The sequence below is a fragment of the Strigops habroptila genome, chromosome 3 (assembly GCF_004027225.2).
Source record: "Strigops habroptila isolate Jane chromosome 3, bStrHab1.2.pri, whole genome shotgun sequence".
Taxonomy (NCBI): Eukaryota; Metazoa; Chordata; class Aves; order Psittaciformes; family Psittacidae; genus Strigops; species Strigops habroptila.
The window spans coordinates 55,542,377-55,678,874 of NC_044279.2; the positions used below are offsets into that span (position 1 = coordinate 55,542,377).

Genomic DNA, 136,498 nt, shown 5'->3' on the forward strand with positions numbered 1-136,498 from the left:
GTGAAAAACTGCTACCCAGATGCAGGAAATAAAAGCTGTAAGAGTAGCAAACTTCCAAGGAGACAAGTCAAGGTAAGTGCAGTATACTCTAGTACATAAGATGATAGGGAGAAATTACCTCATCAAGAACTGAAGCCTCAAAGAAATAGATACAACACCTGACTGAAAACTATTTACAGACAACAAAATCTTTGTATCATCTATACTATGGCTTTAGCTTTTTAATAGTGTATGAAGTTATAGAGCAACACCTGATTGATTGAATACTAATGTGAAACAGGTAACAGTTAAAGCAGAGTTAAGAGCTCACTGACTACAGCAAATCAAGTACCTCAATGCAAGACCAGTCTAATAAATCAGAGTATTTTCCATGCATCTCAATGACATAGAGAGTCATAGGACAAGATTCAGCTCAGTAGATGCCTATTTTTAAGTACATAATACCTTCTGATTCTGAGAAGACTACCAAAATGCTTTGGTTCAGGTACATGCATTAAAAAAAATATTTGGGTGAGCAAAAGCCTTGGTTAGAAATTCATCATTGGAGCAGCTTTTCAATGGGAATTGTAAACTCTCTCCATCAAGACCCATAATCATATAAAGAGACCCTTTTGCAGTTAAAGTGAGAATGACCAGACAGCCCCAATTGGCTAGGGCAAAACTGGCTTTTAAAGCCTCTCCCAGTACCCCACTGGAGAATTTTTCCTGAATTTTCAAAATGTTTTATGGGATGTTTTCTGTCCACCTTTCCCTAAGATGCAGCTCAGAACCACCTGCACCCCCTTAGCACAAAAAGGTTCAACCCCGAACCCCGCAATGAGTCAAATGATTTGATTTAATGAGACGCAGTGTGTCATGTCGTGATGCCCAGGGCCCATATGTAACCTACTCCCCAAAATATTCTATACTAGTTCTGCTAATTTCAGGTTAGTTTTTCTAGTCCTTTCCCCAGCTCTGCCTCTATTTCTCCCTCCCAACCCAATCTGATTTTTCCCATATTCAAATAAGATTTAGAAATCTGCCCAATGGCAGGTGGGTGGAGCCACTCCAGATACTATGTTTGTTGGTAACCCAGCAGTTATTTGTGGTTGACTTTTTTGGTTGCCCACAGGAATTTCCAGGGTGGCGTAAACAGACAGATGTGGGTTCTTTTCTGCTATATAGATCACACCATAGAGAGATATCAAAGGAAAAAAACAAATCCATGAATAATGCACTAGTGGCAGCGTTTGAAGCTTGGAACTTTTAAAGACTGGCCTCTGAATTTATTGGTTTAATTGCTGGGTTTGGACATGTTGGCCACCAGATAGCTTTTGAAATCACAACATCACTGGAAGGTTTCCCGAATATTTAAAAGTTCATACAAAGTGAAGTGGGCTCAAGTACTGGCAAACTCAAAGCTGCTCTCACCCTGTCAGCACTGCCCTAACCTTAAATGCTAAAATCGCTCTTTCCTTCTTTTCATCAGTACCACATTGGTTTGCTTTGACTTTAGTGATGCATCTCAACAACTATTCCATGGCTCTTTGCTGCTCTAACATTGGCAAGCTAAAGGGGAGGACTTTGAGGGTCTCAGTGATAAGATAGACCTTTTGCTGGCTTAGATTAGTAAAGCTCCACTGATTCTCAGGCTAACTCAGACAGGAAATTCTGCTCCTTGTTCTCTTTTTTCTTTACTTGATTTTACTGATACCATTATGCAAAAATTACTTATGCCGTGTGATTTCTGTATGCCTTGTGCTCACACAAGAGACACATTGTGGCATTTTTTCCCTTGAGATTAACAAGCAGCACATGATTAGCAACTTGCTAATCATTCTTCCTCTGGAATTGCCAGCTAAACCTTTTTTCATCATTTATTTTTTCAGGAGAATTTGTATATGTTTCTGTCAGTCTATTTTAGAGCATGGCAGGTTAAAGAGGTGCTTTGATTCATGGCTGGACATAGATTATTTTAAGTAGAAGGAAAAAGGAGTCTTGGTTTTAACAGCATTGCACTGTCATCTTGCGGTTGCAGCGCTCAGTTCCTGACCCTTATTTGGAAATGCCTTGAACAAGAATTTGATGTGAGCAGGAAGAAACAGTGATTGCCTCACTCCTGGGGCTTGGGTTTGTTTGGAAGCCTCCTTCCTGCCACTCTTGTGACAACAAGACAGACTGACCTTGCCAACTGTTTCCACAACAGTTCTTTCCATCTCCTTCCTTCGTGAGAGGAGAGCGTGACCTCCTCCATAAAACCATCATTATTTAGAAGACTTCATCTGCTCCAGACTTCCAGTATTTCTACTATGAAGACTTATTTGAAGACACGTTTTCAGGGCAGTGTTGTGTACAGTCCTTCTACCTGCCTGACCTTTAAAGAGGGAATGCTCTACCACTGTCAGCTCCTGAGTATACATCTGTTTCACTACTAAGGCAGATCTATTCAAACACCTTCTTGGCTTAATTCACTTTTTCTAACTTGTAAACAGCAACCATTTTTCCCTCTTTATCTGGACTGCTCAAGATACCAGCCAGCATCGGGTGCTCCTTGTAGACATTTCCAATCAGCTCAAAAGAATTTATTTCCTGAACTTGTCCAAAATGTAGGAAAAAGCCCTGAGCTAGACTGAGCTAGGCTTCCCTTTGCCTCCAGCTGTGCCATTCCCTGCCTCCTTATATCCTCCTGCTGGCTAATATATCAGAAAGATACACAAAATGCACTCAATCCCAGTGAGGTCTGAGGTAATCATCTGTCAGCGCATGACTAGAAATGCTGAAATGGTAGTCAGCCTAACTTGTGTGCAGCATGATGCGACCCCTAATCGAAACCACAGACTTCAAAAGCTGCAACCCTATCCCCCTCCTTTAAAGGCAACAGGTAAATCTCCTGTTATAGATTCTTCCTTACCTGTTACCAGTATCAGGAATCAAAAACTTAAAAATTTATTTAGTTTCTATTTGTGCTCTTCACTTTAGTAATTTTTCTTAAGTTAGAGAAAAAAACCAAACTTAGAAGGTCACTATTGTTATCTTCGAGTTTTTGCTTTTGTGTTTGGGCTGCCAATACTTTGAGGGAATGTTTATTTTTGCAGAAACCATTGTTAATATTAAAAGTTGGGGGGGGGGGGATCAGAAATAGGTTTCTATGGGGCTCAGTGTAGTACTTGGGAGGAAAACCACTGTATTTTGGTTAGAATTGTTTACTATTTTTCCGCTGAATGGAATTTGGAGTATGAACACTGAATTCCCCATTTTCAGAAAGAAATGCCTGCAGCTTAAAATGTTGTAAACCATGTTTACTTCAACTTGTTTTACATATGAAAATGTTCCTGATCTTGCAAATGGATTATCACAGATAGACTTATGCATCGATCCAAAATCTTACTACCAGCAGAGGGATCCTCTGTGGGTTTTGGAATCCATCGTTGCACCAGACTACACAAGGGTTATATTCTAAAACTCCCCAAATAGAAGATATTTATTGCAAGATTTTCTCCAGCTCTAAGGTATTTTAAAAGCTCAGAATTCTCTATTTTATGCTCACACTTTCAAAATGACTATATTTTGGGAGAAAATAACAACATTTCTTGCAGAGATAAAATGTAAAACACTTTACAAAGAGGACTGCCTGTAGAACGATGGGGGCAATATGGATACTTTCGGAACTGATGGTTACCACTGGTGTGACTGCAGTTATGAAACAAATGGACTGAAATGTGAAGAATCTTAATTGGGGTAGATTTAGCAGAAATGTTAGGGAACTGATCTGACTCATAAAGGGTGTGTGGGAAAGTCCAACCGCCAGGTATGGAAATGTCCCTGAACCCAGGAATCAACAAGCTGCAGAGGGCAAAGCAAAAGCAAACCAGAATGGGGACATGGTTCACAGCTTGATACTGTGGGAGCAGGAAAAGTTGCCGTGTTCCCAGAGGGAGAAAATCTGCATGCACATGCAACCCAGACAGTGTTAAAATCCAGCTGCTGCTGCAAGACTCCAAGAGCAGGGTGCCTTGGCTCTGTTTCAGAGAGACCACCTCTAACAGTAGAAGACAACTCAATGGCTAATTCAGTCCTTCGCCTCACTTAGCGATACTGCCAACGAGGCTGCTAATTAGTACTAACTGTGATGGTGGTTTCTGTGATGTGGACAGCTGTTTGCAAAAAGCTGGACTGAGACCACCAACTCACTTCAGACAGGCCACTAAACAGCCATCTGAGGGTAACCACTAGGTCGCTAGCAACTTGGGTTAGATTCAAACTAGTGACTTCGAGGTGAAAAGGCTCCATATTCAATTACCAGTCCCCTGAGTCATCCCATCCACCCTCTATAGTTATTTCAAAGTGCTTCGGTAAGCAATATCTGAGGACATTACATGTGTTCCAAATGCTAAAAATACACGTCTAAGAGGGCAGGGAAAAGATCAGATCACCCAAAAGTAAATTTTCCTTTCTATTTAAAAAGAAAATAAAGGAAAAAAAAGATAAAAAATTATCATGATTCTAAAACTTTAAGCTTCTTTTTTCCTTTTCACAAATATACAAAAGCCCCCCCACCCCTTTGCCATTCCAATTAATTTCTTGCAAATATCATTAGAATACTAAAGAAAGAGACTGTTGTTGGGAGGGAAAAAAAATATTCCTTTTGCCTTTGTATTTTCTAAATAGCCAAATCAACAGGAGAAAAAAAAGGAAAGTATTAGAGGGTGGGGGGTGTAAGAAGGGTAGCAGGAACAAAACAAAATGCTAGAAGATGGATTAAGAAAAGCGCCATGCTGAAAATGACAACTCCCAGGGATTCCACCCAAGGCTTCTCAAACTTGCAGATTTGTTTTAAGAGTGACACTGCCCTTTGCTACCCCAGGATATGGTATCTTCAATGCAACTCCAGAGGGCCACTAATCTATTTTTGTCACCTATCCTGGGATCTGACAACTCTCACCAGGGGCTCAGTTAAACAAGCCTCCAGTTTTTAAACAAAGTGGATTTTAATTGAGAAGCACCTGTGGCGAGAGAGTCCACTGGCATTATTAAAAAGCAAATTTATCACAGTGAATCATAGAGGCAGGGGGTGGGGAGTGAGCAGGGAGGGGGGCTCCACGTATACGTCATACCTGCAACACAGTACCATTCCTTTCATAAAACTCCCTTGAAGAAATGTGTAGGATTTGACTGCACCCCATGAAGAGTGTTTTTCCCAACAAGCTGTTCCCAGGGTGTTGAAAAGCTATCATTCATAAAAAATTATTGAGGGGGAAGGAGGTAGCAAAGGGGAGTTCAGAAGGCCAGGGATGCCAGTGGAAACCACAGAATGAGACCCTCTGTAAAGCACGCACCTGTTTACGGCCACCATAATAGCTTAACTAGAAAGCTTAAAGTTCCAAATTGGGGGGGGGGGAGGGAAGGGGAGAAAAGAGAGAAAACATAATGAAAGCTTGTTCTAATATCAAAATACACTTTAACCCATGGAGTGCAGGATCATCATGGATGGCTGCAATTTAGAATAAAGCACCAACAATGGAAAATACAGAGAACTGACTAGGACACATCTTGGCACCATTAAATAGCCGTGGGCTTTGGCCAAAGTCTGGAAATGCAGCACTTGATAAAATACATGGCTTGAAAACCTTGTTTGTTAAATAATATTTAATATTGGCCCAGAGAGCAGTTAAGAGTAGAGAATAGATGCCAAGATCTGTCCAAATGCAGTAATGAACAACTCCTGTAACAAAGTGATTACAAGGCAAGGAAAAGAGAGTGAAGCCACCCTGCAAAGACTTGGATGATACACAAACGTTTAGAATGACAAAGATTGTGCTGTAATTTCAATGACACTATTAGTAAAATCCCTTGGTGATCTGCAACAGTGTTATACATGCACTTTGCCCTCAGTGAGTGGTAGAAGTGACACAAACCTGTTGGTCCAGCTGAGAAGACTTGACATTAAGGATGAGACTCCTCACAGCTATTAGCCAGTAAAGATGTTTTTGTTTTTCTGCCTAGGAAGGAGCTAGGCATTTCCATTCATTATTCCCTTATAAGGTGGTTTTGTTGACATTTTTTTACCAAGACTTCTCAAATAATTTTTTTACCAAGACTTCTCAAATAATTTTGAGAAAACAAATCTTAAATTGAACTGAGGGAAACCACAGGCAGGAGGAATACACATACTCCTCCTTCCACAATGAAGCTGGGTTTAAGTCTTTTATCTTAAGTACTTTGAGCAAGGCTGGGAGGCTGCCTTTGATGCAGAGCGCTCAGTCTTATTACTTCTGGCAGAACCTATAGTGATGGGCCTATACGAAGCAGAACAGGAGGGCTGCCCCAGGAGTTTGAAGGGGAACATGGGGTAATACAAGACAGCTTTATGTTTCTTTCAATTAATATTATTAGCCCAACATTTTCCCATTTATTAATGCACAAGCAATACTGCATATTTTTTTTGGCCTTGTTCATATAATCAGCCTACTGAACCTCATCTTTAATCAAAAGAAGGAACAGTCTACAATGTGCAGAAGAAACACATGGTGCAGAGTAAAAAGGGGGTTATGGAACTGACGTATCACCCGCTCTACATCCTCTGTCTGGGAAAACATGATTTTTGCTATGGTTTATCACCAAAAGGCTTTGATCTGCAAGGCCTGCCTTCAAAAAATAATACTACAAAAAAAGCTAACACAACTTAGACAACTTAGACTGTTTAGATCTGTATTTCTAGTTCTAGTTCTGTAGCAAATGTAGGCAACTACATTCACAGTTAATGAATAGGTAACCTGAAGCAAACGGATTCTTCTCCTGCCACCCACCAAAAAAATAAACCCATAACCCCACAAAAATAAAAAACATTGCAAACCCCACTTCGAGACACTGATCTTGCAACATGAGACCACAACTCCAGGCATTCCACACAGAACATGATAGGTTCTTATCATTCTTCCAACTATTCTTACTAGGTATTGCTCTACACAAATTCAGTATCACTTCCTGGCATTTCCAGTAACAAAATATTTTCAGAAATTACTTGGAAGGGATCACATAACCACTTAACTAGACAAGCTGTGGATTATATAAGTAATTAGTCACAAGAAAATCCTTTGCATGAACGATGACTTATTATTCCCCAATTTGCCCCTAAGCAGTTTATCTTACAAAAGCCCACACACTAGTTTTATGATTTGTTCTGTGGGAAATGTGTCAAACAACACATCACATGCTCAGTGTTACACTGATCTCTCATTGAAGTTGTTTATTTTTTAAAAGCCATATATATAGGATTTATCATGAGAATCCAAGAAGATGCCTTTATAAGCATTCATTAAATAGCTCACAAAGACTTTAGGAAGTGATTGTCCCCCTGTACTGGACACTGGCTCCTTGAATCCTGTGTTCAGTTCTGGGCCACTCGCTACAAGACATTGAGGTGCTGACGTGGATCCAAAGAAGGGCAACAAAGCTGGCGAAGGGTCTGGAGCACAAGCCTGATGAAGAGCAGCTGAGGAAACTGGGGTTGTTTAGTCTGGAGAAGTGAAGGCTCAGGAGGGACCTTACTGCTCTCTACAACTACCTGAAAGGAGGTTGTAGTGAGGTGGGTGTCAGTCTCTTCTCTCAAGTAATAAGTGACAGGACAAGAGGTAACGGCCTCAAGCTGCACCTGGGCAGGTTTAGACTGGATATTAGGAAAAATTTCTTCACTGAAAGGGTTGTCAAGTATTGGAACAGGCTGTCCAGGGAAGTGGTGGAATCACCGTCCCTGGAGATAGTTAAAAGATTTGTAGATGTGAGACTTAGGGACATGGTTTAGTGGGGGAGTTGGCAGTCCTGGGTTAACAGTTGGAGTCATTGATTTTAAAGGTCTTTTCCAACCTAAACAACTCTATGATTCTATGATTACAGTAACTTTCAGAAAACACAATTTTAAAACCCAAACTGCCCAGGCTAACAGCTGAATCCCCTCTATACCCAGAGTAAGGACTTGATAAATTGTTAGGATTTGATAAATTCAGGTAAATTAATTAATCTGTATTGTTTTCCGTATTGTTTTCCTTACTGTTGTGCTGTGAATATAAGTATTTATTTCTGAAAAACAGGTCAACAGTAGAGTAGGTGTCATTACCAACATTTACTATGTTTATGATTTTAGAGTTAACACCACTGTTGGGAGACCTGTTCAGTTCACACATTTCATATGTATTTTTGAGACTTTTTCCCTGAGGCAACATAGCTTTTGTGCCTACTTTGATCACATTTTCAAAACCCCATGAGAAGAAAATCTCTTAAGAACAGCACCACAAAAAAGAGCCAAAGTAGAGATGGGACTGTTCATCTTATAACAAATATTGAGTATCAACATAGTCAACAGCGTTCAACAAAAAGTGTTAAGATACTCAGAACTCTTGAATTATTACAAAACACCCCACCAAAACTAAAGGCATTGCATAGCAACTCCACAAGTGGACAGACAGGTTGAAATACTTCTTGAATGATCAAGTGAAAATTCAAACAGAAATCCCTTTTGTGTCATTGTGTCTCTAAACTTATGTTTGCTTGTACTCAAAAGTGATAGGAAACTTTCGAGTTTAGCATAAATATGTACGGAAGTCACCTGAAGTATCAATGAGACCAAGTACAAATTACAGTTCATCTTACTTATCATAGAATCATAGAATGGTTTGGGTTGCAAAGATCCTTAAGATCATCTAGTTCCAAGCCCCCTGCCATGGGCAGGGACGCCTCACACTAGACCATGTTGCCCATGGCTCTGTCCAGCCTGGCCTTGAACACTGCCAGGGATGGAGCATCTACCACTTCTTTGGGCAACCTGTTCCAGTGCCTCAGCACCCTCACAGTAAAGAACTTCTTCCTTATACCTAACCTGAACTTCCTCTGTTTTAGTTTAAATCTATTACCTCTTCTCCTGTCGCTACAGTCCCTGAGGAAGAGTCCCTCCCCAGCACCCTTGTAGGCCCCCTTCAGATACTGGAAGGCTGCTATGAGGTCTCCACGCAGCTTCTCTTCTCCAGGCTGAACAGCCCCAACTTTCTCAGCCTGTCTTCATACACGAGGTGCTCCAGTGATGCCTCTACATCACTACTGGTGAGGCATTAACTGTGCTTTTGTACTGAGGTGAGATGCCATGCAGCAAAAAGAGGATGACATTTTAAATGCTCTGGACTTCCATTTGTCTTTACCTCCAACTGCATTTCCCTATGAAAACGTGAAAAATTAGAATTCTGATTTATTTACATATTTTCTGATTTTCACTTAAATATTTTAACTATTTAGTATTTTCTGACAGAATTGGCTCTGCTGCTTTTAATTGCTTTATCAGACTCAAGGATACTTTGCTGTCTGGCTCTTCCTAAAGGATACCTTTTGGACAGTAAAATTCGACAACTGTCAGAGCCCATGAGGAATGTTGCAAAATAATCATACACCCTCATTTGTTTTACAAACAGACTGATAACGCATTCTCCATTTTCCAGTAGTCCTCTCTTGGACTTGAGTTACTCTCTCTCTCACCCTCTGAGATCCATTTTTATTTTTTGCTGTCTTCTCCAGTCCATGCAGTTCCTAACTCCATGTTAGATGGACACCACTAGGCAGAGAATCTCTCTGTTGTGCAGAGATGTGCAGAGAATCTCTCAGTTATTGATTTCTTTTGCCAGCACCACATTAGTGAGAAGCAGTAGCTGCTGAAAATGCCATGTACAGGCCCTGGATTCATGACTGGAACAAAGACAGTGCAAAAGCAAATTCAGCAAATTTAGTAGCTCAGCTCTCACAAGCCTCTACTTACAATGTATAAACTAAGGATTTCCAGAGCTTACAATGTGACCAAATTTGGACTGAATTATGACAGAGGGAAATCCATAACCCTCATTTATATTCGGAATAGTCTTTAAGACAATTATTTTAGGGATAGCATATACAAAAACAATGCCAGCTTCTCATCCTCATAAATAACTGGATCTTATCAGAAACCACTGTGAGGGAAAGTTCCTGTGAAGAAACCAATTAAACCTAAACCAGCATGGAAAATTTCTCCACTTGAATGGTTACAATTTGGCCAAGCTATAAGCAACTGGAATCAGATCTTAACATGGGAAGTATCATTTAACCCTAACCAGAGACACTGCTAACAGGTCTGCCCATAAACAAAGACCTAAATATCTTCTGCATCTAACACAGCAAGAAATATTTGTCTTCAAGTACATTTCAACAGCAGCACACACACTATTACCCAGCTGTGGCCTCAACACACTGCAGAGAAACTCTAAAGGAAATTAGGATGGTGATAAACCCGTGGGGCTGCTTGCCTCGGGAAGGACACGGGCGGTTTGCAGAGCTCTCCTCTGCAGGGTGATGGGCAGTCTGGTCAGAACCTTGGACAGCACTGGCGGAACTCCACTGCCGCCAAGCTCAGCACCGCACAGCCACGGGCCCCCTCCTTCGGAAACCGAAGCGGCATATATCCCACAAGGAAGCCCCAGAATCATAGAAACCCAAGTTGCAAGTGGCCTCAAGGCTCATGTGGTCCAACCCGTCTAGGCAAAGCATGACCTAGACTAGATGTCCCAGCACCCTGTCCAGTTGAATCTTAAATGTGTCCAGCACTTCGTGAGTCCACCACTTCCCTGGGGATATTATTCTCACAGAGAATTTTTCTCATTGCAAAAAATTTTCCTCTTGTGTCCAGTTGGAATCTCCCCACGGGGAACTTGTGACCATTACCCCTTGCCTTTTCCATGTGACCCCTTGTAAAAAGGGAGTCTTCGTCTTCTCTCTGGTCACACAGAATCATAGAAATCACATATAATCATAGAAGAAGTCTACTTAAGAGTACCATAAGACAACAGCAAATTCTCTGTCAACATAATCCAATTATATAGATAAGGCTACATACCAAAATTTAACATAATTTTGGGTGCAGCCACACATTTTTAGCGCTTTTTTATTTGCAAATAAATGAGTGGTTTTTGGGATTCTTGCTATGTAAACACACTGAGCTCAAAACACAATGCCAACTGCTATTTAAAGGTTGTGACAAAGGAATTAACTGCACTGGATTTTATTTTTTATTGGTTGTGCTTAAAAATGTATTTTACAAGTGCTTTAGGCAAAACAAACCTAAATTATTAAAAGCAGTGAAAATTCAGAGCTTTGCAAACAATTATTTCTCACAATTTGCAAGAAAGCTCTTTAAAAATCTATCCACTTATGATGAAAAACCAACTCCCTATTCTCTTTATTATAAAAACAGACCTTTAAAAAAAAAAAAGAAGGATTTGATCACTATTGTTTGAAAGCACTCGAAAGCAATAAGATGGTCACAAGACTTGATCTGACTGTTCTGTCCCTTTACAAACTCAATAAAGCTTGCTTTTTATGACTGATTGCTGTGCTGTATTAATCCCCCAGCATATAAAACAAGCCTATTGGAGACTGGAACTCCACTGGGGGAGGACAGGGAAGCTGTTGTGTTCTGAGAATTAATCCATCTAGGAAAATCAAAAGCCAGCCACTCACAGCATGTTCTCCACTGTGAAAGCCCTACATTTCCCATTTAGAAAACACAACTATTACTCCATTATGTACTGAAACACACAAAACCCTTTTATTTATTTGTGTTTGTTATCATTTGGCTTATATTTATGGGTTTGTGTGTATTCCACTGGCGGGTATACAACCATCAAGTTAAAAAAAAAAAAGCCAAACCCTGTCTTTTCCCAACTGCTTAAAAGGAAAAAGGGACTCCCACTGCTTTTTCCACAACCAAAGTTCTTTCTGGATTTGCTTTGTGAACAGGATTTTAACTCTTTACTACCCTAAATAAAAGGAAATTCTTTGCATTTTTTCCTTACACAGAAAGTTAATTTTCTGTTCAGAATAATTAATGTTATTTTTTCCCCTCACATTGTTAAATTGTGTAACATGAATTTGCTAAGTAGTGGTGCTAAAATAAAAATTATTGAAGTTTTGTAATTACTCACTTGCAAATTACTCCACTTTACTTCTAGGTGCTATTATATTTGATGCTCCTTCATTAGAAAAAAGTTTAATTCTTTTAAAGTTCAATGATGGAGCTCTCTGAATAAATTTTTTTTTTCCAACTAGGGTGCTATAAGTATGATTTTTCCATTGTGTTATGGAGAAAAAGATTAAAAACAAAACCAGCTGTAAATCTTATGTGACACAGTAATTTAACTGCTAAATGAATCCTGGCCTAAACACAAGAATTAAGGCTTATGGAAATCACTCAGAAACCACAAAGTGACAGACCATGTGCTCAAGAAGAACCCAACCCATATATTATTTTCCATTCAACTAGCAAAAAGCACCTACCTGTATAAGAAATGACTTTATAAACCACCACTTGAAACACAACAGTTTTTAACACCTGCTGAAATGTCCTGTCAAATTAGTTTTCAAAAAGCAAACAAAGCACTTTGTTTTAGCAAAGAATAAATATGAATACAAGCAACAAACACTTTTCTCCCCATTTGTTTTTAAAGTAAGAAGTCACTAAAAGCAACAAAAGTTACAGTTTCTGTTCCTATTGCCAATATCCCTTTATATTCATCTTTTACTTAATAAAAGGCTAAAGACAGCAGTTTCATATCACTGCCTTTAAAACCAGCAGGTTACTAAAATCCCACTAGGTCAATTCCATAGTCCCACCTGGTCAGCACAGTAGACACTTAATTTTATGGTTAACTTGAAAATATCTTAGTAGTCTGGCTACACTAACTATCCATTTTAAGAATGACTATGTATTTCTCATAGTTCAAAGCACCATGTGTTTTTTTTCCATTTTCAGATCAAAAAACGAATTAGAGCAGCTAAGGCTGATGCACATGGCTGAATGTCTGTTACATCTACATGTAGTTTTAGGACATAAACTTGCCTTTCCATTTGAGAATAGGATTAAATGATGACAACAACATGAACAATTTAATTCTTCTGGGACCCTCCTGTTAGACACAACTGAAGATAATCAAATGACAGCACTGATATACAAGTGCTAGTGATATTATGCTGTAATTCTTGTTTTGCTTATGCATGCAGGATTACACTTCTTGGCTACCAGGGCAAAGCTATGGCACACACAGAGTTAACCATGCCCCCCCCACCCCCCGCCTTCTTCACCCCCCTTCTCCCCACATCTCATTCATGCCACATTCCACAGTGGCAGGGTCCAACAACAATACAGGAGGGTACCCAAAATGAAGAGGCAGGGCCTTCCATTCTTCTGCCTCTCTTGAATTAATTAACTGGAAATGAGTTTTGTCAATGTTTTGGAAAGGCAGAGGGGTGAAAAGAAACTGCTAGAATTAATCACAGTGAGAAACTACCTCTTCAGCAGTCTGCCAGAGTTCAGAAAACCCATGAGAAGTGCAAAATAAAAGGAAAGTAGGCTGACTTACCATCCAAAGGAACAAATAAAATTCAAACAAACACCCAAGTCTCCAAAACAGAGACATGCCCCAGTGCAAAGGAATGTAGCATCTGTTGCCACAACAGCTTCAGCTTTGTTTTTAATATACTTGTCATGAAGACTGAAAGGTAACAAGGTAGAAAAGACAATTTACTAATAATATAAATACACAGAAGGCATATTGTCTTTAATTCACTAAATATTTATGTACATCCAGTGTTCCACCAATCCTTATGTAAGAACTGATACTTAAGCACCATGATTGAAAACAAGTAACTTTCATTGTTTAGCTCTGACTCAGCACACGTATCTTACGTGGAGAAGGCAGACTGCAAAGCACTTACTTCTTTGTTGAGTTTTTAATGATAGTTATCTCCAGGTTCAACAATGGAAATTTTAACAGCTCACTACTGCACGCATGAGATCTTTCTACTAATGAAACAAGAAAGTAATGAAATTTCAAGCATCTGAAAAGAAAGATCTTTTTCCATAGGTTAATTTATCTAGGTATTTAGAAGATGTGTAAGTGTCCTTTTGTTTACAACAGCGAGGCAGAAGTACCATTCGGCAGTTTTTCTGAGCATGAATGTAACACTTCCAGCAGACTGGAACTAAAACTGAAGAAATCTTGAATGCCTGAGCAGGGAAAAATATTTTAAAAGAGAAATCTACTTTTATTAACTGTTCTTAATTTTTTGTTCATCAGGGCTTCTTCCTGACAGATCTCAGAATTAACTTGTCATCTTGTTTCTCTATCTTTAAGCCCATACTCTCAAGGGCAGAATTGTCTGCCAGCCCCTTCTCCTCCATCTGCGCAATAAGCTCTTGGTTTCTCTCATTTTGTTCAGTGAGATTTCGGATAGTGTATACTGCCCATGGGTTCACAACTGTTGGACAAAGTTAAGGATAATTTATTTAAAAATGAAACAATGCTTATTTTAATTTATTACTGCATTTGTCCCCCTCCCCCATCCCTCGAACCCAGAAAAACAGCAGCAAACAAGGGTTTTAAAAAGGCATTTACAGGCAGTGACTCTGGACCTGCAAATACTTGCATATGAGGTAATTTAAGTCTAAATGAGGTATGTCCATTAACTTCTGGCAATTTTACTAGGTTTTATCTTGAATTAAAATAGAAACAAAACACAAACACAAGAATTAAAAGGACATATTATTTTAAGCCAAAATTACAGTTGATTGAAATGTTCCAATGATCTTTCTAGCAAGATTAAAAAAAAAAAGTCATTGTTTTTAGGATCTGAACACTTCAACACTATACTTCCAAGGACTGGCAAACAAAATGAGCCATAAATCAGGTACAAGAAAGACGACAACTATTTTTTCCCCCGTAAAAGCTGGAGAAATGTAGAAAAAGAGAAACACCTCTTGCACAGGTTAACAACTGAAAACGGCACAAATAATGTGGAAGATGCTTAAGAAGTATTTAACTTCTAATGATATCTAAACTAATTTCTTTGTGCCTGGGTGCTTCTACAAACTTGCCAACAGAAGAGACACTAAGATCACCAGCAGGTAGCTCCTGCTCATGTTTAAATGGGCACAAGCTGCAACTCATTCACCTTCTACGGTGGTCCCTTGAGGCCAGGATTGAAGCACATGTCAGGGCCATAGACAAAGGATTTAAATTCCAAGGATTATCAGTCAGGCATCTTCCAAGTGAACTACAGTGTTTATTTTACGAAGTGTCAGGGATGTTAGTCCCAATTCTGCAGCTGAAAAGCTACGTTACGATATAATCTTTCCCAAGTTACCCATATGGGAGGCAAGCCATTCTGAATCACACAAAAGCGATTTGCCTGCAGGGCACTAATTATTTACTACATGTAGCTTCACATCCAGTAGAAGAATATGCATAATTTACTCATCTCCTTGACGTCTTTTGGGTTGGACAGTGTCTAAGCACAGAGATAAGATAGTCTTCTTACTGGCATTTGCCAGGGGGTGACTGGAGGGAAAAAATCCTGAGTTGTGGAAGATGGGAACTTCAGCCAAAACAATAAAATACAGGAACTGGACTTTCTTACACAATCTATCATGACAGCATTTGGAAAATCTAGTACCACTGCATGCACATTCTTACAGTAGCAATCTTGCCATTTTCTCTATGCACCTTGCACTGATGGCTGTGTCTACCTTACTGCTACCTCCAACTACCCCTTAGGCTTATACACTTTCAGCAGAGGCAGTCTTCCATGTTGGGTTGTGGGATGCACTGGGCAATGCGGGTGAGCAACAGCACACAGCAGGACCAGCTTGCTTAATGTAAGACCAGATCCTGCCCTCATTTTAAGAGAGGGGAATCAATAAACTAAGTGTACAGGAGACAAAAAAATAAAGTTTATGACCATACCTAAGCACAGTGCTACTTAGATGCCAAAAGAGAATTGAGAAGGGACTGAAATGAAAAGCACACAAGGAATCCTCAACAGAGAGAGTAGTTTAGATGAAGAGTGGCTTGGACAAACTTCACAGGAAACACACATGGCTAGGGAACAACGCTGTATTGGCATGAATCGGTGAAACAGCCCCCTGTTTTTTAATAGCAGTTTATATTTTTCACATTCAAGCAGCCCAGAATGGAAAATAAAAAAAGGCAAAGCAGTAACAACTATAGGGCTTTTTTTCTGACAGTTCTTCAGACTTTGTCAGGAAACATGCCGCACACCTCCTTCATTTCGTTACGTAAACCAAGTATGTACACTGAAGATTATATTTGTGTGCATAAAACAACAATAAAATAGCAAAGAAATAAAATCGTGTATGAGCAGGATCTCACTCAGCAGCTCCAATGGTGAGAATAAATGTCAGAATAGTAAAGCATGCAAGCTGATGAATGCAGAAGAACAAAGGCTGATACCTAAACAGGTCTTTCTGAGGTCTGATTCAAGGCATTTCACAAGTGCCAAAAAGTAACATGAAGTTCTCCCAGTGGACTGTGAGAAACATGCTACCACCCTCCCTGTCTCTGCTCCTGGGATGAGGCGCAGACTTCTCTTGTTCTGTTCCTAAAATACAGCTCTGCATAAAATACAGCACTTGCATAAAAGAAAACCTCCTAAAAAAAAAATAAAAGTAATTTTCAAAGAGTGACAGTTCTCAATCATGCAAAGTGCCACACAGAAAAAAAAAAAAAGTACTCAAAGTTTTTTTTGTGTGTATTAGCCTTGGGAATAATCCTGTTACCATCATCTTTATGTCCTTCAATACAAAAACACTGCTAAACCCCACAGCAAATGATGTTTTCATATTATCATATCCATTCATGCTTACATAATATCTAAGACATTTACCCATTATCATATGAACTCTATCATCATTATGGCATTTATCATTATTGACTACTGTAGCTGAAGCTGCAAAATGGTTTCAATAACATTTTCACTCATTCAAAAACTCTTTTCTGTATGTAGGTTTTCCATTGTAAATTCAGTCATGAATATGCATGATTTCCCTTGTTCGCATGCTGTGTGAGGCTAAGACCTTTGGATGGCTGTGTGCAGACCTAGACAGACTTAAGTGTCAGCAGAGATTAAAGCTAGTCCCCAGCTAATATTCACATTACCCTCTTGCTCCTTTCCAAAGATAGAGACACAGAGAGAAAATTAAAAATATTCTAGAGTCTCTAATCCTACCAACACTTTAAGCACTTTATTGTATGCTCAGCTTTAGAAAGAGAGCTTCTAAAGTTTCCATAGTTACTACAAATAAGAGCATGAGCCTGTTTGTTGTGAAACTGCATAAAAGAAAAGAAATGCAGCAAGCACAGTAAATCTGATTGCGTAGCCTTGTCTAGATTTTTCCAACAGGACATATTACACTCTCAAATTAATTAGTATTATAGACAAGTAAAGATTAGAATTTCTCTGACACAGTGCAGATGGCATACAAAAGAAAGAAAAAAATTCATTTTATTTTGCAGGACCTTCATTCCTAGACTACCTGTGTTTAGGGAATGAAAGCAAACACTTGCACATGTTTATAGCAACTCCTTTTCAAAATGCTTCAGTACTGTATGCTATGGGATTCCTACATTATTTTGACTTATACAAACACTAACAAAACTGAATCAACTTGCCCTGTGTTCCATCTTATGTAACATCTCCATACAGCAATTTAAAATTTATCATCTAAACTCCTGTGGGTTGTAACTTTAATTGTTGGGGGTGGGGAGGGAGAGGAATACAGGAAGAAAGGGACACAGAGAAAATGTGCTACCAATCTGCCCTAAAGGATGAAATATTTTACTATCTATCTGGCATCTACATAAGCCATGAAAATCTGTGCCACTAAATCCTGTGGTAATTCTGCCACTGACGGCAAAGGGAACTTTTAACAATTCTCTCATTTTTCTTCATATGGATTCTGCTACAAGAGGTTGTTAGAGTTAGTGCTTGCAGTAGCACAGTGACAGTTTTATAAGTTTAATGGTGCGTGAAAACACAACCACATACTGTCAGGAGTCGCTAACCAATATCCTAGTGTGATGCATTACTGGAGTAGAGGACTTACAAACTATTTCCCAAAAAGTATTCCAGCCTTTTATTCTCATATTGGGAGGTCCAATTCGGACTAAATGTTATTGGCAAGTCTATTGCAGCCATCAGGTCCCTTATGAATTGTTCTATAAAATAATTTGGATTCTATGGATGAAAGGTAGATATGCAGCAATGCATAAGTAACCTGGAGTATGTTGCCTGAAACAAAGCAAGCAGTTAAGTTTTAAAAGTTAAGTGTTATCATTAATATAAGATACTGAAGAGTGGTGACAAGGAGAATGAAATACATCTGTTTTCTTAAGTCCCCTTAATGGTTATTAATACTAAAGAATTTCTAAATATAACATCCCTGGTGGAGAGTTTGATTCCTTACATAATGTAGATAAATTTTTTTTTTTTTTTTAGTTAGACCATTTCCTGCATTACAGCTAATTTTCAATAATTAAATTACTTAGGAAACTTTCTTCCTTAAGAATCAGTTGGCCTAATGAGGAAAAGAGGATATTCTTTGCCCAAGTCCGTTACCTCATTTAAATCAGATTTTTTACTATTTAAATTTTAAGTACATTTTAATCAAACATAGGAAGAGGTACAAAACCTTATCAAGACACACAACCCACAAGGATTGGAACCCTAGTCAAACGGGCTGTTTATGCAATAGTGAAAGCCACCCAACTTCTCCAAGAGCTTTTCTGGAATGGGTCTATAGGGCTAAAAACCAGAGATGATGAAAATACTATTCTTGTTAATTGTATTTCTTTCTGGTCTTCAACAAGTAATCCTATTATCACTAAAACTTCTGTAGACAGGAATGAAATACTAAAGCGACACGTTAGAAGAATCACTTCCACTTACAGACCTGACTGGACCACACTGAAAAGACATAAAGCATTTCCCCTTCAGTTCTTCCAGTCCTTTTAAGTACTTTTGTTTCACAGCAACTTGAAAATAATTCTTCTCACCATTAAAAGAGGTCTCTAGGCAGCAACCAAAACTGTTAATCACAGTTTGGATCAATGTGCTGTGATTGACCAGAGGTGTTAGACAGTCAGGAGCTTCGTCCCTCAGAATCAGCCAAATTGCTTACAAAGTTGCAAGTTTCTTCCCACTGGACCTTTTAGTAGTTTTATGAAGTCCAAGAAGCTCTATACGATGATACAAATTCTCCACAACTTCTTTATTTATATTTACATAACATTTACTTGTGCCTAAGACATTACCCCAAAAAAGTAATCACAGAAAATGTAAAGAACTAAAGGTTTTATCTTAATTTATTTACTTAAAGAAGTTAATTCATATTTTTAAAATTAATGCTTTGGACTCTATTTATACCTGATACTAAATTATCAGCATGAGAAAACCTCAAGAATTCAGCATATAGAAACTTAAAAGACGCTGCCTGGAAGGTAGAATAAAAAGGTCTAAAATATTTCAGTTGCCTGTATTGTTAATTATTCCATAGCAGTTAGTATCACTTATGACTGCAGTCACCACATTCTGGATTTTAAAGCTAGAAACTGGCAGTGCTGTATCACCCTGCAATATCCTCTCTTCTTCAGATTGACCTGGCTCTTGCAGAGCATACAGAGCACAACTCATCTAACCCAGAAGCCTCCCAGGTGGAGAGGCACCACTGGATGCTGGAAGAGGCATTTATTACTGATCACACTTCCTAGAGATAAGATTTGTAACAACGGGGAACCCAAAGCAGAGGTTCATTTCTACTACAGGTAACTCTCACCTGGTCCAAGGGATCAGGAGAGGGTTGGACTATCCACCGCCAAACAAGCTTCTATCTCTACCACTACGTGGCAGCAAAGCTTCACTGGACATGCATGAAATCAGATGCCTGCAGCCAGCCCTTTTCTACTCCTTATCTAGGACAGGAAGGCCTGAGTGGGCTGTTGATGCTTACTGCAAGCACTCCCCATAAAATCTGCTTCAGGACAATATTTGGTAAAGAGAGAAAGCCTATCCCCCAAAACCTGAACTGGGTTTTGCAGCTCGAATTCCACTCCGTAGAAGAACATTGATTTGCTAGAGAATGATCTCAAAATATACCATCTCAGAATAGACAAAAGGGGAAAACTACGAAGTTTAAAGTAACCAAATTAGTTTCAGTACTAAGGCAACATTCTCCTTAATTCACAGCCAAGAGAAATTAGGAAACATTCATAGCAGAAAATAACCGTACATTAATTTTTTTTCCCCCAAGCCTTCACTAACCTCCCATACCAGTGGTTATCTCTTCCTCCAGCAGACAAACACCATCTTTCTGACTACCTGTATTTATATCAGTCTCGGAATGTCCTACCTATCACCTGTCATGATGAATACATTTCTTAAAATGTGCCTTGTGGGATACAGGTTTCTTTAAAACGGGAGTGGTATCTTCTGTATAATCAACTGACATGTTGATTATAAGACATGTTAAATCGCATGTGTAACTTTCAGTAAAAGTTCACTCATTTAAGGATCAATTGCCAACAAATACACTTCAAGACCATTAAACCTCTTTTGTCCAACACTTCTACGCAGAACTCAGATGACCAAAGGTCAGTCACTCTTCAAATCAAGCCTGTCAATTCTGTTTCATGTACAAGATATTTTCATGCCTTTTTCATAAAGACATCCAATATTGACTGGGAGATTATACTGTGTCTCTAAATAAATTGTTCCACTGGGCAAATATCTCATTTATTACAGCCTGTGATCTATTTCTGGTTTAGATTTGTTTAGAATTGTTTCCAAACACCAATTTTCATTATAGGAAAAAAAAAAACCAATCCCAAAATCACAGATCATAATCAAGGCACTCGGTAAGCACCTTTTGCATGAACTAAAGAGAAACTGAGGGAGATATTCCAAGCTTTGCATAATTTGTGTACCTATTCCCTCCATTTGAATTTTTCAGCATCCCTTTTGAAGCATAGACACCAGAGCTATGTAACAAGTTCTGCCGAAATTTGCTATACGGCTGATTAGAGGTGTAACACAGTTGCATGCACCTTCTGGCTATTAGGAATTCAGAAAAAGTGGAAAACAAAAAGCTCACAATATTCAGTTGCCCTGTCACTCCTACCTATCTTCCCACAAGTAGAATCCGAGCTCTCCATGTCATTCAGAATACATTTTCAGCACTGTCCAATTCTGACACCCAGAGCCAAATTATGAGGTTCACTCTTAGTTCTATGACTGTTTTAAACTATATACTTCAGTGATATCCAGCTATATGGTACCCAATGTTCATTAAAGTGCTGTTTACCACTTCAGATTTTGGGTTATGAGACACTTCTTACCTAGAGCAATGTGAGGATTTTTCTCCCCAGATCACTAGTATTTCCAGGTTAACAGATTACACAAGACAACATGGAACAGCATTATATACTCAGACTGCTATTACTGTTTAATGCCTACCAACTAAACGTTTAACCCATATTCTATGTGCCTCTTTTCATGCTCTCTGGGACTTAAAAGCACAGTGCCAACACACCTTAGTATTAAACACAAAATTTTGGTCAAGCACTCCAGAGCTGCAAAAGCCATAGTACATGTTTAGCTATGCCAGGCTATTTTTAATATGTCTCTTATGCCAAGACTTACAGAACTTAAAAAAAAAAAATAAAATTATGCCATAACCTCTAGTTTGTTTTACTTTTTCCTATACTCAGACTTATAATACTAGCTTAAAACCATGAATATGACACATTCATTTTTGCTGCTTAGGCTGCCAATTTGTTTTTAAATTATGACTTTTTTAATAGAAACCCATAATTTATGAGTAACTACAAATCATCAGGTTTTAAAACAGAAAGAATCACGCTCTTGATCAATCTTAAGCTAATGCTCCACAGTTATATTCTGTTCCTACAGTTCCTTCTATTACACTAATCCCATTTTAAGAATTCATGACAACTAAATCTGTTAGTTATCTAGAAGAGGTACCAGCTAGTTAGCAAGTTGTTACATCAAAAAAGAAAAAGCTTCAATTGCTGTTACCTGTTAAAAACGCTTTAGCTTATCTTCTTTTCTCATTTACAGAAAAAAAAAGCAAAATGCCATTAAGTTGAAACTCGTGTATCAAATTACTATTAAAACCTACTGCAAACATTGAGATGTAAAACACTAAAGCATAGGGGGATGGAAATGTGCTCACAAACTGATTAAATATCAGGCAGACTGTAGTAATTTTAAATTTTCTTGGACACATAAAGATCTCCACCTACACACAGAAATATATTAATGTGCATTTATATGGATTCATATAGAAATCAAGAGCTTTTCTAAAATGCATTAAAATGGAAATTACACAAGTAAAAAAAAAAAAAGTTTGCAAAAATTTGGCACTAAACTTAAAAACCCAACCTAGTTAACACCCAAGATGTGGTCAAGCTAATTACAATTTATCACACTAAGGTAGATGACAAGATAAACTGACTCACAATTTGGATAAAAGCTCTTTTACTATGTGTAATCTCTAGAGAGTCACCTATTATACAGATTCAACAAGGATCTCTATATCAGTTTATCTTTCAACATGGTACTTGAATATTTTATTGATTCAGGCTCTCTGATTAACTTATGTATTAACTCCCACTCCTGCTGCACAAGTTCCAGTGTCATAGACACCAGATGACATCCAGTGTGCATCCAAAAATAACAATGGTTAAACAAATGGGTGTTTTGAAAGACGCAACTAAATCATAACCAACTAAGGTTTTTCTCCTATGTTCTGCAAAAAAGACATTAGCCACAAATGTATCTGCTGAAATTTCAAGAAATGATTGCATCTCCTTGAAGAAATCTCAGACCACCAAGAGACAAGAACAAATCAAGAAGTTCAATGGAATGAACTACAAATATATCCTCAGTGAGAAAGGAAAGGTCAGATTTTGGAAACAGCTTCAGAAAGAGAAAGAAGGAAGTCTGAACTGCGGAAGTGATGGAAAAAGATTTAAGGATCAGGAAGGAGCTGCATAGGACAATGCATTCACCAGTTGATGTTACAAATTATTTTAATAACAGTGACCAAAAATATGGCAACAGAATAATGTCAGAATAAAGGTATCATGCTGGCCATACGACATCTGAATATTCTTTGGAGGCATGCAAGAAACAATGTCAAGCAGACAGACTGAAATATGATAAAGCAGTTGTAAAAGGCATTCCATTCTCAACAATATTTCTGAACCACTCCTAGCTTTATTTAAAAAAAAAAAAATCTTTGGGTCTCAAATTTCTGGTACTCTTGTCTCAGCCCATAGGGGAATTTTTCAAAAGAAAGTCTACAGAAAAATCAAGCAAGCTGTTTGAGCTATAAAAGCAGTGAAAGATTATATATATATATTTTTTGTTGTCGTTGCTGCTACTGGTAACTAAAGATCCGCTTTCTTTCAAGAATTCAAGCCTGTTATGGATTTAAATCCACCAAGAGGATTAGGGCAGAGGACAAATATGACAATATTTGGTTTAGAAACAGAGTTATTAACTTTAATTCCTCACTTTTACATGCATGTGTTGGTACCTACAGAGATTACTCTTCTCAAGGGATTAGAAATATTATAATGTAACACTTGAAAAAACCTTCTTGCATTCTGTATAGCTCTGTTAAACTTCCTCCAGCTCAAAGAGGGACCCTGTACATCACATGTTTCTTTATGATGGTAGCTGTCAATTACTGGAGCTGCATAGAAGGGAGGTACTAAAGGAATAGACTTCATATTTACATCTCTGCAAATCTGCTTTTGTATTTTATATACTCTCAAGAAAATTAATACTTCCCCTCATGCTGAACTCTGAATTTCAGAGTTTTAATCATCCTGCAGATGCATTAAATAAATTGCATCATGAAATTATGCAATCAGCAACCTGAAATATACCATTAGGAATTATAAATTTGTTAAATATCCAAACACAAAATTTAATCTGTGGTCATTTCTGGAAAAAAAAAGGGACAACGCTTTCATTTCTCAGAGCATCTTTTCCTGTCTTGCATACTGCATTCTTTCCGTGGTCTAAAGTCTTTTTCATATTAGGAGAATGTTGTGTTTGACAAGAGAAAATTTGATCTTGGGGAACAGCATGGATTTATGATACAGCTAGTAGATGTATAACGTCTCACAAGAAAACTTCACATTTTTGTTTTCATTCTAAAGTAAACATTTTCTTGCAATAAACATTTCAGAAATGTAGTCTTTGGGTCAGAATTTAGACCTACCAAATATTGTGCTTAAGGTGGTTGGGTTTTTTGCTTGGTTCTCCACCTTTAACCAAGTTCTGTTCCAAAGAGTGCAACGCACAGAAAAGATAAACAATGGGTTAAGACATGGAAGTTGTATTATCCCAACTCTTTAGACATGAAGCCAGTGTCAAGAGTGATTTAAAGGAAGATTAGGTTACGCAAAATGCCTCCTGTATTCTTTTCAACAGGGTGAATGCATCTAGATCCTCCCCCTTCAAATAACCTCATTCAGGACACTTTATTCAATACTGTACAGAAAAATCCCACTTAGAATGGAATTCAGGCTATAACACTTCTGTAACAAGAAGACTGGTTACTCACAATGCTTATTTCAAGACTAAAAATGCCCTGATACATAGTGACAGAAATAAGCACTCGTGGGCAATGACCTTCCCAACTACAACCAAAAGTAGGGTTTGGGAATAGCTGTGTCTTTCCCCTTTCACCATGAAAAATAATAAAAAGGTTGAAGCCTCTTAGAAATCACTTAGGAAGCTGGTCCACTACTACAGTCAAAAGAAAACCAAACCACCACCCTTATCATACAACATTAAGGGATTCCCCTGCGAACTACACAGATCCCTAGACTCCATCAGTATCTAGAAAAACACAGCTATGAAGAATTCACAGTAACTTGCAGTAACATGGTAGGATTTGGTCCGCTGAATAAGGTGAAAGAAATAAGCCCCTCTCAGCCTGTTCTTGCTCAATGAATGAACACTTGTACCTGTTCCAGCTTCTAGTTTGACCAGTTCATCTGAGTATTATTGTAAGACATAGAGAAGGAGCTAAGGTTTGTGCTTATTCCACAAACCAGAAATCCTCCACTCTGTCTCTAAAGAAGAATTCTTGGCACGTAGGAGTTGAATTAGTCTGAACTAGAGAATGGCAATACAGAGATTCCTTCTTGCTTGACCATTTTTTTTTCATCCCAGTTCCATCTATGGTAGTTGGCTTCCACTCAGCTGATATTTTGTGTTGTCTTTGGCACTATGAACCTAAAGGTTCAGGTCAAGAAATTTCTGCTCTTTACCAGTGCTGAGTCCCATTCTTTCACTGCGGAACCCCGCCCACTGCTGGGTCACTGAAAACTTACTATCTACCTTATTTGTTAAAGTCATAGTGACACAATCAGTATTGGTTTACAGAAAATAAGATTCTAATAGTGCTTTGTCTAAGGATAAAGGTTTCAGCAGCAGCAACCTGCAATGATGCAAAATTGAAGCCCTCTAGCAAAGAATACACTTCCATTTAGTCCACTTCAAACTGAATTGTGCAGCAAAGCAATTGTAAATGGGATGAGGAAAAGGAGGAGTTTCTTCCAAGTGGGCAGAAGTTGACTTGGCATGAGGAGGTCATGACTGTTTTCATCAGTAGTCTAGGTCCTTTGCACTGACCATATTCATGGAAATAACATGATTTTATGTATGCTTATGAAAATACAGAATCAAATGGGTCACCTCCAACTACTAAATGCACTGGCTGTGCCTAAAGCGAGCTTTCCAAAGAAAGGCAACCATTACTGATGTAACATTACTCTGTATTTTCTTGCCAACATACATGATAGCCACATTTATGTGAAAATGCTCAACTGTATGATGGTTTACTCCAAAAAGTCATCTTACACTCCTATTTTTGCTTTCTACTGGCTTCTGTTCAGCTGTGAGGCTTTTTTACAGCATGTGGCTTGTTTTAGGTTGCACTCTGTAACTTGGAAATAAAATGTCTGTCAGCTCCCCCAAAAGTCTTTGCTGGCATCTCACAAAAACAAACTGCCATTGTTGTAGACCGTAGCAACTTGATTTCTTCTAGCTTTAGCCAGAAGTTTCATGAACCATAATTATACTTGCTGCTGCCATGCAGTCAAAAGTATTTTCGATCTACCTCTCAGATGACCTTCAGACTGAATATAACAGAAAAAGCTTAGGGAAGGACTATCTGAAAATGAAGTTATATTTTCTACATTTTGTATGGACATCCGCAGCAACCACAGGTTTTCCTTTCATAAATACTAAAAATTCTTCCTTCTAAAACATAGCCAGCTGGGTGTTTACTCATATACATAAAAACATATACATGTGTGTGTACACACACACACACCCTCCCCCCCTTACAGCAGGATATTTTTTCTTCAAGTAGGACTGCACTTTTGGCTAACAGAAAAACATGCCAGAGCAGGGGTTAATAGAACATGGACACTTACATAAGGTCGTTCCAATTAAATTCAGACATTCACAAAAAAAATTTATCAAGAGACCTACTGTAAGAATCTCAAAAAGGTCAGATTAGCAAGCATCCTGAAAAAACCAAGAATATTCCATCTTCAAAACTACACTTCTGATTTTCAAGTTTTACCACTGATTAACAGCTACTACCTTGCAGTACTTCAGAGAATATGTTTTTTCTTAAAAGAGTAGTAAATATTTTTAAGGACCACCATTCAATTAAAAAAAGAAAAAAAAGGCACACCTTTGTGTTACTCATGAGCATAAACATCCACAAGTACTGAAAAACCAGACAACTTCAGGTAAACTGAAAAGTCTTCTGTAATAAGTAGGTTAGTTTGTTTAAAGTCTTTCATAAGCACCTTTTTTTGTTTGACTGGGGTCAATAGTCTTTTTATTAGAATGGGCTGGTCTCTTTCCTTACGTTTGCCTTAAACAAGTGCAATCTGTGAAAGGTCAGAAATGAACCTGGAAAAGGAGCGGTAAGAGCTTAGGATGAGGTAAAAGACAAGAACAAAAAGAAGGGCTCTTGTCTGATGCTAGAGCCTGTAAGGGATGAGGAAGATGGTGGCTTAGAGAGCAAAACAGAATATATTTTAATTTAGAACACCTTTTCTACCCAAATAACCTGAAAAGCAGGCTCTGGAGTAAATTTCTTACTGGTATTACCCAGATAAGCATCTCCAATCCGTTCTTCCAATATGTGGCAAGTTTAATTTATTTGTTTTTAAACGCAGGTTACATAAGTAAAGCACAACACTCCAAACTTCTCAGAAGCAAAACAAGAAACTGAATTTTCAAAACTAAAAATTTATCTATCTATCTCATGAAAGAACCTGTCCTTAATCTAAAGGCAATCAAGTCCACTTGTGTTTTGAAATACCCCTTTTTCTTCTGAATACAGAAGGACAGTTATGATTAGGATACAGCCAATCCAAGATGGAAAGATTTAAAGGGCATAAAAAAAGTTAAAGTGACATTCAGCCTTCTCTGAAGTTTAACTCTTCAGACCCCAAGGTCTATAATGAACTACATCTCCCTAGTCTCACTCTGCGTACCTCTTACCCTGTGCTAAAAGCCTAATAACTAGCAGTTGAAAATCTGCCATCTTTCAGCATTTCTCCATTCAACTTACTTGCAACCATGCAAAGTTATAGAAGCTAAAAATATAAAATACAAATTCAGATAATTGCAAGAGGCACAGAAAATTTGTTCTTAAGTGTCCACAATCACCTTCATGTCTGTTACTAATGACGGCAGGTTTTTTTGTTGCTTTTACTCACAAAATATCCTGAAGGAAAAAATACTATTTGTTAGCATGAATGTAAAAGGTGCAAGTCTGTCTGAGATGCAATTAGACAAGGTAACAGTTCTCCTAAATTGGGCACTGAAAGATGAATTCAAACTGAAAAAGTTAAAGCAATGCAAACATGTCAGCTGAACTTCAGCTAGCTATCTCATAAGCTACAAACCTTGTGATATTTCTATGCACATTACAGAACTGTTCAGGATCTCAAAGGATGCAATTTTAAGGTAATGACAGGTTTACAAAGGAATTTATTTTAGGATAAGAGCAGACCCATTTCCTCTTTTGGTATGCTTCCATACGCTACAAATAAAAAGATTTATCAAAGGATTTCTCCTCTCAAAGGTAATAAAGAGCTCTTTTAACTAACATGGCAACCCAGCTTCAGCTGATGAACTGCACACTTTAGGGAAATTGTTTGGGGTTTTTTTTTACTGTTCAGAAAAAAAAAAAAATCCTATTATTTTTACCATGAAAGTTAGATTTTTCTTTGGAAAATTTTGTATTTGCAATTTGGTAACAGAAATTAATTAGTAAAATGAAGAAAATCAGAATATTGTTTCTAGTAGAAAACGTAATAACATCTTAGCTGTAGAGCTTGGATGTCTCCAAAACAGATAAACAAAAACAAAAATGTGCACCTACAAAGCCTTTACTAAGAAATCTACGAAGTTCTTATATAAAAAGAATCCAGATTAAACTTTTTCCAGACAGCTTTATCCAAGGAGAAATACGAGTAACACAGCCTGAAACCAAAAAAACAGGCACTAGAAACAAGAATGCAAAGAAAAGTTTCTGGATGTGACTTTCCTGCAGGAACCATGGCTGAAGAGCTTTCGCTTGCCGCTTTCTACATCACCTTTGTAAAATGCAGCACCACCGAGTGACCATATACAAATTTCAGCAACTCTCATAAAACCCAGCTCAAGAGCTGCTAATTAATCTTCCTTGCAAACATAAAGAGACAAAATAATTTCACCCTGGATCACAAAGTTACAATGCAGGCAATTTTAGGATGTTGCAATTTTAAGCAAGTAGGCTTTCAAATTGTAGTAAGAGCACTGTTCTGGTTTACAAGCATCACAAAATGGATTTGTTGCAGACAGGACTGTGTGCACAGAGGGAGGAGAGAAACAGTTGAATCCCTTCAAAGGAATGTTATACAATGGAGCCAGGTACCTACATGCTATTACAGACTTGGATTGTGGTGTCTAGAAGTAGCAGAATATGCTGCGAAGCAGATGAAAGTAGACAGATACAAACTGCAAACTCCTATTTTGCTTTCTGTGTAAGACATGCTGAGAATGAAGCAGATAAGGAACATTACAGGCGGGAGAGAAGCAGGGGAGCATTAACTTCACGTAGCACAGGAGCACCTGGAATAGCTCAAGGTCAAAACAATAAACAGAGTAGTAGCCAGAAGCTGTGTTCCAAAAGCTGACACAGCAAACTTCGTCACAGCAGGCTACTCCCCCCTCTGCCCGAGTTCAACTTGACTTTTTCACATATCTGAATATTGTATTCTACGGATCAGTAGTGAAAGCTCATATTAAGAGGTGTCATTATATCTTTAAAAACCAAATAAACAATGTCTTATGCTCTGGTAAGAAGTTTATAGCACAGCCATAAAATGTTAGCCTGTATCAAAAGGTGTAAGAAGTTCTATGTTGCTCAAAATGCAGTAAAGGCTCCCATGGTATTTTATTTTCATTTCATTCAAGACCATAAATTACAACTCTACCCTTTGAAGGCTTCAAACTTTATCCTCTTTTACTAACAGCTAAAATGAATGATTGATCCTAGAAAGAAATTCTAGAAGTTGTTGCACAGCCGTGTTTTCCAGAAAAGGAACCAAAACTCCCTACAGTTTCCTCAGGGCTGCTCTTCTGCTTGGGAAAACATAACTCTGCCTGCCCTTCCCACCGCATCCAGTAGTGCCCCTTACTAGAATCAGATCATAGAAGTACAACTCTGCTACTTGGTGCCCTGTCAAGTGACACACTGCCAGGTCTCCAACTACAGGAATAGTGATGAACGTAAAAAAATTGCATATAAACCAGTAAAATGAATGACTCAGAGGACACTTAACATCCATTGCTCCTCCACTCAGCTTGTAACATTTTGCTATCATCTGTCCCTACATTGTTTCATTAAGATATATTTAAAATGCAGACGATGTTCTACAGCACACAATTATGAGAATACAGAACACTTTCACGACTTTGTTTTTTTATGATACTTGTTAAAACCCAAGCTTTTTCTGACAAATTAATTTAAAAAACATGTTCCATGTGTTCAGTATAAGAAAGCTGACATTACTCTAGATCGGAAAGGCATTTGATTTCCAAACGCACTTAACAGAAACTTACAAGAAGCTAATGATTAGATGACAGAAAATAATAGCTCACCCCCTAGAACACACCAGCCGGATTACTACGCAGTTAATGAAGAGATGGACAAGTCTCCTTAACAACTGTTTATGTTCAATAATGTTATCTCCTTTTAATAGCAATCTATCTTGGAAAGTCTCTGGTCTTAAACCCCAGGAAAAGAAAATCCCAAATATCAAGCACAATGTCATTTATATTAAAATCTCCCCAACATTTCAGTCATCTGCATCACTAATTCTCTCAATTATACATATTATCATTCCAGCTTACTAGCCTTGTCTCTATACTAAGTTCTCCAATCACATTTAATAAGTGTATACAATTGATGGGGTACTTATTTCAGCCTACTGAATAGATTTCAGCTGAAGCAAAAGCTCCAAAGTCTGTTACAATGACCAAACCACAGTCTTAATTCAAATTTCTATCACAGTTAGCTCTCTGAATTGACATCTGTAAACTGCTAATATTTATTATTTTAGGAAACAGAATGGAACAATTGTTCGAATTACTTTAGAATCCAGTTTATGAAAGCATATTTATGAGTTTGCTTACTTCTTAACCAAGCCTTTAAATACAATAGAAACTCATGAGGCCAGTTAGACTTAGATACCGAGTGAAAGCAATGCTGTCATAAACATATTAAATCTCCAGACCTTTTCTTATGAGTCATATTCAATAATTAGAATTCTTTTGTAAAGGATACAAGGATTGTTGTCATCAATGCTGCAGTTGTCCAGGATCAAGGGGATGCCATCTAACTCATAAACCTAAATAAAAACAGAAGTTCGATTTAACAGATGTCTCAACAATACTAATGATGTTTCATGCAAGAAATATGTACAACATAACAGATGTTTGTTTCAGCCAAGATATTAAACATGTTAACATTAATTCCAGTGTAAATCTGGTGTTTTCAGCAGTAAGTATCGCAAAATAGTAACAACACAAACAGACATGAATTTCACATTCTTTCTTCCTTTAGCATGTGTTTTACTGAGGTATTTTCAATGTCACGCTTCTCACACTGAATCAGAAAAAGCTATGCTTATCAACAGCTCATACTTGCTTCCAGAAGGAAAAAACCACAAAAAACTACTGAGTGAATAGGGAAAAAAAAAAAGCTGATGAACACACACACACATGCACACAAGTTAGCATGGGGCCATGTGTCTTCTCTATCTTCTGCATCTATGCAGCCTTCAAAAGCAGTGGGTTACCTGTATGTACGTAAGCACAAATTCTATCAAGTAAGAGCCACTGACTTCTCCTTGATAAGGGGTCATTATGTTATTACCAAACCAGCAAAGTAGAGATCTGTCATTTTTTGTTTTCTGGGTATGCATACACATGTGAACTCAAAAATTACACTAATACATTTCTGTGTGGCTGTGACAATAATGTATGATCTTAATGGACTCATACATACACACCCACACTACCAAGAACTCAGGACAAGCTGCTGTTAGTAATAAATATGTAGCATAATTATCTTAAGAAAAGTATATTCCACAAGAAATTTACCTAAACATGTTGCACTGTAACACCATCCATCATCATGCATAGTTATAGCTTTAGAAGGTGTTACTTACATAAATGAAAACCTGTTCTAAATTATCTGCAAAATTTCAACCTTGGAAACACCTTCTTAAGACACATAAGCTTTTTTTTTTTTTTTAATGATAAAAGTAGTTTTAAAAATACTTGAGAGCATGAAGATTAATTCTTTATATTCTTATACCCATATATTATTTATAGTCTTTAAGCCACCTGGACATGGTCCTGGGCAACCTGATCTGCATGTAAGTAGGGGGGTTGGCCAACAGGTTCCCCCAGAAGTCCCTTGCAATATCAATGATTCTGTGATTCTGCGATAGCCAAACCATATTTGTCCAAATATTAAATTCTTTAATTCCTTAAAATTTAATTTCAAACCAAGAACTGGCAGGCAAAGGAATTCAGACAGAACATCAATTTAGACTGCAGTTTGACTCTTTTCCATCTTTTTTTTCCTTTTTCTCCCTCCCCAAAATAAGATGTGTTTTTTTATACCATGTAAAACAACAAATCACAAGGTTTACACTGCAGGATGGATCAGCTTTCTGAAATGCAAGTTCTATGGTAAGAGAGGAAAGGTGGGTAGGACGAGATATAGATGTGAAATCCAAAACAGACTATCGATCAGTAAAACTGAATTCAGACACAAATCTTAGCACGTCACTTACAAGTTCCTTTCTGACAATTTTATTGCAGAGTCTCAAGCAATAACCAAAGAAAGTAACAGTAACAGAAGACAGATCTGCAAACAGGCAAGGCTTATATCTAAGAAAAGCAAACAGTATTCCTAGCTCTTAAGACCTAACTGGCACATCAGTTCTAACATGCATAACTATACCTACATTAAATACAGGTAACAATGCAAGTTTTAAAATACTCGTTCTTTCCACAAATTTTTTTTATTTTTGACAAAGGTCACACATCATGTATGATGTCATACTCCAAAGCTTGACCAAACAGTGACCCTTCAGTAGTACAATACTTGCGTGTGCTTGGGAAATGTTATTTCTTTGATTTTCATGCTGTAGCCAAACTGATATGCCTACTATGTTACCTTTTATTTTCCATCAGTGAAATGCTGAACAGTACAAATTAATCTAGATTAAGTGCTGTCAACTGAAATAAACCATGCAGTCTGTTCCAGTCCAATTCAAATGAGATGTTTGGTTACAGAATAAGTGAGTATTCTGGGAAAGCAGAATTTCAATTAAAATCCACACATGCTTCAAAAAGTTGCTGCTGGAATATAATGAGATTCCTTCAAAGTTAAGTGGGAACAGAAGCAGTAAACCACAGCCTTAGTGATACCTTAACATAAAAACCAGTTGCTAACTACTACTGCCTTACACACCCACTGAGAGTCTCTTGAACATCCTACAATTAAACTGTATGTATACTTTGACCAAGTTAGGCACAGCATTTGTCACCATGATGCCAGCTTTAGCAGTCACCTGTGATTTACTACACAGTGAAGCAAAGCAAGGGAAAGAAGCCTTACAATGTACCCACCCCAAGACAAACCTATATACTTCTCAGTCCAAATATGAGGCAAAGAGCTCAGATTCCCTAACAACCACTACTAGAGAAGTTCCAGTCCATGCCCGCTGTTCCTGAGCCACCAGTGATCCACTGAAAGTGTTTTACGGTAACCTAAAATTCATGCCAGTGTACTGTAAGGATCTGGGCTGCAATATGAGCCAGTTTAATTGCTTTGCATTTAGTGGAGCCATTTCTGCAATGAGTCTCCCAGATAGTCAAAGGAAGTGATCACTATACCCCATCAGGCTGTCCCACATACATACTATAGAGACTCTCCAATCTTCTCACTCTCATCTCCTTGTAATCTCCCACACCAGCAGATTTTGTAAATATCCAGAAACCATCACATCATCCCAGGTCTCAATCACTTACACAGATTCATTGGAACTATGGTGCACAATACAAAGAGGCTACTGAATTTTTCCAAATAATTATTGGTCTCAAAGTTTTCCTTTGAAGAGAGATGTCTGTGAAATGCACAATGCAGAGTAAGGCAGTGGAATTTTTGCAAGGGATCATCTGCAGGGCTTGCAAATGGAGTCAATAGTGCACAAGCTTCAAATCTCACTTTAAATAAGGTGCAAAATTATCCTGAGAAGAAACCACGTAGTAGCTGGTGTGAAACTGGCTGTAAACCATCCAGATTTTGGAAGAAATTATAGACAGAAATTATGGAACAGACAACAGTTCTGGTGTCTGTCTGGTAAACTAATTAGCCTGTGTTACAAGAGATCATTCAAACTATTCTCCATTTACATTATTGACAACACAGCTGGCTAATAACGTGGAACTGCAGTGGACTGTAACAAAACCACAAGGTTATTTTATTATGAAGAACTATATCACTTTATTCTGAAATACACTGAAACAGTAAATGAAGCTGCAACCTATGTGTAGGCTGAAGTCTCAACCACATTTAAGTTAATTACAAAGGTTACTTAAGACAAAAAAATTACAGCTTTGCGCTAGTGTTCTCTAGTACCTCAGTCAAGTTAGTACCAAAATTTTTGCCCTAATAGCAGTTTTTGCAATTGTTTTCTAAAAAGCAGAAAAATCGAACATCCAGCATTCAAAGGCAGGTTATCTGTCTCTGCCAGTTAAAAAAAGGTATCTTTCACACCACAGCTTTATATTGCTGTCCCACTTGTTTTCTGTACTTGCCTTTGAAACGTAATGAAGATCGGTTTCATGCCAGTGAGAAATTTAAATGCATTATGCTTAAAAGAAAATGCCTTCCCCAGCAACAAAGAGACTACTAGTTTTCTTCTCTGTTACATGGAATTTAATAATCTATTTCAATTACTTAAACCAGACACTGAACAGAAGCCCATGTAGGCAAAGGTGCTAAATAAACACTAAACGAGAATGTATGAAAATGACCACCCCAGACCATGCCCACTGCTCTTGTGGCCAAGGAACAATACAGAGTTTTATTTGGATGGTTTCGGACATGTCAGTCCTGTGGGAAAAGCTGTGCTTTTTTCTCTTAATAACCAATAAAAAATATTAAGGCTAAAATTAAAGCTTTCATGCTATGTTACAGAATTCACATTTATTTACCTTACATATAAATAAGGCTACAAGCATAATTAAGGATATCTGCCCATACACAACTACTTCTGATAATCTCCCAGTATTTTCTTTTGAAATTCACGGAAGTAATCATCATTAACACAATAATTCACAGCATTAACACAATAATTCACCCACATACTGTTTCTTGAATCTTTCACTGTAGAAGCAATGAAGCTAAGCTCAGGGGTAAGAATGCAAATTCTCCGAGCATGACAGTGCTTGTTGCTGATTCTGTGTGCATCTAGTAAAATGCAACTACAATCTCCAGGTCCAGCAACTATACGGACAGTAACAGAAAATCCCAAGCAAAAATAAGCTCTTCAAAGAATCATTAACACTTCAGGCATTAGAAACATTACCTAGTCAACTAAAAGAGTACTAATATACAAAGAACATTTATGCCTTCAGGTAACAACAGCTTGAACATAAATTATTCCTCCACCAGAACATGACCAATTCTCAGTCTTCAATTGATGCAGAAAGCAGAATGAAAAATGTGTTTGTTTCAGTCAAAGAATACTTGTATTTCTTAAAATTTTTATTCGGTCTAACTATAGATAAGCAAAAGGAAATGCATTCTCACAAATAGAAGCAGACTACCAACAGTTTGAGTAATCCATGCTAACACCCACTCTTCCTGTACACATGTTACGGATTGGTATGTTGACAAATAGATAAATTTCTAGCTTAAAAAGCAGCTGGGTGCAGGAAACACACACTCTAGAAACAAGTCAAAAAATTGGAACAAGCAGGAAACCATTTATATGGAAAAACTCCAGATATGGCATTCATTACAGATCACCAGTTTCCTACCAGAGAAAAACCCTGTCTCCAACCACGTTTAGCTCCAGAGTATTACATTTAAATTCACATTACGGAACTTAAAAGAAAAAAGGTTTCTGGGAGCAACATAACTGGCAAACTTCACATTTTTATGCATTTGGCTCCTTCACTCTTTGCAATGATACTAGTTCTGTCACACAGCTACAAGTGTCAAAAAACATGCAAGTAGCACCACATGGTTCATAGGTACAGGTGTGCTGACCAGTTGCCAAACATCAGCCTTTATTTGCATTGGATCAGGGATTAAGCTGCTACTACCCAGCTTCCCCTCTCGGGAGCGCTGCTTTGGGTTTCTCATTTACCTATTCGCTGATTCCCACGAGGATAAAAACAGGAGTATAACACTATTTTTGATACCCATATTTCTCTGACAAATTTTATTTAAACTGGCTAACGGATGTAAAGGCTGGAGGAAGCAGAGTAAGGGAGAAGGGGAGTAACACCACAGCTGGGATGGCATGATCATAGCAAAACCTGAAAGATGTATTAAGGTTGCAGAAAACAAACCTATTGACTGTATTTTCTGTTTTCTCTTAGTACCCTAGATCACTGAATCAACATACTTCTGAAGAGCTGAATCACCAACATATTAACAACCATCTGACATGAAAGAGCAGAATCCTAAGCTGTATCAACAGAAGCATAGCCTGTAGGTCAAGGAAAGCAATTATTCTCCTTGGTATTCATTTGACAGCAACCTACTCAAGGGGCTGAAGCTACACCATGCAGAGAGGGAACTGGGGTTTTTTATCCTGGAGATGAGAAGGCTTCTGGAAAACCTGATGTCAGCCTTCAATACCTACAAAGAGGTTAGTAAGATGACAGAGCTGCTGTCCTGACTCAGGTTCATAGTAGTTTAAATAGACAAAATACAGTAATGGAAATGAAACTGAGAAGTTTCTGGCTGTACATACAGAAAAATTTTCTACTATGAAGATATGGAGCAGGTTGCTCACAGGCACTGTGGGCTCTCCATCCTGGAGGTTTTCAAGATTTGCCTAGAAAAGCCCTGAGCAACCTGCTCTGAATTCAGCTTTGAGCAGGAGGTTGGACTACAGACCTCCTGAAATCCCTTCCAGCTTGAATGAGCGAGTCTAAGACTTTTCCATCTCACTCCAACAAAAATGAAAGAGCTAAGACCATGGAAAGAAGTGTAAGCCCATTCTTTTCTTCACATTAGTTCAAGACCAGATTCCTTCTACCCTACTATGACCTTTTCTTGGTTATAAAGCTGGAAAAAGTTGTCAGAGTTTATCAGAGTATGTAACAAACAGAAATAGTTCTAGAAAACATATGATTCTTGCCCATTGGTGGAATAATCTTGCATATTCACTACCTTCACACAACAATCTTAAATTGATTTGTATTTTGGATGCCAGACTGTTCATATAATTTTATTCCTATAAGCTCATATAACTAAAAATTAATGCCTGAGAGTAAATAAAAAGGAATCCTCAACTGTACAAGCTAAGACGACTTTGTGTTTTCTAGAGTAAAAGGCAAGAATTTGTACAATCCAATATACTGAAGAAGTATCTGGGCTGCCTGGAATGAAAATAAAGGAATAAAAATGAGGTCTAAAATTACATTTCGTTAGGAAAAAAAAGAGTGAAAGTATAAGCAACATGGTTAACCTACAGTAAAAGCTTGCTAGCGAATACAGTAATCATTAATCAGCTTTAAGGAAAAATGTTTTATTATCTACATTCAGGAGGACAAAAAGTAATGGGCCTAACAAATATAACATTCACATTACACACTCATAAAATATTTTTAATGATGATGATTAGTCAAGCACTGTGATACACTGAAACACAAGTCTCAAAGACTCCTGGATAAGTCTCCAATATTGCAAGTCTCCACAAATGACCTGACAAATCTTAACCATGAATACTCTTTACCAGCCCTGTTCTGGACAGGTGAATGATTATGACCCTTTCAATCCTTTCTGTCTCTAAGTCTCCACGACCTTCTCAGACAGAAAATCATACTAAAATAGATCACACCAAAGAGATCCAATGAATTACGCATTGAAGATTTGTTGCCAACCTTTGGTCATCATTAAAGATACATTTAAGTCTTACTCCTGAATGTACAGATGGAGACTACATAATGACTGTGTGATGAGAAATATATCCTTCAGGCCCTGCCACCAAACAGGCTGACCAACAAGAGCCAATTTTCCTGCAAGACCTGCTCAACGAGGTAAGTGATTAGCAATTAAACATCTGGGCAGAATACAGCATTCATAAGAGTAGGAATGTATCAGCTGCTCAGGTTCACAAATAAGCTCCTCTGCAGCTATGATGGTACTGAAAAATGTTACTTCATTTCTGAGTCTCAGTTTGGTTTTGTTGGGTTTTTTTTTTTCAGTTTGTTTTTCCAAGCAGCAGAAGTGATAGGAGATACACAGGAGATTCTACTTCAAAGGACAAACGAACACTTTAGGCCCTTAGTGCTAGTGGATTCCTAGGTCTCCTGCAGACTACAGGCACTCTGGCTTAGAATAGAGGCAGCTGTGGCTTGTGGCAATCAAGTCTATCATTGGAGTTCACCACATCCTGCAGATCTACTGAAATACTTGTGGACAGAGGCTCCTTTCTCCAGGACGTCACAGCAGACTTGCTTAGCTAGTTTGAGAGCTCCTTGCAACAGTGTGAATAACTTTGAGAGCTAAGAGAAATCTCTATGTCCATTTCGGTCAAGGCAATGTCTCCAGAATACTCTTCCACCTACTACGCAGTTTAGGTAAGCACATATTTAACATTTTAATGTTTGAAATGCAGAAATCATGGCAACAAAACTGGTTGCTCTGCTACATTAATTTTAAATATATTCTCCCTTTTTCAGCATTATTTCCTGGAGAGACATGAGGTTTATTTCAACTTTCCCAAAAAAGGTGACCCTTGCCTCTTTCTAAGACATAAAAAAAGGTAATTTTAAAAAAATCTTAGAATCTAAGAGTGGGATTCCTTTGTGATGTCCTAAAGCTCTCTGAAAAGAACTGGTTTAGAAGATGACTGTTTTGGCCTTACTGAGAGGGGAGGGAACAAAAGAGAACATGAAGGTACCAACCACACAATCAGGACTACGTCAAAACAAGCAGAAGCTAGAGTGTCCAGCTACTGGGAGAGGGTAACAAGTCATCTCAGTTTCTGAATAATACTTTCCACTACTCTTTCCAAGAGCAAAACATAGGAGTTTCCAGCCATTGAGATGATAATATAAACACTTGAAAATTCAAGAGACAGTAATAAAATTGGCTCATTTGTTTTTTAAACAATTCAGCTTTTATCATTCACTTATTTACAGTTCTTGAAACAGAGTCCACTTTTCAGTAACAAATAGATGCTGCTATGAGGAGCAGGTTCTTAGCTCTTCTTAGGTTTAGATCTGCTACTTAATATGGATAAAATATGGTCCAACCAAGATGGATTTTGCTTGAAACACAGTATTTGCTAGTATTGTCTTTGCCTATAATGGCAGCAGCAGTAAGAGAAAAGCACCCTTCAGTATTAAACTCCTACGCTTTATACAAATTTGCATCAGAGTATGTTTTTCTACTTGTAGGAACTCACTATCTTATTCTCAGCCCACGAAACCCAGTAACTGGACAGTCTTGGCTTGTTGGTTTCAGATCATTGCTATAAAAGAGGTTCTTTTATTTTTCTTCTTTCACCAGAACAAAAAATAAAATTAAAGGAAATTAAGAATTAGCTACCTGACTGGAACTGGGCTGAGGAAACAACTTACACAAGATCATCAGAATTTCAAAATTGTATGTTGTTCCAAAGCAGAGTGAAAAATGAAGACTTGAAATTACTCTAAAGTTCTGAAAAAGTACAAAGATAAGGTTGGGTAAGTCAAGTCAGACAATTAATTTCAGCTGTTTTAATCACTATTGCAATAAGAAGTTTCATGTCATTCTGGCAAGCTGCCACTGTTTTGGTGGCTACGGTATTTTTGCCTTCCACGTCAAGCTTAACAAAGCATTTTAAGCATCTCTCAATTAAAATGCGGGACTTTGTTTTGTGGGTTGTGTATATCAGGGGTTTGGTTTTTTTCGGTTGGTTTGTTTTGCATTTTTTTTGGGGGGGGGGTGTTTGTTTTGTTGTTTTGGTTTGGTTTGGTTTTCTTTTCACTTTCACATTTTATACTATGTTGGTATAGCTTTTCTTCTGGAACAAAATTCTAGGCACTCCATAAAATATACTAATTTTGAAAATCATTTACATTGACAAAAAATAGATTACCACAGCATGTTTCTGTTGAAGATTTCCTCATTACCATTCTACACATGATCACACACTCTTCTAGCCAAAAATCAGTACAACAGTTTTGTGATCCTGTAGTAACCTCTTCATTCTATTGCTCACGCCAGCTTTGGTACTTACTTCATTTCTCTCCCAACAGCCTACACACCTGATTTGCTGCTACCTTCCTTCAACATTCAATTGTTCTTTGAAACCCAGTTCAACTGAAATATCCCTTAAACCCACCAATAGCTTACAACTTAGAGTGAGTGGGAATGGAAAAGGAGAAAACGCAATCCAAATTCATGCCCTCTTTTGATGAATACACACCCTCACTGAGGCCATGTGTCATCACTCTCCCACATTACTACTGTATTTCAAAATTGTTTCCACTCCCAACATCAAGGATTACAACTCTTCTTTGGAAACTTCTGAATTTAGCAAGCAAAAATAAATGCCAGTCAGATGTTCTGTCCTCTAATGATGACTTTTGTTGTGTCCAGCATTACTTTGCATTCTCCTTTTACTTCAATTTGAACCAAGGGTTTAAAAAAAACCCTAATTCAATGACAGACATATAAATTCATCTGTGGCAAAGATAGAAACACACAATACTCAAATGAAAATAATGTGTGAGAAAAGATTTAGGATGATTTCGAAATGTACAATGATTTGTGCTAGTGATTACTACACTTCATGGTAAAATTCTGCAGCTAAATACAACAGCATGCCACAGTGAATTGCAGCGCTTGGAGTGCACTGTCAGACTCTAGACCAAAAGCAAAGTACCACAACCACCCAAGTGGTGACAGTTTCCCCTAATTCCGCAGAGTTTCCTACTTCAATTATGTAGGGGCTTCAGTAGTGATAAAATTTTTTAAGGAACTGTAAAGAATAAGTTATTGTATATATCACCCAAAGCTCACAGCCAAGGAAGGGTGGGAGGCAAGTAAAAAAAAAAAGCTAGTAGGCTAGAAGATTGGAAAGAGCACACTGACATTATTAATGGCATTCACTATTTTATGTTTCCACATTCCCTTATATGCACAGCTTCCAAGATTTTAGTAACGGGTCAAAGAACAAACCATTAATTTTCCAGTATGTGTGTAAAGGACTCACACTATATTACAGGTTAAGTATAAAACTATCTTTAATGATAATTAGATTTTTCACTAGGTTAGAACACAGTAAAATAAAGCGTTTCACCAAAGGACTGTAAAATGCCTTTTTAGAACTCTACAGAACTTGTAAATGGTAGACTGCAGGATCTGGCTGACTACTAAAGCCAGAAGACAGTTTAATGCTGTTTGCTGCTTGGGTTTTAAATCAGACCAGTCAGGGAAGCCTTCAGAAGTCTGCACCCAGCCATACAACTCCATCACTTAATACCACCATACATAATACTCGCTGAGCAATGCCAATTTCACACTCCATTATACATAAAACATTACATTTTCCAAGAAACATATAAATAACAGAACCATGGTCCTTTTCAAAGTAAAAAACAAAACCAACCAGATCTTGCAATTACAGTAATTGCTTTGTTTCAGGAGTAATAGATGTGATCTCAGTTTACTGCAGAGCAATACATACAGCCTACTGGGGATGGTTTCAAAGGAGGCTAATGCAGGTGCAAATCTAGTCTCACACTGGGAAAGAAGCTTTAGACATACAGTATTCTGCTGAGACTGATTCCTATCTCCTTCCCAATAACTCTTCTCTTTTATGATACCTTCAAGTCATGGAGTATTATTCATTCAAAATAGAACAGCTAGCACATAATTTCAAATACAAAGCAAAGCAAGTACACTTTCTTTCATTTTCCAGAAGTCATTCATTGGCTCCTTCTTTATTTTATAATCCTGTACAAACTATCAATCCTGGTCTAAGTACTTCCCTGTAAAGCCCTTTCATTTCTTCCTCCAAGTCATTTTATAACCAAATTCAGTACAATTTTTATTTAATCAATGCTCAGTACACAAATAAATCCTGGCAATTTTCACTAGAACATTCAGGAAAGGTAAGGGAAAGTTGAAGTGTTCAGCTTAACTTTGTAATGACGACTAGGTCCTCTTTACACATTGATCAAACACCAAGCTCCTTTCAATCTACTGTCACAAGCTCTCTATACTTGGCTATCAGTTTCTGCCCATATTACCTGAAAGAACAGCAATTAAAACCTATCACATTTATGTCATATGTGGCAATAACAGACTGAGAGGTGCTGGAGCTCACATTTTTAAGTTTCTTACATCTTTTTAGTATTATGCTTCTGTAGAAAGCATCTATTGTAAAGTAAAACAAATTGTAAGCAGTGTTAAAAATAAGAAATTACCAAAAATAAACAGAGTAACTTTTGGTTCAGTTTAACCTCGTTTACAAGTCAGATTGAATTTATTTCTTCATGACTGCACTAATGCCACAAACGACTACAGCAACATTTCTACTGAGAATAACTATAGTCACATATTTTACGAATAAAAAACTCTCACGGTTAAGAACTTTGCCTGAAGAAGGTACTCTATTCAAGACAGAGTATCCCAGACAGACTAAATTATTTCTCCCACGCTGAAAACAAACATTAAAAGAAAACAGACTTTCAGTGATGAATTTAAAAGATTTCATGGTATCAATCCAAGAGAAGATGTGGCATGAGAGAAACACTTTTCAACGGAAAGGTATTCAAATATATTAAGAGAGGCTTTATTCACGTTAATAATCAGTAACACGATGTGTCTGTTCTTCTCACTTTACGGCACTCTGCAAAACAATGACTCAAAAAAACAATGACTCTCAACAAATGTAATTTATAAATTCATTTGTAATTCAAATTTGATTTCTCACCAGCTGTGTCATATAAACTAGTCATTTAATGAAAACTGGAGATGTCCTAATGAAGGTGTTTTGAATTGCCAACCTCCTACGGAGCAGCTAATGGCACTGTATGCTAACATGGAACTTGGAAAATATCAGTGTATGGGAAGATGACAAACTAGCCTTTTCTGTCATTTAAAGAAAAAAAGTATTAACTTAAGGTCTGTAAACCAGTATAGTTGCATTAAAGTATTATTCTTTCTCAGCTTAAGCAAATAAATGGGGAAATCCCTGTGCATGCATACTATTTAAGCATTTAATGTTCCTCACACTGCAAAACAGAAAGGGTTTTACTTTGGTTTGGGGTCTTTTTTACAGCTCTTACATAAGCAGAACCAAATCCTCAACAATTCCAGGATTTTGCTAGTAATGGTGTTTAATTTTTCATTTTTAACTGAAAAGGAAATCTGAATGTTGATCTTTTAATGACTGTTCATCATTCTTGATACTTGCAACCCTTTTGCTAATGTAACTGCAGTTAAAAATAACTACTAGAGTGTTTTCCCACTGACAACTGTTATAAAGTTTGATTCTGGTGGCATAAAGTTTTCACTACTTTTCCATTATAGTTTTGGAAAATCCCAAATTGCCAAACCACAAAAGGACTGAGAAAGCAAGCCAAATAATACTCTAGGTTACAGTAGTGTAATAGTTCAGTACTTGGCCCCTTCTAGCAGTTATCTACAAACATACCAATATAAAAGAACAGAATAAATCCTTGCACCTTACACTACATCCCCATGACAGCTGAGGAAGTCAGTTATCAAATGACATGGTCCACTTGCTTCATAACCCAGCTCAACTGCATTCTGAAATGCCACTGCTGACTCTGAACCCCTATCCCCTGGAGCACCCTTTGACAAACAGGTAAATGTAATACTTAACAAATGTCTCCTGCAGGTTGAGAGCTATATGTATTTTGAAAACTATTTTCAATGAAAACAAACTACTGAAAAGGTTAGGAATTAGAGAATGTCATAAGGTTAATGGAGGAGCAGGCACAGCAGCTTCAAAACCATGTGCTGCAATTCAAGAGGTCTGCAAATGAACTAGCAATGAGTTGTCAAAGGTTTACCTACGCAAAACATCTTGAGATGAAGGGTGCCCATGGCCAAGCCAATGGGACCCAAGGTCTACTTCCTCTTATTGTAATCAAAACAAGCACAAGAATCATTGCAAGAGATGCAGAACATAGGGAGGAAGTAAGGAAAAGAATTATCCACATCATCCTGCCTCATCCCTGGCAATGTTCAAGGCCAGGTTGGATGGGGCTTGGAGCAACCTAGTCTAGTGGAAGGTGCCCCTGCCCATGGCAGGGGATTGGAACTGGATGAGCTGTAATGTCCCTTCCAACCCAAACCATTCTATGATTCTATGACCTTAGGTGAACAATACACTATTGCAGTCTGAATGCTGCAACAAACTTCGGTCATTCCAACTCATTTCAGGAGAACTTTTAATTGCATTAGTAAGAGATGCAAAGAGATGCAAAGAGAGGCATGCCAGGCTTCAGCACTGGCTTGTGGTTGATGTTTCTTGCTGTACTCTTTGGATGGTCCCAAAGGGCTGTTGGCTCATAACAACTAGCACTTCTTTGGACAACACTCACGAACAGCTGGGTATAGGGTGTAGGCTATAGGCTCTTCCCAAAGACGTATGGGAAAGGTGGTTCTGTGATTTGATTTTGGTGGGGTAAGATTAAGGTGAAGGAGGAAAAGCCTATAAAAGAGAACGCTGTCATGCTGATGTGAGCCATGCCAAACTCTGCAACCTGCCCTGAAGGCTCAAAATGATCTCTAACACTTTTTACTTGCTGTACCCCCTAGTGACTGGCCCAGTCCTCATGTGACATTGACTGCGCTTCTTTGCTGACGGTCCAGACTTAAGGAAAGTTGAGCAATTATCCTTTACACTTACCTGAACTCCTCTGCTACCTGAAGAATAGGCATTTTCTTTTAATGATTCTTTACCTGAACTCCTATTACCTGAAGAATACGCATTTTCTTTTAATGATTCACCAAGCATAACCTTTGCACAGGATCAGATTCTCTTATTAAGATAAATTTAGCCACCTTGTTGAGATTAAGATCAACTTTACATTTAGAAAACACAAGAATCCTGATGTTGTGATTTATATGTCTATAAAACCCATATATTTAGTATGCATGATATACAATAACTCAGGTATGCATGCTCTAGCACTAAATTTCATGCTGAAAGCTTGCTAATGCCTCAGGCTATTGAGCGAGATGATACATGAAACTATACCTAAGGAGACTGCATACTAGTTTCTTAATTTACCTCTAAATTACAACTACCAGAGGGGTTTTTTGACTATTTGTGTCTCTAAATGTCTTGTAGTCTGGGAAGAACAACTGCAGGTTACTATGAAAGTAAAATTCCCAGCTTCTAGGTGAACTCATATATGATGAACATAATTCTAAGTTTTTTAATTTGTAAAGGTGTCATACATATTGTTTTAAAAATTCCATAATAAATGTATCCTTTTATATGGTCAATTTACATTAAAATTTTATTATGCAAAACAAGAAATGCATATATATCCTCAAGCACTAAGCCAACTGTTTATCAAATTTTACATGTTCTGTTTAGCTTTATTTATATTAGTTTTTATCTTTCTTGCAACAGATCACCGATTTGATTACAGGTCTGTACTTATGAAGTCAAACCTGCAGGTTTTAACTGGAAACTACAGAGTTCTTGTTTCAAGGCGCAGCTTCATTACTCTACATAAAGTAGATACATACACCATGTTATTAAAACTTCATTAAAGGAAACCTACACATGCACAGGAACTCTTACTAGCAAGTCCATTGAATTAAAAAAAATCTCATATGAACAGAGCTGGAGGGTACATTTCAGTAGCTGAAATTTGTATCAAAATAAATGCAATCATAAAATTAGTTTGTATTTTTTTTAAATTCTCAAGACCTACAAGTCACTAGTTTGTTTTTTTTTTTAAGAACAAAGAAAACTTCTATAGGAGTTTATTAATAAACACCGTTTTCTTTGAAGATGATTTTCAAAGGGACAGGTTGACACTTCTTTTATAGAAAAGCCTTCAGGAGCAGGTTGACAGTAATGGCGGGTCAGAAAGTGAGAGGAGAAAAAGCACTGAATCAGAACCTCAATCAACTGCCACCAGATTGATCTATTGTAGGGGTGTTAAAAATGTCATTTTTACTTTTAAAATTAAGAAAGCGTTTTTAAGCTTTCTTTCTCCCCCAATACCATTCCTTTCTTAGAAAAGGTGGGGGGAAAAAATGATTTGGAGGTAAATGTTAATGCTTATCCTACCCAAAACTCAACAGAAATGTGGCCAACTTCAATACGAATTTGCAGTGCTCTATAACTATGCTCTAGTACAGTAATGTCTAGACTAAAATCTAAATTAATCTTATTTTCTCACAAGTAAAACTCATGTCAAACCAAAGCAGACCATAAGACTAACACACACACAAAAAAGAAAGCAACTCAATACTTAGTTTAGTTTATGATCTAGTTTTATTTTTCAAGATGAAGCTAGTTCTCATATTAAGTCCAGTTTCAATATTTCACTTGAAATATCAGTCAGATTGTAATAACTTGAAAAAAATTAAAGCAACCTGAAATATTGCATGTTACCTCAAAAACGATTAGACTGAAATGAAGCACACTGGATATTTTTACTTTACAGGCAGTCAACCACCTAAATTTTTTTGTAATACTTAAAAGCAGCAAAACTGTATTTCTGAAGTTACACAAGCAGAATAAATCTCAAATTAAAATACTGCAATAGCGTTGATTATACCTATTCATATTGCAAATGGATCCCTTATACTGGGTGTTTTGTTCCTCAGGAAACTGTCATCAGCGGAATATAATTTCCATGGTTTGTATCATATCTAAATTGCACAGTGGAATATGTGTGTTGTTCAAGACTCACGCATTTTTGGCACTTATAATTTTCAAAGTACTACTGGCTTGCAAAGTAAATTTTTCAGCCTCTAAAGTCATATAATTTACGTTTATACAAAATTTTTCATGTTTTCAAGTATCAGTGTTTTCTTTTTTCTTTGCACATTATTAAGACTGCTCTATAGCTTGTATTTTAACGCAGTTCATTGAGAGATGCCAAAAGACAACATCATGCCACCATTTAACAATGCAAACTTTTTTTTTTTTAAATTTTATTTCCCCAGAAATGGAACAAAAGTTATGATTCTTACTCAAGAGATTTATTTGAAAGAGATGATTTGAAAATCTCTTTTACAGTATATATGAGTAATACAATCTAAACACTGCTTGAGGGAAGATTAGTAAATGAAAGACGTACAATGCAGTTAGTTTCACCAAAAGTAACACCTCTCTTCTGTATTTTTCTCATAGAAGCCCCCCACAGTAGTATATTAAGGCAACTGATCAGCTTGTGTATGTGTGCATATATATATATGTATGTATGTATGTATATAGAATCATAGAACGGTTTGGGTTGGAAGGGACCTTAAAGCTCATCCAGTTCCACCCGCCCTGCCACAGGCAGGGACACCTTCCACTAGACCAGGTTGCTCCAAACCCCATCCAACCTCGCCTTGAACACTGCCAGGGATGGGGCAGCCACAGTTTCTCTGGGCACCCTGTGCCAGTGTCTCACCACCCTCATTATAAAAAACTTCTTCCTTATGCCCAATCTAAAGCTCCCCTCTTTCAGTTTAAACTGTTACCTCTTGTCCTCTCATTAGATTACAGACAGCAAACCAGAAAATAGCTAATTTCTATTAGTTATCAATTTCCCTATTCCCTAGAATTATGGAAAATATTCCATTTCACAAATCACAACAATGAACAATAAGAAACGAACACCATCTTGACAGGAAGACTGCATCTGCAGTTTCAGTACAAGTGTGTGGGTTGGTGCCCAAACTACTTAAATCTTACTTTATCTTGCAAAGAATAACTTTGGTCAAAACTATCTGTTATTTGTGTATCACAACTGCCAGTAGTTTCTATACCTATTTTAGTCATTTAGAACCTGCACAAAGACATTTGTTTTCTCCCAAACCTAGATCAATGGCAAAAAGAGTACATTTCAGAATTTTGGACTGCGAGGGTGCATCCACCTGTATCAGTGTTTGGAAGGTGGATAAACATATGTGCAGTGCTGTTGCCTGTTCAGTTACTTTCTCTCATGCTAAATCCATGGGGATCCTCCACCTGAATATACACTGATTATCAGCAAGCACTTAATCTTACCCTAACAAGTGATAACCTTACAAGAAAGAAGAAAAATCACACTGGAGGCACAGGTTTCTTCTTTCCTTAGAAAGAAGCTTAGCGTCAGGATATGTGATGGAAGCAGCAAGTCCCGTGGTGTTTTCTAGTGGAAACGCTTGGAGGAAAGATGGAAGGAATCTTGCTAGCAGTCTCTAATCAACTAATGCTTTAATACATACAATCCAGCCATCATCTTGGCCGCCCATTTCTGCAGCCTTTAAAAATAAGACGCTTCAAATACTTTGGTCCCCTTTGGTTACTGGCATCACCAAACTTCACTCAAGAATTGCTACACTGAAGAGCAAGCAAAATACTGCCGGTCTAGCAATTTAGAACAAACAGCAGCACCCAATGGCAGAAATTCAAAACTGCAGATGACAGTCTGCACTTTCTCTTCCCTAAGATACAAAGAAAAAGCTGGAAAATGGGAAAAAAAAAATCCAACAACCCATAACTAGGAAAACCAATGGTCTCTATCTCAAGACTAGATAGATGCTCTGATAAAGCCTCATGTGCTTCAACACGAATTTTAGCAAACGATTTTCAGGGTTTGTGACAGAAGTTACACTGGCTCAAAGGCACACAGGTGAAGAGAACTGAAGGCTTACAGCTGCTTTTTTGATAAAGCAAAGCCAGGCTGAAGTGTGCAATACAATTCACCACTACTGACCCTAATGATGGGCTGCCACAGGAGTGGGGGGAGTTAAGCAACTGAATCCCACTTTAATGAAACAGAAACCAAACACCAGACTTGTGCAAGCACATTTGTAAGCTTTTATCTAGCTCGATGCTTCTCTGATTTTGGTGGGAAAATTACTATCAGGACTCAGTGGCATGTGTTCAGCATCCTGCTTGCTGACCACTGGTAAGGAATCTTCCACCACTCCCTTCCACAAGTCTTCACATAAAGTCTCCTTCATGTCCTCCTCACCCTGAATGTAGCACAGAGTACCACAAAACCCATGAGTTACCACAGTAAATTCATCACAAAATGTAGACTATCACATATGTCATGTTCCATTATTTCTTCAACAAAAAACCCAAATAATTGCATGTAGGATGGCAGTTCAGGTAAGACAGCTAAACTCCAAGTTCAAGCTGAGGTTACAATAATGAAAAATAACACAGAAAGCTAAAGAAATTCCTTGTTATAGTAATGGAAAATACATGCCACTTGTATCTGACACCAGTAAAAGCAGAAAGAATTTGGATTAACAGCTCAGATCCGAGCTGGAGAAAAAGTTTTCAGAAAGACAGATATTTTCTACATATGGTGGTCTTGCTTCCAACAATCAGCAACACTGGCAAAGAGCAGGAAACAGACAAATTCCCTGCCTGCAACACAGGGTACGGTATGTCTTCTGAGAGCCTTTAAAAAATAAAAAAAAATATCCACATCAGAAGGTGGTTATTTTACTAACCGTTTTCATAACAGTGAGTACCCCCAAAAAATTAAGTTTCTTCACCACCTAGTAAACTAGCAAGAAACATTTCTGGTTGATACGGTGCTCTTCACTTAACTGAGAATGATATATAGAACAACAACAAAAAAATTCTGAATACCTCAGAATATCTTGCAAGCCACTAGAACTTTAACATCCCTTGTTTTACTAAAGCATTTAAATCCAAGCTGGAGAAAGGAAAAACAAAGCTGTCATGACTCCAGACTCCTTTTTCTAGAAGCTAGGCCACATCATCTCCCATGTTTACAGGCCTCAAAATATACATCTGGACAAAGAAATGACAAAGCTGATTGAGATTGCTGAGGAAAGCAAAGACATTTTCAGATTTCAGTGGACTTTAAACTAGGGTATTTGCCCAGAAGATGCTGAGGCTGTTCTTGAAAAGAGAAAGTGCCTGCAAAGCCCAGGAGAACACTCCTCTGTTTTACAAGGAGGTAACATGCCAAGAACCCACCTGTGATATCCACAACACAGCTGTAACCCCTCATTATATGGTTTACTCTGTGTTTACAGAAATTACTCCAAGCAGCAAGGACTGCCACACAACACACATTTCAAATAAGTACTACATCAGGCCATTCTGCAAATGGGTAAGTATAAAAAGCCTGCTACAGCACAAAACACTCTCTGCTGAACACCAAGCTTATACACATGGCAGACGTGAATTGGTAACTCCTATCTGGTCCATTGTGCCAGGAAAGGAGTCCCAGGAACCTCTGAGAATTCTTCCATATAAAGGCCAATACCTTATCTTTTCAATTTCAGCCTGGCTTAAAATGCGTATTTTCATATGAGCTGCTCCTCTCTAGACAAATTAAATATAAATGCTATGGATGCAGTTTCAATACTTAGAATAAGTGTTTATTGTGAGTTTGAAAAAGGTCTGGAAATGGCTGTTTGACAACGGTGTGCTGAGCTTTGCTTTAAAAAGGGCTAGAGTCCTGTGTTGTGCTGCAATGGTAATAGGATTCAACACCAAACAGGGTTCAAAAACCATTCAGAGTCAAGAAGCCAACAAGCCTATAAGTTGGTACTGACTGTGTGGAAATGTATGCAGAGCCAGCTTGTTTTAATTGTGAATATCAGAAGACATCTAGTCATCTTACTCTTTTCTACCTATCTTCGCCCTCCACTATAAATCAAAGCAATTAATTTCTAGAGCTATCCAACATCTTAATTTAAAAGACTGAACTTCACAAGATAATCCTCCTCTCACAGTCTTCCTTTTACTCCAAAACACCCAAGTCCTGTTCTTGCTTTTGGAAATGTATGTTGCATATAATCATTCTACAGACATCTTCACATTGGCAGAAGCCAATGTAGTTTACATTTATGTATATTCAAGGTTTGGTCAGAATCTCAGCCTATGATTCATGAGAACATAATAATATACAGATGGATCTTTATACCCCTTTATCTGTTAGATGGTAATTATAGTAATCCTCCACATGAAGCAGGCCAGTAACATACAAGAAGGCAAGTATGGTACTGTGTGTATGTCAGCCTTCACCTAATCACTGAGGATATCCAGACAATCAATATGTGAAGATATCTATCTCTTTTGTAGTATGCAATTTATATCAAATGGAAGCTGTTTAAAATAAAAAGCTTTAGAATAACAAAAAATAGCCTATGCACTACTAAAATTACCTTCAATATGAAACTTTGACTGTACCTAACTGCACCTAAGTTCCTTGCAAGAGAAAACTTCAAGCGAAACTGGTCAAACTGGACAAGTCACAATGAATGACTTGATCAACATTATCAATTGCCAAAAATTGGTAAGGTGGAAGAGGGAATAGGAGTAGGACAAGAGGGAACATTAACTTGTTGCCTATAAAGGGGAAGTACAAGATAAGTTTTGGATTATTCTCTAACAACAAATCAATCATGTTCTAAAAATAATTCAGGACTTTATAAATGGTACTGCAGTAGGCATGCATCTCTGACCTAAGGGCAAAAAAACTCCACACCAACCCTTTATTACCCATAGTGTCCCATCACTTGGAGATCTCATGATTCTTTTTTGTTTAACAGTCTCCAGCTCTTTGAAGAAAATCTTGGCACTTCATTAAGGATTCATGATTGTGACAGAATTAAAGACTAACATAAAATCCATACGGGACCAGGACTAGAGACAGTTACCTTATATGTCAAACCAGATACTTTTAAAGGCACTCTTGAACCAGAGACACTTTTCTACTTGGGGTATCTCTGTACTGGTTAGGTAGAAATCTTGTTTCCACAGCAAAACCTAGGCTTTTTAAAGCACTTCTCTGAGAAAGTCCATTTTAAGCTTTATTGCTGACTCTTACGGTGCTATACCTGGACAAAACCTACCTATTAAAGGGCTCAGTCCTGCAACTCCCTGAATGTTTTGTCCTTGTATAGCAAAGCATTAAAACATACAGATAGGCACAACATTAGAACAGCCCCATTCAAACAGTGGAACCATGCAGAACTTTAGTTAGACGTGCAGGAGCTCACCACTTTGGATCACTCAGATCCAAAAGGCTCTGCTGTTTCTGCTCAATTCTTACAACCAAGAATCTTGCCCATTTCTGGCTTATGTTTAAAATTAGGAAAATACGATAATCACAGATACGCAGGTTTCTAATGAAGAAATCAAAGTGGTTTCTCCTCCCTCTCTCAACAGCATGCAGATAAATGTGGGATGCTCTTCACTGCAACTCCAATCCTGCCATGCCAGCAGGATGTAATTACTTTAAAAAGTTAAACTAATCCTGAAAAAAACCCCAAGAAAAAACCCCAAAAAAGACAGAAATTGGATAAGCTCATACACTCTTTCTGAAAACCTCAGGTAAGAAAAAGCCAGTTGTTAAGTAAAACAAAGTATTTAGTTTTAGTTTGAATATTTTTAATAATCACTACAGCAAGACTAAGTTAAGGAGCCAAATGGTGACAATTTTATCTATGGGTGCTGGCACCTTTTTCTAACTGTATTCTAACCGGATTCATTACACACCCAGCCCCAGTGAAAAAAAGAATGAAAAACTGAATTCCAAACAAGTCAAATCTTGTTCATACTTTCAGGCAGAACAGTCTTCAAATTAGGGAGCTAGTCCTATATAGAACAATTTGGCTCAGATATATATATAAAAAAAAACCAAAGTTACCATAAACACATAAAACAACATCCAGATGTTTTATTTGCTACTTTATACTGTAGAAGCTTCCCACCACCACCACCTTTTCTCCCAGAAAACTTCCTTTCTCAAGTCTGCAGTGACAAACCCCAACGTAACTGCATTAGAGGAAGCACTGTTGTCACCTCAAATAAAAACCAGGCATGTGAAAAGATTTCCTTCATAAATTGTTCACCTCATTAGAGTGATTCCATTTTGGTAAGAAGGTGCCAGTACCAAAGACAACCCTGTATTTCAATTTTTTTCTCTCTATATAAACAACAGAGCAACTTTACCAAAGAAACACACACTGAATTCAGAGACTAATATCCTATCATTGGGTCCATCAGCATCCCTAGTATCTAAAATGTCCTTGGCATAAGGGCATGGATTACTTCATTTACCTGAGGGCATCGGTTTTGCTTTAAACAGGCTGATTAAGAGACACCTCAAAGATATACTCGTGCGCATTCACTATTCTGGAGAGCACAAAGGCCTCCCAGCATATATCAAACTATCCCCAGCATACTAAATGTATTGCTAGAGTAAGCAGGTAGCAATAAACCACCTATCCTATCAGTAACAAGAGTCACTTAAAGACAGGAAAGCCAACATAACCAGATTACAGCACCAAACCCAAGCTAAGTGCTTTGTTCTAAGTTAGGCTTAACTTCGCATTCAGAAACATCAAAATTTTCCCTTCAGGATCCCTCTCAAAAGGCAACAGTACAGCGTGATCTCAGCAGGCCCATGTTCTGCCAGTTGGCTGCTCCCCTGTTGCAAGTAACACAGCTCATGTCTCACATCTAGCTTGTTCCAGACAACACTGCATCCTTTGGTAATAGTTTTCACAGGATAGAACCCCCGGGCAATTCAGACTCCCCCGTTTGATCTCAGAGGTAATAGTGAACACTAAAGTGAATAGTGAATAAAGACTGCAATTAAACTTTGTGAAGCTTTCTACTTCCTTTCAATCCCCTATTTATGTACTCCAGCAAGGTCGTGTGATTGAAGTCTTACCTAATTCCTCTCTTTACAAGAGAGGAGGGGAAACAATGCAGAATAAGGTCTACATTATCTCATTCCTTATTCAAGTACTGATGACACTTGCAATTAAATCAAGTATTTTAAACAAGTCATACTGCATAAACACCTCACAACATAAACAATACTTTTAGGGAAAGGTAGTAAGGTTGTGCAGAGTAGTGCTACTTGTCACAGAAAGGCAGAGATCAGTCATCTCACCTTCCAGTACTCATTCTTGTAAACAAGCAAAGAAAGAGAGGTGCAGATTAATTGCTGTGACATATTTTGTATTTGTTTCATTTCTACAATAAAGGATTATAACCTCTACTCTTCATCCATTAAGTTTCTTTCAGAAGTTTTATTTTTTATTAAAACAGTTTTACTATACTAAACCAGCAGAAATTGCTGCACTGAACCCATCACTTCATAGCTTTAAAAGTGAGAGCGGAAATTAGGTATAAATTCTGTCCAAATGACAACTCTGAGGTGTTCATTAGGCAAGTCAAACAAGATGAGCGGAGTATAGAGGAGTTTTCACTTTTTCTTTGATAATTACATTCATCAACTACCAGCCACAGCCTCCACTCCTTGCTCAGCCTGACAACTCAACTCCTTCCTTCCAGAATATTTAAGAAAAACATACAATGTGTACTTGTGAAAGAGACATAACAAAATAACAAAATATAGGACCGCCCCACATGCATGACAATAACTCTTCACAGCTTTTCCTTCTACAAAGACAGAAAGCACACGAGAATTGCACATCAACTGCAGGCTTTTGGCAGGTTCAGCACAGAACTAGCTCAACATTTGGTGTCTTAAGTACAACACTTATTTTTTCTTCTTTCCTCTTTATGCAAAAGTGTGTGCATCTCAGGACATGCATGTACCAAACATATATCAGTCCAAAATGAACATTTTATCAGAAACTCTTCTTACAAACACCAACCCATCCAGCCCCGCAAAACATGCAAGTGGGCAGGAAGTCTGGCAAGACCCATTTGCATCTCAGCTTACGACTTAAATGTCTGCCCACTCCTTCATATCTTAAGAACTTACCACAATACTAAATATCACATAGTAAATAAAACTATGAGGAAAAAAAGATGTAAGGAATGCATTCCTGATGCAAACAGAGTACAAGCTAAACAATGGTTTTTAGAAAAACAAATAATGATTTAAAACAGAAAGCGAAGAAGCAATAAAGTACTCCTTTTCTCCATTTCAAAGCATTACAAGATTTTTCACCACTGCCCACAAAACAGTGCACTAATCCCTTGCAATTGTTGTTCTTACTGCAGGTGGAAACCATAAACAGAGATGGTGAAGCAGCTTTTGCGGAACAATTATCCTTCTGCTTCAGGCATTCTGTTGCTTTAACTCTGCCACTAATGCCCCACGCAGTAGGCCTTCACCATTGTACTTCAGCAGACATGTGCTGCATGAAACTTAGGCTGGCTCAAGACCCACCCCCCAGAGAACAGGCAGGTAGTCACTCAACTCTTGAAGAAGCTCCTGAAGATAGTGATGCAACTCTGTCCACTTAGGGGGCTTAGCCCAAGTCACCATTGGAGTCCAATGGCTTTGGGGACTACTTATGTTTTCAGAATAGGTCAGGCAGACCAACACCAAGCACTAAGGTTGTATTATAAACTTAGGGGCTACATTTTTTATTATTTACTAGTAGTAGTACACAATTACTCAATTTACTAATGCATTATCATTGTTACTGGGAAAAGAACTCCACTAGGACTAGAAATTACAGCAAATATTAGAGAAAACAAGTGTAAAAGCCTCAGTTCATTAGAGTCAGAATACTAGCAGTGCTGGTTCAAGACCCTTTGGTAAGTGCCCTCACATGCCAGGCAACCAGCTAAACTGCAGAGAAAGCCACTTTCTCAGCTTGTGCCTACAATTTACACAGAAAGTCACACAAAAGCAACAGCCAACAGTAAAGCCCAAGTTTTCTCAGATGTGTTGGTCAGTATGCTTGTTATATAAAAATACAATCTACCCTGTATTGCATTACTTTTGATTGAACACAGAAAGTAAACTCTGTGTAAACCCAATAATGGATATAAAGTAAGATCTATATTGTGAGATACTACTCTGAAGAGAGGTTTGGGAACCCAGGAACTAACCACACTTTAATTCAGTTCTAGCTCTGACTCATGCACCACTTTGAACAATTCACTCTCATCTGAAAACTTCAGTTTTCTTATCTGTGCAATAATATGGGCTGCCTTCCCCTTCCTCACAAGCATGTGTTTATGTATGCAAATGCCCTTAAAAACAACAAGTGCGTTTATTAGAACCAATTTAAATGTATGAAATAAACTGAAGGTACAGTGTATCATAGTATTGGCATTTCTAAAGTTTCAACGGCACTTAAATAATGTTCCATGATATCGCACAAAAGAATCTAAGTAATTTTCAAGATAGCATAAAGCAATAATATTTGCAGGCAGTTTAAGGCAAGTTAATACCCACCTTCCCTTGAAAACACGAAGTCTGCTTGCCTAATTGCTCCAGGGGCCTTTGAAAATCCCAGCAAAAAAGAACAATAAGCAGTAAATCTTAAAACCTCTCAAAATGAAAGCAACATCCTCCCCTCCACTATCATAAGGTATTCCACAAAAATGTATTTCACTTACACAAACAGATATACACCATAATGGGTCAGAGGCCAAGGTATGCAAGAGTGATTAATTGTATTAATTTTTCAGAAATATTAAAATCTTTAATTATATTCTGTAATATGAATGGGGGAAGGGAGGATCATTAGCGTATTTCCCATCTATATGCCCATATTATTAGCATTTGTCAATGTGTGTAGCATTCCTCACATCTTCCATTTCTCTACCCTGTAGAAAAATACCCAAGGACATAGCAGCGCTCCTCTCGTACACTATGAAAATGCCCTGCTGCCATTATAAAAGTCTAACTTGGTAGATGCTGAAGCAGTTGAAACCAGATTTGATGGCATCAGTACAAAAGTCTATTATTTTTGTAAAATGAAGTAATTAAAAAAAAAACTATCAGGATAAGAAGCTTCTAACAGAGAGAGATTGATTTTTTTTCAGTACTCAGTGTCTCAATACCTCTTTGGCAACACAGAATTAGACTCCGAGTATCTCATCATATGTAACTTCTTAAAGAGTAACCAGTATTAATTACTGTATTTTTGGCACTTGCTGACATGGGCCTCACTTGACATCGTAAGAGAGAAGTGAAAATACTACTTTACTGCTTTATATACTCCTTTACTCCTTCTTTGATACAGCCTTTCTTCCATGTTTTTCATTTTCCAGCCTAAAAATTACTTCCTTGAGAGCAGGTGAAAACTCTGATTCAAATTAATAAAGAAAGAAAAACAATCCCAAATTTCCCTGTTCAATAACAAATAGCAAGTAACAAAGGCTACTCAAGACCATTTCTTTCCCCAGGTCAAGGCTGCCAGAAAAAAAGACACTTCAAGAGTAAGGGAAGATAGGGGAATCAAGAGAGGGTTTCTCTAAAACAAGAAACCCACAAGGAAGAACTAGAGAAACAGAAACCTTTCACTAAGCTGAGACTACTCTAATACCGCATGTGGTTGCTTAAGCCAAAGAGTAAGATAATCTACTTGATTTTTTGAAGTGCTCAGATGAGCTGTAAGACAACATCATTTCATGACTGCTTTTCTTGCTGAAATTAGGTTAGTCTAGCAAGTCCTGGAGGAAAGCCACATCTTTTATCACTCTAAGAAAAAAGGTTTTGTACTTAAAAACATGCTGTTGTTTCCTCTTTTTCCTCATAGTGGAAACAAAACTAATTTTCCATACAGGAATTCTAAAGATAAATGGTTCAAAGTGATTTGATGGAAAGGGATCTACGTTTTTCAAGTGGCGTGAAAAAATTTGAGAGGGATGAGGAGGGGAAGCATTAGATACTAATTCGAAGATTTAAAATTAAATTCATGCAACAATTCCCATCTATTTCCCTTCAAAGTAAAGCTGGGCTTTAGTCCCAGACATTTTCTTTTCAAAGAAAGTGCAAATGTGAAAACAGTAAAGGAATTTGGCACTGGACTGCATTCTACGGGACTGAAGTAAAAGACAGATAGGCACACATTATATTGTTATTAAAAAGTCAGCATATCTGTGATAGTAATTCCATTCTATCCACTCTAGATCAACATATTTTTATCAGTACAGTCATGGTCAGGCATACTCACCTGTTCACATGTCAGAGTTCTGCCAGAAAAAGGTATAAACTTACCTTGTCTTGGTTTTCCTTATTTTTGTAACACAAATTTCCAATCAAACGAATGAGATGAGACTTAAAATCCACAGCTGGATGCAAAATTTCTTCCTGCCCTGTCATAGCATGTGTGGCAGTGAATACATTTACAGTCTGTTTCCCAGCAAGATGAGTTAATCTCAGGGTATCTACAGAAATCAATAATATTTAATTACCACATGAAAATTAGTATCCCTTTGCACAAAACTTTACTATTAATTATTAGGTTCAAAGTTAATCAACATAATTTGAGATATTCAGCAATTATGTCAAAAGAACTTTGAAAATTTTTGTCATTTCTTAGTTTGTGCTAGCATAACCATAAAAGGCCATCTCAAGATCAGAAGGTATTTTTGCATACTTTTTACACACTTACATAGATCAAACATGAAGTCTGAAGGCTGGTGCTATCAGTCTCTACTCGAAGAGTTAGAATTTGCAGGCTGTTGATTCTGGCACCATAAATACATTGCTAAAACCAAAGTTTTTTTAGAAAACTTCATTTAGTTAAAGCTTGTCACAACAACATATACTAATCATAGAATTACTTTTTTCTCTCTTCTCCATTCCATTCCTAGCTGTGTAGCATGACAGGATTTTGAGTACAGATAGCACATTAACACACCTTTACAAATCCTTCAGTGCTACAATCTTGTCAGCTAAGAAATACTAATGTTCTTGTATGGTAAATGCTAGTTTATAGCAACTAGGATTCTTTCTACAATGCTCCAGGGAGAAATCAGGGAGAAAAGAAACCAAAATCTGTGAAAACAACATTCTACAAAGAGCACACCTAGAAGAAAAGTTGAAATCATCTGAACACCTAAGAGCTCATACAGCTGAGAAGCCAAATCACTAAAGGCTGTGCCAGTATTTCAAAATTAAGTAGTATTTCCCCTCTATATGCACCTGCAATAGTAATAAATGTCCTGCTATGCCATTGTCCCCAGGATGCTTCAGGCAACTTACATTAGAACAATAAAGACGTAGCAAAACCAGGTTATAGAATAGGGTGGTAATTAAGCCTTATGCTCCTTCTGTTCTAGGTGTGGCAACATCCATAGCAGCATGAGCACTAGGTTTCCTGGATTTAAATTAGAACCACCTTCATATTATAGTTTCACTCCCAGATGGCTGATACACAGAAGAAAAATCTCTGTGCTGATAAAGAGGTAACTACATCTTGGTAGGTTTTTTTAAATATGAAACTATAATAGGGCCTAGAGGCCTCCCGTATGACAGTTGCCACTTACACTTGTTTGTATTTTGAAATAGGAAAAAACAACCAATCTCCTGATTGCCCCTAAAAATGTCATCATAAAAACTGCTTTTAGCAAAATCTTCTTTCATAGAAATTTGTCTGGTTTTGTAAAGTTACAAAATTTGTCAGTCTTGCATCCTTTTCATGGCATTTCACTTTGTGTGCTTCCTTGCCTTATAGTCTTACTATTTCCCCACACACAATGCATAAGAGGTCTTCTCAAACCTTCTGCCTGCCCTGAAGAGGGATCCCTGAACAGAAGGATTTAAACCAAAAAACAAACTCAAACAAAAACCCCATCAAAAAAATTAAATAAAGCTCTTCAAATTTAATTACAGTGCAGACAAAAATGCAATGAGCAGTGCACCTACCTGGAAAGAGAAGTACAGGAAAAGGTGGAATTAAAACAGCCACCTTCTATGCCTGATGCCAACCCAGAGACAACAGTGCTCCTCTCAAACATTGCACATCAAACATTGCACAGCAACTGCTCATGGGATGTCACCCATACTCTCAACTAAAGGACACTTCAGTCTGCCACTCTCTCATCCCAAAAAGCAGTTCTTCCAACATGCCCCCCAATCCTAAAGACCATTTACCTCCCTGGTGATATTCCCCTAACACTGTGCAATCAAGCTGTTAACAGTGCTAAAGGTACTATTAACACTGAAGTATTACTGTCTAATGTAATCCAACAATTACTGGAAATGGTAAAACACACTCCTTAGCTGATACTTAAAAGATTATTCAGGTATTTTTCAGATCTTTCAATCAAGTTTTTAGTAACTTCCAACAGGAAACTTCTCATGATATAAAATGGAGAACTTATTCATCAAAAAATGTTAGATGAAAATCTTTAGCACTATTTATCCTTATTCTTCTGGTATTCTGAACTAAATATTGAAGGTGATATAACACATTAATACAGCTTTTTTCCCTTTTTGCTAATACAGAATTAAAGCAAACTTGTAGCCAAAAGGTAGCGTTAAAGAAACTATGCAAGTACATAAATTAGTGTTGGCTGAGGGCATGTAAGCAATCAAAAGGATGCACATGGTAGCAAATGTTCTAGCCTGCACTCGTTTCATTAGCCTGGAGAAAGCTGTGGAGAAAAGTCAGTCTGTGCACAACAGAGACAGGATGACTTCTGTATGAGCTTCTAAACTTAACTGAGCTGCAGCTCCTTGAAATTCTCATTTAAGTTGACTTACACAAGCATTTAGATGATACAACACGCACCTTTCGTGTACACACACAGAGGCACAAAATAGATCTTGTTGTTAGTCATCTTACTATAAGGAATAAAACTATGAACCTGTCACCAAAAATAGGTTTGGGATTTTTTTTTGGTGGTGGTTTTTCTTTTTTGTGTGTTGTTTGTTGTTGGGTTTGGTTTGGGTTTTTGGTGGGGGGTTTGGTTTTTTTCAGCAAGGCACCTCTGAAAATCTCAAAATAGTCACGCTCTACAGCTGTTTCAGCCTCTTTTTTGCCAAAGTATTACATATTTCTCCTTAAAATTTATAAACTTTTACAGTTTTCTCAGAAAACAGTGGTAGTCTCAGAAAGTGCTAAAATTTAGGAAGGCACATGCACACATACACTTCCTCTTTCTTCCGCCCCGAGTACATAGTTTTTTTCTGGACCATACTGGCTTCATTTTCTTTGTGTAAAGCCCTTTGCTGTTCCTTAGCAGAAGACAAATTCTTTCAAATTGACCTCTAAAAGTAACTGAATTTGGTTAAGAACATTCAAACCATACTTCGTTTCAGTTTTCAGGAATTTTTTTGGGAAACAGAAGGGAAAAGGCATGGAAAATTCTTTTTTCTACTTCTTCAGGAAATTCTTCCCCACACATTCAGTCTGTGGAAGAACATAGGAAGCAGCTGTCCGTTGCACAACTCTCACTGTATAAACAGTGCATTGCTACAGTTGAATTAAGCCTCTGTTGGGTAATAGGAACCAACAGAGCAAGAGGAGAAGCAGAGAAATTCCAGGAACAAATCAAATATTTGAAAACGTAGATTAACTCAATTTCCTATTTATTTATGTTATTAAAGGTCAGCATCATAATTACCACCAGCTGTGCAAAACATGTTTTCATTCACAGAGCAACATGATTTGGAGCAAGCCAACAGTTAATAAACCTTGTGGCTTTTCACTCACCTATGGCTGTTTCAAGCAAACCAGGCAAAGCCTGTAGATATTCTAGCTGTCCATTGTTTGATGTCATTTCACAAAGAACATCAAGAAGACGAATTGTAACCAGAGCTTCCTGTAAATTAATATGACATTTGTGAGAATGGCTTATGAAGGATACCAAAAGAACATAAAACTGGCAATCGAAACAGAGGACAGGAACTCTCAGCACCTCAGGTACTTTGCAGGTCTTCTAAACTGCCAAGAATACATTTATATAAAACGAGGACATCTTTCTAGAATAACAATAATGTATTATACTGCAATAATTTCTACAGTCAACCAAGGTTATATGTGCCATGAAAAATCACAGGGAAACCAAAACAGAGCCATAAAGGATAAAATTTTAACAAAAACATAGTAGCTTCCAAAAGCAGAAATACAGAAAATTACTAGCTGAGAAAATTATTTCTGTATAAATGTTTTCTTTGAGTTTATTCAGTAGGAGCGTCCCACTTTAAAGACACAAACGCCGCCTGCAAGACACCAATTTGTTATCCGCAGGAATTCTGTAAAGTTCTGTGGTCACATGAACTTTGGCTGTGAGAATTTACATTATTCTTGGGTAAATAGGATTGGGATCAGAGATGCAGCATTTTGGTTAGGTATGAGACACAATTTTATTTGCATATTATTTATTCAGCCAGAGAACTATTTTTTTCTCACAGACTATACTGACATGTGCTTATAATGACAATCCAGCACTTACAGAAACTGCCTTTAGAGCATATGGCATAATTTGGAACACCACATATTGCTCAAGAACCAGACTGTGACTGCAAGATGATTCAACACAAGGTGTGGTATGTAAACTGCAAGTAGCCTTGAAAAGGCTCAGACACAGGTCACAGTAACTATTCCTGTCTTGTCTGGTCCAGGACAAAGAGACATTTACTTACCAACAGTATAATATTTTTGAATCCATATGATAATATAACATACTTGAAATCATCAGCAATAGTGTTCAGTAATTAAGCACTATAATTATTTCCATTCTTTGCTCCTTGAAGGCAACAAATCAGTACAGGGTCCAAGTCCTAAAGCTGTATTTTCACTTTTTTCCCCTCACACAGGTGTAGGAAAATGCAGGTCTTGCCCTAAGTTATTCAACAAATTACTTTTAACAGCGCAAAACCAGCCAACACATTGGTCATTGTGCTGTTATAAATCAAGAATACCCCAACTGTATTTCAGAGACAGTAAGCTAGTATTTACAATTTTTAAAGTCATTTTGCATTGTTGTAAGACAGTTGCTTAACCACAAGCCTCTTCAGCTCATACACTTAACATTTACCTTTGCACAAGAAAACATCATGCGCTTTACAACTGTGAAGCAAACAAGCATCAACAGTCACCTATAAATCACACCAGTAAGGTACAATGGCCCTTACTGTCTATGTGCACCAAGGGCCATTGTATACATATTATATTATCCACGTATATAATGCAAGCTCTGTAGCGGCGGACACTACGAGTAGTGGCTTTTCCTTTTTCAGCCTTATCCTTTTCACTCTCTCCCATTTTTCTGTTTTTTTACTTTTTTTAAATGCCTTTCCTCACTGTCCTCTACATACTTCTTCCCAGGGCCTTATACTACCATCTCGCCGTTTCTTCTATCCCAAATGTATCTTAGTTCATCAAGTGTTCCATCTAGATTTGAGAAGAGGAACAGACTATTTTAAAAGCACAAACAAACCCCCAAATTCTTAGCCACATTTGAAACTTGATACTTTCAAAAAAACTGTTTGAACATGTCTGGTTGGGTTCCCCCACCACCACCCCAACTTTCCAATTTTATTTTTTTTCTCACCCTCCACCTGTACAAAAGAAAGGCAATAAAGCAGAACGCTTCCTTTTTAAGTTCAGCAACAAGATGCTGTTCAAACCCCAAAATATTTGAAATCTGACAGCCACCCTGATGTGGATATAATCTGAAAAGTAAATAAGGAAATAACTGAAGAGTTTTTAAATAAACATATTTCAAGAGACACTCAGAAAAAATGTTCCTTATAAAGAAATTAAATAAGAACTTAAAATACAGGGAAGGATTTTATTTTGCAAGTATGGTTGAAAGTTAGTGAGAGCAAAATGATGCTGAAGTCAGGCTTATAATGGAAAAGCTATTTAAAACATTAGTTTAAGCACTGCAGAAGCATATGATTAGCTTTTCTTTGGTTTAAGATGGAAGCTCCAAGACCTGAGGTTCCTTTGGGAAAAAAAGCAATGTCTACATATAATAAATTAAACAGTAGATGGGACACCCAGAAAACATTTTGGGAGTCAGGCCAGTTCAAGGATTGTTCCCAAAAGGCAGTTTTCAAATGTGGCCTTGCAGTTTTGGAGTCTAAGACAGCTTACTGGTACAGTCATAGCCTGACCAAGGCACTTGGCTTCAGAGCCACAGAATAGTCCAGGCAGAGTTTAGTTTACTATCACAAATGTTGCCTAAAGCATTTTTAATGACAGACTCTACATGCACAACTGCATTCTTTTTTTTCAGTTAAGTACAACTCTTATGCAAAACCTAAAATATTTATATAATCGAGGAGAAATTGGTGCAATTTTTGATGAGTAAGAAAATGAACAGGTTTATGAATTTAAGCTGGAAATTCTCTTTTCCCATAACAAACATAGGTTATGAATACATGTATACACACACTATGCATATACATACACTTTCTAAAAACTAGTCTTGTCATTGCTCTCCACTTATTCAGCTATTGTGACTTGTATTTTGTGCTCATTAAATGATCCACTTTTCCCACCAAATAGTGATACTCAACTCATCATACACGTTTATGCGAGACAAGAATAAAAAGTCAGTGTCAAGCAGGGCAAATTCTACAGTAATACTCTCAAATACTGCTGTCCCAGCACCTTCAAGTTGGACAGAGACCTCCTTTTGCTGGGCACAAACAAATGTTTTTTTCCAAGAACTGAAACCACAGAATACTTGAAAAGTGATCATACCAGATTAAAAAGAAAAGGGGGAGGAGAGGGGGTAAGGGAAGAAGAGCAAAAAAAGGTGCACAACAGGGTGGGACAGGCAAAGCTGGAGTTGTCTCACTATACGTCCTCCTACTGCCAAGCTCATACCTTTTCCAGAAGCAGCAATGAAGTTTTCTAATATAACTTAGACAAAGCAGTTGTGGTGATGGGGAGAAGCTATGCTTCTTGGACGGATAAGAAGAGATGGTTGTGTTGTTGGTTGGTTTGGACTTTTGTGGGGTTTTTTTATGCATCCAACTATCACCTCTTCATAAAATGATCTTTAGTATCTTTTTATAATACCTCTCAACATACATTCAAAATTCTTGTGCCCCTTTAAACAAAAAAATTGTCAAGTACAATAGTGTGTAACATTATCATATAAAAACGTTTAAAGATCAGTATTTTTTCACTTTGGTAGTAAAATAGTTATGACAGCCATTCTCAAGAGTTTTTACAAATGAAACTATTACAGGTTAATTTTGTTTTAACAATAAAATGCTTCCCATTACATGTATATTGGGTAACACAATCTCAACATACCACTGTGGTCACTTGTCAAGATAGAAGTTAGATGTGACTTTTTAAAAAAACATATTTTAAAATATATTATTAAGAAAATGTTAATTACACTTCTGAAACTAAGCATGATTAATTAATGAGAATCAGTGACTAACTAATTCTGTGTAGGACTAAAACATATTAGATTTCTCAGGTTTTTAGTTTTCTGGCTAGTTGTCTTAAACGAAAAAAAGAACTCATCCCTAACTCAGCTGAAAACATTAAAACTTTATGTATATAAGAGGGATCAAGAATGGAGACCAATATGACCTGACACTATCTGCTCATAACACGATGACCTAACACAGCACAAATAATGTCATAATGTCATTGCAAGCTAGGTGCAAGTTGCTTCCTGTTTTCCCAAAGGCATTGCTAGATCTTCAAGCAACTTATTGAATGTAAGAGTAAAAATAGAACACTAGATTATTTGAAAAGACCTCTACCTACCCTTAGATGGCCTAAACCTCCTTACTGCACTATATGGTATGGCAAGTAGCCAGCAACTCTTGGACACTTTGTAAGGCGGAAATAACATAAGGCCATCCAGGACTGAGCTCTGCACCAGAGGTTCCCAAAGTGCAACCCACAAACCATCTGTGACCCATAAAAGCCTTCTTATTTAGCTTGCAAAGGGACTTCATTGTGGCCATCCTCAACAGAACCAGTTCATTAAATCTGAAGCAATAACAGATTTTTTCCAAGTGGACTGGAGTTGGGGCAAGTGTCTGGGTGTTGAGGAGACAGGAGCCATCTGCCACTAAAGCTCAGCAAACTCTGCAACTTGATGCTGTGGATGCTAGCTGGCCCCAGGACTGCTGCCTTGTCAGAGCCATGCAAGGTCCAGAGAGCCCCAGATCATTGGGAAACAGGGAAGAGCCGTTAACAAAAGCCCTCACTTTCAGGGAGAATGACTACGCATTTCAGAAAATGCCCATGAACTGAGCCAATCACACACACACCACAGCTCTCCATTATCAGAATTTGATGTTCCAAGGTCATAACTGAGCAGGAACACCTGCCTTACAAGTAGCCAAATGCATTTTTAAAGAATTAGTATTTGGGACCTTAATGATGTACTGATTATCAAGTTATCATCAGTTATTTAAGTTAAAATAAAACAAAACAAAACTATAACCACCAAACTGAAAGAACTCCCCAAACCCCCAAACCTAAGATTTACTTACTTCAGTACTCCTAGGAAAAAAAAACAATAAAAGCATCTACTCCATTTTTACACCAATTTGTGGGGAGCTATGGGAGAGGAGGAAAAAAAGAGATACTGTTTCTCACCTATAAATAAAATAAATATTTTAAGTTTTGATTCATATTTGAATAAAATCTAATTCACAACCCAAATAAATTATACAAGGATAGAAGGGATGCTTAGTAAGAACATAATAAAACATTCAAACGTGTGACAACTCATTTTAAAATGTTGAGATCTTTAACAAGGTGGTAGATTTATTTCTATCTCAAAGTACCGTACTCTCTATCATCCTCAAATTGTAAGTAAAATTGGGCTGCCGTCTGCAGGTTCTACTCGGAACTCTACCAGTGTTTTCCCAATATAAACTGGAAATGTACACAAGTGCCACTTGGGTAGTTGTGGCAATGAAGACTCTAGTACTATAATGTTTTTTGTCAGACATACCTCATCATCTGCATCTGCTGCAGAAGTTAACTTGAGCACAGCTTCATATTTCTCTTGGAAACAGCCTGCAAGGAAGTCAGCATGTCTCATGAACACATTCATTTCTTCACTGGTATGTAGGTTCTTCTCAGATACATTCACCATCATCAGCTCTAACAAAGTAACTCTAGAATCAGAAACCAGAAACTGGTTAATCAAATTCACTAAGCCATATAGAATTATCAGTAGAAATAAGCAGATACAGTTGTTTAAAATTATACAATTAGCATGCCAGTAACGGAGTTGATTTTTAAAAATTAAGAAGTCTTATGAATACTGGTAATCAGTTCCTGTTTGCTGGTTTGTTTCTGCACACCATTAATTTAATTCATCATTCAATTAATACAATCTGGCCAGACAGTCAAGTCAGTACTTTTTTCAAGTCTATTTCAATTTCTAATTTCTTATGTTATGTCCTAACACAACAGTACTGTGACTGCATATTCTGTATGTCTAAAATTTCACCAAAACAGCTCTTAAAAGCTGTTGTTAAGTTCAGCAAAATAAACGCAGACTATCTGACAGCTTCCATTTGAAAATACCACTTTTCACAGCCTTTGCTTTGCACACAGTCCTTCACTCACTCTCCTCCCTAACCCCAAACCAATTCTGAGCAGAAAGAGGGAAAACAAAAGTTGATATGTACACTCTGTTCTTTACAGTTGTTTTATAATTACCACTAGATGGACTGCAGTAAATCTAAATACCCGGTAAGAGCTACTCGGTGTATTAAACCAGCAAGTAAGTGGATACATAACAAAGCTGCTCTATAAAATACACTTGAACAGTGTATTTGAACAGTTTTAATGTAATTTTATTTACGATATTCCTTAATGCTGTTAGGGCAAACAGGGAGTATTTTCTGGAAGCAGGACTTTAACGTGGCAAACGCCCTCCTACAGCTTCCCTGTTCAACTCCAGCACAGAGGAGCACATGGGTTGGTGAAGTCCCACTGTAATTCTCTCAACCTGAAAGAGCACTATTTATTGAATGAATTCAGGAGCCAGCTCAGAGTTTTCTTTCACTAAAATATTTGCAATTCAGATGGAAGGACTGACATTTAAACATGTGGAATAGTTCAAATGCTTTTTCTTCTTTTTTTAAATTTAGCAAGCAGGTTGTCACAAGGGGAAGAGAAATGTCTTTTTCTGCAGAAAAAGCACGGTCACTGCTTTATTAACCTCCAAGAACCCACCCCTATTAATCACATAACAGCTACTCAGTTCTTGCTAAACGCAACCCTCAATGTCATCAATACAGCTGCATTAAACAATTATCTGAATGAGGACAAAAAGCTTTTTCAACACAGTAGCACAGAAATGGGCTCAACACATTTGGGAAAGGGTGGACTTCAGACAGAAGGCTGTCAAGCACTAGTAACCTCTCTCACAGGCTTTGCGTATGTATGTGATGGAGCACTGACACAGAGCAGTAGTTCTGTTCTGTAGGTTACAACTGAACAGAACTTGCAGAGTTCCATCTACAAACTAGCAGAGTCCTTTTACCCAACATCCCCAACTGAACGACGGCTTTCAGATTTGGCCTCAGACTATGCAAAAATCAAGTTAAGTGCACAGTTGTGTCATTCATTCCCAAGACAGAGTTAGATTTTACATGCCAGTTTTTACCAGCTAAGAAAGCAGGCTGCTCAAAGACTTTATGATTACAGGAATTATTCCAATAAAATATTGTCTCTTGTTTAACAGAGTTCTAGTCAGCTACTAGTGCACCAATAATCCAAATAATACACTTTTAAAAAATGGCAAGCAAGACATGTGTAAAGAAGTTGGAGGGTCACTACATACTTCCATAAACTGTATTAGTGAGATGAAATTGTTGCAAATAAGGAAGTTTTCTGTATTACTCTTCCTCTTGCAATACAATCGAGTGAACTTTTAGACAACCATAATCCTTCCAGAGAAATGGGAGTGACATTAAAACACCACCTGTATGTAATTTCGTTTAAAGTTTTCTGTTCTTTTTAGCCATTCATGTCAAAGTTCTTTTCCTAAGTTTTCTTCCAGGCACAGTCATTCAGGACATGCCCATCTTTCCCCTGAATTTCAAGCAAGTCTTGCTATTCAGTCAACAATTTCCTCAGAGCAACGCTTTTTGTTCTGGTGCAAGTTCCCTTACATTCCTTTCTTCTATTGTTTCTCTCTGTTTTCTTCCAAGACTCACCCTAATCTTTCCAAGTTAGTTCTCCTACACAATGCAATTTGGTCATTTCTTTTAAACGATCTCAGAACCATTTAGCCATTCAAATGGCAGAATTTGTTCCTACTTGTTTGCCTATATACAGCTAAACACAGATATGACAACAGTTAGTACCAGTTTCATCATGTTTCATCATGAATCTTTGTAACAAACAGTTCAATATCTAAAATATAATTTTGTGTATTCTATTTATGATTTTATTTGGCAATGATCATGCCATGTCATCTTCCTTTTGCTTAGACACAAAAAGACTTAGCAAGTCTTTTTGTCACTCTCTTGGGTTTTTTTCCCCTAGCCAAATTTAAACCAGTTTTTCCCAAAGCTGACCAAATTGGCAGGAGCTTAGAACAACTCCTACGAAGTATTTGCAATCATCAGTAAAACACATTGCTGTCTCTTATAGTCTGCAAATAAACCACAGCAATTAAGTGAAATTTAAATCTGGAAGGTTGTTATTACAAAAATAAAGCGAAGTCTTGCTAAGCCTGTCTAAAAATAATATTGTAAAGTTGTATCAATTTTATTATCATCAAACAATTTTTGTATCAAGCATGCCTAGTATATAACCTCTTAGCAACTGCCAGACGCTTGGGATATTCTTTCTCTGCAACTGGGGCTTCTCTTTCCTGAAACACTTCACTGACATCAACAGCAATATGAAACAAGTCAGGTCCTTTCTCAAAACTTTCAATTCTTTCAACTTTGAATGGTACTTGTAAGCATCCTATTAAATGCAAATTGATAAATTTGTGAAGGACAATGCTACCTTCAGCTATTCTGTGTCTGTGAGCATCACCAAGAACAAAACCCCCTGGCTGGTAAGTCGGTAAATGCCTACATCATTCACTGAGAACACTTAACATGAAGTAGCACAAAAATAAAAACTAAAGACGCAAGTAGTAGAGCATCTTAAAAACACCTGATTCAGTTGCTATTCAGTTGCATTTTTGTTGTTAATTAAAGCAAAACGCCTTCTTAAAAGGGACAATACAGATGAATTCATTTTGAAGGTTTTAGAATGTAATTAAGACTATCAAAGCATTAACTTATATTGTCTACACTCCAGGCGAACTTGGATTAAAGCAAAACAGGCTTTTTTGAAATACTTCTGCCAACTACTTGCACACACGTGCAGGGAAATCTCAAATCTGGCAAACAATTCAAGAATCTATTTTTTTGACTCAATATCATAGCCATATGCTTCTGCAATAATCACTTGCAGAGAAACAGCAGGCATTGTCACATCATCATACACTTTTCAAAGCCAGAATACCATTAAAAAGCTGATCATATTATCACAGTTTTTATTTCAGGCCATTTGCAAACTCAGACATGCAACACCAAAGTGCTTAGATTTGTTGGAAATGAAAGAGAGAGTTGTTCAGAAGTCAAGAATTTTATTTGAATTGAAAATTCAGATTCCAGCTCCACTTCTACAAGAAGAACTACTTCATGACACGCACCATGGCCAGTGTATCACAAATGCGCTAGATTTCAATTACAGGAAATACTTTGAATAGTGCGAATACTGTGAATAGTGAACATAACTGCGGTTACGCAACTGCATATACTTTGGTTATCTAAGGCAACTGCCAACTTTAAGAGTCACCACGAAGGTACGTATTCCCAAACTTTCTCAGCATAGTTAATTTCATTTCAGTAAATACATTTAAAGTAAGTGTATTTAATGTGCACAATACTGTAACTGAGAGTTACCATATATTCACGAGTGCAAACTGCTTTCCCTAGACACCTCAATACCACATCTGTCCTTTCTTCATTTATATGACTTGGTCAGCCTTATTGGAGACCCAGTGCGGCAACTCTTGCAGTGAAGGCTCCTTGTCTCGTTTTGAAACAATGAATTCCCTATGCTTTGGTTTATACAGTTGCTTTTTCCTCCAGTTAATGACGGTCAAAATGTTTTTATCTGAATTGGATTTATCTCCTCATATATCTCAAAAGAATGCATTCTTAAATATGCTAACACTACATGGGAAGATGCCACGACAGGATTTTCTTCTACAGCTCAGATGCAAAAGGACTATTTCCACACTGCTTACTTCCATATGTTTGACAATAAATTAAGCAGTATCAAATTAATAATAAACTGTACTGTGATTTATGCTTTTGAAAAACTTTATTGAGTTTACTTGATTTTCAGAACTCTTGGGATTGATAACAAATTCAGTGAATATCCTGTGACTACCCACCCTGCATGTGATCATCCATATGATGCCTACACCAAAAGCCTTTCAGTAGAGATAGCAAATCACCCTCTGTAGCATGGTACATGCAACAAATCCAGCTGAGATTTCTAGAAACTTTCTAGAAAATGATTATAGCTATTGCTTCAAGAACAACTGAACAGCTTAACCCAGTCCTGGCTGTCCTCAAGGGATTAAGAAAACATGCAAACTGCCATTCCTGACATCCCCCAAAAGAATTAAATCTAGCTCATTCATTTAAAACATTATTTCCCCCTAAGTGGTTAAGGAGCCCCTGCTTACAGGCACAGTAAGCCCACAGCTCATATTCATTCCCATTTGGTCAGCTGAATAAAGGAGGAGGACAGTATTTCCCTCCTTAGCATTCCCATTCCTTGTTCTCCATGCCTATACATCAATGCTATTTGATCTATGGTTTTCAACCTATCATATACTCTTTATTTGCCTCTTTCAAATCTCTGATCAGTGTCTGTACTCCCATTTGTAATAACACTGTGGCTTTAGTCACAGAAAAAAAAAACCACCAAACCAAACAAAAAAACCCAACACCCGCGCCCAAACCAGGAAAAAAAACCCTCGACATTAAGGGACTGCGTTGTTTACTGCTTTGTCTTTCACCTGCGAGTACCACGGGGGGAACTTGCAGTTTCTCTGGGTCAATGGGGAACAAAGCAACTATGTTGACTACATAAACAAGATGACAAGATCTTCAAGCAGTTGGAGGAGCAGTAGAATTATAGTACAGGATTTCCGAAAACTCATCTTCCCTAATCTTCGATTAAAGCAATTGTAAATGGGCATTTTCCCAAATATGGCAATGACCATTTCCCATTAATTCAGCATATATTTACAGAAACACTTGAAGGAAAACTAGCTAGTTTCTTTCAAGGTGAAGGACTGTTGAAGCATTTAATATTTTTAATAGTGGAAATACTAAAAGATTAAGTAATCATGGGCATCTGCATATCTGCATTTTTTAGGTTCTGCTAACCAGTAGTAGACACATTTCCAACTTTAATAAAGGCTTCCTTTAATTTCTTGTAATTACGACAGGAGTATGAACAGTTGAGGATATTTCAAATACAGCTGTAAAACGCTGCAGGGTGTGGTGCTCTTATGAAATCAAGACATAGGCATGAAATCTTGACTTTTTTTTTTTTTTTTTTTTTTTCAAGTATTTGTTTACCAAGTAATGGCGCCAACCTGGATTCTGCAACCCTACATAAATCACTGCCAGTTGTGGCTAAGCTGTAATGTTAACCAACCAATTTAAAACCATTACTGACATAGAAACATGTATTTAGAGATTTTGTGCCAACTATGAAACCACACAGTTTTTCAATCATGTGAACAGGATACTCTATATGGAATGCTAAATACTAAAAGCCACATTGGTTTTTGGGGTTACCTTTCTTGATTGCTCAGTTTGGCATAGAGGGCTTCTACCAACTCTGGACATTTCAGCAAATAGTCTGTAACAATCAAGAACCTAAAGAGGGGGAAAAAAAGAAAAAAAGGCATTACTGGTGCTACAAAAATCAGCATCTACATTTACTCCAAATGGTGTTGTTTTATCTTGTAGATGACTGGGTGACGTGCTTCTGGTCCTAATTGCTAATAGATAGAAATTGTCACAAAATAATTGCGCATTGTTCTGCAGTATTTTGCCTAATACCGCAATGGTCATTTCCCATCAATTCAGCACACTTTCACTCAAATGCTTGAAGGAAAGCTGGTTAGGGTCTCTTGCCAGTTACACAAAAGGCACACCACAATTGGAATAATAAAACACTCATCCCATTGTTTATGCATATCAGCAAAAAGCCAAAGTTCAAGCTTGAAAACTATGATGCTACTCAGCACAGCACTGTTTTACGCACACCAGTCAAAAAAATACCCAAATAATTTCTCTTTCAAAAAAAATTCTAACAAAACATCAAACCAAATGGAAACTTCTTTGTCAGATGTAAGGCAGCAAAATGCTGCTCTCAACTTACAAAAAAATAGCCTCCTTTTGTAACAGAACCTAAGCTGCTAACCAAATCTAACTCTGCTCTACGAGGCAGAGACGTATGGTCAGTCTACCCTTATGCTACCACCAGTATTTACAGTGATCACTTTCTCAAGCACCATTCACAGCGGTCAATAGCAAGTGCTAGTCATTTAATTTCAACACAGACATGTACCATTAGCATTATGGGAACAACAAAGTATGTAAAAATATTTTACTCTTCAAATTACACTACTAGGAGTACTGACAGTATTATATATGCTGCATAGGTATATGCATATTGAACTATGCATTTTTAAAGCAGTGTGTCTACCTATTAAATATGAATAATTACAGGTCAAATCTCGGAGCATCCTCTGAGCTGATGAAGCTGCTGCTGAAGCTACTGAAAAAGTAGAGCTAAGATAATATGACAACCAAGTGATTTCAATATTCCCTCCACCTTCTCCCTACTTTTCACTTTGCTGACAGCCTTTTATTTTCTGTATCCATAATCCACTACGTAGCTAACAGGAAGATCACAGAGAAGCTTTCCAGCTGCAGTGAAGTATTTTTTTGACCAATACTCACTGACAATTGGGGAACTAGGAGAACAAGAGGTCCAAAAGACTAATAGCTATTATGTTTCTAATGGTAACTGTGGACTTAGCCAGCATCTAGTTCAGCTACTGTAATGTAGACATTCTTAAGAGGAGGAGGGATAATAAAAGCTGTTTTGTGATGTGCTTTTTTCTTTTTTTTTTAACTGATATTTGTACACACGTTCAAGGAAAAAGAAATTGTATAGGCATAGGGAATCATCAACTTAAAATTGGCATTCTGAGCAGTGTAGTACTGATTCAAGAGTTTCTCAACACAAATTTGAACTTACAGACTTCCCCAAAGTCAACAGCACAAATGTATTCCAAATGAGCAGCACAGACCCAGCCATAACAACTGAATCAAGCCATCAGCAGGGTAGTCAAGGGGAACACTTCTACAGTTCCTGAACCAACAATTCACAGCATACAAGCCATCTGCAGTTAAACCTTCAGAATGGTAACGACTGACTTTTATTTTTCGAGGATTTGAGTAGAAGCAAAGGCTTTTATATGGAGATGCAAAAGAAAAAAGCATAGTAATCGGAGTTGTGCAGAATATAATACTTAGCCTCATAAATTACAAATTTCAGCTGACAATGAAGTATGGTGAAAGTGCATTTAAGGAGAAAATCTAAAGCCCAGTTTTTCAATTTTGCAGTTCAGACTAAGAATTTCAACCTTAATTTGCATAATTAATTTTACTTAGAGGACATCTTCTTGATCGTTTGCCTTGTAGTTAAAAAGTGATCAGCAATTATCTCAAAAAGAACTAATGCTACTAGGTGCACAGTAGTGATTACCATTGCAAAGAAGACGACCTGTATTTTAGTTGTTACTTGGGTCCACACTCTTATATTTATTCACACACGTATTTCACATTCTGTGGACTAGACCTCTACTGCTTGAGGAGCTTGCAGTATTTCAGAATAAAGTTTCTGTTTATATAGGAGCATAGACTTCCCTATGTGTTTCTTACCCTTTTAATTTCATGACATGATGTAACACCTCAGAAATTTCTGCTTCTGTATTTATGTTTCTCTTTTACCTTATCAACTTCCTTCATTACTGTATCATGAAGAATAGAGCACTAGCATATTTTAAAAGAGCATCACCAAAAGATAACAGAAGAATTAGTAGAGGAGCGAGTAAAGCACTTTCAACTCTTGCTACCATGCCCAGAAATTCTGGTGGTAGCTAAGCAAGGATGCAGTAAATGAAATCTACTATCTTTAGTCCTCAGCTCTCCTGTTATTCATTTGAGGCAGGGGAAAAGAAGAAGTAGGCCATCCACTATTCTGAAATAAAAGAAGATATTCAGTTTTGGGTTACTGACTGAATATGGCATTTCAGATGCATGCAAAAGGCTTTGGTAGGAGATTTAAATTCTCTCTGGGGCCAACAGCAGAACCACTGGGATAAACTGAGGACCATGGTAATTTAGTGAAGGAAATGGTGAAAATTGAAGTTGTTATGCAAGCGTAACACAGTAACAAATGAACAGTGTTAAATATGCCAATTTTCTTGACTTTTAAAAAATTGTTTGGCTAAAATCCTAAAAAAATCAAGTGCTTACAAAGTAGATGAATAGAGGAGGAGATGTTCAGTTCAAAGACTTTACAATAGCACAAGGGCTGCATTGTACCAAACTGAACTTGAGAAGCAGCCAAGATGAAATGGTATAAGCTACATTTGTGCTCATTTTATTCCAAATGACCACTAAGCTTGCTCCAATCAAAGCCGGGTGTAAGCAATCAACTTTATCATCAAATGTAATGATCCACATTAAGTTGATTTGATCCCATTAGCAAGTTTAGAGAACAGTGTCCTTGGTCTCAGAAAATGAGGAAGAAAACCCCCACAAATGTTTTAGAAGAAAGAAAAAGACATGGTGATTCTCTATTTGATCAGCAAACTTCTCTTCCAATCTCAAAACCAAAAGCATTTTTCATCATCCTACAATAATGCTGCTCTATCCAAAATATTTAGTAAGAATAAAATACCCATTTTTACTGTAGTTTAAGAAACAAATGTAACAAATCATATAAATTTTGAAGAAAAAAACCCAACAAACAATTTAGACAGCTAACCTTTCAAAGCCATATTGCCAGCCTTTTAAGATGCTAAAAAAGCAATATGCCTCATGCAGAATTCTTTGGGACCAGAACATACTTTAGAAACAGATATATTTTGGTACTTTCACAAGAATGTAAGCAGTTTATTGAAACTATTTAAAAAACTATTACAAGTACAAAGCTATTTAGTAACAACTGGAATACATGTGTTGTCATAAAGACCTCTAGAAACTGGGAAACTCACTCTACTTGAACACCAGCACTTCTCACTCAAAAGAATAAGGAAACACATTTCCATATTTAAGGTTCAACCCAAGTATCAAGCATCGCAATAATTCTCTCCTGAGCTGAATCAAGCACAACAGAGAACATCCTTCCATCTTCAAAAGGCATTACCTGTAATGAATGCATCTTCCTTACAGGCCATGATACTGTCCACCAACTCAACTCTCAGGTCTAGAAAACTGAGTTCAGATCACCTATAATATTTCTCTGATTCAGAAGACAATCCCATTCAGTTTGAAAGGCACTAGGCGAGATTTATTTTTATTTATGTGCGAAGTGGGAATAATTGTATTTTTTGAAGAGCTACCAAAGAAAAAAAAAAAGGGAGAGGAAAATTATTAGCAAGGCAATCACTTCCTGTTCCCCCCATCCATAAAATATACAAGAAGAAATAGATGACAAGATAAATAAATGTGTAAAGCTGGGCTTTGAAAGACTGAGGAAATCTATGCCAATACACTGCAACTGCAAAGAGAAGGTAGAAGCTACTCAGACCTCTACAATTAAGGAAATTTTTCCAATTGTCAGTACTATTTAAAACCACAGTTGAACTTGGAACCTGCAATGTAACTCCAATTTTCCTGGAATTAAAAATAAGAATTACTTTCTAGAGAGTAGAAGAAGCGGGCAGGGGACACCCTAAATTGTCAGAGTGAAGAGACAGAGCTGCCAGTCCAAAATGAAAAAGAAAAAAAAAAAAAAAAGAAAATATTTAAAAAAAGGTAACATTTTCTGTTTTCTCCACCACATGCACACTAACAAAGCAACAAGCACTCCACTGAGGAGTTCCATCTTTGCCTTTAAATCTCTGCTCACGGGCAAGACTCCTTGCCACAGCAGCACTAGTTTCTGTCCGCACTTCTTTCCACTTTCCATAAGCCAGGACGAAATAACCAAAGGCAAAAAATGGGGAGGGGGAGCCCCACAGCCCAATCTTTACAGTCATCATTGAGCTGTGGTTTCAAAAAGAGAAAGTGGATGTTCAGAAATCTTACTTCCTATGCCAAACAGTTGACCACACTCTTAATATCATTTTTCTGGAAGCCAAAAGGCATATTACGCCTCTTATTTTAAAATGGAGGATTTTTGTTCCTTGCTCTTCAGGAATCAAACATACAACCTGCTTTTTCTTTCCATAGTAGCTACACTGCCCCATGCACACACTTGGAAAAACTGATGACACAAGCTATACTCTCATCTCTAATGGAACCACCGAAGTATTTCTTAAATAAACATCTTTTAGAATACACATTGGTCTCGGTTACGATAAATTATAATGTAATTTTGTACTACTTTTTCCTAATTATTTTACAAAACACATATGTTTGCAGGTTCAATATTCTAAAATAGATCTCGTGGCATTCTGTGCCTATTTCTCTTCTAAATACAGTAGCTTCTAAACTGTGTGACACACTTTTCTGCTGTTGTTTAATACAAACCCAAAAGGGAGTGGATGTGTGGGAAACACAGAGGAATGATTTTTTTAAAGGCTCCGCAATTCTCCAGAGCCTAAGGCACAGCTCTCTGCATGTTTGAATAAAAAGCTTTTACTGGGGAAAAAAAAAAAATAAATAAATGGCAGTGCTTGGAAAGCCTTTTCAGCATACCGCACATATGACATGGAATACTGCTGTGCTTTCTGGTAGTATCACATACAAAGAAAGTGAGCAGGGAATATTTTTCAGTTACTGAATGGCATATACCAGCTTTGCTTCGGAAAGGAAGGATATGTCCAATTCCCTGATAGTATCCTATCAGCAAGTGGTAAGCAGCAGCTGTTGAAAGAAAGCAGCACTATAAAAAGAGAATTAGCTTATGGAGAAAGTATATTTGCTTATATGTTTAAGATATGTTCAACTTAGTATGTCAACACTTCAGAAGAATTAAATCAGCATGCCCATTACAAAGCTATATTGGAAAGATGGAAGAGAATATAATTTATTGTCTCACAAATGCATGAAAACCATACCCACCCCTTTGAACAAAACAGAAGACAGAGCATAGGGGTGGAGGAAGCAGAGCCAGAAGATGCATAATGCAGAAAGACCGATCATAATTGTGATCATGAGCAGAGCAAGATGGAAGCAACAGATCATAACTAAACCTGAAAGGGGGAGCCTACAGTAAAAGACAAGATCTCAGAACTAAAGATAGGACAGGAATGGTCACTCATGCACCATTCCTGTAGCAGCATGGAAGTTTTTCACCAAAGTTAGAGGGTATTAATTCTGAAGCTAATAGCCTAGATAGCAGCTGCATGATGGAAAGACCAACACATTTTCTAGAAGACAACCGCACAGCAAAGAACCGTCAGGAAGATAGGATCATTTAATTAGTGTATGCCATAAATCATATCCAAGAAAGGAAACGAACTTGTTTCTGCAGAGCCAGTGTCTTTGGAAAGACTTTCAAGAATATTCTGTAACATCATACTCCTTAAAACTTTCTGAGAGCAGCAAGCTCTGGGCACTCCTTTCAAGCCCAACTATAGATCCAAACATTCAGGACAAGACAGGTAAGTTTCAACAGCTTTCAGTCCTGAAACTTCCAATTGCTTCTTGCTCAAAGATTTTAGCCAAAAGCTACAAAACAAGGGGTATACAGCCAGTCAGGCGATATTCTGAAGAACCTCAGTTGGAGATACACAATCTGCCTCCTCAGATCATTGCTCTTGGGAGTTAGACCAGCAGCAGCAGCCTCAGAATAGTTCCTACTATTCAAGATTACCAGATTGCCAGCCTGAAACAAGTTCAGGAGCTGTGTTAGCTACAAGTTTAGAAGCAGTTTAAGAATACATTGTCTAATATATGTTAATTAATACTTTTTAAAAATGCCACTCAGCATCTAGTATTAAACATGGCAAAGGTAGCAACATTAAAAAAATCTTGGAGCTGTTTAGAGGATAAAGCTCCTACAAAGAGAAAGATGAGGAGGTATCAGTTCAGGAGAATATTTATTAAATGTGTGAACTACATTCTGCAACTTCACAGATTTCAGAGATAGAAGCATTTCTGATGCTTACAAGTAATCACAAGCTTAATGAAATGAGCCTTCAGATCATCTGGTCTGGATAAACAGGTATGATCACACATAGACTGAACATAAAATCTGACCAGGGCATTCCTTCTAGAACTGACTTCCTTCTTAAATTTATTAACTATTTCTTAGCTCATAACATACAATAGAAAAGACGTCATAAAAAGTGTATAACTCAAAGACACACTTAGGTGTGCATCACAGCACTGTAACCTTCCTTTCTTCCAAGTTCTGAGGCAGTTTTTGTTGTGCTGTCAACCTACAAACACATTTTCAAAATGCATCAGTACTTACAGTCTCAAAATCTCACCATGCTGATATGCAAAATAGCTCCCCTCTGTTTCAAAATCTGCTTAGAAAGCACATGTCTTGGCTTTCCATCACGGATTAGATTCAGAAGTCACTGAACTGAGGCCTTGCCTCCCATAACCCACCCCTCTCAGGAAGCATAGCCAACACTTCAGACATTCCCTCTTCACCGACATGAGACCCTTGTCTTCTACCAAACATCTCATGATTTGAGAAGTAGGCAGATGTTACAGGAAAATTCCAGAAAGCTATGTCCTGACTTTAAAGATGCTTCCTCTGCTCTCTTTAACTGGGAGAGGGGTTCATGGCAGACAAAAAAGGAGCTGCAGAAGGTCCACTACCAACAGCTGCTTCTAAAAAAGGAGCCCTGAAGAACTGCTCAGAATAACCTCAGATTTCCTCTGACAAAATCTCCCTGCAGAACTGCTGCAAGACTGGAGGGAGAAGCCAAAGGCGTCACACTTGGAAAGAACTTCCTCCTGAACTTTCCTTAAGGACTTTTCCAACTTGGAGACTTGGACTTTAAATACGAATATAGGATCACAAACAGAGGAGGAATTGCCAAAAAAAAAAAAGATTTTAAAAGATGTGCTTGCCTTTCTGTGATGGTTGAAGAGTAGAAAACCCAACATGTGCTAGCTGAATGGACTAGTGAGGACCCCATGGGAGAGACTACAGTTCAGCCAATGGACTTAACCCCAAATACTTGTCCTGGATGTCCTCTCTCTGTCCTAATGGTTCATGGCAGCAACTGCAAAAATAACTTGAGTATCCTAAGTGTTTATTTGCCGAATTCATTGGATACAAACTTAGAGGAACATTAAGTCATAAATTTCAGTGCACAATAAAAGGGAATAAAATATTGAAGTTCTGCCTTATTATTCAAAGATTTTCCATACCTAAAAGCAGTGTTTGACAGCAAGAAAGCCCAGCCAAGAGGAATAAACACACGTGGCATCTACTTTTTATTCAGTGTAATATGAAATTTGATGCTCCAGCTGCGAGACAAGAAGGTAGGCAGGAATTAAGTAATATTTTTAACTTTAAAAGTAAGAACATCTTAACTCCAGCCACTTGTGAGTCTAGCAGTGAGCATAACCTCCTGAAAGAATAGCTTGTATTTCAACTCAGGCATATAATGCCATAAAAGACACCTAAAAATGGTTGCCGTGCACTTTGTTAGCTGTGGCACATGGGACCCAAACCTTTACAACAGAGTACTGTCTCTGTTGCGAATACCACGGCTATGTAAATTTGTTTAAGCAATCCTAGTGGTATGTACTCCAGTGAGAGCTGAAGTACAGCTCCAAGTTTTCAATGAATTGCTGACAAAATATTTTTTCTACAGTCCAGCCAGAGAGACAACCAAAGTTTAGCTTTGACTTCATAAGAAAAGGGACAGAAATCTTGTTACGCACTTTTACCTGACTATATCTCACGCATGCTCTTCTGTATCAGAAAGTACCCTAGTTCTTCAGTAAGGGGGAATAAAAAGTGCTTTAGTAATGAACCAAGAACTTGTTCCAACAAGGAAGATTATATGCAATGATAAAAATGGACAACAAAGCAAGAGCAGCAATACACCAGAGTTCAAATATATCCTCAAAGCAGCAATGACCGTGTCTTTCACACATCTAATTGCACAAAACTACACCTGATTCAATATTCAAAAATAATTAATAGAAGGCTCTAATGAAAAATATTATATTGAATATTACTGAATATAATATTGAATATTATTATAATTACTAGAATATTATTCTATCATCAGCATAAGGCACATGCAAACCTACACAATTTCAAAAGTTGTCCTTAAGCATTACTACGTGTCAGGACTAACACTGACCCAAGGACAAAGTTCAGGTTTTCACTTCGTGTTGTCCAAAAAACGTTCTTATATTTAAGATAAGAAGATCAGCTGAACACCAGCTTTCATCAGCCAAAGTAAATAACATTACTTCTACCAAAGTAAGAAATCCTGTTTACTGTTCACCTTTTCTGTTCATAGCAAAGTTATGTGTTAGGGAACCACTTCTGGACATGGCCTGCTCTATTTGATCACAGGAACAGAGCAGTATGTTACACTAGTAAATTGAGAGCAGTTAAAAGTTCACAACAGTTTCCCACAGGAAATAGATGCAACATGGCTGGCATCAGTAAAGTTTTCCCCTAAATTTGGAGAACCAGCAGAGAAAACTGCTCGAGTAGGCAGAACACTAGAAAGTCAGCACAACAGCTGGTAGCTTATTTTGTGCTGCTCAGCAAATGGAAAAAGAAAAGTAAGCAACCAACAGACGGTATCATCATTATACTACACGATTGTATCCATCCATCCACATTCACCTCTCAGACTGCCAAGACAAGAAAAAAAACTCTTGATAATTAAAGAAAAATTAAAAAAAAAAAAAAAAAGATATTGCAAGACTGATTGTTCTACTAACTTTGTAGGCTTCTCCAAACCTTTAACTACACAGAAATACACCATGCAGTACAGGCTCACAAAATGCACGTACTGTCTACGATAAAAGCATTACCTTAGTGTAACACACTGACCTATGGCTAACTGGGAGAGAGGAGAAAACAAAACGACAAAAAAAAAACCATAACCAAATTATAACCAAAACAAGACAAAAAAAAACATTTTTAAAAATCACTGTTGCATGAGGAATGGTGCACACTAGCAGATTTCCTTTGAGAATATGAAAAATAAACCTCTTGTACTATCTTTTCTTTTTTTAATCAAAAAGGATGTGAAAATGTTACTTTCTTACCTCCCCCTACACACCAAGTAGACCGAAGATACTACACGTATTCTAATGTATAAATATCACAGATTCTTTCATACGTAAATATGAAGAAAGAACATATTTTGCCATTTAAATTATCCTTGGCTATGACAAATATTGGCTCACAGTAAGAACAACTGAACAAGAGGGAGAAATACACTCTCCAGAATGTGTTTCTTGAGATGGGAGATATAAGAAATAGAGTATTAGAAGAACAAATGAAATGAGGGCCAAGAAACCGGAGGAAAATGGGTACAAGAGCTACAGAGTCACAGAAAAATCAGCCCCTTTCTAGCAAGGAATTCTCTTTTCAAGGTAATGCTGTTGAACACCCATTCAGTGCTTGATACTGCACTGTTGCAATGCACTTTTTGGCTTAGACTTTGCACTTCTGAATGCACTTTAATGGTGTTGACTTGAAAACAGTGCCAGTATTATTGAAAGGTTTCCATTTATAATTCAGTTCAAGACAAGCATATAAAAAGCCAAGAAACTTACACTACAAAGTCATTGTTTTTTCTTTCAGTTGGGAAAAGTGATAATGAGCTTTGAGATTTAACTAGCTAATGTTTAATACTATGAAAGAAAACCAAATATATTGTTTTCTTAATGCCTGAAAGATAATCCGATGCTTTTTTATATATTCTCTGCATGAGGAACTCAGCGTTCTGACAGGAATTAGAGGGCAAACAGTCTGCAACTGCCTTATAGCAGGACTAGGATTATTCTTCTCTACCCATCTCTTTTCCTTCATCATGGTCTTATATCTTGTATAGAAGTTTGCCCCTTTTTAGTTTCAAGACTACTCTGAAGAGAGACCGTTTCTCACCCACATCAAACATCCATAGCGGAGGCAAGACATCTTCATCGTAGCATCAACAGAATGCACTTCAGGCTAGAAATATCAGGGAAATTACTACCTTGGCATTTATTTTGATGCTGCATTTATTCTGCAATTACCTTCAAAATATAAAATTAACACCATGACCACCTCTTCCAGCTCTCTCTGGCTTTCATCTCTCAGTCAAAATACATTTCAGCATATCTTTGATAGATAAAGAAAATGAAGGATAATCAAGATAATTATCTGAAAAGCAACCTTTCACATGTATTTATACTGACAGATGCCAAAACTGAAGGCTCATTTTGTCACTTCTGAAACAGAAGTCTGCTTGCCTGATCCTGAAACTTGGCTTTCTGAAAACTATTTATGTCCTAAGCAAATTGACCTGGTTATGAAAAAAAGACCAGCCACCAACAAATTTTGAAGTAATTCTACAGTACAAAAGAAAACTATTAAATGACAGCTGCTTCTCATTTAATCATCTTAACTCTGTTTGGACACTTTCCAAGTAACTAGTAAAACCCTCAAAAATCTTCCTAATTAAATTTTGAATTTCAACATGACCTTCAAAAGAATGCTACAAAAAAATACGAACTATCCTTTTTATCCTCTTGAAATGCACCATATAAAAATTAACAGAATGCGTACCCTTACTGATGCAGGGCAGAACAGTTCTCAAATGCATAACTGACAACAGTACTTACAAGAATGGCCATTAGGAAAAAATATAAAAGCTCAATGGAGTAAGTCCACTGATGAGGTGCTCTTAACAGTATGAAAATGAAATATGCAATATTCACAAATAAAACATCTTCTCTGTTTTGGTATAAAAATGACTGCATGTTGCACTAAATAACAGATCTGTTAAAAAGAAACAAACAAACAAACAAACCCACTCATGTTTTATGTAGTACTCACAAGCAACAGTCATACAAGTTTTCCTAGCATGACCCAATAACCGAAGTGTCTAAGACTATACTCTGTGTTAACTATTTCGAAAATCTCCACAAACCAGCACACGAGTATAAATTAGTTTGCATTCTAGAACCATTTCAACAGCAATAACAAAAAAAAAACACCCCATGATTTTAAAATTCCTGTCTATACCCTCAACAATATTGTAGTCTTATTTTAGCAACAATCAAAATGGTGAATGAAAGTATCATGAAAGTTATGTCTGTACCAAATTACTAACTTCTAAGTAAATCTTCATTTACTACTTACTAGTGTCACAAGTTTTGACATTTTAATACAGAGATTTACTCTAGAAAAACAACTAATTCAGGGGGGGCGGGGAATAAATCTAAAGATACATACGACCACTCAGACTCCAACTGCTCTTTGTAGACTTTCAGGACATGAAGAGCCACAGTCAAGTTTCCAGGATCCAGTAGTTCTCTCACTTTCTCTGAATTAAGGCAGGTGAACAGGACCATACAACAATAGGCAACAATTTTCTTATCACTGTACGTTAGGCATGTCCTTTAAGAGAAAATAAGGAGTTTAGAGAGTAAGTTACAAATAAACCTGGAAAAACAAACTAGTGGCATTCAGCTTGCCGAGTTGTTTTTCTTTGCTGTTTTTTAGAGAATCATGAGTTTGCTACAGCCTAAGAGGGATAGAAGTTATCTGCAAAGAGAAACATCCAACTTTTAGCTGAAGGTCAAACTTAACAGGCAATTTACAAAACTAACGCTAAATTGGAACTAACTGGAGATCTAGAAATTGGGTGAAACAATAATAATGATCATCTGCTTCTGTTATCATACGGTACTTCTACATCCAGTGTTGACAAGTCGGCTCCAAAAACACACTCAGAATGATTATCAAATTGAATGAAAGTGCCTTTGTTACTAGCTTACTATAAAAAAACGGACCAAACACATCAACGATATTGTCATATGTCTGCACACAATCATTTATGTAATATTTCATCACACATATGTAATCAAACCTCCAAGAAGATATTCTGGTGAGGCTGGGGGCAGGAGGGCAGAATCACTGGAGGATACAAAGATTATGCCACTTCTGTAGATTCCATCTGATCCACAGATACTGACAGGTCTGCATAGCAGCAAAGTGAATAAAGAAAACGGTATGTTCTTGGAAATCACAGAATCACAGAATGGTTAGGATTGGAAAGGACCTTAAGGTGATCTAAATGCAAATCTCTGCCACGGGCAGGGACACCTCACCCTAGACCATGTTGCCCAAGGCTCTGATCAACCTGGCCTTTAACACTTCTTTGGGCAACTTGTTCCAGTGCCCCACTACCCTCACAGTAAAGAACTTTTTCCTTATACCTAACCTGAACTTCCCCTGTTAAAGTTTAAACCCATTACCCCTTGTCCTATTGCTACAGTTCCTGATGAAGAGTCCCTCCCCAGCATCCTTGTAGGCCCCCTTCAGATATTGGTAGGCTGCTATGAGGTCTCCATGCAGTTTCTCTCCTCCAGGCTGAACAGCCCCAACTTTCTCAGCCTGTCTTCACACGGAGGTGCTCCAGCCCCCTTATCCTCCTCGTGGCCTTCCTCTGGACTTGCCCCAACAGCCTCATGTCCTTCTTATGCTGAGGACACCAGATGAGTGTAACTACTTCAAAAGACCTCTTAAACAAAGCTTATGTTTGAAGCTTGTAATTTGAAATAAAGAGTTTTCTTCCCGTTTCTGTTAAATGAAATCAATTTATCGTTAGTTCAGAACAAGCAGGTTTTTATAGGTCCTGAACCCTGCAGTTGACTAACAAAAAAAAACCATCTACAGGATATGGTCTCAACCGTACCATTCTCACCAAAGTTATTTTTCAAAGCTTCATGGTGCTAGTAGAGGCACAACTATTGTGTAGAAAAGATTTGAATATAACCACAGAAATTACATTAGGAAAAAAAAACCCCGCATCCATGCTTACAAGAAGAGATCTGGGAAAGCACACTTCCAAATGCTATTCTGGGAATCTCCATTTCCTGCTGCAATGTTTCCAAGAAACTGGAGGCTACAACGAAGAGCTGAAAAAAACCCAGAATATATATTAACAGGAATTCAAAGAAACACTAATAAATTTCAAATAAATTACAAACTTCAGCATTACAGTTGTATACTACAGAATCCATCTCAATTAAGCTTTGGGTGAAGCACTTCACTGCATTTTCTCAATGCATATTTGCATTTTCTCTTCTAATGCAAATAATTCCACAAAGTATTCTAGAATTATACCCAAAACAAATCCAGGTTTTCCCCCAGACTTATAGGAATATCAAACATGGTTTGATCAAACACCTGGCTACTAGTGATTAGAGGAATTAATTAACTCTGTCAAGGTTTAAGACAGATTGAAATCAATGAAAGCTTGGAGCTACAGTTAGCAGAAACTGAAGCAGACCCATGCTGAACCAGTGGCTGCCACACGGCAGTAGTCATTCTGCTTCTTCCAGATCTGATGTGGCTTTCTTCCTCATATTAAATTAACACAAACAGGCCATCTGTCATCACCTAAACTCTGCAAGAGCAGCTTTGCCTGGTCTTAAGAGAGCTCCCCAGGCACCCTCCCTACGCTGGCCAGAGACAGCTTGAAAATTTTGTTACAGCAGGTACAGCCAGAGCAAGAGAAGCGAATCTGTTCACTCTCTACCTCCATTAAGTTCTGGTTAGCTGGACAAGTTATGTGATATATGATGATGTGCTCAATATGATGATGTGCTCAATACTTTCTGATTTCTATCCCAGAAAAACTCCAGTACTCCAAGTAACTTTAACACTCATTTTAACACTGAATTTAATATGGCAGAATTCTACTATTACTATGAAGGATTTATTCCAGCCTCCTCTCAATACAGACTTAAAATATGGGAAGATGATATTTCATCATATAAATTAATAATCTAGAGCCTGACAAAAGGTGTAAATTCATGAAAAACAAAAGCATGAACCCACAGACCTCACAAAACTTAAACACTTTTTTTTGCCCCTATTGACAGTTCTCAATAGCCTGGCCCTTATTAGTAGGTTGGCAAAGAAACTCAATATCAAATATTAAAACGCAGTTTGACAGACATTACAAAGAGCAGTCTATTACAGATGGAGGTGGCTGATATTGCCAGGGTCTGCAAATATAAAATTAGGACTCTTTGAAAGGTGCTGTGCCAGCTGGCAGCCAGACTTCCTATAGAGGTCTGGGCATATGTCCTCTTGGGAACCAAAAGAAAGCAAGCCTAAAATGAGGTCACTTGGGCTTAGGGAATAATAACTTTTTTCCCATATATATTTTTTAAGCCCAAAGTATGTATATTCTCTCCATAATGCATTTTCAATCACATTCTCCTTTATGCTGTTCTGTCTCCTTGCACATCTGCTCTTTTTTATTATTTTCTGCTTGTCATTATGTTTCTGCTTCTCCCATCCATCTGGTTCCCATCCTGCTGACTCAAGAGTTTTTCTGAAGGACAGCAAGCATGGGCATGCTACTGTTCTAGCAGACATTTTATGGAAAAACTTCCCCGCTAGAAAAAGCTAACAAAGCACTAAATCCTAGGAATAGGGTATTCTTTCTCTTGGTGAACTCCTCACCTGCTTTACTATGAGAAAGATCTCTAGAAGAGACATGAGGCTGGTTAACTATATTCTAATCTTTACCTGAAATTCACTTGACCTTTTCCAGCTATCAGTTACACTTTGGTTATTAGAGCCTAAGTTGTCAAAAAAAATACTACAGACTATGGGGGGGGAGGGAAGTTAAAGATCTTTTAAAAAAAATTGCTACCCTTACTGTTACAAAGATTAAATGCTATGAACTCATTTGCAGTACAATAATAAATATCTACAAATTCTCCATTAATCACACACTGGAGTCTTAATATTTGTGAAAGCAGCTAACACTGCCCTTGTTCAATTGCAATGTCCTGAACAAGCAAGAAGGATCCAGGAAAAGGTCAAGATTCTGTAGATGTACCATGGAAAAAAACCCAGTTACATCTGTAAGTGCTTGGTTTGAACCAGTAATGGTTAACATATTTCTTTCAATTGGAGGACACAAATCAATATATGGGCAGGCATTTAATCTGAAAGACAAAAGATACTCTATCTATTCACAACTAAGCAAAAAAGGATGATGCCTGATAATGCAACATTTCCCCATCCAAGTAATCTCACTTGATGATCTCAGCAATTCAAAAGAAAAATGTGAATCTACAAACACCTGAGGTAATTGAGCTACGCCAGGAATACAAATTACATACAACAGGACCTAGCTCACAATCTGTCCAATCAATTCATGTGCTCTGTCACAATAACAGTGCAACTGTTGCACTGCTTCTGCAGTGTCTGAACATCTTTTCCCTACGAAAAGAAAAAAAGAAATAATTCATATTACAAAAAATATAACTTATTTCAAAGTACTTAGTGTGATGCCAGGTCAATGACATTGGCCAAATATGGTTTGTGTACTGGAGTGTGAATACTTATACTTCAGCTTCTATGACCATGGTAGATCCTTTGAGAAGCCAGGTCTGCTGGGAACTGATGAGATTCACCTGGCCAAGGTGATACAAGAGGGTCTTCACCAACAAGTTACACCGACTTTTACTGTGAAGCCCCACTTGGAGCACTGTGTTCAGCTCTGGGGTCCCCACTACAAGAACATGGACCTGTTAGAATGAGCCCAGAGGAGGGCTACAAAAACGGTCAAAGGGCTGGAGCATCTGTCCTATGAAGATAGGCTAAGAGAGTTGGGGTTGTTCAGCCTGAAAAGAGAAGGCTCCCAAGAGACCGTATTGCGGCCTTTCAACATATAAAGAGGGCTTATAAAAATGATGGATGAAGGCTTTTTACCAGGGCTTGTAGAGACAGGACAAGGGTAAGATAAGACAGTTTTAAACTGAAAGATGGTAGGTTTAGATTGGATATAAGGAAGAAATTTTTTATGATGAGAGTGATGAGACACTGGCGCAGGTTGCCCAGAGAAGCTGTGGCTGCCCCATCCCTGGCAGTGTTCAAGGCCAGGTTGGATGGGCCTTTGAGCAACCTGGCCTAGTGGAAGATATCTGTGACCCAAACCATGCTATAATTCTATGTACCATGTCCAGAAGTCACAGACGAAGAGGGGCAAACGGCATTAAAAGTCATAGCACCACAACTAGAGTAGCTAATCATGTCATGTTCTCCGAATCGTATCACAGTAGCCCCTGCGTTCTTATGCTTAAAAAAAATCAACAACAAAACCAAACAACCACTACCCAAAACCAAACACTTCCCCCCAACATGTACACCTGATAGGCTTGAAGTATACAAATATCCTACATGCCGTGTTTCTCTCCTGTCATTTAACAGATGATTCCAGAAAAAAATGTAATAGCCTAGCACCAAGCTACCAAGTGACAGGGAATATTGATATGAACACTGGAAATCTACACTTTGGTATTTATGCTCTAAAAAAGACAACACCCCTCCCCCCCCCCCCCCAAAAAAAAATCCAACTAGAACTGTTAATTCACAGCAAGGTATGCATGTGTTAAAAAATGCAAATGCTTCAATAAAAGTACTGCATTCCCAACTATGCAAGTCTCTTCTTAGCATTCAATTTCCATGCTTCTATTTTGGTTTTGGTTTAACTCTATTGAACTTGACTGCTGCAACTTGTGATTCACCTATGCTTAGAAATCTGTAAAATACAGGTATCACTTTGCTCCTCTCTAACAATGTAACTGTCCTTACAGCAGAAGCAAGAAAATGTAAAAGCTGATTAAAACAGACTTCACTGCACAGCTGAAACCATACTGGCTGAAACCATTCTGCCATCCACTCAATAAACCATATGCTTTGTGAAAAGGTGAAGGAAAAATAAAGGAAATAAAAGAAAGAAAATAAGACGACGACTATTTAACTTTTTACCTGAAAATGTATGGATCTTTTTGAAGCTAAAAATAAGTGCCAACCACTCTTTCCAGCTGCACTAGCTAGTATTTGGGAAATACTACTCATAATTATAAAAAAAAAAGTCTTTTCCATAGGACTGACTTATTTAACATCTTAAGTCCACTCCCTGGCTGCTCGTGTCTATAAGCACTGACTTTAACAAATAATTCTGTAGCTATCAGCATAGCTAAATCTTAATTTAAAAAATGTTACACTGTGTGTGGTCAACAACGCTATTTTTAACCGGATGGTCAACCACTGTGAAATTACATGTATTAAGATGTAACTTCTGATACACAGATAGACCTTAAGAGCTGAAGAACTTTTTTCCCCCATTGAGATTTCAATGTTTTCTATAAAAGCAGTATGTTCTTTAGCAAATGCAAATACTCAGATTAAATACTGCTTTCACAACCAACCTACAGCGGGTTATGGATAATTTTCTAGGTTCTACAAAAACAAACTCTTTATACCACAGGACAACCTGTACAGGGGGAAACACTGACTCTTCTCCTAAAGAATTCTGGTACCTAAATGTTTGTCTACATGTAAACTGATCTTTTATTGCTGCTCAGTGCCACCCATGCAACAAGTGAGACAGCTGATACTTACAGCCCTGCATGAAGATTCCTTAAATATACTCCACCAGTTCAGTACCTACAAAATCATAGCTCCATTTGTTCCTTTCAATCTCTTTTGATCACACACTATCTGAAGCAAGGTTTAGTGTGCACTTTTCATTGAATAATTAGAAAACAATTAAAGTTAGAAGAGCTTACTGCTGGTAAGCCTCTATCAACAAGATTAACTGCAATTTCTCACCCTAAGATACCCCTCTCCCCCCAGTATTTTTCCTCATTAAATTGCTACACATAACCATTATGTTGTGTAGTGTATTTCGGTTTAGTGTATATTATTTAGATGTTCACATTCATACACATTTATGTCTTACTTACAGAACATGAGGTTTTTTCCTGGGAGATAATCAGACTTATCTGTCAAACTCTTACTACAATTCCTGTAGTGAAGAACAGGAGCCCATGAACTTGCTCACCAATCACTTTGGCCTCAGCTACAGAGGCTTACAACAGTCATAAGAAGAGATTTTCATTCTTTTTATTTGGGGCAGACAGCACAGACGATAGCACAATCCTCTGCCTTTACTAGAGTTACATAGAGATATAAAATAAATCCAACCAAAGCATGTATGAAGCTGTACAGCATCACTTGCCAGACTGCAAACACAAGCCTAGCAAACTTGCATATCTTTTATGCTTTAATGCTTTACCAACTGTTAACTATGCATGAAAGACATAGCTGGTGCCTACCCCCCCCCCTACACTGGGGGCATGCACAATGGTTTACAAGTACTTAGACCAAATCACAGCCTCCCAACAGCATGCACAGCTTGTAAGTCAGCTGTGAGTTTCGCAAATCTGAATTGTAGACTGTGAGCCATTACACAGACCACCTTTGGTTGTTTGTAAACAATTCCAGAATGTTTTGTGATGTATTGCCATCCCTGGAAAAATAAAATCTTCAATTCAGCATAAGGTGTAGACCCCTATTACTATAAAATGCTAGTTTCCACCACTATCATCCGGTCATTGACTTGTTTCCTTGTGGCTGCAAGTTAAAGCAACTTCCAGTCATAAAAAGAGTTATTTGCCTCTTCACCACCATGAATCATACCACAAATACTGATGAAAATGTATTTTCCTTGGATAACAGTCTGTCTAGACTGCTTAAATTGAATGTACAATGCATATACAGGCTCTGTCATTTAAAGTTATTAAAATAGTGCTTAGTACTTTATTTCTGTATATAAAATGAACGTCTAGCTACCGATTATATTTCCGCCTTGATCATACTGCACTTGCTGTAGTGCAGACTAGTAACCCATTTTTACCATCTGTGGAATACCAAGAATGTTGTGTTTAAGAAGTTTCTGTTCCCACTCCTCATCTTCTCCACCTCCACAAGAAAGTAATGCTTCTAATTTATTTTTTTTCCCCTTCAGAAATGCCAACTCTAATATTAACAAAACAGTACATGCACTGACTGGACAACCATTCTGTTCTTGGAAGATAAATGTCTAGGCAAAACACTTTGTTCTTACTAAAAAGGAGAATTTGACTGAAAGGCAAGAAAAATCCCCACCATGCCATCAGAACTGTGGAGTTACAAGTGGATTAGAAGGGAGCTGGAAGAAACCATCAGACCACTCAAATTAGCCTCTGATGCAAATTTAGTTCTGAGATCTCATAATGGTAAATAAAAAAAAAAAAAAGAAACCCACCAAAAAAAAACCCCCCCCAAAAACCCCCACCAACCTTATTTGTGCATTTACTAGGAAAAAAGTCAGTTTTACAGCCCACTGCCCGATATGACATCAGTTTCATACTGATTCCAATTCATACAGCATTAACAATACTTATTAAATACAGTAACAGGGCCAGACTCTTTATCTTCTGGTATTTTAATTGCATCATTTTTAGAAAATAAACATCTTAAGTGTGTTCATTTCTTTAATAAATTATCTATTAAAGTCTAAAGGCATAATAAATGGTACTCCTGTTATATCCCCACAAGTAGCAAAAACATATGCCTGAGATTACTCTCCTATGTGAAGTAAAACACGTCTAAGTGCTTGCAGACTTGGGAACTGCATTTACAAGCTTCCTGCATGCATTAGGATGTAGAAATCTTTCTCCTCAAGCAACCTAGAAGTTGAGCCTAAATCTAACAGAAAATGTCTCTTTAAAGACCTTGCTGTAGCAAAATCAGCAAGTTCGAAGTACTGGGGAGTCTCAACCTGGACTTAAACCATGCCAGGAAACCAAGAAAAATAACAAGAAGGACTGGCCACCCACTATGTGTTATTCGTGGTATCTAACCATATGACACAACTAGTACATAATACCTTGTATAGGTCAAAGAAAAAAAAAGATTAACATGTAAAATACTAACCAAGCTTATGAGCAAATTTCTCCAATTATTTTGATGTGGATGTTGTTTCATTTAAACCAAAATTTCCACCAAAGTGCTTTTATTTTCCCTAGAAAAGCTAAATGATCTTTTTCTGTAAGTCTGTGGAAAGGATATTAGACTTTTCCCCACCCCACTTTGGGCCATTTATAATGTGTACCTGGCTAATGAATGGATGATGGTCCTTTTGCAATAGACAGAAATCCACAAGTGAACTTACATTCAGCATGTTTACTTGCATACCCCCATTAATAAATAGCAATAGTTTTGGGGCATCCAACAGCATCCACATTTTGGGGCACTACCATTTATTTTATTTTTTTATACCCATAAAGGCAGCTTCTCATTGCCTTATTACGGTCACTTGCGTATCACATGCAATGTATGCCCAGAGGGTGGAAGAAAGGAAAAAAAACTTGATGTCTCCTGGTACAAATTTGTAACTTTCCCTTTCCACACTGAAAATATTCCCCAAAATTCTCACTGGAAAGTGAAAGACAGGCACACAGCATTTCTCTTCAAGCCCAAAACTGCTAGCAAAAAAGGATGCTGCAGAATGGAAAAAAATGTCTTGTAGCAGGTGTCCAGAAAGCCACAGTTACAGGCAGTCCTCTCCTTTTCCACCAGAACAATGCTCATTAACTAGAGTCTGCAAGTTGTGTCATGGCAATAATAATCAAAAGACTGAGAGAATACCATGGTGAACTTCTATGTAATTATAACTACTTGGGTTTTTATCCAAACGGATGATAGTTTACCCAAAGAGCAGATGCCTCCCATTATTCTCTTGCCTGGATCTTCCTCCACCTCATTTCCATCCCCCTTCCATCTTCACTTTCCCTGGAGGAAGAAGTAACAGTACTCTCCGGCCTCTGTGGGACATTCTTTGCTAGGGACATTTCCTTTCAGTACACGTGAAAACAGTTAAGCTTCTTCTCCCTACATTATCTTTAGGACACTCTGTCTTCAGGAAGCTCTCTGAATTAAAAGGTTTGTTTGCTTCCCACCTTGATTTTATGATCCTGACATCCCTGCTGAGTAAAACAAAAACCACCTAGTCTTGTAAGAACATAACGTAGAGGATACATTTACTGTAAAGATTATCTCTTCTCCTCCACGACAGCCATTAGAGAGGCTGTGGTGGAGGAGGAGAAGGGAAGAAGCATGCGACCTGCACTATGCCCATCGTTGCCAATAACCACAGGATCTATTAGGGACGGTGTATAACTGGCAAACCCCATTGATGCCTGCCCTTTTCTGGTGAAAGCCTAGCAGCACGCTACAAGATAAAGGCTGGTTCCTCTTCCTGCCTTTGATGCAGAGGGAAGCTAGAAACAGGCACAGAGCAGCTGCTGCAAGGTAAGATGATCAGAAAGATGATGGCCCTGCTCACACCAGAGCTTCCCTGTGCAGCTGCTGATTTAGCACACAATGTCAGAGCAAAGCAAAAACACTGCGGCCCTTCCATTTGAAGGCAGGGAATACATTTTCTATCCAGTATAGAACAGTAATTTCCACCACACGCATACCCCTTTACACCTTCACAGTAAACCACTGGTGACCATCTTACATCTACAGATACTTCTGCAAGTTTGATTCACATATATTTATGTAGATTAGAAACCTGCCTCATTATGAATCTTCATGTTATTTGCTTGTAGGGTAGGGGACAGTAAAGAGCAAGGAAGGAAAGAAGGAAAGGACTTACAGAACACTGTATTTAAAGGTCCGTGGAAATACAGGCATTACTGTTCATTTTAAGCCTCAACCAAAGTAACCAGAAACCATTCAAATTAAATAGACATCAGCAAACTCCCATTTCCTTTGTGCTCCAAGTGGATATCAGTCCACACTACAAAACCACTATGCATGTGTCATAAATCAGCAACATCTTGGCAGGCTGTACTAGAAAGCCTCCAATTTACAGAAGGAAGAACAAAATAAAACAGCTATACATACTGCCTAAATGCAGTACCAGCAACAAGAAAAGGGAAACCTACAAGACAGCCCACTGACCTACTAATTGCTATGACTTAAGGATATTAGCTCAAGTTAGTCTCTTTCCTTGGAGCAAAATGATTTACATTGACTCTGAGACAGTCACCACCTCTGTTTCCCTGTACAGAAATCAAAAACCATTTCCACTAACACTATGGAAAGGGCAGTTTTGATCATCAGTGCAACAAACATCGAACTGTTGGGAAGTACCAACTTTATTGTCACTATTTCAAAGTCTGCTTCCAATGCCATCCATGTCACCAGTATCTGACAGGTGAACCTCATTAGGCAGGATGTGGTCTGTAGTTCAAACTGTATCCCAACAAGCCACTGCAATAATACACTTTTATCCTCACAGTCCACAGTAAACGAAATAATTCAGCTCAGCATAGCTTAAATCAGCCAATGACTGCAGAAGCAACAGGACTAAAGTAGAGAATCAAGACCAAGTAGAGACTCAAGGCAGGAAAAAACCCCACTATCAAGAACCACCGGATTCAAACTTGTTAGGACATTTAGACCAAAGTTAGGAAAAGGTTTTGAAACAAGGGGAGGAGTCTTCCACAGGACTAACAAGGGATAAACACAGCAAGCTGGAGCTTACTATATTTGGACACAAGATCATAAAACTACAGTTGCCTGTGCTATCAAGGGTCTAGTAACGATGATCCAGGCTTTGCTGAAAGCCCCACTCCCTCATCCTTCCCATCCTCCCCTCTCCCTTAAGAAAATATTGCATTTAAATAGTTCCCCTTGTCCTAAAGCTGTCCTTCTTCAATGGATCTGAACTTGCACTCCTCAAAACTCGCTCCACTCCAGATAAAATGAGAAAAAGAAATTAAGGCATGTGTAAATTTCCGTATTAATACCAGAAGTCACAGCCAAGCCGTGCATGTGACACAGATGTATCAGGCTGAAAACAACGGTAACACTGGCATTTACTTAAAATGACAGTTACTGCTGCATCACATAAATATGTTTTACTGTACTAACCCTGCAGGGTACAGTTAGTTATGCCTGTACACACTGCACAAGATTCAAAGTATGGGACTTGCAGTGCACAGACCAAGAGTTGACTACTGCAGACAGAGGCAATGCTACACACACAAGAGTTAAAGAGAATTCAGTGTTTGCTAACTCCAGGTAATTCATCAGTTTGACTCATCTTAGTCCAGGTTGGCTTTTTTCCTTCTGCGGACAGCTGAAAGAGGTATAAAAGTTGGCTCCTTATTTTGCAGTTTCTGAAAAAAAAGGCCAAAGGCCTGGAACAATGACCTGAACCAAGGCCCACCCAAATCAGAGTCTTTCCACAGCCTTTAATGGCTTTTGGACGAAAATATGAGGACCACCAAGAGAACCTTCTCACCCACAGAGGGTGGCAGCAGGTTGACATGCCTAGGAAGGGTGAAGCTTGCATGGCTGTAATCCTTGTGTAGATGTTCTGAAGACAGACAATTCATTAAAAAGCTGTGGCAGTATTCACTAAAACACAGCACAGTCAGAGCACTTGTAAACTTCAAGCTGCAGTATAGGGCAAAGCCAAAATATGTTTGCATCTGGTAACTTACCACTGCCCAGCAGCAAGAATGCCTAAGGCCTGCATGTACCATTAACTAGTAAAGGGGCAACTATCTACTGTTAGAAAACATCGTACTTCCTAGCACAGATGTTTCTGGAAGACGCTCACAGTCACCTTTCAAAAGCACTCAGACTCACTTTCAAATACAAAAAAAGTATAATTAAAAAAAATCAATGAGCTAAACACAAAGGAACCAAATAAAAAACCCAAACAAAAAACCAATCCCTGACCAACCCCAAATGATACAAAGAGAACAAACCAATTACTTAAAACTTTCCTGTTTGGTAAAGTAGTAAAATGCTCTGAGCTATAATAATCAGGGGATAGCAAAACTCAACAAAAACAAAGGATTTTCTTAAGCTATGGAAACATGAAACCAAAATCCCAACACAAGTGCAAATAGCAGTTTACTTCCACCAGATAGTGTAGCACACACTCTGTAAACACTACAAAGACCATGAAAATCCTAATATTATTTTTACAGATTGGAAAAACACAAAGGCCAAAAACAGCACCAATAACTCAAATAAAAAACTCATGTTTACATAAAAGTTTGATGAGTATAATATATTCGTCACACTCCCACAATTATTCCCCGAAAATACTATAAATATTATTTTGACAATGTAATTACAGTTTTTACTTTAACAGTGGCAGCAAAGTACTGGCACGAATCCCCCATACAAAAAGCCTAACAGACAAAGCAAAGATCACACATGGAAACTGGCAACTCTTATGATCAGGGTTGTCCTTTATTTATTTGGCTAAAAAAAGTCTGTTTAAATTAGTGTCTAGTTTATTTAAGCTGTAAAACAGAAGTAGTTTAATTATCCTAGCAGTAAGCTAAAGGAAATCCCAAATACAAAAATAAATGGAAGTGCAGATTTTTAAATTCTCTTTTCTGCCAAGCAACTGAGGCACATTTGGCACCCCATGGACTGTGGGTCCATTCAGGAACCACTCTTTCCCACTTCCTCTCCCTTGAAAGAAAAGCTAATACGAACTTAATTGACAAATGTCACCTATTAACAGTTCAGGATGTTTTGACTCTGTATGACAAGTAAAATGGTTCAAGCTTTATAACCACTTACTCTCTCATTCCACGAAAATCAGCCCATCACATATGACTCGTACAAAAATCTGAAGTGTAATAATTTACAGTATTTGCTCACAAAACCCCCTCAAAACCAAACCAACAACTAAATCCCCAACAAAACAGTACGCACTCTCCTCAAGAGATAAATATAGAGGGCACTGATGGGAGGAGAGGAAGGATTAACTTTCCTTCCTTAGTCCTGTTGGTTTAAATATAGTAGCCATTGTGTTTGAGATTTGCCAGGATACAATTTAAAAGTTACATCTTCTCCAACTGTAGTCACATTACAATCAAATCTATGTAACCAATCCTGTGTCTCCACACTTGTTGTTCAGGCAGCAAAAAAGATCTGTTTATAGGAATAAAACTGAGCAATGGTTTTCCAAATGCTTTGGGTGAGCTCTGGATATTCACTGTGCTACAATGTCTGTCTAGTAAAAATCTATCGTTCCATCACACTTTCCAGGCATATTTTTAAATGTTTATTTTTCATACACAAACCACAAGCAGTATTTTGGAAATGAAACCATTCAGAGCAACGTGATTAAAGAACTACAAAAAGCAGTGAAAGCTGAATGTGTTGGAGTTTCTTTAAGAATAAAACAGAAACATGAAAGATACCAAACAGGAAATAAGAGAGAAGCACAAAGGATAAGAGCCAGGATCATTTGGTCAATATTGGCATTCATTAAAGACTATTTAGGTTCCATAGCTGACCGCTCTGTTTCTCGTTCCTGATAATTTAAAATACATTGCTGAATGACCAGTCATGCCAAATGGTAAGGTACAGGCAAAAAAAAAGGAAAGAAAGTATCAAAAATAGGCCACAGATAGACTCCTATGTTAGTATGTAACCCCACTGAGGCATTTAGCTCTGATTTTCAAATTAACGAGTTCGGCAAAGATACCCCCCAGATACATTCTGAAGAACTCTGAGTATTTACTTCTAGCTCATTTTCCTGTTGCTAAGATTGCATCTTTTTAGTGGAATCAAAAGTATAAGTGCTGCTGTTGCCATTGTTTTCCAGGGGAAGAAAAAAAATAAATAGATACATAAACATTGCTAAGAATCAAGAAATGGGTAGGGACTCATGGCTGCCCATTTAAAAAAGAATAAAGGAAAATCAATTCAGTGTTCTTTGGCAGGTTTGAGAATGTCACCTTCCCTTGCTTTTCCACACTGTCAAAATCAACCAGTCTCATTTTTCCAGTGCAATTCCAATTTGCAAATGGTTGAGTACAGAACTAGGAACAGGTCAGAGCAAAGACACATTCCATGTTTCATTTCACTGAGTAAGGACAGAACTGAAAGGTTTATTTCTGCTAACCTCTCTTGAGGAGAATCACTTAACAGCTATTCCTTCATTTTTGTTTTGAGGAATACTTTTGCAAACATAACTCAAAGCCCCCATTTTACTCCATTCTTCTTCAGGAAAACAAAATAATTTGATTAAGCATCTCCTTTTCTGTAAAGCCTGGAAACAACTTTGTATTAACAATTTTTTAGAATAGATAAACTACCCAATGCAGCTGCTGTGAATTTCTGATCTCCTAATTTCTTTTCACAGACCTCTTAACAAAACGTCAACATGATTTTCTAGCACTACATGAACTCCTACAGCATAGAACTCGGAGACTTTTTAAACACAGCATGCCTTCAGCTTCAAAAGTTTAAGTAATCAAGCATCTTTCTTCACTCAATCATGTGACGTTCTCCTGCAGACCTTGGGAAAAAGTTTTTGTCTTATTTCAAAAATGAAACACTTCTAAGCTATCTGGCTTCTGCAAGAAATAGTATCTCTGGAAGCTATATATAGCCTAGGTTCCTTACCTCTTCTTTTTGAAGCACACACACACCCTCCCTTATGCCTTTTTTTTTCTTTTAATCTCTGCGAAGGAGTGATGATGTTTTTATTTTTAGAGTTCTAAATTCCAAGGTTACTTATTGCCATTTCTTCTGCAGAGTATGACCCTTCCACACTGGCAGATTAAAAAGTACTTTCCAACGCACTTTCTTCCTAGACCACAATCAACCTATATGGCAGCAACGGATCAAGAGCAATTGTTTTTTCATTAACTAAAAGAAAATACACAATAGCTGATCAAGTCCAAATCAGTTTGATACTTGGAGAACACTGACTGAAGCTGAACTCAAGTTTCAGGTTGTCTTTACCTGAAGAGCATTACAGGCTTCATCCTCTTCTGCTCAAAGCAAGAAGCATTTCTTTATAGCTCCCTTGTAAGTACATGGCATTTGGAGCATTTGTAAAATGTTTAAAACAAGATATTCCATATTTTCCTACACATCCTCCCTCAAGAAAGGAGCTGTGAACAGGTGTTAGGCATATGATATTCATGTTGCTGAACATCCTACCAGAAAATGATCAAGTTACTATAATAAGCCTAGTATTAAAAAATTTACAGAGAGTCATCTTTCATCCCTGCTTGTAAAGGAATGTTTTAAGCTCTGTTCTGAATAGAGTATCTGTAGCAGTTTAAGTACACCTGAACACTTCTCAGAAAATTGGAAGCAAAGTCAAATTCCTGTTGAAGGATTCAAGCTTATCATCCGTGATAATCCACCCATCATTTCTGGACTTCATAACATTAAGAGCAGTGAATGACCTAAACCTTTGTACAACAGCTGGCACATCTGGAATCTGATTTTGAACAGATGCTGTTAACATCTTCCCATTAACGTATTTTTATGCAGTTTACCCTGATAGGCTAAAAGCCCTAAAAACTTCAGAGGGATGGCATCAGGACAGAGTAACAATAATAACATTCACGCTACTTGATTTAAAGCTAGCTCAAGTACCACCAAGCAGCCTGAAACTGAGGAATGCTGGCATGATGCTCAGAGCACCTCTCTCAGGCACACACAAACAGCACACTATTGCTGTGTGGCTGATACCGCGTAGTTGCACTCAGCTCTGCTGAGAAAGGACAATCAACTCATTCAGAGAACTTGCACAACAAATTGTCCCATGCAAGGCAGCTATCAGGCATTCAATGCCTTTTTATTCTAGAGGAGAGAAAAGTATTTTGGCAGATAAACACTTTTTAAGCAATTATGCTGGAATTCAAAGTACATTTTTCAGCATCAGCAGTATTTTGAAGTGGTGAAAGGTTTGAGAAGACCTATTTACAAACAAAAAAGATTAAAGCTCCTTCTGGATGGGGTGGGGGTGGGAATCAATGAAAGGATCAGACAGGGGACAGCCTATATAATACAAGCTTGCTTCAAAACAGTCATGCCCTTGCTTGCAATTTATCAAGGAGAAACAAAGTTACCTATTTTTTTCCAGATTTCAGAGATGAATCCTAAATCTAGATCTCACATTCTGGAATCTAAAGATCCATCATCTCAACAAACCTCAATGTACCTTCCCAAAGGTCTGCTAGATTCTGCTGGAAAGCTTAAGATTTGCCATAGGAAAAAGGAAAAATATAACCCCACAACCAAACCACGACACATGCTATGAAGTGAAGGAGATTTTCTACTTGGGTTTCTGACAAAGATATTTCCTACGTCTGCTGCAATCCTTAACATACTGAACTTCTTAGCATTTAAGAGATCTGGGTCTGCTTTAAGTTCAGTTAAAGTTCATCTGGCAGCTTCATCAGCCGGCTCCTCTGGCAAGTGTTCTTGGTCTTTGTACCCACAGCAGAAGAAAAAAAACCAAACCAAACCAAAAATCCTTGTTATGATGAGACTTTTCTTTTTTAATTAAAAAACGTAACTAAAACAAAAGGGATGTGCAGAGGGTACTACGAAAATTCCATTAAATCTATATTCTGCAGAGACTTAATTATTTGTTGAAAGACTGTGGTCTCGAATCATTTAACAAAGAAATGTAACAGACCTTCTTGCATGCAGCATTTCTACATGAGTAGATGGAGTTCCTGCATCTTCAATCCCTATTCAAATTGATTTTGAACTGGGGAGAAGGCAGAAGTATTTGTCATCTCGTCTGTCTTCCCACCAGGAATATCCAAGCTCCACATCCACTTCGTAGGCTTTCAGTTAGTATAGTTACAAGAACACTGAGGTGAAGTTCAGTTGTCAAATACTGTCCAAGTAGCGTAGCACTTAAATTTTTCTCTACTTGATAGAACTTGAAGTTCTATCTTCTGCAGAGAAGAAGGAGGACTGCTGGAGCAATAAGAAAATAGAGCACATTTGTAAGCATGTGTGACTTACCTGTCACAAATCACTCTTGATGCTGTCCAGACATTTAGCAAATTGTCAAACACTTGTTTACCATCATTACCTATCAGCCCCCGGCACTCACCTAGCTGTTGGCTTTCATCGTGCAACTCCTTAGAGCAAGCTCCCTTCTCTAAGTACTACATCATATGAATTGCTCAATACAAATTAATACTAGGTACTGTAAGAAATTACAAGAAGAGAAACCAGGCTATGAAATGCAACTAAGTTGGGAAGTAAGCATGGAGGAAGAGTGGGGCCAAACAGCTATGTGTAGCAACACCACACAGGAAGGGCCTAAAAATGTTCCTTTAATATATGTATTAAAAAACAGGAGAATATTATTACAGGGATGACTGGCTTGCAGGTGGGGTTGGACAACCTTTATATGCCACATGTAGGAATTAAGTAGTTATTTTTAAACCTATCTGAAGCCTTAAAGAGATATTCCAGGACAGACATACTAATTCACCTTCAGCTTTTCTGGCCCACCACCTCAGTGGCATACCATGTACTCAAACAACAGATTTTTCTACAGTTGACTGGAGCAAGCACATTACAAGCTTTAAGGAATTTATGTAGCTTTTTACAGTGTTTGAAAAAAAAAGAAAGAGATGTGCTGAAAACTTGCACTAGAATTGTTTCAGTAAATACACTGAAGTGAGGAGGCAAATTAGCCATGAATATAACACTTGGACCTAAGATAAACTATTAAAAAAAGTCTTTCTCCTAGCAGAGAAGATGCAAAGCAGGCTGGATTTCATTGAATAAATCTTAGCAACAGTTTATGATCGCATCACTTTGCACAGCACATCCTTTTTTGCTGCTTTGATCATGTCCCCTCTCTTAGAACCACCACACTGGTCATTTTATTTCTGGTTTTATCTATTACAAATTGTACTACACTGAACTTTACTACCAAAAACTACCACACCATTCAGACTTAACAGTCTTAACAGTTACCAATGGATAAAGAGTGAAAACATACCACAGATGAGGCTAAACTAATTCTTCAGTCTGCATAAAGAGTTTTCAATCTTTATTCTTCATAAATACAATAATGTATGAACTTCAAATTTCTTTAGCCTACAATGATTTGCTCTGGGAATTTTTCACAGGGACATGAACTGAACATTTAGTGTTGCTCACTCTGCGATAACAGCATTAACGCTTTATCTTTGTATTTTGTTGCTATGGAAGCAACATTAAAGTATTCAAAATACCTCAAGGATATAAACAGGCACCAAGAAGGATCATCAAATCCAAGCAGCCATTTAAGGGCAGAAAAAGGACACACATCCAAATGAACTTGAAATACTCTACTTAACACCTAATTATCTGCTAGAACAAAATACATGTGCTACTCTAGCTCTGTGACATGATTTCCTATGTGAAATACCAGAAGGAGAATCAATCATGAAGTAGAAATACAGTTAATAAACATAGTAATATTTACTAATTTCAGGAGTTTCTTTTGTTTCAACAGTACTATCCAATTTAGCAATCTGCCTCTCTTTTGAAAGAATTTGCCTCTATTTTGAAAAAATATGACTAATAATCCACAGTGGAATGTGTTAACCTCTGAGGTATGCCCTATGGAAGGGGCTGGTGCTCTAGGCACTACCTAATTTTTACTCAGAACAAAGTTGAACAGATCTCTCAGCAAGGAATTAGCAACACTTGCTTGTCTAAAAAAATTTTTTGTTGTACTAACTTACATGGAATACCTAGCCATGTTCATCACAGATGTTTCCCAGTGAGATCAATACTACACACAATATCAAGTGAACCTTCTATCCTGGGTCAATACGTCAAATTCTAGTTAGAACTCAAACTCATTTGTTGAATGGCTACGTAGAGTAACAGTAACAAACACTTTTTATTGAAATACTATTAAAAATGTTCTGGTCAATGCCCCCCCTTATTTTTCAATAGTGATAAAAAGAGATTGTACAACATCCTGTGGCTAGGAAAAGCAGTCTAAAGTAGTTAATTGAATTACTATGTTCCACCCCCTCCTTTTTTGCCAAGTAACATTCACTGCTGCTGCTTCAGATCCCAACAGCAGCAGAACAGCACACATGCATACAATAACCCATCAAGCAGGGGTCAGTTGCCACCAGACTGAAGAGGAAACATCAGGCCATACATGTAACCATCCTGCTCACTCTCCTGCAAATGCTGGGAGGTGCCACTGAAAGGTGATAGTCCCATGCTGCAATTCCTGATGCTTTGAATAAGCTGAAGGTGGGAAGTCCATTTCCCCAGAGCAGACTTTCGAGCCTGCTGCTATCAAGGACACAAGTACAGACAACATCAGGCCGGACAAAAACAGCATTTCAGCTCCCATCACTTTTCCTTTTCTCTTACTGGTCTAGGAAGAGGTTCACAACTGTGGGGCAGGACATTCTTGCCCTTTATGCCTTTTCCCAGTCCTCCCTGTCCAACTGTGTGACACAGCTTGAAAGTCACTCCTCTGTGCTATCAGTTTCTCCTCTTAACAGTCATTGAGTAAGCCCTCTTTTTGCCATGCACAGAGTTTAGTTCTGGTCCTCCCACACCGAAGGGCTGTGCTAGTATCACCGATGCTTCTCTGGAAGACGGATTCCAGCAACAGATGAAGGAGTAAACATGGCTTAAGCACAATACTGTCACATGCCTGAAAGGCTTCATTTTGAGCCAACTATAGCAGCAAAAGGGAAAAAAAAGAGTATCCTGGACTGCACTACTCTTTCCCAGCTCCATAAAGGTGTTTGAGGGTAAGTTGAAGTATGACAGTAGTTTCACTTGCTTTCACAAAATGATATAAAGCAGCAACAGGAACCCAGTAAAAACCTCATCCAAGTAATGGGAATGAAAAGAAATAAAAGTAGGAAAAGAAACCAAATGCTCCCTACTCTCTGCAACCACAGACAGTAAAGACTGGGATCCAGCGCCCTATATCAAGCTCCAAATGCACAGAGAGGGAAAAAGACTGTGAAGAAAATTACTGAAAATGTCTTAATATCCAGTGAAATGAGCGTGGTAGAAATCAGTAGCAAGAACTGCCATTAAGGTGGATACAGTCAGATTTTCTCTTCACTGCATGAAGAAAAACCCTTATCCATTAGGGAAATCTGAACACTACTCAAATCAGTGCTTAGTTCTTGGCAGGTATTACCCTGACTGGCCAGCAACCATGGCACAGAAATGAAAATTTAAAAGAAAAAAAAAAGATTTTTTTCATAAAAGTCACAGCCAAAATTTGTTTCCTGGAATAATATAAATTATTTCAAGTGTCATCAAAATAAAAAGTTAGCATTCCTTCATTTCACTATGTTTGCAGATCAAATAAAAAGACAGTAAAACAGCAGAACATATTTGGAATGGAGGCATTACAGGAACTTCTCCCTTTTGCAATTCAAATAGGTTGGCTAATTTTAAAGAAGTTTCCACATATCTTTCCTTTAACAATCTACAGGGAACAGTTGAGTGAAAATACAACTTGACTAGACTTCAGGCTGGATTTTCTTCAAACAGCGTAAGAAAAGTGTCTCCCCCTCCCCCCCCCCCCAAATTCTTAAAAGCAATTCAAGAAACAATTCAACAAATCTATGAAAAAATGCATCACTAAGGTGACATCATACCACCACAAGACTTCACACATAAAAAAATATAGTGCAGGCTATGTTTAACAAAATCCACAGCCTTACCGGTCAATAACAATTCTTCTTTGATTTGTATTCCATGAAGCAATTTGATCAAACAGACGGATGTAGAGATGAGACCCAGGTTCCTGTTATTAAATTGGATTAAATTAAATTAAAAAAAAAATCATTTGATATGAAATACACTCAAATAAAGTGAAAAGGCTTTTCACTGAAGTTAATAGCAAGTCTTAATGAAGCTCTGAAATAGATGGCAGTTTCTCCTACTTCACTGTGCCTGACTATCAGTAGCCACACTACTACCACTGGAAGCACACCAAACAGGTTTACACATCAGCTTGCATATTAACGATTCTGGACACAGTACCTTCAGAACCAAGTACCCTTTCTTCTCTTTTTTGCTATTCTTCTAAATCAGATGTTAAAAATTAGCAGGTTATTCCTGTAATTTAAACAGCTTCATTTATGTAAAAATTTTGCTTTGTTTGAAGTTCAAGTGTTCAGGGAAAGTGACTGTACATTACTTAGCAATAAACTTTTGAGGATTTTCAATACCAACAAATTGACCACCAGCAAACAAATAACAGGGCCAGTTCAAAGGGAAACATACAAAAACTCTTGGAAGGAAGCAGGGAAGTTAATAATTCATCCTTTTCCAGTGAAAAGAAATTATAGTTAGAATCTCAGAGTGGTTTGGGTTGGAAGGAACCTTTAAATATCATCTAGTCGAACCCACCTGCCATGGGCAGGGACACCTTCCACTACAGCATGTGGTTTAAAGTCCCATCCAACCTGACCTTGAACACTGCCAGACATGGGAAAACATGGTGATAGTGAAGATAAATCAGCAAAGTGAAGCCATTTGGAATCAAAAACACCAAAACAATTCTACAGCCAAAGATCAGCAATCCTGGAAGTAGACAACATACGTGGCAGGATGTGCATGCTATAAAAACTGAAAGTCAAAGAATGCAGTATAAGCAAATGAAGTTTTCAGCTTTAGAAAGTAAATGGAATTCAGATCTCCATAACTAGGTTGTATCTATCATGCTAGTGAAAAGGACAATCCTACCAACTCCCAGCCCCACAATTCTGTTTCCCACATTTTGTAAACATGAGTAACTATGGAGCTACAGCAAGTTACAATAAGAAACCCAGTGGCTGAACATCCAGCCAGCAAACATCTATAAAAAGCATATAAATTCTTTGTCAGAGCAGTTCCTTGACCCATGAGTGCTAGTACTGCCAGATCAAAAATGCAAGAGCCTGAGCTTAAATTTACGCTGTTCTACAACTAGTGCCTTCTAAGAAAAATCCTGCAACTTTGTGGAATTAAAATTCTGCCCCAGCACAGAAGCTGCAACTTTGTCCTGTGTCCCCATTATATTTAGTTCAATAAGCCAAATTTGACAAGCTGCATGAACCCAAATTTTGAGAGTGTGCTCCACAACAATTCTTCGTGATCTAACAAACTAACGACAGGGGGGTCTTGTGGGGATTTTTTGTTGTGGTTTGGTTTTTTGGGGGGTGGGGTGGTGGGTTTTGGGTTCTTGGTGGGGGGGGTTTCCTCACAGCTTTCCAACCGCTCTTTGGAATCTTCATTTTAAAAAGAAGTCTCCCTACTGCAGGTAGCTAGCATGTTTATATATGACACTGCATGTTGTTTGGGTTTGGTTTAGGTTTTTTTCTAAAGAACTGCAGGCAGACTACCAAGTTTTCAGTAACTACAGCTGGTTGTATCCCAAGCATCCCCTGGATGTTGCAAAGAGAGTCTAAATAACCCAAGGAGCCAGACTGACTTCTTATCATCCATTAGTATCAGTTTACCTGTGTATATACCAGGGTTGATATGCGCAATCCTACACGCTATACTTTGTCATGAATGCCAGACAGATCCACATGTACCTTAAAAAACATAGTAATCCTGTAACTGATAATTAAGACTATTTACTTATTCATTGTTATTAAAAAAAAAAAAGAAACAAAAGAGAAAAAAAGGATAGTTCCACAGTCAGACTTCCAAAAGGTTTAAATCATTTGCCTAATCAACTTGTACTAAGGACACAAACACTTCGTTCTGTTATTCAGCAGTGCCCCAAACTCTGACCTACAAATAGGTCACCTATTTCTGTTTCTTGCATACTTAATTTTGAGTGATTGAATCAAGCAGGAAATACCAGTTAATAAATCAACTAACACAGCAGTGTAAAATAAGAATGTCTATATAAAACCACACAAACATTATAAGGTTATACTTTTGTATGGGTTAAAACAGATCGTAGCTATACCTCATGACATGTTGATTCTTGGCACACTCAACACAGGCATTCCTCAGACATCTGAAACACTCTGTGATAAGCAGCAGGCAGGTGTCTAGATCTACCAGTTCACAGTAGTCCTTGTAGGCCTGCTCAATCTCATCTGAGGCGCCCCTCAGGATTTCCAGGAGATCCCGAAATACACTTTCTTTTGCCATTTCTCTGAAACAAATGAATTTGTAGTGAACAACAACAACATAAAAAACACACTGCTATGAAAACGCCTATATTATGACAATCTTACTGTAAACACAAAGATGTTTCTGCAACAATCTCTTAACTATCCATAGTGTACAAGGTCTTTAAAGTAGAAAGAGCAAAACACATTCATGCAATCATTCCACCAGCCTTTTCAGAAAACGAGCTGTGGGAGAGTTGTGTTGCCTTAGTATTCCTCACAGCTTTCCAACCGCTCTTTGGAATCTTCATTTTAAAAAGAAGTCTCCCTACTGCAGGTAGCTAGCATGTTTATATATGACACTGCATGTTGTTTTAAGAATTGGGAATTGCTTTAATTAATAAACACAGTTTAGATGTCCAGCACTAGATGTTTCAGAAGAAAAAGGTTATCAGAAGCTCCATTATAAAATACCCTGCCACAAATTTCACCAGAGGAGAAAGAGAAGTCATAAAGAAAGCTAGTGGCTGCACCAGCATCATTCTCAAGTGTGTGAATAAAAGCCAAGGGAGAAAGTCAACTCTGTCTATTTCAGCAGACAACTATGTCAACACAAAAAATACCATGTCACTTCTTAAGAATATCAAGACCTAGGAAAACAACACTACAAAACCATAAGCATATAGAGAGACACTGTATGAATGGATGTGAGAGCTGATGCTGCTGCACCACATAGATTCACCAGACTCCCCAGGACTGACAGGCACATCTGCAGGTGTTCTGTCACACAGATATGCACATTTCCAAACTACAACTATTCACATACTCTCTTCCCTGATTTTATGTTCAGAAAAGATACGAGAGCAACACATTACAAACATTGCTAACCTAGTTTTGATACTTCACGCTGAAAAGAAACCACACCAAAGAGTGTTTATGGCATTGCTACAGTAAAGTTCAATAAATTCACTCATCTAATGCTTCTAACCAGAACCAAAAAGGGAAATCCACATGCAGCCTCCTTGAACCTTAATGAGGCTTGTCATGTACTCAAGATCAAACAGGAAAGTTAGTATCTGAGACATGAGGCTAAGAAATACCTCCTAAGCTATGAACGCAAGAAAGTTAGATGAAATGGAAAGTAATATTAAACAAAAATATATTAAGCCAAATATACAGAAAACTCTTCCTAAAGGAGAATTTAAAATCTTCTTGATCAAACATTAGTGGATGATACAGTATTACCTGCATTCTGCTGCTCGCTCAAATGCCTAAACATTTGCACAATTAGAAACTCGACCTGCTCTTTATCATAAGAGATCACATGTCCATAAACCAACTGTAGAATCATAAAATCATTTAGGTCAGAAAAGACCGTTAAGATCACTGAGTTCAACCTTAACCTAAGGCTGCCAAGTCCACCACTAACCATGTCCCTAAATGCCATGTAGAATCATAGAATCATAGAATCGTAAGGGTTGGAAAGGACCTTCAGATCATCTAGTTCCAACCCCCCTGCCATGGGCAGGGACACCTTGCCCTAAACCATGTGGCTCAAGGCTCTGTCCAACCTGGCCTTGAACACCGCCAGGGATGGAGCACCCACAACCTCCCTGGGCAACCCATTCCAGTGCTTCACCACCCTCACTGTAAAGAACTTCTTCCTTATATCTAATCTAAACTTCCTCTGTTTAAGTTTGAACCCATTACCCCTTGTCCTACCACTACAGTCCCTAAGGAAGAGTCCCTCCCCAGCATCCTTGTAGGCCCCCTTCAGATACTGGAAGGCTGCTATGAGGTCACCACGCAGCCTTCTCTTCTCCAGGCTGAACAGCCCCAACTTTCTCAGCTTGTCTTCATACAGGAGGTGCTCCAGCCCTCTTGTCATCCTCGTGGCCCTCCTCTGGACTCGCTCCAACAGCTCCATGTCCTTTTTATGTTGAGGACACCAGAACTGTACACAGTACTCCAAGTGGGGTCTCACAAGAGCAGAGTAGAGGGGCAGGATCACCTCCTTCGACCTGCTGGTCACGCTTCTTTCGATGCAGCCCAGGGTACGGTTGGCTTTCTGGGCTGCAAGCGCACACTGCCGGCTCATGTTAAGCTTCTCGTCAACCAACACCCCCAAGTCCTTTTCTGCAGGGCTGCTCTGAATCTCTTCTCTGCCCAGCCTGTAGCAGTGCCTGGGGTTGCCCCGACCCAGGTGCAGGACCTTGCACTTGGCTTGGTTAAACTTCATAAGGTTGGCATCGGCCCACCTCACAAGCATGTCAAGGTCCCTCTGGATGGCATCCCTTCCCTCCAGCGTATCAACCGAACCACACAGCTTGGTGTCATCGGCAAACTTGCTGAGGGCGCACTCAACCCCACTGTCCATGTCACCGACAAAGATGTTGAACAGGACCGGTCCCAACACCGATCCCTGAGGGACACCACTCGTTACTGGTTTCCAACTGGACATCGAGCCATTTACCACAACTCTTTGCGTGCGGCCATCGAGCCAGTTTTTTATCCACCGAGTGGTCCATCTATCAAATTGATGTCTCTCCAATTTAGAGACAAGGATGTCATGTGGGACAGTGTCGAATGCTTTGCACAAGTCCAGGTAGATGACATCAACTGCTCTGCCGCTGTCCATCAGTTCCGTGGCTCCATCATAGAAGGCCACCAAATTGGTCAGGCAGGATTTCCCCTTAGTGAAGCCATGTTGGCTGTCACCAACCACCTCATTGTTTTTCACGTGCCTTAGCATGTTTTCCAGGAGAAACTGTTCCAAGATTTTGCCAGGCACAGAGGTGAGACTGACTGGTCTGTAGTTCCCCGGGTCTTCCACCTTCCCCTTCTTGAAAATGGGGGTTATATTACCCTTCTTCCAGTCATCGGGAACTTCACCTGACTGACAGGATTTTTCGAATATGATGGACAGTGGCTTAGCAACTTCATTCGCCAGCTCCTTCAGGACCCGTGGATGGATTTCATCAGGTCCCATGGACTTGTGCATGTTCAGGTTCTTAAGATGGTCTCGAACCTGATCCTCTCCTACAGTGGGCCTAAGGTCTTCGTTCTCACAGTCCCTGCATTTGCTTTCCAAGACTTGGGTTGTGTGGTCAGAGCATTTGCTGGTGAAGACTGAGGCAAAGAAGTCATTAAGAACCTCAGACTTCTCCAAATCCATGGTAGCCAGTTCTCCTGATAGCTTCTGGAGAGGGCCTACATTGTCCCTAGTCTGTCTTTTATTTGCTACGTATCTATAGAATCCTTTCCTGTCATCTTTTACATCCCTTGCCAAACTTAATTCTAGCTGGGCCTTAGCTTTCCTAACCTGGTCCCTGGCTTCCCGGGCAATGCTCCTGTATTCTTCCCAGGCCGCCTGTCCTTGCTTTCACCTTCTATAAGCTTCTTTTTTCCCTCTAAGTTTCCTCAGCAGCTCCTTGTCCATCCATGGAGGTCTCCTGGCCCTCCTGCTGCACTTTCTTCTAGTGGGGATGCAACACTCTTGAGCACGTAGGAGGTGATCCTTGAATACCGACCAGCAGTCTTGGGCCCCCCTGCCCTCTACACATCCTATCATCTGTAACACCTTAAAACATGTCTGCAGACTCTATTTCCCACCACTGTTCCTGCTACATTCTTTTTCCTCGTCCAAACAAAAACAATTCTCTCAAACTCTGCTCACAGTTCATGTTTCCTAAGCCTCCTATAACTTTTGTTGCTCCAACAGTGATACTTTCATATTCATCTACATCTTACTAACAGTACAGTGCATCCAATATTGAGGTCTGTTAGGGTGTGACTGGACTTACAAAGAAGGGAGAGCACTTGTACTGTAAGAAATACAACAATGTTTACAAATACCATTAAATTACTACAACATTACATATCAGATCTCCAGGAAATAAGTGTTTTATCCTACAACCTCCCAGTTGATCAATCAACTTACACAATCTCCATCTACATTAAAATATTTTAAAAAATCACCACAGCATCATAATACATTTTACAGGGAACTAGATGATCTTAAGGTCCTTTCCAACCCTAGACATTCTATGATTCTAATACTCAGGGGAAAATACCAAAGTAGCACAACAAAGACCAAAGGCAGAGCTGGCTTCAGTCATAAAGAAAACAGTGGAGCTTACATAACCGAAAGAAGGTTTGGAATTTGGTTTAGTTTCCAAGATCTAAGAAAAGACATTCTCGGGTCCTGAACCTCCAGCTTACAAGAAGTGATACAGCTCCTGCCGCTGCATGACAGGCATGCATGCCAAAAGAGATTCAGTGGCTAATGCACCGCAGTACACATGGCAAATGCATCCAGACACAAGTTTTTCTAAACATCAGAATAGCTACGGTCTGGTAAAGGAGGACTCAGACAAGCCCTGTCCCAAACACACAAAAGCCATGTTTTCTCTATCGAGTGAAGATGCCATACAGAACCATTAGCTGTTAGTCTACTGAGTTTTTTAACATTGAAATTATTCTAAAAATAGGAAAACTCTCAGTCCAACTGCAGTTTCCTTTGTATTTGTCTATACCATATGCTGGATTATCACATGAAACTAGTAATTTCCTGACACAACTTCAAAATACAGAAATCAGTGGTCAGTGCAAGATGTGCTACTGTACACCACTCAAGTATTTGAAACTAGTAAAACAAGTTTAAAAAAAAAAAAACAGCTCCAAGTACTTTTGTGCACATTCTTGTGACTCTCCCATTAAAAGGACACCTTAAAAGTTATTCTCATCTGGAAAAGTTTCTACTCTAATTACAGAGTTATGCAGCAAAACAGAAGTTTTATTCAGACACTGGCTCACAAGCAGACTGCGCTGTTGTGGCAACTTCTTTCAATTTTGGATTGAAAGTTAAAAAAATCCCAACCTTGGAGTGTAGACATTTCCAGTGAAATACAAAGACAAAACTCATCCTAACAAAGCAAGTATGAGGTACACCAGAAAGTGCCTATCCTCACTATGCATGTATAAGGAGATGTGGATTTTTACATGTCAATGAGGAGAGACAGCACTCCAAATCTCTCTTGCACACTGTGAAAGTAAGTTAGATGTGCTCAAGCCAGATCTTTCCGGGCAGAAATCAAATCTCTTCCTACAAGAGAAAAGTCTAAGTGAACAAGCAAAAGGTATTCCAAATGAACAAGGAATGACTTAAAGGCTGTTTGATAAAGCCAGATTCTATTCAGAGAAAATTTTAATGCAACTCTTGTTCTTAAGCATCACCACGATTTGAGTGTGCACTACAAAGGAATTAGATTAGAATCATCCTTCTGCACAAAAACTAAATTTTCAAATTAGTGAGGAGGGCAGGAAGTGTTTAGCTAACATTAAGAAATCAGTCAAGAGTGCCTTCAGGAAACTGTTCCACAGCAATACTTAGAACCATTTTTAAAAAAAAGTCTTTTTCCAGCACTACGACAAAGATTGACATACAGATAAAAATAGCGGCTACAAGTATCTAAAATGTATTTTTTTAAACAATTTTCTTTCCACAACTGTTTCCCTAATCTTTAAATACCAATCTATAAAACTAGCAAAAAGCCTGCTAAGTAGCTTTTAGATTCAAAATACCTTCTATTGTAAACAGGCCGTGAAATTCATTCAGAACTGCTCTGTGGATATTCCACAAACTTCTCTTTTCTATGTTTTGTTGCCTAAAACAGGATCTTCATAATTTGCTACTCCCACCTGTCCTTGATCTCAGCATCAAGTATTCTGCAGGAATACAAAAGGAAGCAGAAGGGTACAGTGGCCCAGCTCTCAGACTAGGAAGACATGCACAATTTCTCATGAAGTCAAAACAAAGAATCAGAATTCATGTATCCATGCCAAAAGAAAGACTACTGTCACTCCTTGTAAGACCTATGTGCTTGACCTTAAAAATAGAACTGTACAAGATAACATCCTACTGAACACAGAGTTTAAAACGTTAATGCAACCCTGTTCAAAAGACCAGGGCTCCAAAACCCATGAAATTAGTCAAGAACTATGCAAACAATCCAGAAGTTTGTAAATCTGCATTTCCACTCCATGTTTTAGAAACTTACACGATTCCATACCTATAAACAGAGACCCTAAAAAGCCTTTAAAGTCTTTCTCTTCACAATATCCTGGTAATAGAATAAAGCCATTTTCTTCCTCTTGTAGATCAGTAACGGAAGCATAAAGAAATCAAGCCATCTGCTCAAAAGCACTGGAAGTCTTGGCTAAAGCACACAGCTGAATTCAAGTCTCTCAAATTCCACGCCATGGTCTCATAACTGAGGCAGTATTTCCTCACCTTATTTGCTTCTGAATTACGGACCACTAGAACTCACATTTTAAAATTACTTTGTTTCCACAAGCACTGAACAATCACATAATAATAAAACAATCATCACTAAATATCATAACTTCAAATACCAAACATCCACTGGATTGTCTTCTGGTTCAACATTTTCCACAGTTGGCGAATTTATTGCCAAAGTTGCTCTCAGATCCATTCTAATCTATCCTGGATGCCAGCTAACACTACAGCTTTTTCCTTCTGGAAGGGTAATTGCAGTGTCTCTCTTCTGGCCTACCTGTACCCACAAAACTTGGCTATTTTAGGGAATGTCTATTCCTCTGTCAAACATTGTCAGAGATTTCAGGGAAGGCAAGATACAAAGAAAACACCAGCATGTGAGCCCAAAATTTGCACAGGTCCTACTCTCTTCCAAGATAAAAAGTACATCTACCTCCACACACACCACCACCACCCCACCCCCCCGACTTTTAAATCTGGATTTAATGAACAAAAATAGAACTGGGAATTGGGAGCGGGGGGGATGGAAACAGGGATGAGGGGATGATGGGTGAGGGGGGAAGGGCACCCACCACCACAATTTTATGCTAAGCTAAAATGTTTGATTTCTTCGTTCTTAGGTGCAATAACTTTCAAACAGCTACTGTTAGGAGGAGTGAGCACAAGCTTCACACCAACCTATGCCTCCTCCCACCTCCCAAGCAGGGGGAAAAGCATTACTCGAAGCACAGTCACACAGCTGAACCTCTGCATGCCCAACCTTTGCCAAAGCCAACAGGTGGTGTGCGATACTGCAGAGGTCCCACTTACTTTACAGGGACAGCAACCCTCCATACCAGCCCCATGATTTCTCTCTCTACCCTAATGCTACTAAGGGGCATCTAACCTTTCCTCCCACTGAAGCCCTTGCAGCCCATCCTGCTGCACAGCAGTTGCCCTCAGTTGCTTACAACCACCACCCTCATCTCAAAGCCATGGCCTCGCATGAAACTGTCACCCAGCAGACTCAGACATGCACATCTCACCCATTTGTAGCCACCCTGCAGGGCTCAGCATGGCTTTTTGCCCCACAGTGGCTACATGAGCACACCTGCCTCTAGCACAACTGCTGTCATTTACAACTGGGATGCACAAAGCTTTCCTCCCTGCCCTGGGCCTGCCTGAGGCACATGAGCAGACTGCCAGCTCCTCATGGGATCCCAAGGGGAAGGAGCGAAGAAGGAACAGGTCACCCCACTGGCCCCGGGACCCACACTAACAGTTCTGGGGGGAAGGCAGAGATTTCACAGCAGGGAGGGCGGCACACGACAAGTCCCTCTGTGGGCACTGCGGGCCCCTTTCCCTGCGGAGCCCGCTGCCCGAGGGACAGGAGTGCGCCGGGAGCAGGGGCGAGCCAGAGACCACCCAGGCCCGCCGGCACCAGCGCTTCCCGCGGCCGGAGCACCCTTCCCCGGCGCACATGGCCGCGGGCGGCCCCTCCTCCCCGCTACCTGTGCTGCACCTCCCGGAACAGGCCCGCCAGCGCCCGCACGCTCTCCAGGCGGGCCCCCGGCGCGGCCGCCACGGCGGGCAGCGACCCCGACGCCGCCATCGCCACCGCCTGCTCCGGCGCGGCCCAGCTCCGCCTCCCGCCGCGTGGAAATGGCGGCGGCCAAGCCCCGGCGCGCGGGCGGAGCGGCTCACGGGGCCGGCCCTGGGCCCTGCGGGGAAATGGGCGCCCCGGCTGTGGGGACACGGGCGGGCACTGGGGCTGTGCCCCGTGTTGGTCCAGGGGATGTAAAACGTTGTCTTTTCCCCTCGTAAAAAGCAGACCGTGGGGACAGCCTTCGGTTCCGCCTTCTTCCGCGGGCCCGCGGAGGCTCGGAGTGCAGCCCCTCGGCTCTCCTCGTGGAGCGGAGCGCGGTGAAGGCTGGCTGAGCACCGCAGCGATCGAGTTTGGTCCTTCCCCTCGTCCTATCTGCGTTTGAGGGTTCCAGGTCCAAATAACCATTTCAGTGTGTTCTAAACATATGTATGAAAAGTTAACATCTATGCATGGGGGAGGAGGGGGGAAGGAGGAAGTAAAGCTTTCAATGAATAAAAAGACATAATTGTGGCCAAATACTAAAGGAAGGTTCATTAAACTAGAACTAAACTAAATTTACCAAAGGTACTTGAAGAAAGCTGAAAGCAGTACCTCCAACAGAAAGCATATGGCAGAAAATCCACCTGTGATTAGTTTCTTCCCTAGTCACATCTTCCTTCACGTTTCCCTATGTGTCCCTGATACCTGAGGGCATTTAAGTGGTGTGGGGAGTGGAGGGGACCTCATTGCCATCCCAGAGCTAGCCCCTCCATGGATGGTGTCAGGAGGATGGATCCCTCTTTTAGAATTAAACTTGAACATCTCGGATTACCAGGGGGGTGGAATTTTAGTTATGTCCACTGTTAAACTTGTTCGTACGTTAGGAAGTACCATTTCCAGGCCTCTTCTTCCTAATTATTACTAACGCACAACCAACCAGTTCTTGACAGCTCTATAGCAAAACTAGCTTAAAATAACAAGTAGAAACTAAGTAAGTAAAAGATGCCAGGCAAGACTCCTTGCAATCATGCAGGCTAGAAGGAAGCTTCTGATAGTTTCTATTACTTTTAAGAATTGGCTGTTCATGAATAAATAGTGGTTTGTATCAAATGCAGTGAAACTTGAGACTAAGAATAGTAAAGCATCAGAAGTGTATGTGTTGCAGTGAGCCTGTTGTGCCCAACAGCGACAGCTCTGGGGAACGTACAGCTAAAGCACGTAACAACATTGTTCTGCACATTCTTGCTGGCCGCTGCTTCAGCAGGTCTGGGTAACCAGCAGATCACAACTGCAGTGAGGGAAGCAGTAGAGTACACTCAAGTCTGACAACATAATCACATGTGCTCTGTGAAATTTACCTGCAAATTACCAATTTTGTGTTTGATTGTATACAACACTGTTTGGGAAGGGACACAGTTTATACAGCAATCCCATTTAACTCACTGTCTTTGTCTTTGAGCTGACGTTTTGCCTGTCTTTTGTCAAACACGAATCTTGTAAGTATTTTTTCTTTACCCCTTATAAACATACCTGTTTAAGGATTATTTTTTTTTTTTAACATCTGATGTTCTAAGGAGACTGTTAACCAGCTTTTACTCCATAAGCATACAGATTTTTCATGTAGTGTACTGATGAGTTACTTTGTAAAATATTTCAGATTAAATAGCTGAAAATACAGAATAGACCATAGATATGGTCCAAGACATCCGTATGAGGATGCATTAGTTCTCTAATTCAAACTTCTACATTGTTAAGGCTTAAACTTCACCCCAGCTGACATAAAGGAAGGCAAAAATAACTCATGCTTACCCTGGGGCAAGGTTAGATGGCATACAGCAGCTCCACATATAAGTATTTTCTTTTTAAGAGCACTTACAAAGCAATGCAGAACAGAAAAGTCTTTTTTTTTCTGGCAATCTTAACAGAGTCCTGATCTTGGTGATATCTTCCAACGGTTTCTATAGGCCAGCTTTACCCTGTTTAGACTTGCTGCATGTTTCATCAAATGCCTCTGCAATCAGTATTAATGATTATTACTCATGGATCCTTGTGAAAAATAGTTTTGCCTATGCATATAATCTCTTCTGTATTTTTTTTCTGCCTTAAATAGCCACAGTTTTTTGTTTTCTTCATTTTAGTCTTTCCATGCTTTCATTAATTCTCAACGACCTACTCAAAACCACCTTTATTACAAGGCCATGCAATACTTTGGGATAGGTTTCTCACAAGGGAGTTTTGCAGGGTCTCAGGGATATCAGTTATAGAATTTAGTAATTTTCATCAGACTACTCGCAAATGCTGTATCTTGAGATCATCTGATCTACCTGATTCTGTGAACACTGGCAGATCCCTTAAAGATCATTTCCCCTTCCCCCCCCCCCCCCAAGAGCTTACAGTCTAAATAATGTTTGTTTTTCTTTGCACAGATTCAGAGAACTACAAGAAGGGAAACAATCCACCTAGAGCCAGCTAGTCCATCTGAAAACAAACTTACTCAGAACCTGTGTTTAGAGTTCTGCATAAAATTAAGAGGAAGACCAGTCTCTTGAGACACTGATATCTGAAGCTGAATGTACAGAAAGATCCGTCCCAGCTGAGACTCTGGGGGGAGACAGTTCCCTGATTCCAGCAAATGCTGGCTCTGCAGGAGGCAAAGCAGGTCAAAGACTTTGAATCCTTCACGTCTCAAACGTTGAGAGATGGCTGCTCGTTCTGATCACAACGTGTATACTAGCCTTGCCCTTTTTTTTATTGGCAGTAACTTCCATCAGAAGATAAAATCTAGGCTCTGGAAAAAGTTACTTTACACTAAAGAAGCAAGTCCTGTAGCATGTTATATTTCTGGCATAAATATTAGTTTTCTGACTCTTATTTTGGGCCTGCATTAGATTAAGTACAACTTGGGCCACAGAGCTTTGAAGCTGTGTAGACCAAAGCTTTTATTTTTGGTCTAGTATTTAATAGGATCCAGTGAAATTGATTGATGTAGTTGGGAAAATGCTTTTGATTAGCCTTTGTTGCTGAGCAGTGAGCCCCAGAGTGGATCTGCTGAGCTGTGGAGCACACCGTGCCCTCAGTTTCCTTCTTACACCAGGCAAATTACAGTAATTGGCCAAGGAATTCTAAACACCTATGCTAAGATGAGGAAGAGCACATCTGAGAGGAGATAGCACCATCTTCTTAACCACCAGAGGTGGAACATAAAACAGCTTTTTTTTTGGAGGTGTTCAAGAGCAATGGAGAATCCATATGAAATGGATACTGCAGACTGTCTTAATACTCCAAATAGATACTGAAGTCCCAATTCAACAACTGCAGAGTTTATTTGGCTTCAGATGAGATATTACATGTGACTGAAGACCATAAAAGAGTGGCTGCATTTGAGGTTGAGATGTATGTGTCACTCCTTTGTTAGGTAATAGCAGAAATAAATTTAATTCTTTGTGAGAAAGAGATCCATCCATCTGGAAAGAAAGCCTGCAGAGCCCTGAAGGAGATACTCAAAGCACTTGCAGTTTATCGTGGAAGTGAACGGTGTCTTCCAAGCAGCATGGATGAAATACTGTTCACTGTACAGTTGTCAGGCTTAGAGACACTGCAGATGCTTTCGCCTCATTTGTTAAATGCAGTCCAATTTCCAGGGTGAATGAGGAATTTTGTAACTGTCATCTGCCCTTCACAAAGTTTTTATGCTACATCTGCATGGAGTGTTTTTTTTTCAGGATCAGCATTATCATCATCATTTTTGGCAACTGCACAACTGTATGGAAGGACGCAATCCTTGCCCTATTCAGCTGGATCAGAGGCACTACTTGGGAAATCTGGTACTCAAAGTCTAGCTCCTTAATAACCTCGGGAATTTCCTAGTATATGAATTTCACCTCATGCATACACCAGTTTATTTATTTTATGTAGAATTTAAAGTCCAGCTTTGGTCAGGTGTGGCAAGAAATGCAGCTGAATTGTAAGAAGGCTGATGCTAAGTTAAAGGAGGCTGTGTGTATTCTAACTTACATGCAGAAAACTGCTGGACTGTGTACGGGGGACAGAGATTGTCTTACACATCAGTAGAGTACATGTCAGCCCTCAGAGTATGAGGGCTACATGCAGCCCTAGCTCATTGCCTCTGCATTTCTCCAGCACTCTGATTTTAAACACTATCAACTGGGAACACCAGGGAAGGGTCATTTTTATTTCTCTACTTGTCATTAGCTTTGGCCTTGGCAATAGCTGTCTCAAAGAACAGAGAAAAAGTCATGCTATTTTACCACCTCCTCCCTTTCCCTATCTTGACCCATATGTACTGTGCACGGCTATGCCTGCAGCTTTCATTTCCTAGCTGCCGCCTCTCCTGTCCTCCAGCTGAAAATACATCCTGGGCTGCTCAAACTTGTATGTGAGCTGGCCGGGCATCCTCCAGAGATCCTAACAAGTGCTTTTCTCTGCCTGCCTTTCTTCTGGCTCCCTCCCTTGCCACAGCAAGCTCTTTCCTTCCAGTTGGTTTTTAGTTGTGACAAGAAGTGATTCCCATGCTGTGAGGGCACAAGCAAACCAAAAACCTTGGCCAGGGAGAGGCCTCCTTCTGTTTAGAAGTTTATTCTCATGGACAGAGAATCTCGCTATTACAGGGGTTGACATTAAATCCCATGCTTGGGATTCAGTTACCAGGACTGGGAGGAACCCAGTGGCAAAACCTGTGTAGCAGGAGCTGCGTCACATATAGGGCTTGCCTGCTTAAAACCCCAGGGTCTGATGGGCACAGCAGCATCCCTTTTGTCTGAAACACACAGCACTCATCACTGGAGAAGTGGACACCCGATTCGGTTTGTGCATGTCTGCATGAGTGTTTGCACCTGCTTACATGTATAGATACATGGCATGTGGCATATCAAGGACAGGGAGACCTGTAAAAAGCATAGGGATTTATTCTCTGATATTTTGCAGTGTGCACTAATCAGGACTCAGATTAGCACATGGGGAGTGATGTTCTCATTTTTGTGAGAGCCAGGGTAAGTGTGGATTGGGATTGACTAAGGAGGTGAGCATAGTCAAAGTAGAAAACTGATGCATATAGGAGAAGGTGGGATACAGTCCACTTCAATCTCTATCAGACCCTCCGTATGACATTTTTATTTTTCCTCTATACTGAGGTAATCCAAATTTGAATAAAACTAAACTTTTAAAACCTCACTGATTTTTCCTCTTTTTGGATGTCAGTTGACAATAATATAGTTTTAACACTGTGGCATGGGGAAAAATCGGTTACTGCAGTTTAATGTCTGTAGGAAAGGACAGGGATGCTCCAGGCAATACAGAAAACAGGGAAGAACCTCTCTCCACAAGACAGGCTACCATTGACACTGACCATGAGACTAAAGAAGAAAAGATGGATGTAAGGAAGGTAGCAGTAAGCAGCAGATTTAAAGAAAGGCATGACCAGAAATGGGTTGTGCTGCATAGAGACAGGATATCTGAAAGAAGTTCCAAGCATTTTGTTTAAGGTTTTGTGGGAAAAGAGGATTATTGAGGAGGACTGTAAGGGTGAGAGTGTGCAGTTCCTAGTGTCCTCCTATGACCTTTTCAACTATCCAGTGTTATTTTAAGTCCTATACTCCCAAGTAAAATGCTCCCACGAGCAGTGCTAAGTTTGCAAGTTTTGCTGTATAACACAGATTTCTCATGCAAATACAGTTGGATCTGATCTCTCATGTGAAAATCTTGGCTTTTCCTGTGCTTTTGATAGCAGCAACAGCTTTTCCGGATTTCAGCAGCCTGGTCAACTGACCATCCAGAAAGTTGCTCTAACATAAATCACTCCTGTGCTCTATACTGGGCTCACCAGGCTTTTGTGCATGCATGGGGTAACTTTGTGTCACAGGACAGAGTTCAAGCAGACTCACTGCTTTTGCATGCCGTGTGTACTCACACTCTGCATGCACATTAAACCTGACATGCAGGGGTGGCATCATGTTTGCAGAGCTGCACTTGGGAAGTTCACCTTTTTGGGGCTGCAAAAGCCATTGATTAGCATCTGCGAGCAACATCCTCTGAAGTCCTGTGTACAGCACTGGAAATATTATCCTGATTCTGCTGTTTTGGAGGTTCAATTCATCTCCTAAACCTTCAGTCCAGCCTGGCTGGTGAGTGGTGAGAATACTTTCTGAAATTATATATTCTTCCCAGAAAATAAAAATAAACATCTCTGCTAAGGAACAGAAACAGCCAAAAAGCTCCTCTTGGTCACTGTCAGGGAGTAAAAAAGCATGCACTTAAAGATTTTCAAGGAACTCACAAGTGAAGAAGTCCTCCTGAGTAGATGTGTCAAGCCTGGCCCCTTATGAATGGATGAGCGAAGGGAAAATGCCCACAGGGAATCCTGCGTTACTTGGTGCTGCTTACATTTATCAGCATTGGTGGACCTTGTCAATGCTGAGAAGTTTGCTGGAGGGAAAGTACAGGGGGTAAAAGAGCAAAGAACAAGAAAAACCAATGTAGTGACTCAGAGTATCTCCTATTTTGGGTTACTGCTGGTGACTGGAAGTGAAGAATTGTAGCTGTGATCCTGACAATGCTCTTTACTATGAAATAGGGGTTAAATCCCTCCAGCTCTGTCAACAGACTGACATCTAGTGGAGGTAAAATAACGGGCTGCAAAACTCCACTTAAAACCATCTCTCTGAATGACTATACTGAGCTCATATTATTCACTACAGATATTCAGTTCATTTAATTTGTTAATTCAATTACTGAAATGTAAAATAATTTGATGATTGAATCTATGAATCCTTATCGTAAACTAAAATCACAGAAAACTATAGGCAAATTTGCAGCATTTCATTTAGGCTACACAGAAATAAGATTAGGATCTAACTAAATCACATACATACATAAATTCAAAACTTTAGAAGTTTTCCATACTTACAATACTGTGTCAGCAGATAAGTTTTGTAAGATGAGGGCAACAAGACTGGGATCTGTATCTTAGGTGTTAGGAAACAAATACTTACAAAGTTTGGTTTCAGAGCAGTTAGGAAAGCCAGTCTTACCTCAGCTTAAGAAATAATATTTGAGAAGATGCTAATGGTAACCTGGAAGTTGCCACATACATTTTCTGTCTGTCTCTAAGGACAAAATATATCCAGTTACATAGAGTTGTTTGACTGATTGACAGATACAAAGAAATAAAGGGTTGAAACTTCAGTTCTCCAGAATCTTTTTCTTCAGGTCTTTGTCAATTTTTGCAGCTATAAGAAAAGTTTAATAGTCATGGCAAAGGGCAGTCAAAATTGTAAGTATTAATTTTGATATAGTACTATGAAACTCATTAAGACCTAATTAAAAAATCTCAAATCTTATTTTCTTAGAATTGTCCTATACCAGTTTTATATTCCTTGGAAAGAAGCATGCAACCTAAACTTTAAAACAGGGAAGAAATATTGCTATAACATCCTCAGAAGATTTCAGAAGATTTGTGGATACAGGGATATTTTATTGCCTTTTAAATTTCAAAACCTGAACATACTGAAGAAATACTAGGTGAAATTTTGCTGCCATACCTGTGGACCTGAAAAAAAAGAAAATCAAGTTTGTTTTAAACCAGTATGTAAAAGCCATCCAAAAAGTTCATCTAATTACGTATTGGAAGGGAAGCTTTTTTCCATTCATGTTTTATATGTTTTTTCCCCCCACAAGATCATGTCAGTAGACTAAAGTTAAGTGATATATGGATTATTTTGTTTTTAAACCACCATCTTAATTTCCTAAAGCCATGACAAATATAAATGAAATTAGATAATTTCCTTTTGTGTGTGCTGATTATAAGAGTCTGCCTCCACAAAAGTCATTATTTGTATTTACATGACAGGATTCTGATTTTCTAAATTTAAAAATCCCGCACTCTTTAATGATTGGGAGTAATAATGCTATGAAGCTATTAGATTTCCCATAGATAAAAGCAAATTTTGAAGGAGGGAGTTGTTCGTCTGTCCACCTGTGTAATATCCTCCCTAAGCCCAAAACTCATACAAATAAAACCAGCTCACTGTGCCTGCATCAGTCTGCCACACATTATCTGCTTGCTAGACCTAGACTTCACGGGTTTTATTAGCCTCTCGACCATCATTCACCAGCCTCTGAATGTGCCTGGTACCTCAATAAGACCGCATTAAGGTGTTAAGTAATATAAATTTATAATTAAAATAAATACTAATACCGTGCAAACACAGTCATGTTCAAGACATTGTCAGGGATGGGCGAGCCTGCTTTTTGAGCGGAGTAAGTGCTGATATTCACCGAACATGAATACCGGTTTCGCTGGAGGGGTAAATAAGAAGAAAACTCAGTGGTGAGTCGGAGGTGGAGCCTCAGTTGGCAAGAACTGGGTCTGGGATTATGTTAGTCTGAAGTCCTTCCTTGACTTCTCTGTTCCCCTTTTTCCTTGCCCATCATTTTTGTTACCTGGGATTCTGCAACTGCACAAGACTCTGGGTCTTCCCATTAATCCTGAGAAAACATCTTGTTTGTCTGCTTTTCTGTGTGGTCTGGTTTAGAGGCAGGATGAGAAGAGGAATAAAGCAGAATATGGCATTCATGTCTGCTAGACTTCATTTTTGTCTTTTACCCATGCTTGCCCTGCACTGATGAAATAGGCATCCTTGCCTGCGGGGAGAATCGGCAGAGCAGGCTTATCATGCCCAGGGGGCTATGCTCAGAAATAATAGGCATTGGGATTCACGCTGTTCAGCACCCCAGTGCCAGGGAACATGCAGGATGAGATATTTCTATATAATTAATGCAAGTAATTAATGCAAGGTAAGAAGCCTGAACACCACAGGCCACAATCTCTGCTCCTCTGCTTGTTTTATGCCAATGTCATCAAAAACCAGAGACATATCTTAGACAAAATCTGTTGAGTTGTTTTCCCAGCTAGAAACTCCATCCAGCTTCATCTGGTATAACTTCCCAAACTAATGCTCCCCCTTACCTCCTGACATGTTATTTACACCCGCAGGTGCCTGGCTTCTGAATACAGACTGTAGTTTCCCAGTCACACTCAGTTGAACAAAAGAGGAATCACCTGATAAATCAAAAGCAGGTAACAAAGTCAGTTTTTCTTAGCAGAAGACAAAGGTTTATAAGACCATCATGTTAGGCGAAGAGTCTGAGTATGGTGTGCACCTTCATTCCTGAAACAAGGAGTGCCTTTACCGAGGAATCTGTTATAAATCACATTTTTAGTGAGACTGGCAAAGCTGCATAACTCTGGCCTCGGGGAATCTGTCTAATTTGTCAGCTAAAATTCAGTCTCCTGATAGAAAACTAGTCCATTCATGCTTTGTGAAGGCTAATTACCCATGGAAGGAATCCGCTCAGGGAACTGTCAGCAGTGATGTGGTGTGGCACCGTCATCCGTCTGGGAGCTTCCCAGGGAAGGTCAGCAGAGTACCCCCTCCTCCTTGTGCTGCTTGCTCCCAGTACTAGGCTCTCCTCTGCACTGGAAGTGACAGGCATTTGCTGTGGTCAGGATGGTCTAAAAGAGGTGAGATTTGCAAGAGAAGGTATGTTTTGTTAGACCATTGACAGAGTTGCAGAAACCAGAGGAGCTCTTATGTACCCATGTCCTTCTTCAACAGAAGCTGCTTACAAACTCGCTGCCACTCATGTGTCAAGACAGGAGGGACACAAATAACATACAGCAAGTAGGAGCTTCCAAAAATAATCCTGGGAAGAAACACTACTTAAGTTCTTAAGAACTTTTTTTTTTTGTTATCATTCATATGCATTAGGAACTGTAAAAACTCCATCACTGAATAAATTGCCAGAGATTGAACACTTCCCGTATCAGAGAAAAAAATTCTCTACTGGACTAATTAAAGTAATTACAAAGATGTTTTAACTACTGATCATAGTTTAGTTCCCTTGATACTGTTAGGCTTGCAGTATTTTTTTTTTTTTTGTCTTCTGGGAAATAACCCTGTGTTATTGATCATAAACTTTGATGAGCTGAGTATCTCTAAGCTCTATTTGTTCCATCTTAGTAGCATTTTTAAATGATCGTGTTTTAGCACTGCTAAGTATGTAGCCCAAAGTTTGAGAATGTCACTTGAATAGCTATGAAAATGGGAAGAGAAGTTGGAACAATGGTTGGGGGAAAAAATGATCATTCACAGTTATTAGCAAGCATTAGAGGTTCAGTACCTGTCGAGGCCGAGTTATGGTAATGTGTGAAATCTCTTCAAATGACACTTTAACTTACCTTAGGAGTTATTCATCATGCCATTATGAACGAGTCTTCTGGACTGAGTTAATTGTATTAAACAAGGAAAATTGGGTATGAAAAAGAAGATAATTGCTTGGAAAAAAGCTATGTCCAGCCATAACCTATCTACAGCTACTTTTTTATTTGTTATTATAGAAAGACTTAGTTAAAAAATACTGTTACAGAAATTGTTTGCTGCAATTAAAAAGTATAATGCGGATTGCCCAAGTGAGTCAGATTTCAGCAGGGTGCTGAAACAAGTGCAAGTTTGCAAGAAACTAAGCAGTCCTGGGATGACTAGCAACCTGAAAATAGTGCCCATGTTTAAGTTTCTTGATGTACCAAGGCCCCTCTGTTCTGTTTGACTCCATCAAGTTTGTGTGTTTGTTCTATTAGATGGCATCAATAACTAGTCTCTTCTGAGAGTGCTGTGTAGAAAAGGCAGCATAATTGTCTGAAGAGAGGCCTATTAAGTGTTTGCTTTTAAATCAAAGAACACTTTTGAAATATTAAATAAAGAGGGACTACAATATGTAAGTCACTCCAACCCATCTCAAAAATACAGATGCACGTTAATGATTTACTTTGGGCTTATACATCTGTTTGCTTTTGTATTCAAAATGCTGCATTGTTACCTTGGTAACCCCAATATCTCACAGAATTTAGCTTATTCTCCATCTGAAGTACACCCTCTTAAGGAAATTCATACAGGTTCTCATAAGAGCACTTTTCCCTCTTCCCCATTGTTTGTAAAGGAAGAAATAATGACTGGTTTTGTCATGAATGGGCCATTTTTGTCTTTTCTTCCTCCCCTCTCCCATTCCATTAATAAGAACTGAGGTTTAAACATGACAGCACATTCAGCCACTGTGTTCACTGTATAACAATGTTCCCAGTCTTGAGTTGTGCTGCTTTACTCCTGTATCGATGCATATTGATATGCTGCAAAGAGCCTTTCTAAGAAATTCCTTTCCTTATTTTAGGGGATACCTTCATCTGGCCTCTCATATATTTGTTTAAACAAGGACAATGTTGCTCTGCTCTGGTATGCTGGTATTTGACTGGAACATCATTAACTAGGGAATGTTTCAGCCCTTCTTACCATTCAGGGCCTTTTCAGCCCTTGGTGTAATGGCAAACATCAAGAAGAGGTTGCCTGTGAGCCTCACAGGCTGGCTTCTGCTCAATGGCAGGTAGACAGGGATGGGTTGAAGAGCAGTAAGTACCCTGTGGAGACTGTACCGCTCAGAAACCAGGATGACTTAAATAACCTGCCTTTAAATTGCCTGACCTCTGTCCTGCACTGGTGGTGACTGCTGAGGATCCAGCGCAGGGAGTTGAGCCAGGTGAACGGAATGGCTGCAGACTGATGTTGGAGTTGACAGCTCTCAGAAAGGGGCAGTCCTGCTTTGCCTTGGCTGCCTGTTCGCACCCTCTCTCTGTTGTTTGAGGTCTAGCAGTCACCTGGCTGAAGAACAAGCTGATTCAGAGGGCTGATCCAACAGGAAGGCTGGAAGCCAACTCCGGGACTCTCTGCTGCCCTTCCTCCTGCCTGCTGTTCATTGCTGGTGTCCTACACCTTCTTGCCTCCCATGCTATACTGTTCTGAGTGTTTCTGTGGACACACATCCATCTGAGTTGGTGACCTGATCTGACTGTTCCACTTTTGCTGCATCATGTTCATATTATTATTTTTATTCGTGTTATTATTTTTATCAGTTCCTGACATCCACTTGTGCCAGTTTATAAGTCTATCGGGCTCATAGCTGATGAAAGCTTTCCAAATTTTGGATGATGTTACTGTCACAAAATTTTAAATTTGGATGAAATAAAGTGTTTTTCAGATTTTTTGTTTGTTTTTCAAAAACAATGACTTTTTTCTCAGGTAGATAATTCTCTGAAATCATCTAGGTTTTGAAGTGGAGATGAAAAAATGTTTATGAATATTTTAATGTGAAGGAAGAACAAAATTTTCATTGAAAGCTTTGCAACATTCAAATAAAACCAGAAAAAATCAAGTGCATCCTAATAGAGGTAGAAGTGACAACACACAACTACTTTTATCACCACAGTTTAAATGTGGAACTGCAAATACTAAGTGCCAGCAATACAGTCTCAAGGAATATTGTGGAAAAAAGTAAATTGAATTTGCTGGTTTTGCAAAAAATTTATGTAGTTTCACTGAATTAATTGGTCATATGACCTTAATGAGCTCGAGTGACGGTGTTTTTTCCAGTCACACTGCAAATGAAGGCATTTTGTAGGAGCTACCCCCAGATGTACAACCTTCTGCTGAGCACAGATGGAGAGTAAATGGCTTTGAAAACGGAATTTACACTCAGGCATCTTGAAGCTCCCATTAACATCAAACAAGGATGAGCATCTCTGTGACCCTCGTGCACAGGAGCCATTCCCGCCTTGCAATCTGACCGTTTCCTCCAGCTCCAAGCATCACTTAACACACAGGGACTGAACCTGAGCTAGTTTGCTCTCTAGTGGCTGGTCCTTGGAAAGCCCTTGCATGCTAAATCAGATTTGACACACATACACTAACAAAAATTTCATCTCCTTCTTATGTCAGTCAGTAAATATATTGAAAAATAATGTCCAGGTTTGCCCCTAGAATAAGTACATCACACATACCATCAGGGCAGTATCCCTGCAGCTTTTTCCATACTAGGGGACAAAACCAGCCTGGGCCTCAGCTGATTTCTAGCACTTCCATTGACGTCCTTCAGCATAGGTAGAACCATAAGATGGCACCTGTTCAAATATGATCAATTATCAACTCTGTTGGCACTGGACCAGTCTATCTCAGGCAAGCTACCGGGCAGGGAGGTGTTATTTGTATTGGATGTTGGGGTAGCAGTGAGAAAGCCACGATTCCCTGTGAAAAACACCCAAGAACAGGAGAGTCTCTGTCTGGGGGAGTTTAGCTGCTACCAGCTTGGATGAGGTCTGATGACTATCAAGTCACAAAGTTCTGCAGTTCATTAGTTGCTTCACATGCCAAACCGCTCTACCGCACCATTTCGGATTAATCTTACTACAGAACACGTCTTTGTATAACGCAGGGGAGTTTTGCTCACTGAAGTGTGTGTGAGTTACTGCTAGCTGGGGCTAGGGGCAGAGCTCCTCCAGGAGCACACCAGGAATAAAATTGGCATATGGAGTTATAATTGTCTCCTTGGAATATTCTTATCCTTGATCCAGTTGGGAACATGTTCAATTACTGCCACTTATTAGGGACATATTATCTTCCGTGAAAGCTTAGCCGTGTTGTGTAGCAAATTATTGGAAAAAAAGCCAAAGCGCTACCCCTTTGTGGTCACTTCCATGACCATATCATCCATTTATGACCACTTCCATGTTCCTCTCCTCTCACCCCTGCAAATCGTAGAATCATAGAATGGTTTGGGTTGGAAGGGACCTTCAAAGGTCATCTAGTCCAACCCCCTGCAATGAGCAGGGATGTCTTCAACTATATCAGGTTGCCCAGAACCACATCCAGCCTGGCCTTGAATGTCTCCATGGGTGGCACGTCCACCACCTCTCTAGGCAACCTGTGCCAGTATTTCACCACCCTCAATGCAAAGAATTTTTGACTCGAAGCTTGCTCATGCAGACCTGACCATCCCTAGCACTGTGAGTGGTCTCAGTGTGTGCCTGTTGAGAGTGGTGAGATGTAAGAGGGGGAAGCCGTGGCTACACGTTAGAGAGGAGAAGCCTGAAGTGCGCTTTCCTTCTTGCCTTAACATTTTGGAAACAGAGGGACGGGGGGAGAAGATAGCTCCTGGTTGTAGCACACATTTTCCTAGCTCGGCTTAGCTGGAGTGCACATGCTTGTGGTTCATCCTCACAAATGCCATGTTGGGCTCTGGGCCAATACAAACACCAAGCCTGTCTTCAATATATATAGTGGAAAAAAAGTAGTTTGGGCTCACTCTAAATCAGAGTGTGTTTGCAGAGAGAGGGAGGAAACAAGGAGGGCCATATTCCCATGTTGTGAAAGTTTGCAAAACCACCTCCCTCAAGCTCCAGTGTTAGTAAAAACATTCAAACAGGCTGAGATCTTGAAACCTTTTTAGTTTTCTTGTGCCTGGAGATCCAGTCATCCATGAAGTGGAAATAGCATAAAATAAAAATAAAAAAATAAAAAATAAAAAATAAAAATAAAAAATAAAAATAAAAATAAAAATAAAAAATAAAAATAAAAATAAAAATAAAAATAAAAAATAAAAATAAAAAATAAAAATAAAAAATAAAAATAAAAAATAAAAATAAAAAATAAAAATAAAAAATAAAAATAAAAATACTTTGCAAGAAAGACAGCAACTGAAGTGGATCCTGACGAGTGTTTGATCACAGCTGAAGATAGGAGGAAAAAAAGAGAGAAAAGTTAACTTTCTTTGCAGGTGGTCGATCACTAAAAATTAAGTTGAAAACAAAAGAGAGCATACAAATTAGTAAATTATTCATGGTAAATAGTTTTCCAAGCATAAATCCATGCAGTTTTCGTTGAGAATAAAGATCGCAGTCTGGTTTCCTGGCCTTATTCCAGACAAGGTAATTACATTGTGCCTACTTAAATTTCCCCTTCAGTTCAGTATGATGTATGTGTCTTCCTCTCTGAAAACTGTTGCCTAACAAATCTAAAGCCTGCCACTTGCCATTTGATGTTGGATAGCTTTGGGTTTTGCTGCAGGACTCTTTATACCTCTACCTTAGTAGGCTTCATATTTCTTAGTCTGGTAGCACCAAAGAAAAGAGCTCAAGCCACAGCATTGCTAAATCCTGATATTTCCAAGATTTTCATACAATTAGGTATTGTAGTGCCCTTGAGTGAAAAGTTTCAGCAATTCCAAACCACACAATTCAGCCCAGAAAGGGCACTGACTTTGCCCAGCCTCCAGATGCTGTTTTATTGTTAGTTAGGAACCAAATTTCACTTGGGCTAGCCTCCACAGATATCAGCCTTGCATATTAATGCTTCCCTGTGGGCTGGGGATTATCCACATACGACTTCAAGTTTCAGAGCAAGCTTAAAACCATTTCAAAAGCAGCTGAAGGCTGTTCCTGTAGCTCCACCTTTTGGGAGCCAGAGATCAACCAGGTTGCTTGAGTTGATTATTTCTTTACTAGGGAAGGACTTAACCTTGTTGTATTTGTGGCTGATATTAATCTCCAAAATATAAAGAATAAAGCACTTTGGAGGTTTTAAATATGCATTGATTCGTCACAGAAAGCCCTAAAATGCATTAGGCTGGAGATATTTCTATTCTGAGTAGTTTCTGAAGGCTGCTTAGTATCAGCAAGGACCCTGATTAATATATATACTTACCTTAATAAAAATGTTTTCATTCATTCTTTCTGCTTAAGATTCACTTGAAATCATTGTTCTAGAGTGTGCTGTAAGTAGACCACATCAAATATAACAGCATCTGATCAATGTCAAATTCAGTACTATTCTGGTACCTTTGAGACAGATTTGGTTTCTAATCTTCCACTTGCATCCTCGCAAGTGATTGCAACCTAGACACCTCATGCAGTAAGGTGCTGAGTACCTTCAGCACTCAGGTAATTTCTGTGCTCCAGTGACAGGTCTGGTCCCTTTTAAAGAACATCCAGCACACAGCAGGAGGAGATGTTACCCTGTATTGGTGGGCTGAAGACATTGGAAACATGCAGAAAGTAACCTGGATGCCATAAACTTCCAAAACACCTGGATCTGCACTACAGCACAAGTCTGCCTCTGCTGGAAAAAACAGGAATATGTTGGAGATTGCAAAAGGGGTGGATCCAAAGGTTTAAGATTAAGAGGTATTGTGGCAATCAAGAGTGACCTTTAAAAGAAGAACCCCTGAGAATAAATATCATCACTTGTTGGTTACAGAAATCGAAGGGATGAGGGAAAAAAAAATTAAGAACTCACAGATCAACAACATAAAATCCCTTTTACGTCTTTGCACTATTCAGACATGGATTAAATTGCTTTGATGAATATCAGACATGTATTTGCCTTTCATCACTTTTCACATTCTAAACCTTGCCTCCAGACTCAACATCTCTGTTTCAGACTACTAAATATTATACTTGCACAGGAGCAATTTAGTGTATATAACGATATGCACGATTGTTAAATTGGTTTCCAGTGTCTTTCAGGCTATGTCCCTGCAGAATTGCAATTAAACACTTGACAAACCACAAGGTTATGTTAATCCCACTTCAAAAACCTCAGATGGCAAGGATGGCAGCCTGCCTTCCTTCTCCACTGAAAGACAGAGAGACCCAGCATTACTCAGGCTCTTCTTAAAAATACACTTTTCCCCCTTTGGCTCAGTGGTTCATGTTTCAGCTGTAACATTCTGTCAGAGTTCGCTATTGCCATGTAACAATCTCCTCTTTGTTTAGCCCTGCTACCTCATTTCTCTCTATTAGCCTTTAATCCCTGTCAGGGTTTCACCTTTGCAGCGATGAGGTCACAGCTCACGTTGACTGGGAAAGGAAATCCTGATGATTGTTGCTGACAGAAAGCTGATAATGCTGGTTTGGGCAGCAATAAATTCTCAGTCTCTAAATGAAGACTAATCTTTGAGCCAGAAATCACCTCTTTCAGTAGTTTTTTTGGGCCTCATTCACAAATATTTTCCCATGCTCAAACTGCTTGACCTTTGGAGCATTCAATACACCTATGTTATTGTGCAGAACTGTTTTCCAGGGATCAAAATAAGCAGCCATCTATCAGTGGGAGGCAGGTGAAATTATGAAATAAATCAATGATCTTATCCTCATTGGGAATGCAGCATTTGGAGCTCTCTGTAGCCTCTGCAACCCTAAGTGCAAAATTGGTATCTGCTGCTGAGCAATTCCATCCTGTCAGCATTTTTATTTCTTCAAAGGACTGCTGTTGTAAGGACCAGTTACTTTTATTTTTTCTCAGGATAAAAGTACATCATGCAGAGAGATAAAAGAGGGGAGCAGAGGGGTTGTGCTGTTAAATTCATGTTGCTGACCCTATGAGTGATTCAATAAAGGTAGTTCTTAAATAACCCAGAGCAATGCAGATGCTACTTTTACAACATCATAAATGCTGACTTTGGTACAGTTCACCACTTTAAATCAAGTATGGCCATTGAACTGGCCCTTCTCCACTGCAACATCCATTATATGTGAGCTCTTTGCACCTTCTGCAATTACCGAGCTCCTTGCCAGCAGGAAAGCTCCTGAGCCACGGGAAAGTTCACCTGTAATTGAACAAGGAGAACTTTATTGGAAATCCAAGAACTCAGTTAACAATACTATCAAAAACTGAACTTCTGCACATTATACTGTCTTTTTCTTTCTGTTCCTCCTGCTGTTCCCCAAAACACATGTTCCTTCAGCACACTGCAATCTAATCTACTCCTAGTGTCTTACCTACCTAACAGAGCCTCAGTGCTCCCAATACAGCTTCTTAGTGCACTAATTCACGCCTGGACAGCTGTATCCAGGCTCAATGCTCCAAGAAATGAGAAGCTGGTTGTTGAAAGCTTCAGCTCACTCTCTGCCAGTCCAGTCTGCCTATTGTTTTTGTCTCCACAGCAGGCAATACTCACTTCTTTGAACAAAATAGCCCTGGACTTTGGTCTGAATGCAGATTTGAACTTTACAAATTGGGTCTCCTCCACCTAACAAAGTGGACATTTTACTCCCTTTCCTACTAGCAATAACAAAACTCCCTGCTCCCATGCACAGCTGGTAGCATTTTAGTTAGGCAGTCCCCCTGTAATCTATTATAACTTTTTTCTTCCTTCCACAGTGTGTTGGTCTGCCCAATGGTGAAAATCCGCTATTGCCTGGCCATAATTCTCTCTGAATACAGGCTCCAGCAGAGCTCCTGAGGGGAGCAATTCAGGTTCCTGAACACAGATGTGCAGTGCCTTAATAGACAATTTAGGCTGGCTGAGACACCCACACCAGGCTGGCAGATGTGATATTTGAGCTATGGAAGATACACACCTTTCCGCGGGGCAGCCAGAGCCCAGGCAGGCTGTAATAGTCTTGGAAAGATCTCAGCTAATTTCAGGCACCTGCAGACTGTCCAGGCAACACTGTGCCATCAGAGGGGCAGATTGCTTCTGTGCTCATCAGCTGCATGGATGAGTTTGCCCCACACATTATCAAGGTTTAAAAATGGATGATTACATGAAACCAGCACTTCAGTGTTCATACTAACATTCTCACCTTTGCAAGGATGAACATATTGATGTTTGTATTATAATCCTTATGCCTACAGGTAACTATGTATCTTATACATGCCTGCATCTGTCTTCATGGGTAAGATTTTCCAATCCTTTCATCAACTAAATCTACTGGCCTGTGGGTTAAACTCTTCAGAGGAGAAAGGAAAGCTTTGTTCCTTGAATTGATTTGGCTATAGGATTCTTTCTGATCTTGGTTTGGTGAAAACTCTAGCATTAGCTAGACTTCATTTGTGTGCAAGAGAAATTTCTCATTAGAAAAATTTGGCTGGACCAAGACTCTAAATCTGCCTCACATTCCCAGCCAAGATCCCCTCTTCATAAATCCACATCCCACTTCGTCAGGGACGACTCAGGAGCTCAAGGATAGCAACACACACAACGGCTGCAGGTCAGACCAAAGGTTTAGTTCTCAATCTCAGACCATGGAGTGTAAGCACCTATCTGGGAAATGCTTAGGTAAACTCAGCCAAGGGCCCAGGGAACTGCCATTCTTGGAAAGTGGAGGCTGAGGAGCCAGTGCACACAAAGCAGAGACTCGATGTCTCCTTTGGGCTGGGGGAGCAGTAAGGAAGCGGGAAGGGTAAAAGCAGGAAAGCAGCTGTGATACAGAGAGTGCAAGCAGAGATGGTGGCCTGCTTAACCTGGTTTCCATTACCTGCTTTGGCTGAATAAGAGTGAATTTCCTTAATTGCAAGAACATTATCTCTGCAAGGGATTGGGCTGGATAGTTTGGCTCTTGTTTCTGCCCTTCATTTGTATGCCCTGGGATATTGGCGAGACAAAATGCTGCATAAACGTATGGTTAAATACTCTGCAGCGTAGCACTCAAACTCAATGGAACCACAGCATCATCCCTCCCATGCTCCCAGGACTCTGCTCCAGTTTACAGATCTCACTGTTTTGTGCTGGCTCCTTGGAGCATGTGGCCATTTTCTGCCCATACTGCACAGCTCCATTTCACAAAGTCTAAACCTCAAACCGAAAATGGGTATAGTAATACAACCTGGAAGGGAGATGTGTGTGAAGATATGCTAATTGCTAATGGATAAAGTCCCAATAGATGGCACTTATTTCTCCCAGACCAGATCAAACTTCCTTCCATGCATCGCAAACAGCTTTCCACATGCATCCCTTTACAAGCAGCTCTTAACAACAAGCACACTACTCTTCTTTTTGTACAGATCTGTTGCTAAAAAGAACACTGGTTTTAAAGTCACTTTTTTTGAGTGTTTTATATTTTATTTAACATAAAAGCTAAAGAAAACCAAAGTAATCCTGACACTGATGAAACTTACACCTAACCCATCCAAACTGGAATCTCAAATCTTAGCTCAAGATAAAAAGACATGGAAAACCTTTTAAAGAAGTAAAATTGGGATGTCAGATACAGTGTTACTGTTCTACAATGCCATTTTAATCCAGTTACACAACTAGAACTGAGTAATTAAAGTCACTACAAAGCTTTCCCCAGCTCTGCACTGAATTCATTATTCCCATTTCAAAATATAATCACTTATGCTAAAGTAACCACAGTATTGTTGTCACATGTCTGTGTGACTGCAGCTAGATAGGACACCTTTAGTCTTTCTCAAGCACTGTAGCTGAAAGCAAACTCTTGCAGCAGAACAGCTTGAATGCCATATCACAACTACATGACAACCTTTAGGACTGAGGATTGCCTTGGGTTTAGGATGTTTTGTATAAATAAACACTCTTTCTTGGCAAGCAAACAGTTAATTTCATCACTATTTTAACCTCATTGGCTGCAGGCATCTTTTCTTCAAACCCCATTTTCCATTCTAAAATTTCTTCTTTTTATCACCTCTTTTTGTTTGAACGTTGTATAACAATAACAAACCAGCTCCCTTCAGAATATTGGGCCTACCCTAGAGGTGGCATATAGTTAGTCTAGTCTAGTGCCCGAGAAGACAAGGGCCTGGCACACCTGACAAACTGGCTGCAGAGATGTCTGATCTATGAATCACAAAGTGATGATTTCATGTTTTAATACAGACCATATAAAAGACCTGGTTTACAGCACAAGTTCTTAAAGACTTGCACCAGCCATAAGCAATGGGACAGCAAAGCGCTGTGCAGGATTTGAAAAGACTGCTGAGGAGCAGGAGATTCTCAAACTGGCTTTGAGAATGAAACCTGTCACAGAGTATATAACCCCCTGTGAATATTATGGAGCTGCTCTCTCAGACCTGGTTTCAGCCACCAGAACATCTGATCCCCTGATGAATATTGAAAAGTCTGATCATGGCCAGCAGCAACACTAGCTC

At 38.7% G+C, this 136,498-nt stretch overlaps 1 protein-coding gene across 5 annotated transcripts; it reads right to left on the reverse strand.

Annotated features, from left to right (window-relative positions):
* Positions 1-12,092: 12,092 nt before the first annotated feature.
* Positions 12,093-116,007, reverse strand: ATXN10 (ataxin 10). 5 transcript variants are annotated; one of them, XR_003990465.1, is made up of 12 exons: positions 115,639-115,772; positions 107,703-107,894; positions 105,460-105,542; positions 85,899-85,995; positions 84,308-84,472; positions 72,475-72,555; positions 66,582-66,747; positions 61,346-61,454; positions 57,901-58,070; positions 56,131-56,176; positions 30,797-30,860; positions 12,093-14,301 (listed from the first exon to the last, which is right to left on the reverse strand). XR_003990465.1 is itself a non-coding variant. In XM_030478728.1 (11 exons), the coding sequence occupies exons 2-11, from the start codon at positions 107,888-107,890 to the stop codon at positions 14,117-14,119; spliced, it is 1,308 nt and encodes a 435-aa protein (XP_030334588.1). In that variant the 5' UTR covers positions 107,891-107,894; positions 115,961-116,007; the 3' UTR covers positions 12,093-14,116. The 5 variants fall into 5 exon arrangements, 4 of the variants coding, with proteins under 4 accessions (XP_030334588.1, XP_030334587.1, XP_030334589.1 ...); XM_030478728.1 differs by lacking the exons at positions 56,131-56,176; positions 115,639-115,772 and adding an exon at positions 115,961-116,007; XM_030478727.1 differs by lacking the exon at positions 56,131-56,176.
* Between the last annotated feature and the right edge of the window lie 20,491 nt (positions 116,008-136,498).

Coding starts and splice junctions, on each gene's coding strand:
- ATXN10 (XM_030478727.1), bottom strand. CDS start 115,739: ATGGCGGCGTCGGGGTCGCTGCCCGCCGTGGCGGCCGCGCCGGGGGCC. Junction 107,895..115,638: donor TTCCGGGAGGTGCAGCACAG/GTAGCGGGGAGG, acceptor CATTTGTTTCAG/AGAAATGGCAAAAGAAAGTG. Junction 61,455..66,581: donor CAGCAGATGCAGATGATGAG/GTATGTCTGACA, acceptor ATTAATTTACAG/GAAGCTCTGGTTACAATTCG.